General features: G+C 46.3%; 4 protein-coding genes and 1 pseudogene across 13 annotated transcripts; 2 read left to right on the top strand and 3 right to left on the bottom strand.

Moving 5' to 3' along the window:
* The first annotated feature begins 7,709 nt into the window (after window positions 1–7,709).
* USP49 (ubiquitin specific peptidase 49) lies at window positions 7,710–77,352 on the top strand. Of its 2 annotated transcripts, none has more exons than XM_047794549.1 (8): window positions 7,710–7,749; window positions 11,151–11,232; window positions 30,011–30,084; window positions 65,729–67,094; window positions 69,317–69,521; window positions 73,725–73,833; window positions 74,356–74,410; window positions 75,463–77,352. In XM_047794549.1, exons 4-8 carry the CDS (start codon window positions 65,757–65,759, stop codon window positions 75,493–75,495), a joined length of 1,740 nt encoding a protein of 579 aa, XP_047650505.1. In that variant the 5' UTR covers window positions 7,710–7,749; window positions 11,151–11,232; window positions 30,011–30,084; window positions 65,729–65,756; the 3' UTR covers window positions 75,496–77,352. The 2 variants fall into 2 exon arrangements, with proteins under 2 accessions (XP_047650505.1, XP_047650506.1); XM_047794550.1 differs by having other exon boundaries at window positions 74,356–74,561.
* Window positions 40,489–41,770, bottom strand: LOC125134992 (RWD domain-containing protein 1-like; annotated as a pseudogene).
* A 4,363-nt stretch (window positions 77,353–81,715) lies between the features above and the next one.
* On the bottom strand, window positions 81,716–83,591 carry TOMM6 (translocase of outer mitochondrial membrane 6). The gene is made up of 3 exons (XM_047794562.1): window positions 83,139–83,591; window positions 82,287–82,391; window positions 81,716–82,043 (listed from the first exon to the last, which is right to left on the bottom strand). The coding sequence occupies exons 1-2, from the start codon at window positions 83,264–83,266 to the stop codon at window positions 82,295–82,297; spliced, it is 225 nt and encodes a 74-aa protein (XP_047650518.1). The 5' UTR covers window positions 83,267–83,591; the 3' UTR covers window positions 81,716–82,043; window positions 82,287–82,294.
* A 141-nt stretch (window positions 83,592–83,732) lies between these two features.
* Window positions 83,733–91,538, bottom strand: PRICKLE4 (prickle planar cell polarity protein 4). 7 transcript variants are annotated; one of them, XM_047794561.1, is made up of 7 exons: window positions 89,563–90,096; window positions 87,552–87,695; window positions 86,680–86,787; window positions 85,888–86,025; window positions 85,423–85,626; window positions 84,683–84,887; window positions 83,733–84,206 (listed from the first exon to the last, which is right to left on the bottom strand). In XM_047794561.1, exons 2-7 carry the CDS (start codon window positions 87,681–87,683, stop codon window positions 83,833–83,835), a joined length of 1,161 nt encoding a protein of 386 aa, XP_047650517.1. In that variant the 5' UTR covers window positions 87,684–87,695; window positions 89,563–90,096; the 3' UTR covers window positions 83,733–83,832. The 7 variants fall into 7 exon arrangements, with proteins under 7 accessions (XP_047650517.1, XP_047650516.1, XP_047650514.1 ...); XM_047794560.1 differs by having other exon boundaries at window positions 87,549–87,695; window positions 89,563–90,095; XM_047794558.1 differs by lacking the exon at window positions 89,563–90,096 and adding an exon at window positions 91,421–91,538 and having other exon boundaries at window positions 84,069–84,887; window positions 87,549–87,695.
* Window positions 90,423–100,569, top strand: FRS3 (fibroblast growth factor receptor substrate 3). 3 transcript variants are annotated; one of them, XM_047794551.1, is made up of 7 exons: window positions 90,423–90,618; window positions 92,524–92,656; window positions 94,371–94,459; window positions 95,373–95,559; window positions 97,834–97,995; window positions 98,830–98,987; window positions 99,233–100,569. In XM_047794551.1, the coding sequence occupies exons 3-7, from the start codon at window positions 94,394–94,396 to the stop codon at window positions 100,145–100,147; spliced, it is 1,488 nt and encodes a 495-aa protein (XP_047650507.1). In that variant the 5' UTR covers window positions 90,423–90,618; window positions 92,524–92,656; window positions 94,371–94,393; the 3' UTR covers window positions 100,148–100,569. The 3 variants fall into 3 exon arrangements, with proteins under 3 accessions (XP_047650507.1, XP_047650509.1, XP_047650508.1); XM_047794553.1 differs by lacking the exon at window positions 90,423–90,618 and adding an exon at window positions 92,358–92,430; XM_047794552.1 differs by lacking the exon at window positions 90,423–90,618 and having other exon boundaries at window positions 92,440–92,656.
* Window positions 100,570–110,841: the final 10,272 nt, after the last annotated feature.

Raw genomic sequence — 110,841 nt, 5'->3', positions numbered from 1 at the left:
ACCAGCTCAAACTTTAAGAACTGCCACTTTGGTACTTTTGTCTGTCTTTGTTCTTTGCATCAATTAAAGAAAGATTATCACTCAAAAGGCAGGCGATGCAATACATTTCTTAATTTAACAAATCTGGCTCCACTAGCCAAGTTACCAAAACTGAACCAGTAACTCGTGGAAAGGGCCCAGTGTCATCCAGATTTTGTCTGTAAGTGTGAAAGCGGCTTTCAAGAGTAATTTAGGATTATCAGTGTATAATGTTTGAAAGTTCAAGTTGAATGAAAGTTGAGGAGCACTTGTATAGAGGGGAAAGGGGCATGGTCATCCTCATTTTATAAATGAAGAAACCTTAGTCTCAGCTAGTAAATGGAGATGCCATATTTTGGATTCAGATCTCACACTAGACTATCTTCCTGTCCCTCCTTGCTTTGCTTCCAGATGCTTTACTCATCTCCCCATTGGTAGCTTCCTCCGAAAGAGCAGAAACCAGGACATTTCTAGGATCCTGCTAACATGTCACCTTGGTGGGTACCCTTGGCAGAGTCACATAGAAATCTGCCAGCCTTGACTGTCAGAGCCATGCAGGGCAGTGTTAGGGTCGAGTGCCAAGTAGTCACATGTCCCCCACCGTGTATTGGTGTCACAGCTCCACGGAGGAGGGGACACCTAGAGACTGACCACCCCTCCCCACCACCAGGTCTGCCCCAACTCTGTGTGTCCAGCGTTCATTCCTGAGGCCTCAGGATGAGGGAGGTTGTGAAAATTTTTCTTTTCAAATCCCAGAAGCTGAGGGGAGCGGTTAGAAACTCCCACCTAAGAATGTTTTCCAGGTGTCAAAAGTCGAGACTTAAAGATACAGCATAGGAAGGGCAACAGGCTGAATATCTTGAGGACATTTGGAGTAGATCTAGAGCCAGGCAGGACTTGTGCAGCCTCGCTGTCCCCGGGCCTGTACCTGTACCTCCAACGTGGCCTTTCCCTCCCCACGGCCTCCCTCTCGGTACCTGCCGCTGTCCGGGAGCCTTGGGCTGCAAGCCCTGGTCACAGGTGTCACGCAGAATGGCCAAGACCAGCTGTGTTACACTTGGGTCCTCCCCTCTAGGGTTGGAGTCTTTGGCCTTCAAGCCGTCACTTCTCATGGCGGGGATTCTCCCCCAGGGTGAGTTCCGGTGGTTGTGTAGAGCCTTCCAAAGTCAGTCTCTTGAGTTAGAAGGGCCCCTTGAGGTCACAGTTTGACCATCCGTCGATACTCAGGTCTTGACGCCATCCCTCCCAGAGGTCAGGCAGACTCGACCTGGCCTCATCTAGGGAAGTCACTTCCCTGTGTGTTTCATTTTTGTCATTGCGTCTGGGACAAAAATCAAATCAAAACAAAACACACCCGTCCTTTCCCTCCCAGACAGTGGAGACTATTGTACATAATGAGTGAACTGATTGTTGGTGCTGGATTTGATTTGATTTGATTTTTTCGATTCAGGGGCAGCTCTCTCCTTGCTTTTTCTTTGTGTGTGTGTCTTTTATTGTCTTTCTTTTTGTTTTTTCTAGGGCCGAACCTGCAGCCTATGGAGGTTCCCAGGCTAGGGGTCTAATTGGAGCTGTAGCCACCTGCCTACACCACAGCCACAGCTATGCTAGATCTCTGCCGCATCTGTGACCTACACCACAGCTTGTGGCAACACTGGATCCCCAACCCACTGAGCAAGGCCAGGGATCGAACCCATAACCTCATGGTTCCTAGTCAGATTCATTTCCACTGCACCACAACGGGAACTCCTTGGTGCTGGATTTGGAGCAGACTCTGCCTCCAGCCTCACTGAAGGTCCTCAACCCCGAGGGAGCCTCGAGGCCTAAGATGTCTTTCCTGTGGACCTGGCTTTATGTTTAAGTGCGGTTTTCTGGGAATAGGATTTACAGGGTTTATTAGCGTTTCTCAAAGGTCTGTGATCCAAAAAAGTCTCTAAAGGGAGAGCAGCCTGAAGGGAAACAGCAGGGAGACAAAGGCAAAGCAAGTGTGAGATGACACCCAGCTGACTTAGCACAAGTCGCATTTTGAAGCCTGTGCCTCTATCCAGGGATTTCCCTCCTTCATCTTTAGGCCTTCCCGTCAGTTTCTGGGAAGTTGGACTGTGTTCCTGCTCTTATCTTCCCTATAGGTTCCCCCTTTTCCTGTCTCTCCACTCACGCACTCCCACGTGCGTGCGCACACACACCCCACCTCTCGGGAATGAGTAAGAATAAATATGTATAAAGCCGTCCATAGCTTTGTGGCCCCAGGAATTACTCTTCCATTATGACACACTCTATGGGATCTGAAAGTTATTCTGTTGTAATGGCATTTGGCCTAATGAGTGTGTTTTCATTTTTCTGGTGATTGGCAAGGCAGGAAAATAGTTTTCCTTGCCTCTGATGAAATGAGCAAGTTAAAAAAAAAAAGATTCTTGGAACTCTTAGAGCAAAGAGTCCTAATTCTCTCATAGTCTCTCTTTATTTCCTAACACATCCCTGCCCTGTCACGGGGCAGAGACCTGTTTTTAAGATTAATGTGAATTTTCTTTGGAGGCTTTAAAAAGAATTTAGGGACCACATTTATTCAGAATTGGGTATTGGCAATCTTCTGTCATGTGGGAAAGGCAGGGCTGGAAATAGGGAGGTGACAGGTGTGCCAAGGCAGCCTACTAAAGGGAAGAGAACACGGCAGTTGGAGGCAGATGGCTAGGCGCCAGCCATTGGGCTGTCCCTGAGTTGCCAGGCAACTTCCACCAAGTTCACATGCCTGGGTCTCATCCACATAGTGGGAATAATGATGCCCTTTTCTCATATTTCTTTGGCCTGTTGAGAGGCTCAAGGGAGGATAGATGTGAAGAGTGCTTTGTAGGCAAGGTGATGGCTCTCTGCTCTTGTATCTTTGAAAGTTCCCAGGCCAGGGATCAAACTGAAGCCACTATAGTGACAATACCATATCCTTTTTTTGTTTGTCTTTTTGCCTTTTCTAGGGCTGCTATCACGGCACACGGAAGTTCCCAGGCTAGGGGTCTAATCGGAGCTGTAGCTGCCGGCCTACACCACAGCCACAGCAACACAGGATCCGAGCCGCGTCTGCGACCTATACCACAGCTCAGGGCAACGCCGGATCCTTAACCCATTGATCGAGGCCAGGGATTGAACCTGCAACCTCATGGTTCCTAGTCAGATTCGTTAACCACTGAGCCACAACGGGAACTCCAACAATATTGTATCCTTAGCACGCTGTACCACAAGAGAACTCCTGTTCTTGCATCTTTTTAATGGTGCTAAAGGTATTGGTATACGGTCAGGATGTTTAAGATGGGAAGATAGGAGTCATTACTGCTTGGTGGCAGGTTAAAATTCTCCTCCAGTGCAAAGGATTTAGAATAGTAGAGAACAAGCAGCAGGGAGAGAGGGTCCAGAGAAGGTGTCTGTTGTACAGATGTATTTCTGTTATCAAATCAGTGAGCACAGGTGTATTATGGACCATCTCTAGAGCATAGATATATTTTTAATGTTTATTCATAGCATTGAGATTTTACTGGTTTTCTGACAACCTAAAGGAAAAGAAGCTGAGCTTTAAAAAAAAAAAGTAATGTCATAGCAACTATATCTTCTTTGTACAACCCGTCCATCCCTGGTCCCCTTCAGCTCCCAAGGCTTTGTTGTGTCTACTTCTGAACTGGTTTTTTGATTCCAGTGTTATATGATGACTGCATTCATAACCAGTTGTGTCTGAAGAAAATTCAGTGTTCCTCAATCTATTTTCCATTCCTCATGGTTGAACAACCCCCCCCCCCCCAATGTCAACTCTAGAGCTACAATAAAACCTTTTTGTTAGCTGTCCTTTGGGCTTTTTCATATTTTAATTATCTAAAATAGTCTTAATTTTTTTTTGTCTTTTTCTTTTTTTTTTTTTTGGTCTTTCTTGGGCCGCTCCCGCGGCATATGGAGGTTCCCAGGCTAGGGGTCCAATCGGAGCTGCAGCCACCGGCCTACGCCAGAGCCACAGCAACACGGGATCCGAGCCACGTCTGCAACCTACACCACAGCTCACGGCAACGCCGGATCGTTAACCCACTGAGCAAGGGCAGGGACCGAACCTGCAATCTCATGGTTCCTAGTCGGATTCGTTAACCACTACGCCACGATCGGAACTCCTAAAATAGTCTTCTTAGAGTTCCCTGGTGGCTCAGTGGGTTAAGGACCCAGCATTGTCACTGCTATGACTCAGGTCCAATCCCTGGAAACTTCCTCATGCTGTGGGTGTGGCCTAAATAAATAACTAGATAGCTTTCTTTTTCTGCTCCAATCTGATGCGTAATTCTCAAATTTTTTGGTCTCAGGGTTTCTTGATAGTCTTAAAATTTTATATAGGTTATATCTGTTGATATTTACCTTATTAAAACTTATAATGAGGGGCTCCCATCATGGCTCAGTGGTTAATGAATCCGACTAGGAACCGTGAGGTTGCGGGTTTGAGCCCTGCCCTTGCTCAGTGGGTTAAGGATCCGGCATTGCCGTGAGCTGTGGTGTAGGTTGCAGACTCGGCTTGGATCCTGCATTGCTGTGGCTCTGGCGTAGGCCGGTGGCTACAGATCCGATTCGACCCTTAGCCTGGGAACTTCCATATGCTGTGGGAGCCCAAGAAATGGCAAAAAGACAAAAACAAAACAAACAAAAAAACCCCAACAAACAAACAAAAAGAACTTATAATGAAAAAAAGGATTTGTTCATTTAAAGGTAACAGTAAACCCATCATATGTCAACATAAAATATTTTAAAGAAAAATAACTTTTTCAAACACATTTAGAAGAGTGGCATTGTTTTATATTTTTGCAAATCTCTTGAACGTCTGGCATTCCAACAGTGAATTGTAACATCTGCTTTTGCAGTCGGTCTGTTGAAATTGGTTGTTTGGTTAAATAGGCAGAAAATCCAACTTCATACGGAGGTGTAGTTGGAAAAGGGAAAGAGATAGTGATACCGTCTTTCAGTAATGGTGGATGTTCTCCAATACTGCATCACAACTCTGCTAAAGGTTAGTTGCAATGTGGCATCTCAGACACTATCAGTGAACTCTTTATTATATTAACATTCATTGATTTATTTTGCACTTAGAAGGGATCTTTTACCCATATATGATTTTGTAGCACTGTCCATTGATCGTTTGCAAAATATTGCATATCTTTTAAATATTGACACATTTTACTATATAATATCAAAAAATCGTATTTGTGGAGCTTCTATTGTGGCTCAGCAGGTTATGAATGCGACTGGTATCAATGAGGACACGGGTTCGATCCCTGGCCTTGCTCAGTGGGTTAAGGGTCCAGCGTTGCTGTGAGCTGTGATGTAGGTCACACACCTGGTCAGATCTGGTGTTGCTGTGGCTATGGCGTAGGCTGGCAGCTAACTGCAGCTCCAATTCGACCCCTAGCCTGGGAACTTCCATGTGCTGTAGATGCAGCCCTAAAAAGAAAAAAAAAATCGTATTTGTTAATATCACCACCAATCTCATCAGAAAAGTCTTGGAAAGGTATTAAGCTCACAGTGACAGATAAAAGTTTTCAAAAATTCTAAGCTTTGCTTGAGAGCTTGAATTTGATCATTGCTAGCAAATGCTGTCAGGCTTAATTTGTTTATTTTTAAGAAACTATCTGTCAGATTCCCAAGGCTGAATGATTATAGTTTATCTGTTAGCTGTTCTTTCAAGTAAAAATGCTATTCCATGAATTGCTAATTCAGCTCAAAATTCAGAGAGATCGCACAAATGCTTTTCCTCAAGAAAAACACTGTATTTAGGTAAGGAACAGAAGTGCTTTATGCCTATATCCACTTAATCAAATAGGACAGTATTCTTGAAAAATATGTTCTTACATAAAACAGTTTTTATTTTAGTGCTTCATCAAAGACTTCCTTAAGGTGAAGCAGGTATTATTTTTTTCTGTGAATGGGTGGCAGTGAAGAATACCTTGACTACTAGTACAGTTTAGTGCCCTTGCCTTGATTTGTGTTAAGGCAGCAGCAGTTTTATTTATCCATTGTTACTTTTGTATCATTACTGCAAGTGCCATCACAGTGAGAAAGGCAAATAATGTATTACTATGAGAATAGTTTTGATTTCAGGGTCTGCAGGTGCTTTGAGAACAGCTCGTGGAATAAATGCATGCTTACAGCACTGAGAATCTTTCCCCCAGATTACTATTTTGTGAGCACTTCTTCCTTCAGAAATCTTAAGTGGCTCCAAGAGCCTTCACTCAAAAAAAGTACCTATTATGTGTCAGGCACTTTGTTAGGGAAATAACACTGAATAAGATACAATCTTTATTCCCCAAGAATATTTTTGAGGGGGAATAAGAGGAGAAAATAGATACTAAGGAATTACAGTGCAAGATAAGAATTTCTTAAAGTTATGTTAAAGGTGTTAGACAACAAAGGGAACGTGAAATTTTAGATCTAACTCTGAGCTCTTGAACCACATAGCAGATTCTCACCAAATCAGTCACCATGTCCTCTCCTTCCATCAAACGTTTTTAAAATGTCTAAGTGAATTAGTTTTGGAAATGATTTCACAGGTTTGGCTCCAGGCATTGCAGTTTCATGCTTACATGTGCACCTGCTCTCTCCCCTTTTTTATTTTATTTGTTGTTCTTTGGCTTTTGTTGCTTCTCTATTTCATTTTTACAAGTGTGTAGCCTTGACCCGGTGTAGCTGGCAATGCATATATTTCTCTTCCTTGACCTTGTATTTTAATATATTAGCTGTTCAGCCTTGCTGTTGCGTGATGTAACAGTGTTGGTCTTATTTGTAGGAAATGTCACACACACACACACACACCCACACACACACACCCACACCCCTACCCCACCCCGCAAGTTAAGTCTGGACAATGCACCCCAGAGGCTGCTCGGGAAGGAAGCCTTTTCTGAGGCAGAGACTTGCAGAAATAGCCACTGTTCTGTTTCCCTGGGGTCTCTATCCCCACGGTCTGCTGAACTTAACTCAGTTTAAAGCGGCAAACCTTTTCCTTGGAGGTATTTCCGTAAAACAGCTGAATCCCCCCCTGGGTCATCAGTGGCGAAAGTCAGACACGTGCTCACCCGCCTGGGAGCCAATAGTAACTTTTACAAACGCTGCCTCAGGAAACCCTACAGTTCGGAGGCTGCTTCTTTCGGACATAGTGAAAAATAAAGACTTAACAGAACAAAACGAAAACAGACGGGATAGCGAGGAAATCTTTCCCCCTCGGCAGTGGGAAGAGATGTTAAAGGAGCTCCAAAAGGAGTGCGGGGGAACTATCGTAAAATTCCTTTACGGTTCTGCGGGCAGATGGGCTGGGGAGAAAGGGGGTGGAGATGGGCTCTGGCGAGTCTCTGGCCCTTTAAGGAGGAGGGGATAGCCATAAGACTCTGTACCTTTAAGAGTCTCTTTGTCTGGAAACCTCCTTATTTACCCTCCTGTGCTTCAACCAAACTTCGACCCGCGATTCACAACGCTCCTCTACGCCGCCGCCCCTTACGCCGGGCTCAAATCGGCTGCGCGTCGGTGGCTAACCCTAAACTCGGCCGCCCCGGCGCGAACCCTCGGAGAGGATGTCTGTGCCGAGTCGGGGCCCAGCGCTGCGCCGTTGGCGCAATGCGGGGCCCGGGGGGCGGGGCTCCAGCGGGCGGGCCAATGGGCGGGCAGGGGGCGGGGCCATGTTCGGTTGTCTCGCGCCCTGGTGACAGCTCGCGCGTGCTGATGATGGCGGTAAATAGAGGGGGGGTCGGGGGAGGGGGCGGAGGAGGGGGGAGGCTGCGAAGGGGGTAGCTCCAGGGGGTGGGGGGGCCGGGGGCCGGGGAGGACGCGACGGCCGGGGAGCGCATTCTGAGACTCAGAGGCGGGGACAGGAGTCTCCAGCACACGGGCCCTCCCCTTTAAAGAAGCAAAATCCTCACACACCGGGTGAGGGGCGACAAAGGCGGCGCGCGCCTCGCGGGCGGGAGGAGCGGCGGCAGGGGGCGGGACCGCGGCGCCGGCGGGCTGGGGGCGCCCGGGGCGGGGTCCGGCGGGGGGCCAGAGCCGGCAGTCCCGGCGCGCCAGCCCTTTATTTTGGCGGGGTGGGCGACCACTGGGTTTGGGGTAAAAGCCTTGAGGGGAGAAGGGAAGGAAGGTTTGAGGGCGGTTGGGGGGAACGGGTCTGAGCATAAGATGAGGAGGATTAAGGGGAGAAAAGGTTAGAAGGCAGGGAGAGGAGGAGTGAGAAAAAGCCAGCTAGGGAGGTAGGAAGCAGGCAAAACCCAGGGTGGGTGATAAGGAAGCCGGGCAGGGAATAGGTTAGGAAGACCAGCCTGGGAAGAGGGATCCACGGGTTCGGTGTGAGAGCACGGGTTTGGAGGGGTAAGCTTGGTAGGGGCTCGTAGTGGGGTGAGGGATACTGGGGTAAGAGTTGCAAGTGGAAGGCAAGGAGGGGCAGAGCTGGGGTAGTAGTTGAGAGTAGAGGAGGGAGAGTGATTAAGAGCCAGACGTGACAAGGGTGTGAACTAGTGCAGAGCGAGATGAGCTGAAGGACTGGGACCGGCGGTGGGTGGGAACTGCAAGGTTCTGAGAAAGGTATGGGTTAGTGGGTGGGCGGTGGGTGGAAATTGTTGAAAGTGAGCGAGGGCGAATGAGACACTGGACTAGTACCAGGTGGAGTTAAGAATAAGTGCGGTAGAAGTGGAAGGGTGAAAGGAAATAGAGCTGAGAGATGGGGCGTTCGTAGGACAATTCGGGGACCGGAAAAGCTGAAAGGAGAGAGTGAGGGTGTGAGACGAGATGGCGATCTGGGACAAGGTAACTGGGGAATTGTGTTAATTGACGAGGTTCCGAAAAATCCAAGGTGCAGACAGGGAGGTGGAGAGACGAGGCTAAAAGCAGACGGTGAGAGGATGGAGATGGAGATGGGCCCCAGGATTTAAAGGATGAGATGGGGAGTGAGGGAAGAGAAGAGGGTTGAGAGAGGCTTGCGGAAGCCGGATGGATGCAGAGCTGGGGTAGACGGCACAGGGATGGGAATCAAGTGTACTGTGGAGGAGATGCTCCAGAAGGTCTGCGTGGGTCAGGGCACAGGTGCTGTAGTGAAGGAGCAAGTGTAGGGAGCCTTTGGTGAAGAGGAGGAGGAACCATGGTGAGTGAAAAGAGACCTAGAGATAGGGGTAAAAACTAAAAAGTAACAGTGGAGGCGAGGGAGGGGGGTATCAGGAAAGGAATTCTTTGTGCAGAAGAGAACTGTGTGTTGAAACTGTGAGTCCTTTTGTCCGTAAAAGTAGGAAATTCCAGAAACCTCTTTCTCTCTTCAAGGAATCTTGAATCTCCTTCCACCTTTCATGGCTTTTAAATCGACTTTCATGTCCACTTTGAAGAGATGAGACCCATTTTGATTTGATTTTGTTCTTGTATGGATGATAAAGCAATAACAGGGAGCTGAGAAGCTCTGCATTTCACTTGGTGCTGGGATAATGGGGAAATGGGTTGTATTTCCAGTGTGGCTGTGCCTGTGAGGTGTGACAGTGTTGTGTCGTAGCAGTGTGGTACCTGACAAGCAGTGGGCTGAGTGCTTTATTGACAGCATTTTCTTTTTCAGTGGAGAGCACACTGTGGTTGAGATAGAGAAAGATGAAAATCTTTTTGTTTTGTTTAATCAACCAGATTTCTGCCTAATTGTTTTTGGGGCTGGAGAATATTGAGAAATCTTTTCAGAGAAAGGCAAATAGCCAACCAGGGAAGTTTGCTGGGGAAGAGATTTAAATCAAGGCAGTGAGGGCTTTGAGCTCCTAAGCTGCCTCTAGCTTTGTGTGGGACATTTTATAGGAAACTCACCCGTTGAACAAAATGGAATAAAGAAAGGGAGATTTAGAATAGTAGAGGATTTGAGAGTGGGACTTATAGGTTAAATAATGAGTCTATGAGTAATTTTTAACAAGAAAAAACCTCTAAGATAATGCAGACAGGCGTCTTGGACAGCTCCACTGCTTCTCCTGTTTGTGGTTGTGAATAAAAAAGATTACTGTTTTCTAGAAGGAGTTTTTGATTTTTATGACACTTTTGGAAATTAAAAGGAAGATAAGACATTTGGGACAAAATTTAGGTTATTCTTATCAAGATTTTGTTTTGATGACTTTTATTCTGAAGTTTTACATTTAGCTAAGAATATGAACGAATATTACTTTGCATTCAATGGTGCCAAAGGATAGCATATAATGTACTTTTAGAAAAAAGTATGAACTGTTCTCAAGAATCTTATTTGAGGTTATTTCATTAGTGTACATTCAGCTACACAAAAGATGCTTTTTCTTCAACGTTGTATAAATTTTGGATGGCCGCTGTTCTGTGGGTATTTCTGTAAAGGGCAAAGATCAGGTTAATGGCATTTGTGATAGTTAGCAAAGATTAGATTTTGATTAGTGGATATCAGAGACATTGGTTATTTATGTATTTGAATAATTTACAATCTTAAATCATTCTGGATTCAGCTACTGTGATCATGGAGTCTGGATTTTATTGAGCAGATGTTCAGGGTGACTAGATTGATTTAGCGGTTTAACAGGATTTTTAAAATTACTGCTTTTTTCCTGCTAAGTTTCAGGAAGATTAGTCTGAAACATTAAATTTCAAACTGAAGAGTAACTTTAGTATGAGGCACCTGTTTCTGTGAAATGTGTGTGCGTGTTCCCTTCCTTTCTAAATGTGTTTGGCATTGCTAGTAGGTTGTACTCTGTGTCTGGTACAGCCATTTTTATAATGCAGTTGTTTTATATTTGATGTCTTTATATAAATTATTTCAGGCATATTTGATACTAATGAAGAAAATATAAACTATAAGACCAACCAAGGGAAAGTCCATTGGGGTCTTATCTTTTGCTTCTTTATGCCTATATATTAAATCACCACTTCTCATTGTGAATGGTTAGTTCTCAGTTGATACTTCTAAACCTGAAAATGGATAATCTTTTAGTACAAATAATGCTGTTTATCATTAAGGACTCCAGTGATAAATTTAAGCTTTATTTTCATTTGTTCATTAAGTAGAATTCTCTACTCAATTTATTTTCTTACTTGCTAAGGAAAAAACGTTTGTATATTCAGTGAGTAGGTTGTACATAATTAAATGTTTCTCTGGTTAATCGTAGATTCTTTGGATGGGAAGAGACCTTGAAAGGACCTCTAGTTTATCCTGCAACTTCAGTCAATATCCCACTTAAATCATCCCAGGTAGATAAAAATTTATCCTATTTGTGTAAATCTTCAGAGGTGTTGTGGCAACCTTTACAGATAATATTTTCCAGCATTCAGTTATTTTCTCTATAAGGACAGTCTGTCTTCTTTCTAATCAGCACACACAATGCAATATTTGTATTTGTTATTTCTTGCCCCATTCTCAATTTTTGAGTAAATATACCTGCTTAGTATCTAGACAACCCCATTTCTTCTTAAACTCACTAATAGTAGCTACGCATGTGAGGTGCTTTTGTGCCAGACACTGTTGTAAAATAAACTCTTTGTGGATTGTAACCCATTGATTCCTTACAGCAGTCCTAGGAGGTCGGCACTATTGCTGTTGCCATTTTACATGTGATAAAATATAAGCTCCTTGAAATTAAATGGCTTGTCCAAGGTTATACTCAGTCATTTCTACAGCAACTTGTTTGATAGTTGATAACCTTGAATACAGATAATACTGTTTTTGTTATTTTGGGGGTATTTTGTCAAGTAGTAACTAAATGATACACTTAATCTTTCTTTTAGCTTATAAAATATCATTCTACCAAGTGGTGGGGATGGGATTTGAACCTTGCCATTTTGTGGGCATTCTACTGCCTACTACCTTTACTTGACTGTTGTGAAGTGATCCCTCACCTGAGCACTTCTCCAGATTACTTTGTCCCTAACCAGTGTTGTTTGCCAGTCCTTAAATTAGCCCTGTGGTTCTGTTATTAACCACTTCTTAGTTCCTTTCTAGGTGAGAAACCTGAGACAGATACCCTAAGGGCTATGTTTCATTCAAAGATTACATCAGCGTTCTTACATGCTCGTATTTTTTTCAATCACAAAATTGTATTTATAAAACAACCTCAGATCAATAAAATGCCTAATTGCATTGCAGATTAATGGTTGGTTACCTGTCTTTTTAGCTAGAAAGAGGCCCTGAACTTTTCCTCAGTGGGCAACAATTTCTCATCTGCAAGCCGTGCGGTATATAACAGGTTCATACAGGTTTGCACTTGGAGGTTGTTGCCCATTGAGGGAAAATGGGACTCGGGTTTCAGTGTGGATATCCATAAGCAAAATCTGTTGAGATTCTTGCTGATTTCTTTTCTATCTTCTCTTTATGTGTGCTTACGTAAGCAACCCATTAAATACATTCATGCCTGCTTTAATTTGCTTGATCTACTCTTTTTTAAAGACCTTTTTTAGAGCAGTTTTAGGTTCACAGTAGAATTGAAGTACAGAGATTTCCCTGCCCCCACACATGCATCGTCTCCCCCATTATCAACATCTCTCACCAAAGTAGTTCATTTGTGACAACTGACCTGCCCATTTTTTTTAAAAAAAGCTAATAATTGGAGTTCGTCTCTGGCTCACGTTAAGGACCCAGCATTGTCACTGCAGCAGCTCAGGTCACTGCTGTGGCTCGGGTTCAATCCCTGGCAGAGGAACTTCCACATGCCATAGGAGTGGCCAAAAAGGAAGACAAAAAAACAAACAAACAACAACTAATAATTAATGTTTTCTAAGTGCCCAGCATGAGCTAAGTATGTGAATTGTTTGAAACTCATAACAAGGGAGGAGAAAGCTGTTTTGTTAATACTCTATTTTTTTGTGACTTGGGATTTTTTTTTTTTTAAACTTTATAGAAAAGTTGCAAAAGTGATAGAAGGAATTTCTATATATCCTTTTTCAAATTCATGAATTGTTTTTATTTTGCCCCATTTGCTTGATCATTTTCTCTCACTTGAGTACTCTTTTTAAAAATTTATTTTATTATTATTGTTATTTTTTAAGGTCACACCCATAGCATGTGGAAGTTCCCAGGCCAGGGATTGAATTCCAGCCTCAGCTGTCACCTAGGCCACAGCCATAGCAACACCAGATCCTTTAATCTACTGCAGTGGGAAGGGGAGTGAACCCACGCCTCTGCAGTGACCCACGCTGCTGCAGTCAGATTCTTAACCCACTGTGCCACAGTGGGAACCCCTCATTGGAGTACTTTTAAACAAGTAACTTTGAAAAAAAATGGATGTGAAGGTCTTAATTTTTAAAAAGTAAAGGGAAGAATGTTTTGAGTGTATCAGCAAGTTGGTATGAGTTTGATTTTAGTCAAGTGTATGAAGCAAAGGAATCTCAAGGGTGACTGGAGTGGATTTTGTGGTTTTATGGTTTGTTGCCTTCGTTATATTTTAGGAAATATATTTACCTGCGAACTACAAGTTTTATAGGCCTCTCCCGCATCAGCAAGAACTGTCGTGGTCTGCCTCTTGGTTGGGGACCTCCTTAGCACCTGGCATGATGTGCTCACACACGTGGGTCCTTAGGATATGCCATCTCTTGACGTATGGGTGATTATCATGGGAAAACAGGAGCCACAGGGCTGTTCAACACCATGACCAAGACATACATAGGTGAAAAACATATTTTACCTAAAGATCCAGCTTCAAGGAGCTGGAAAAGATCTAAGTGTAAAATATATAGCCTGAGGAACATTGCTTGCAATTAATATAAGCAGGTTTGCCTTATGATAAGGAGATGTATATAAGTACCTTAACATTCTATTACCCCCCCCCAAAATAAATCTAAATTTGGGGAGTCTTTTCAGTTGTCCTGCTATAAGGAGAGTTCATTGGCCCCATCCTCATTGCCACTTTCCAGCTCATCCTTGATCTTTATTAAAACAGTAGCCTGTCCATTTGATAAAGGTGTGACCTGCAGAGTGAGGCCTGTCCACTCTATTAGCTGGATTCCAACAAAGGTAGAGTACAGCCCTTGTGGCTCCCATCCCCACCCCAGTTAAGTGAGCATCAAAGCTATGAAATACAGCTCCTTATTAAAGCTGATTGTAATAGTTAAAAACACTTAGCTTTCATAAGGATGAGAAAATTACGAATTATTTGGAAAGCATTCTTTCCAGTCATGTGTTATTGTTTCGGAGACATGGGCAATTTTTAAAGACTATAATACTGTTTCTTTGCCATTTACATGTTAATAGAAGTCTGAAAAGTAAGACACTTCTGAAATGTTCAGGGCTGTTTTTACTGTGTGTCAAGTTGTAAACAGCATTCTGTGACAGGTATTTTCTCTCTTTGTCTTCTATTGAGCTAATTAGTAATTTACACTCTAGTAGCATCTCTTCCAGCCTCGCTGTGTGAAAATGCCTGCTACTCTGTGCCTTCCATGCAGGCTGGGCTGGCAAATGATCGGGGGGGTGGGGGGGGAGATGTTGATTAGCACATCGGAAGGATCAGGGATAAAAATTTATTTTTGTGTAGTGTTTTTATAAACGTACAGGCTTTTGTATCTCTCCTACCTCTGCTACCCCCCCACCCCCCATTCAAATAGAAATGTTATGACCTCCTGTAATCCTGAGCTACTGCCCTTGATTCAACTTTGGATTGTTTTGCATTCTGTCTCCCACCCTTACCCCCACCCCCACCACAACGTTGTGGGATTTAGGAAGGATTAGCCGGGCAGTCTGGCATAGTTTAGAGCCCAGGAGGCTGGTCTTCATTGCTCCCTCCCATTCTCCCACAGAATACAGAGCTTCTTGTCATTGTCTTTAGAAGCCAGCAGTACTTCTCTTGATAGCAAGTTCTGTGAGGGGTGGGAGGCAGCACTATTGTTAGTGGGTTAGGAAGGTGCTTTTATATGATGCCTGATTCTCTCCAGAGGAAAGATAGGACCTACCTTTCTGTCTTTTTTTCGGTAAGCAGCCGTGAGTGACTACAAGACAATTTATAGCTTGGCTTTAGCACTTTGTCACTTTAGTGTTCTGCTTTCCTGCCCCCTGTTTGCTCTCTCTTTCTGTCTCTGACATGAGAAAGACGATGTGTAGTTATCTGTCATATGTCCACTCGGATAGGCCATGTGGTCATGTTAATGTAGCAAGAGCTTTTGACTTTGAAATAAAGTCTTAAGGATCGGTTTGTTCTGTGAGGAACATAAATTCAAATTGAGAATTAAAGGAAAGGTAGAGAGGAGGTTACCGATTTATCGTTTTGAGCCAAAACCTTTCTAGAATGCTAGATAATTTGTGGTACTTATTTTTGAAATTACAAGTACTGATTTATCAGGATAATAAGGTCAAAATCCCTGTTAGAGCTAATTAGAGTCTCCCTGACAAAATTGTTACCTGGAGGTGGCCACAAAGGAAACCAGGTAAGAAAATGTGTAAATAGGAGTTCCCGTCGTGGCTTAGTGGTTAACGAATCCGACTAGGAACCATGAGGTTGCAGGTTCGATCCCTGGCCTTGCTCAGTGGGTTAAGGATCCGGCGTTGCCATGAGCCGGATGTAGGTCACAGGTGCGGCTCGGATCCCGCAATGCTGTGGCTCTGGCCTAGGCCAGCAGCTACAGCTCCAATTCGACCCCTAGCCTGGGAACCTCCATATGCTGAGGGAGCTGCTCAAGAAATGGCAAAAAGAAAAGAAAAAAGAAAATGTGTAAATAGCTCTGTTTCACCATTGTTATTAATAGCATTATAATCAAAGACATCTAACCAGTAAATCGGCATTCATGAACAGAGGGCATATCACTCATGTTGACATGGACATATTCACTGAGTATATGGGGCTGTGTTTGTATTTCGTTTTCATGATCCAGAATGTCTAGAATGTCCCTATGGCTGACCATTGCTAACATTTACTTTTTTACTCTCCTTTTTCTATATTCTAATACAACCACCTATATCTTAATTATATTGGATGTTCATGGCTAGATGCTAATTATACTCTTGTGCTTTAATATCTAAAAGAGGTCAAAGGTCAACTTAATAAGCAACATATGAAAAAGTAAAATATTAAAGTGGCCTGTTCACACAGAGTAAGTAAAAGTAAGAAAATGAATGTATGACTATGGAATTGATTATACTCTTAGGAGGGTCCCGTTGTAGCTCAGCAAGTTAAAAATCCAATTAGTACCCATGAGGATGCAGGTTCAATCCCTGGCCTCGCTCAGCGGGTTGAAGATCCAGCGTTGAGGTGTCCCGGCACAGGTTGCAGTCATAGCTCGGATCTGGCATCACTGTGGCTGTGGTGTAGGCTAGCAGCTGTGGCTTAGATTTGACCCCTAGCTTGAGAACTTCCATGCAGGTGCAGCTATAAAAAAGAAAGGGGGTAAAAAAAGGAATGTACTCTTAAAAGAAACATTTCTCAAATGTATGGCATAGTGTAAAGAACTGATAACAATGCCTTTCAGGTAGCAGGTAAATAAGTGTGCTTTAGTGAAGAGACCAAACTCACTTGTGGTGGTGTCATTGTCCACTCCATACTAAAATCCCAAATTGGGAGTTTCCAATGTGGTGCGCTAGCATCAGTGGCATCTTGGGAGCACTGGGTTGCAGGTTCCATCCCTGGGCTGGCACAGTGGGCTAAGGAGCCAGTGTTGCTGTGGTTGTGGATTAGGTCGCAACTATGGCTTGAATCTGATCCCTGGCCAGGGATCTGATCCCTGGGCCTGGCCCCATATGCCATGGGGCAGCCAAAAAATAAAAAAATAACTAAATAGGATCTCAAGTTGGCTAAATATTACCAGTCTCCCTAGTTATTCTGTTAATGTGCTTTTTGAATTTTTTTTCTCCATAGACAGTTCAGCTTAGCCTACAGTTAATAAGTTCATAATCTATGTAAACTGTAAATTCTAACTCTAATCGTCTAAATAAATATAAAATAAAACACAATTACCACTTTTTACCTATTAGATTAAGAGATTAAACAAGTTGATGATAGCTAGTAGTGGATGAGGGTGGGAAAATTGGAATTCTCACACACTATTGATGGAAATATAAGTTTCCTTGGAAATAATGTTGGAATTTAAAATGCGTGTACCCTTGGAGTTCCCGTCGTGGCGCAGTGGTTAACAAATCCGACTAGGAACCATGAGGTTGCGGGTTCGGTCCCTGCCCTTGCTCAGTGGGTTAACGATCCAGCGTTGCCGTGAGCTGTGGTGTAGGTTGCAGACGCGGCTCGGATCCCGCTTTGCTGTGGCTCTGGCGTAGGCCGGTGGCTACAGCTCCGATTCGACCCCTAGCCTGGGAACTTCCATATGCCGCGGGAGCGGCCCAAGAAATAGCAAAAAGACAAAAAAAAGAGATATATTTATACACTTGCATGAAAAATAGAAGTACAAAGTTTTTCTTAATAGCATTGTTTGTTCCTGTAAAAAAATAATGCCTATTGATTAGGGACTAGTTAAATGATGTATGGTGGGTCCATACAATGGAATAGCATTAAGCTATTAGGGAATGCACCGAATCTCTATTGCTGATGTAGAAAGATGTCCATTGTTAAATTACCCAAAAAAAGTCACATTATAGAACAATATGTATAGAATATTCCTATTGTTGTAAAATATTAACGAGTGTCGTTAAGGTGTGCCCTTTTTGGGGAGGTGAGAGTCACTTTATGTACTTCTATAGTGATCACTTTCAATAAGCAGGTGAGGAAGGGGTTAACTGAGAATATCTTCCTGAAGGAATCTTCTGTGGTTGGAAGGGAGGTGAAAGAGGCTGGCCAGAGAAGAAAACTGCTCCATTCGTCTGAGACATACCAGTCGAGGTTTTAAGTGAGAAATGAGGACGGTAATGGAAGAAAGAGCGGATACAGTGGAAGTTGTGAACATTTGCTGGAAACTTTGACACAATGATAAACAGCTTGCATTTGATTGGAAAATGGGTTGTTGTGTGAGGATTGAAGTAAATAATGCATATAAAATATTTAGAACAGTGACTGACACATAATAAGTGCTCAATGTTAGCTATTATTATTGAAATACATTATCTTTTGTAAGCCTAATAAATTAGTATGTTGTCTTTTGTTCTGTGCAGTGATGATTCAGCTTACCCCACTAACAGACATGTAGTTGCCTTTTTTCCCAGGAAGGTTGATGGTTGGCCTAGCTCTTCCTATTCGCCTTTGATCCCCCCACCTACAGACACGTAGTATCAAAATCTGAAATAGTGAAGAGTTACAATTTTGGAGCTTTAGACATATGATGTCCTGTAAGTTGCTGTTGGGTTTGTTTACCAATATTATCATGTATACTAGTTAACATTTGGAGCTTGTAAAAAGAGGGGAACAGGTAAAATGAGGGGAAAACATTATTTTTTTGTGCCCCTGGGATGTGGAATAGATGTCACTTTGCACCAAATTATTAATCAGTTTCTGTTAGCAGTGCAGTGTAATGAGCATATTAGCTACAGCACTTTCATTGGCAGCTAGCAGCCTGCTTGTGAAATCTTTTGGAAACAGAAATCTGGCGAGAAGTGTTCCTGAGCAGTTGAAATATCTTTGGGGGAAAAAAATTACAAAGAACAAATAAAGTAGCAAAAAATTCTCTACCAAAAAGAAATAATTGGAGTTCCTGAATGATTCAGTGGGGTAAGGATCTGGTGTTGTCACTGCTGTAGCTGTAGTTAGAGCTATGGTGTGGGTTTGATCCCTGGACCAGGAACTTCTGCATGCCATGGACGTGGCCAAGAAAAAAAGAAGAAAGAAATTGTTTCACTACTGAAAGCCATGAGAAAAGATGTTTTACCTGGGGGCTAAGATGTGACAGTGTAATTTTTTAGGGCTTTTGTTTTGTTTTGTTTTCTTTTGGTTTTTCATTTAAGTTTGTCATTTCGAGGAGTTCCCGTTGTGGCTCAGTGGCAGTGAACCTGACTAGTATCCATGAGGATGCAGGTTCAATCCCTGGCCTCACTCAGTGGGTTAAGGTTCTGGCGCTGCCGTGACTGTGGCATAGGCCAGCAGCTGCAGCTCTGATTCAACCCCTAGCCTGGAAACCTCCATATGCTACAGGTGTGGCCCTAAAGGGAAAAAAGTTTGTCATTTAGAGAACTTCAATGTAGATTTATATTTGATAAAAAATTCTTTTATTTTTATTTATTTATTTTTTTGTCTTTTGCCATTTCTTGGGCCACTCCCGCGGCAAATGGAGGTTCCCAGGCTAGGGGTCTAATCGGAGCTGTAGCTGCCAGCCTACACCAGAGCCACAGCAACGCAGGATCCGAGCCATGTCTGCGACCTACACCACAGCTCACGGCAACGCCAGGTCATTAACCAACTGAACAAGGGCAGGGATGGAACCTGCAACCTCATGGTTCCTAGTCGGATTTGTTAACCACTGCGCCACAACGGGAACTCCTGATAAAAAAATTCTTAGGCTGTTTTAAGAATAGTGAACTTCTCACTTTTATAATATATATTCTAATGTAAATTATTTTCCCCTTCCATTTCCAGTTAAAACGTATCTTAAAACATGTATCCTTTTGAGTTTTTTTTTTTTTTTTTTAAACTTCAGGAGTTCTCGTCGTGGCGCAGTGGTAAAGGAATCCGACTAGGAACCATGAGGTTGCAGGTTCGATCCCTGGCCTCGCTCAGTGGGTTAAGGATCCGGCGTTGCCATGAGCTGTGGTGTAGGTCGCAGACGCGGCTCGGATCCCGTGTTGCTGTGGCTGTGGCGTAGACCGGCAGCTACAGCTCCAATTATACCCCTAGCCTGGGAACCCCCATATGCCTTGGGAGTGGCTTAAGAAAAAAGCAAAAAGACAAAACAGACAAACAGACAAACAAAAACTTCAGCAGAAATAAGAAAAGTTTACATTTAAGCACAGCACTTGACACTTAAGAGGCATTCAATAAGTTTTTATTGAATACATTAATGTATGCATGAATGAAAAATATTATTCTGAATTTGGATTTTATACTCTGTGGTTTGGATGCAGCCTAGCATTGGTGTATAAAAGCCTTCTGTTTGGCCACTGTTCCCATGTTCATTTCCTGTTCCTATCCCACAAACATCCTCTCTAATGTGTCTGATATATGTCCTTGATTCTGTATGCATCTTTACAAATTACTTAGTGATGTTTTTTGTATGTGTATCTTTAATCCCAAAATCACTCATGATACCACATGGGTGTAAAATTTGGCTGTAGAATTCTCCCTGCAGAAATGCTGTAGATCTTACTCTAGTTTTACTTTTTTGGTCAGTACTGTTTTAAGAGCTATGTGTGCTTAGGATGTACATTTAGCTAATTGCTCCTAACTGCAGCATACTATTCCGTGGTGTGCATCCATTCCCACAGTGATGGATGCCTAGGCTACCGCAAACAGTGCTACCAATAAACAGTCTCATCCATGTCCACTGGGAACATGTTTGAGAATTTCTTGGGATACAGACTCAGGAGTGGCATTGCGGCATAAGTATTGTCAGGCTGCTGAATGGTTGTATCAGTTTACACCTGACAGGACTTGCATTCCCAACCTCCCCCACGCATAGTATTGTCTACTTTTCTAATTTTGCCATTTAGTAATGTCTCATTTTAATTTGTATTTTCTAATTACCAGTAGGATTGAGTGTTTCTTTGTATCCTAATTAGCTGTTCCCCTTCTGAGAAATAAGCATGAACGATTGAACACGGCATTTTATTAATTAATTTTTTTAAGCTGGAGGAACTTTTGGTTATGCATTGTGTTTTGTAAGATATTAATTATTATCCCAAATTTCACAAAAGGAAGAATATCATACTTATGCAGAAACTTTAAGGGTTGTTTTTCTTCCTGATTCCAAGAGATGATGAAACAAACCTTTTTCTAAGCATTCAACTTGAGAGCTAACCAAGTATGCTACAATTAAACCATCTTGCCAATCTATTCTCATTGTCTTCATGAATGCTGAAGTTGAGAGCAAGTGTTTTTACCACAGTAGATTTAATGAGAAAGTGCTTAATTGTGTGTTAGTTAAAAAAAAAACCAAAAAACTCTTGTGGTCAAAAATCAATAGATGATTGGAGTTCCTGCTGTGGTGCAACAGGATAGGTGGTATCTCTGGAGTGCTGAGACGCAGGTTGGATCCCTGGCTCAACACAGAGGGTGAAGGATCGGGTGTTGCTACAGCTGCAGCTTGGGTCTGCAACTGTGGCTTGGATATATATATCTCTCTCTCAATAGCTGATTATCAAAAAAGTAAGATCTAGCAGCTTCTCCCCTGTTTACAATCTCCCTAGATGTCAGAAAGCTGAGTAAATAGGGAGTTACTGCTGTAGCTCACCAGGTTAAAAACCCAACTAATATCCATGAGGATGCAGGTCCAATCCCTGGCCTCGCTTAGTGGGTTAAAGGTGTGGTGTGACCACAAGCTGTTGTGTAGGTTTCGAATGCAGCTCGGATCCTGCATTGCTGTGGCTGTGGCCTAGGCTGGCAGCTACAGCTCCAATTCGCCCCCTAGCCTAGGAGCCTCCATATGCCACGGGTGCAGCCCTAAGAAGATAAAAAAAGAAAGAAAACAGAGTTAATAGCAGGCAGCACCTTCTCTAACTTGCCTGTCCAAGAAGAGCCCAACACTTGACTGAGAAAGTACCATCTTAGCACTCACTGAATGTAGATAATATTAAAAATGATGAACAAATACCATATTATACTCCTCATTTTTCTATGAGAGAGCAATAGAAAATATGAATGTTTTGATTTTTAAAGTGTTTGGAGATAGAGAAAAGCATAGCTCCCAATTGAGACACCACTTTTCAGGGACTTAGAGAAAGCTGGGCAGCAGTTGTTCCAGATTCACACTTGGTCTCCCTCCTATTTGTCTCAGGTCTTAGGAAAGGATGAGTGAGTCTGACTCAAAATGCTCCTCCCTTGTTGCAACAGGTTTGTAGTATTTGTGCTTTCCTTTCCTAAGGAAATAATACAGTTTTTAAAGTGTTTTCATTTCTGACCACAATGTGATGTGATCAGATCATTCTGTTGACTTTGGTTTAGCATCTGCCTGAGTGGAAAAGGAATTTTAATTTATGACAGGATTGATGTTAACCAGAAACCATGAACTTTTCCCAATGATACTATAATATGTTAAAAAATTTTTTTTCCTTTTTCTTTTTTTTCTGGTTTTGTGGTTATGTCTTTTGAGTAAGTTTCAATCAGCAAAACATTATTTCCTGCTCCTCATTTTTTTCACCCTGAGCCACACTCTATGCTAAGATGTACAATTTTCCAAGTGCTTTGATTTTGCTCTGCCTTTAAAATTACTATTTTTATTCATTATTTTTTTCCCCTTCAGAAATCTTGCTTGGAAAATTATACTTTTAGATGTGATTTAAAACATTCTTCTTGGAGTTCCCGTCATGGCGCAGTGGTTAACGTATCCGACTAGGAACCATGAGGTTGCGGGTTCAGTCCCTGCCCTTGCTCAGTGGGTTAACGATCTGGCGTTGCCGTGAGCGGTGGTGTAGGTTGCAGACGCGGCTTGGATCCTGCGTTGCTGTGGCTCTGGCGTAGGCTGGCGGCTACAGCTCCGATTAGACCCCTAGCCTGGGAACCTCCATGTGCCATGGGAGCGGCCCAAGAAATGGCAAAAAGACAAAAAAAAAATTCTTCTTAACCTTTTAAAGAATCTTTTAAAATTTATTTATTTATTTGTTTGTTTTTTAGGGCCACACCCACGGCATATGGAAGTTCCCAGGCTAGGGGTTGAATTGGAGCTACAGCTGCCAGCCTGTGCCACAGCCACAGCAACTTAGGATCTGAGCCACATCTTCCACCTACACCACAGCTCATGGCAATGCTGGATCCTTAACCCACTGAGCGAGGCCAGGGATTGAACCCGAATCCTCATGGATACTAGTCAGATTCGTTTCCTCTGCGCCAGGACAGGAACTCCTGAATGTTGCTTTTTAGTAGTTTTCTATTTTTGTTTCACAAACAGAATAACTATTCCCTGATTATATTCATTACAATTTAAAAAACTTTTCTGCAGCGTCCATTATCATCTGTTTTCCTTAAAGTACCTTTACTTGATCATTAGTTTTGGCCTTTCTTTTAGCGAATTTCCTTAAATGTATAGCCTTGACTGTTTTACTCATAGCGTAGAGTGAGCCATGAAAACATGAAAGCTGAATTTGCCTCACTGGGGGCTTCTGAAAGTTAACTAGTAGACTTCATTATAAGGCGATTAGCCAGGAACCCAACCTTTTTGTGTGTGGGGGTCACCTCTTGTAGGTGTTTTTCTTTTGTCTTAGCCAGGTTCTTTCCCAGGGAGAATGCTCTAGTCATTGGGTTGCATACCTGCCTACATGTAGGGAGCCGAGTAGGGAAAGAGACGGGGAAATCTAGCTTTCAGGGTCTCAGCCTTCCCTCAATCCCCATCTTTTTAGGGTGGTAGGTAGGCCTGCCCTTCATTATGCCTAAGTCCAGAGTCTCTCAGCTTCCAAAAACTCTGTTGTACTTATTTCCTTTCCTAGTCTTTGTCCTTATGAATTTTATTTTTTTAATGTCATTTTAGTGGAATTAGGGAGGAAATGGAGCAGGTGTTCAGCACATCACATTTCATTGAAGGTCCAATTTTATTTCTTTGATGCCGTGTTTCAACATAAGACTTAATAGGTAGGTGGCTTATAGCAATTGGAAGATTTTGCTGCAGTAACAGAATTGTACAAGACATAAATTCATTTGATCTTTGCTACCCTCATGCATTAATGCCTGTAAGAGAGTGGCATCTAAATGACTTCAAGAAGTTTGTAGATGTACAATAGGAATTTAGGTCATTAAGTAACTTAAATGTCCCTTTTACAGATGTGGAAACTGAGACCCAGAGAGCAGACCCAGGTAAGCAGAGGCTTACCTGTGTTCACTTGTCTGTCTAGAACTAGAACTGAGTCTCTTCTTCAGTATTCTTTTCCTTACCAGTGTGGTTCTGTCTTCTCTCATTAAAGTAGCTGGAAATAGGAGCCCCTTATCCATGGCTTATGTCACCCAAATGTCCTGTTAATTTAGTGTCAGCTTTAGGTTGCAGTCATGGGAATTTTTTTTTTAATGTTTTTTCTTCCTGTTAAAGATTGGGGTCTAGTTTTATTTGGATGAATTTGAAAACTCAAGAAAATTTGCATCTTACCCTTTTAAAGATATTCCTGTTTTGAAGAATTTATATTGAGCCTTTATGAGGTTTCTTTTTTCTTCCTATTATCCGTTTCTCAGTGGTCTTCAAAAGTTCTTTGTGGGGGAGGACAGAAACTCTTTCTTGAATATAATTATAGCAGATAAAATTATTTAGAACACACTAGTATGCCTGTTAAAAAATGTTGAAATAATGTGGGAAAAGGAAACAGATGTTGTAAAAATGTCAACAGGTTTTTTTTTTTTTTTGGAGAAATCCTAGAATGCTTTCTTTACTAGTTTTTCAAAGCTGAATTCCTCTTCCAAGACCCCATCCTACATTTTATCCCATGACATAAATCTTTTGTCTTATTTCCTCTTCCCTCTTATTGTGTACTTTGTGAAATTTGCCCCAAATTTATTATATGTTGACATAGGATTCTTTGGTGATTTTCACTTATATGTAAAATCCTTGGAGGCAGAAACCCTGTTTCATGCTTTTGAATAAATTCACTTCTATACATATTTAAGAGGTACCTTCTTTGAGGCACTGGGCTCCTCTGTAGGTGCCAGCATCTTTGGGATACAAAATAGGCCTTTCACAGATGCTGGTGGTTGGTAAAAACTCATCTTTTCCCCAGTCACTTTTATGAGACAATTGTGTCACATAGGTGACAAGTAATAACAGCTGGGAGCAGAGCTGGGAAAGCCTCTTGTTTGGAAGCTAGGAGCCTAATGTTCCCTTAACTAGAAAGTGAAGAGGTTGGAAGAGAAGCCCTCTGAGCTTCCTTACAACTTCTAGAGCAATAGGTGCTCCCAGTGACAGCTCTGGGACACCCTTTAAAACAACTGACCCATAAAGAAAAATAATGTCTCTTAAGATGGAGTGGAATGGAACTGTCACTGAAGCAGCTTGGGTCATTGCTGTGGCATGGTTTCAGTCCCTGGCCCAGGAACTTCCACAAGCTGGAGGCACAGAAGAAAAAAAAAAGAAAGAGAAAGGATAGAGGCACAGCAGAAATGAATCTGACTAGTATCCATGAGGATGCAGGTTCAGTCTCTGGCCTTGCTCAGTATGTTGGGGGTCCGGTGTTGCTGTGAGCTTAGGTATAGGATCCCACATTACTGTGGCTGTGGCATAGGCTGGCAGTTACAGCTCCAATTTGACCCTTAGCCTTGGAACCTCCATATGCTGCAGGTGCACCCTAAAAAAAAAAAAAAAAAAAAAAAAAAAGGAAAGAAAAAATCTCCCTCACAGCATGGCATCTAGTAGAAGTATAATAAATATTTATAAATGTTCTCTTCCTGTTATATTTGCTCCTCTGTACTGGTGTTTATAAAATGTGCTTGGTAATGACCAAATTAATGCTTTTAAAATGATTTGAATGAATGCTGACAGACTGAACTCTACCAATTAATAATATTTACCACATGTAGGGATTATAAAAAGCAGGATGATATTTAAGCACAGGGATGAAATAGCAACTCCAGCATATGCTCTATGGAAGGTCATTTTTGTGGCTGACACTACTGCTCTATGAACGAAATAGGATTTGGTATTGCTTTTGTTTGCATGTATTTATTTTGGATAATTGGGGAGAATGCAAGCATATCATGCTGTTGCTTTTAGGTCATTTTATTCTTGGTGAGAAGGAGTTACCAATATTGCTTGTATTATAGGTTGTATGTCCTTTATTCTTTATTAAGCAGTTAATTAAGGAAAGAATGTTATTTAACTAAAATAAAAACCCAGGGAGTTCCCACTGTGGCTGTGGCACAGCAGAAATGTATCTATGAGGATGTGGATTCCATCCCTGGCTCTGCTCAATGGGTTAAGGATCTAGCTCTGCCATGAACTGTGGTGTAGGTCACAGATACAGCTCAGATTCCGAGTTGCTATGGCTGTGGTATAGACCAGCCACTACAGCTCTAATTCGACCCCTTGCCTGGGAACTTCCATATGCTGCAGATGTGGCGCTAAAAGGCAAAAAAATTTTAAAAAGTCTCAGATACCAAACACATTTTAGGATTCTTTTTTTTTTTTTTTTTTTTTTGCTTTTTAGAGCCACACCCAAGGCATATAGAAGTTCCCAGGCTAGAGGGGTCCAATCAGAGCTGTAGCTGCTGGCCTACAGCACAGCCACAGCAACACCAGATCCGAGCCGTGTCTGCAACCTATACTACAGCTCACAGCAACGCTGGATCCTTAACCCACTGAGCAATGTCAGGGATCGAACCTGTGTCCTCATGGATGCTAGTCAGATTCGTTAACCACTGAGCCACGACAGGAGCTCCCATTTTAGGCTCTTGAGCACTATGTGAATGATTGTGTTCTTTTATCCTAGAATGCCCCCAAACCTCTGGAATATTCAGATATCCAGGGTAATGATCTGAAGTCTTTGCCTTCTTTGGTAGCAGGGAAAGAATGGTCATCCCATGTGCAGTTCTCATCACTTTACAGTGCACTTACACATTTCCTAGTTGATCTTCACAGCACCTTTGGAAAGGAGTAGAGCTGGTGTTGTATACATTTACAAGTGAGGACATAGAGGTCCCAGCACATTAGTGAGTTGCCCAGGATAACTCTGCAAATAAGTGGGTAGCTTGAGGCTTAAACACAAGCCTTCTGATTCTAAATCTAAGGCGTTTTCACTCTCTCATGTTCTCATACCCCTTATAATTTTTTTTTTTTTTTTAATGACCACTCTCATGTCATATGGAAGTTCCCAGGCCAGGGACTGAATCTGAGCCACAGCTGCAACCTATGCTGCAATTGCAGCAATGCTGGATCCTTTAACCCACTGTGCCAGGCCTGAGGATCCAATCCTCAGCACCACAGCTACCCAAGCTGCTACAGTCAGATACTTAACCCACTGCACTACAGTAGGAACTCCACCCCACTTATAAATTAATAGACTCATCCAATATCTTATTAGATATGGAAGTCAATCAGCAAGGCACATGGATTCCTAAAACCTTTTTGATTCTAACCACCACACAGAAATTTAGGGAAGAGGAGTTCCCGTCATGGCTTAGTGGTTAACGAATCCAACTAGTATCCATGAAGTTGCGGGTTCGGTCCCTGCCCTTGCTCAGTGGGTTAAGGATTCAGCGTTGCCGTGAGCTGTGGTGTAGGTTGCAGACGTGGCTCGGATCCTGCGTTGCTGTGGCTCTGGCGTAGGCCGGTGGCTACAGCTCCAATTCGACCCCTCACCTGGGAACCTGCATATGCCTCGAGAGCGGCCTAAGAAATGGCAAAAAGACAAAAAAAAAAAAAAAAGAAAAAAAGAAAGAAATTTAGGGAAGAAAATTTCTAATGTGAGCTTTGGCCATCTTTTAGTCTGAGACTCTGGATTGCTTATACATCATTATGTTAATCCCAAATTATTTCTATTTAGGAAGGATAAAACAACATGAAGTGTTTTGCTCTAATACAAAAATGCATTCACGGAGAGATGATAAAATTAAAATTTGCAGTGATAAACACCATGTGAGGTTTTTATTTGAAGATATTTTATTAATATCAAAAAAGCTTATTGCCCGAGAAGTAAGATTAGAGATAAACCTAACTTTAAAAGGGGGGGGGGGTCCTCTATCAGTTATTCATTCAACTGAATAACTGATAGTTAATATACATTAACATACATTATTTTTCCAATAATGTATATTAAGTCAACAGGACACAGAAACAAAATGAGAAATAATCTGTCCTCGGCAAACTCATGGTCTAAGTTGACATTCCTTGTATTTTGTATAACACAGCTTCATAAACCCATGGACTACATTTCTGTTTTTTTTTGTCTTTTTTTTTTTTTTCATGGTTCCTAGTCGGATTCGTTAACCACTGCGCCACGACGGGAACTCCCCACATTTCTGTTTAATGGTGAGAAAGCATTTTAATAAACAGCTGGTAAAATTCATTTGGCAAGTGAACTTAGATTTTACTAACTAAATTATTCTGAACCACAGTCAAAGTGTATAAATGAGATCCTAGCACCCTTTGTGTTTCGCAGAATATCATAAATCTGTCTGTTTTGCAGTTTCTGTTGAGAGGTCCTGAATTTGAACTTAAGCCATTATTCAGAATCATTAATGGGTAACACCCATGACAAACTAATAATTTAGAATCTTAGAACAGTAAAGTCAGCAGATCTTGAGCCTTTATCCATGCTATGCACTGAAATGTAAAACGTTTTGTTTCTTTTTACATTAGTCCTTGCTCTGATGCTATGCACACAATTTTGGAATTTTAAATTTGAGTGGGATTGGGGATCACATAGCTCTTCAGTGGCACAAAGTGAAATGAAACCCAGGGTTCCTGATACCTAGTTTCATTCTCTTTCTTCCCACCAGTCTATGCTGGGCTTCCTAACTTCGCAGCCATGAGAGATTTAATTGCGTTCTTCTTAAAATTTTACATGAAGGGAGTTCCCGTCATGGTGCAGTGGTTAATGAATCTGACTAGGAACCATGAGGATGTGGGTTCGATCCCTGGCCTCACTCAGTGGGTTAAGGATTCAGTGTTGCCATGAGCTATGGTGTAGGTCACAGACGTGGCTTGGATCTGGTGTGTTGCTGTGGCTGTGGTGTAGGCTGTCAGCTGTAGCTCTGATTGGAACCCTAGCCTGGGAATCTCCATATGCCACGGGTGTGGCCCTAAAAATACAAAAGGCAAAAAAAAAATTTACATGAGGTTTCTTTTTTTTGGTTTTTATTTTATTTATTTATTTATTTATTTATTTTTTGCCTTTTTAGGGCCGTACTCACAGTTTATGGAGGTTCCCAGGCTAGGGGTTGAATCAGAGCTACAGATGCTGGCCTACACCACAGCTACAGCAACAGGGGACCGATCTGCGTCTGTGACCTATGTGACCTATATACCACAGCTCACAGCAACACTGGATCCATGAGGGATTGAACCCACATCCTCATGGATACTATTTCGGTTCATTACCACTGAGTTACAACGGGAACTCCTTGTCCTGGGATCTTGACAGCCATTGTTCCAGGGAACGTCCACCACTCAGGGACTGGACGTGAGAGGTGGAAAGGCCCCACTGAGGGAATATATTTGCACAAAGAAAGTTCCTTCTGAAAGGGATTCTTGTGTTAGTTATTAGGATGGCAAAATAGAGAAGTTTTCATGTTGTTACCTAGTGGTAGTGTACTAATCTCAATCCTATTGAGTCCTGCCTTCTGAATAAGGTTTCAGAAACCTGAATAATAATTATGCATGTCATTTGCCCAAATCCTACACTCTAGATATCTTTGACTAATGCATGTCCTTGTGTATACAGCATATGCTTCTTCCATAAAAGTCATGAACCCACCTAACACAAAGAAATCACCTCCACGCATCTTTCATACTAAATACTTCTCTTCTGTAAAAAAAAAATTTAGCTTTTGAAACATGAATATTTTTGTTACCATGAATTTGCTTTTGTTCTTCTGACAGTTTTGAGTTACCTACAAAAACAGTGTATAATTGTTAAGACCTAAAACAAATGCAGAAATACATTTTTCAGAAAACCAACCTTTCATACTCCCATTTGTGAGTCAGTCTATTTATTTATTATTATTATTATTATTTTTTTTTAGGGCTGCACCCATGGCACATGGAAGTTCCCAGGATAGGGGTCGAATCAAAGCTGCAGTTGCCAGCCTACACCACAGCCACAGCAAAACCACATCTGAACCATGTCCTCAATCTACACCACAGCTCATGACAATTAACCCACTGAGCGAGGCCAGGGATCGCACTGGAGGATAAATGCTGGTCAGCTTCGTTTCCACTGAACCATGATGGGAACTCTGGGAATTCCCTGTTTTTGAATTTATAAATAAAATTTCTGAAGTTGCTTTTTTTTCTTACAATATATCAGCCCAGCCTTACAGATTTTTTTTCCCTATAGGTAATAGAGAAAAGGAAACCTAACCAATGACTGTGGAATAATATGGAAGAAAATGGAAGGAACTTGTTTAATGGGTAAGAAATAAAACTATAATAAAAAGTTTCTCATGAAAACCATTCACAGTAGTATTATGTATGACCAGTCTATAGTAGGTGGCCGAGATTGGTATACTATTAGGGTGAGTGATCATTCACTATCTTTGTCTTATCACCATTCTGAACTTTGATCACCTTCTTCCTTCTTACTCCTGTGAATTTTTCAGTAATATGAGTTAAGCTAAGAGGGGACACAACCATATTTGAAGATAAAGATGGGACCCGGAGACCAGCACTAGCACTGTGGAATAATATGGAAGAAAACAAGTCTAGGGCAGGTCTTGAAGCTTTTACTGGTGGTCGGGTGGAGACTGTGCCTGTCATGACCTGTCAAGGATATTAACCTCCCCGTCTCGTGCTCCAAATACTGCCAGCGCTGTAACGTTAGACTCACCTGAGGATCCTGTTCATTTAGGCACCTGCAGATTGTGTGTCAGGTGGTAATCAAATAGAATTCCACACAAAGTCCAATAAAAGGTGTGACTAAATTGATGAGATATAAAAAAAATTATACAAGTCCACACATTCTTATTGTCAATAATTCAAACATTTAGATAACCAAAACCCTCTTACCGGACTCTTAGGCCCCTCCCAGATATATAAGTGCATGATTTGTCTTTGTGCAAACTTTGTCTTTACCTCGTTGTTAAAAACTTGGGTCTAGGAGCCAATCTGTTTTTGACTAGCCACTATTAACTTTACATTTGGGCAGGTTAATTTCTCTGTGCCTCAATTCCTTGGGTATAAGTAGAGATAATATAATGTCTATCTCTGAGTTCCCATCGTGGCTCAGTGGTTAACGAATCCAACTAGGAACCATGAGGTTGCTGGTTTGATCCCTGGCCTCGCTCAGTGGGTTAAGGATCTGGCGTTGCCGTGAGCTGTGGTGTAGGTCACAGACGCAGCTTGGATCCCACGTTACTGTGGCTCTGGCGTAGGCTGGCGGCTACAGCTCCGATTGGACCCCTAGCTTGGGAACCTCCATATGCCACGGGAGCGGCCCTAGAAAAGGCAAAAAGACACACACACACACACACACACACACACACACACACACACACAAAATGTGCCTATCTCATAGCAGTGCTGAAGATTGATTAGTTAATCCATATTAAAAAAAAACTTGGAGTAACGCCCGGAACATAGTGGTATTCAGTAAATGTTAGCTGTAATTTCCATATGTATCCCGGTTAGCATTTTTATGTACCAAACGTCCCGAGCTGAATCTCTTTCTGATACGCTGCAAGAGTTATACTATCTTGAATAAGGTTAACCCTGGTGACAAGATTTAAAATTTTTTTCATGAATGTTTTCTTTTTGGCTTCAAGCTTCCTTTGTCTCAGAGTAAGCTGTGAGACGTGTGAGAATAGGGTTATACACCTTCAACTACGTATCTTACGGTGTAAATGATGCTTACAGGTATGTATGAAAAAAACAACTATCTTCAGGCTATGATAGTTTCATCTTGCTCATATTAGTATCTATGTCAAAACAGGATGCATGATTCTTTTGTTTCTAGATAGCTATGTCACATTTTCTCTAACATTCCTTTAATCTTTTTTGAAGGACAAGTCTTCCTGAGTTTCTTATTTTTCTTTTTTTTCTTCTTTTTTTTGCCTTTTTGCCTTTTTGCTATTTCTTTGGGCCATTCCCTCGGCATATGGAGGTTCCCAGGCTAGGGGTCGAATTGGAGCTGTAGCCACCGGCCTCCACCACAGCCACAGCAACGCGGGATCCGAGCCTCGTCTGCAACCTACACCACAGCTCACGGCAACACCGGATCGTTAACCCACTGAGCAAGGACAGGGACCGAACCCACAACTTCATGGTTCCTAGTTGGATTCATTAACCACTGCGCCACAACGGGAACTCCCTCTTATTTTTCTTGATTCACAAAATCATAATAGTTTTGAAAATGTCTTTGGAGTCCCCATCATGATGTCTTTGATAACTTTTCCATGACCTGTCATCACTTTCTTGGGTGGAACAGACAATTAGTATTTTTTGTGTGTGTCTTTAAAAATTTTTATTGAAGTATAGTTGATTTACAGTGTTATGTTAGTTTCTGCTATACAGCAAAGTTATTCAGTTATACATGGATATACATTTTTTTCATATTCTTTTCCATTATGGTTTGTTACAGGATTTTGAATATCGTTCCCTGTGCTATACAGTACAGCCTTGTTGTTTATCTATTTTATATCTAGTAGTTTGTATCTGCTAATCCCAAATGCCTACTTTTTCCCTCACCCACCCCTTTCTCCTTTGGTGACCATAAGTTTGTTTTCTATGGCTGTGAATCAGTTTCTGTTGCATAACTAAGTTCATTTGTATCATATTTTAGATTCTACATATAAGTGATATCATATGGTATTTGTCTTTTTCCTTCTGACTTCACTTAGTATGATAATCTCTAAGTCCATCCATATTGCAGCAAATGGCACTATTTTATTCTTTTTAGTATTCCGCTGTGTATATATACCATATTTTCCTTATCCATTTATCTGCTGATGGACATTTAGACTGCTTCCGTGTCTTGGCTATTGTAAATAGTGCTACAATGAACGTAGGGGTGTTTGTATCTTTTCAAACTATAGTTTTCCCTGGATATATGCCCAGGAGTGGGATTGCTAGATCATATGGCAACTCTATTTTTAGTTTTTTTAAGGAAACTCCATGCTCTTTTTCATGATAGTTGTACCAGTTTACATCCCCACCAACAGTGTAGGAGAGTTCCTTTTTCTCGACCCCCTCTCAGGCATTCGTTATTTGTAGACTTTATTTATTTTTTTTTACTGTTATTTATTAATTTTTTTTAGGGCCGCACCTGTGGCATATGGAAGGACCCAGGCCAGGGGTCCAATCGGAGCTGAAGCTGCCAGCATAAACCATAGCTACAGCAATACCAGATCCGAGCCTCGTCTGCAACCTACACAACAGCTCATGGCAATACCAGATCCTTAACCCACTGAGTGAGGCCAGGAATCCAACCTGCATCCTCATGGATACTGGTCAGGTTGTTACCACTGAGCCACAGTGGGAACTCCTATAGAATTTTTAATGATGGCCATCTGACTAGCATGAGATGGTACCTCATTGTAGTTTGGGGTTTTTTGGGGTTTTTTTGTTTTGTCTTTTGTCTTTTTAGGGCAGCATCCACGGCATATGGAGGTTCCCACGCTAGGGGTCTAATCATAGCTACAGCTGCCGGCCTACACCACAGCCACAGCAATGCAAGATCCGAGCCGCATCTGCAGCCTGCACCACAGCTCGCAATAATGCTGGATCCTTAATCCACTGAGTGAGGCTAGGGATCAAACCTGCACCTCATGGTTCCTAGTCAGATTCATTTCAGCTGCACCACAACGGGAACTCCTCATTGTAGTTTTGATTTGCGCTTCTGTAGTAATTAGCAGTGTTGAGCATCTTTTCATGTGCCTTTTGTCCATGTGTATATCTTCTGTGGTGAAATATCTATTTAGGTCTTCTGCCCGTTTTTTGATTGGCTTGGTGTTTTCTCTTGTTGAGTTGTATGAGTTATTGGTGTATTTTGGAAATTAAACCCTTATTGGTCGCATCATTTGCCAATATTTTCTCCCAATCTATAGGTTGTCTTTTTGTTTATGGTTTCCTTTGCTGTGCAAACATTTATAAATTTGATTAGGTCTGATTTGTTTATTCTTGCTTTTATTTCTATTCTTTAGGGAGACTAACCTAAGAAAATATTGGCACAAAATACGTCAGAATGATTTACCTATGTTCTCTTCTAGGAGTTTTATGGTGTCATAACTTATGTTTAAATCTTTAAGCCATTTTGAGTTTATTTTTTTGTGTGGTGTGAGGGCGTGTTCTAATTTCATTGATGTACGTGTGGCTCTCCAGCTTTCCCAGCATCCCTTGCTGAAAATATTGTTTTTCTCCATTGTATATTCTTGCCTCCTTTGTCAAAGATTAATGGACCGTAGGTGTGCAGGTTTATTTCTGGGCTCTCTGTTCTGTTCCATTGACCCATAAGTCATGTTTGTGCCAGTGTCATGCTGTTTTGGTTACTTTAGCTTTGTAATATTGTCTAAAGTCTGGGAGGGTTATGCCTCCAGCTTTGTGCTGTTTCCTCAGAATTGCTTTAGCAATTTTGGGTCTTTTATGATTCCATAATTTTAGGATTAGTTGATATAATTCTGTAAAAAATGTCATGGGTAATTTGATACGGATCACATTAAATCTGTAGATTGCTTTGGGTAGCATGGCTGTTTTAACAGTATTAATTCTTCCAGTCCAGAAGTTTGGGATGCCCTTCCATTTCTTTGAATCATCTTCAGTTTCCTTTATCAATGCTTTATAATTATATATTGTTAGTGTAAAGAAATGCAACAGATTTCTGTGTGTTCACCTTGAATCCTGCTACCTTGCTGAGTTTGTTTATAAGTTCTAGTAGTTTTTGTGTGGAGTCTTTAAGTTTTCTATATATAATATCATCTATATATAATGATAATTTTACCTCTTCTCTTCCAATTTTTATATGCTTTTTTTCCTTTTCTTGTCTGATTGCTGTGGCTAGGACTTCCAACACTATGTTGAATAGAAGAGGTGAGAGTAGTCATCCTTGTCTTGTTCCATATTTTAGTGGGAAGGCTTTCAGCTTTTTACCATTGAGTATTATGTTGGCTGTGGTTTTCTCGTTAATAACTTTTATTATGTTGAAATATGTTCCCTCTCTACCCACTTTGGTAAGAATTTGTATCATAAATGGATGTTGGATTTTATCAAATCTTTTTCTGCATCTATTGAGATGGTCATGTGATTTTTGTCTTTTTTTTTTTGTTGACCTGGTATATCACACCAATTGTTTTGCATATGTTGAACCATGCATGTGACTCTGGGAAATCCAACTTGATTGTGGTGTATGATCTTTTTAATTTATTTTTGGATTTGGTTTCCTAATATTTTGTTGAGAATTTGTGCATATATACTCATCAAAGATACTGTCCTATAATTTTCTTTTTTGGTATTGTCTTTGTCTGGTTTTGGTGAAAGGGTGATGGTGGCTTCACAGAATGACCTTGAGAGTGTTCCCTCCTCTTTAGTCTTTTTGAAGCATTTGAGAAGGATTCAGTACGTTCTTCTTTGTATGTTTGGTAGAATTCCCCAGTGATGCCATCTGGTCTTGGACTTTTGTTTGTGGGGATTTTGTTTTTGTTTTTGTTTTTTAATTATTACAGATTCTGTTTCACTTCTAGTGATCAGTCTATTCAAATTATCTTTTTTATCTTGCTTCAGTTTTGATGGGCTCTATGTTTCCAGAGACTTGTCTGTTTCTTCTAGGTTGTCCAGTTTGTTCGTATATAATTGTCCAAAGTATTTTTTTTTTTTGTCTTTTTGCTATTTCTTTGGGCCTCTTCCTTGGCATATGGAGGTTCCCAGGCTAGGGGTCGAATTGGAGCTGTAGCCACCGGCCTACGCCAGAGCCACAGCAATGCGGGATCCGAGCTGCGTCTGCAACCTACACCACAGCTCACAGCAATGCCGGATCGTTAACCCACTGAGCAAGGGCAGGGACCGAACCCGCAACCTCATGGTTCCTAGTCGGATTCGTTAACCACTGTGCCACGACGGGAACTCCCAAAGTATTTTCTTATGATTTTTTGTATTTCAGTGGTATTGCTTGTTATTTCTCCTCTTTCCTTTCTTATTTTATTTATTTGAGTTTTCTCTCCTTTCTTCTTGGTGAGCCTGGTCAGAGGGTTGTTGATATTTTTTACCCTTTCAAAAAACTTGGTTTTATTGATCTTTTCCACTTAAAAAAAAAAATCTCCATTTTATTTATTTCCGCTCTGATCTTTATTCTTTCCTTCCTTCTGCGGACTTTAGGTTTTGTCTGTTGTTCTTTTTCTAATTCTTTTAGGTGGTAGATTAAGTTGTTTATTTGAGATTTTTCTTATTTTTTGAAAATAGCCTGTATCACTCTGAACTTCCCTCTAAGAACTGCTTTTGATGCAGCATAGACTTTGTGTGGTTGTGTTGACAATTACCTATTTTGAGAAAAAATATATACGGGGAACTATATCCAATCTCCTGGGATAGACCATGATGTAAAATATTATTTTAAAAAAGGATGTATACATATGCATGACTAAATCACTTTGCTCTACAGCAAAAATTGTCACAAACTTGAAAATCAACTATACTTAAAAAAAAAAAAAAAGAACAAGAAAGACACTAAAACAGCCATCTCTTCAGGAATTCCTGTCATGGAATTCCTGAAAAAAAAAAAAAAAGAGAGAGAGAGAGATAATAAAGACAAGTATCTTCTGAAAAAGTCACCATAACTAATCTGTTCCTGCTTACTAATGGGGAGGAACATTTGAAATCATTTATCTTCTTTTTTATTTTTATTTTTTGTCTTTTTAGGGCTGCACCTGCAACATATGGAGGTTCCCAGGCTAGGGGTTGAATCGGAGCTGTAGCCGCCAGCCTACGCCAGAGCCACAGCAACACCAGATCCAAGCTGCATCTGCGACCTACACCACAGCTCACGACAATGCTGGATCCTTAACCCAATGAGCAAGGCCAGGGATTGAACCTGCAACCTCATGGTTCCTAGTTGTATTTGTTTCCGCTGTACAATGGGAACTCCCATTTATCTTCTTAAGTTTGGGAAAAATAGTGATGTGAGATTCAAAGATAATTGTTTTTTCTTGACCATACTTAAATGAATACAATTGTTTTGCCTCTGTTTTGCCTCTTTACAAATTGCTTGTGGTAGATAGAAATCACCTGAATCTGGGAGTGCCCTTTGTGGCTCATTGGTTAACAAACCCTGTTAGGATCCATGAGGATGTGAGTTCAATCCCTGGCCTAGGTCAGTGGGTTAAGGATCCAGTGTTGCCATGAGCTGTGGTATAGGTCACAGATGCGGCTCGGATTCAGTGTTGCTGTGGCTGTGGTGTAGGCCGGCAGCTGTAGCTCCAGTTCTGCCCCTAGCCTGGGAACTTGCATATGCCGCAGGTACAGCCCTAAAAAGCAAAAAAGAAAAGAAATCGCCTGAATCGGAGTTCCTGTTGTGGCGCAGTGGTTAGTGAATCCGACTAGGAACCATGGGGTTGCGGTTCAATCCCTGGCCTTGCTCAGTGGGTCAAGGATCCGGCATTGCTGTGAGCTGTGGTGTAGGTCGCAGTTTTGGCTCGGATCCTGTGTTGCTGTGGCTCTTGTGTAGGCCGGTGGCTACAGCTCCGATTGAACCCCTAGCCTGGGAATCTCCACATGCCGTGGGAGCAGCCCTAGAAAACACAAAAAGACAAACAAAAAATAAAAATAAAAAATAAATAAATCACTTGAATCTAGCTAAGGAACAGTACATTTTTTTTTTATATTTAATGATTTTTATTGTTTTCCATTATAGCTGGTTTACAGTGTTCTGTCAATTTTCTACTGTACAGCAAGGTGACCCAGTCACACATACATACATACATTCTTTTTTCTCACATTATCATGCTCCATCATAAGTGACTAGATATAGTTCCCAGTGCTGTACAGCAGGATCTCAATGCTTATCCATTCCAAAGACAATAGTTTGCATCTATTAACCCCACAGTACATGTTTAGGAGTGAGTTTATTTGTAGATTGCCTTTTAGTTGCTATTTGCAGAAACATGCAGCCAGAAAGATTGAACTGTGCAGCAGTTTGGAACTGATTGGTAATTGGAAATCACTCGTTTGTCCTATTAAATATTTGAATGACAGTCAGCAGGAAGTTGTGCATAAGAAGAAAAGGCAGGAAAAGGGTGACTTATGGTTCTTATAATTAGAATGTCACTTATAAGTGATAGTCTAAAAAGTAAATGTACATTAACAATTGACATTTATATTGGAACTGGAGGGAGTTATAGTATGTGGTTTTTGTTCTGGGGTTTGTCTTGTCAGAGAGAAACATGGGCTTTTCCTCAAAAAGCAGTTTATTTCCTGTTGAAATATGGTAAAGTACAAAGAGCAAGTATGATTTAAAGTAATAAGTACACTGATAAATGTCTTGGCTTTCCTGTAAAGTGTGCCTACACCTAGTCACTGATGATTTCCACTCTCTTCTCTGTCTTTTTATTTATTTATTTATTTATTTATTTTTGGTCTTTTTGCCTTCTCTAGAGCCGCTTTCTCAGCATATGGAGATTCCCAGGCTAGGGGTCTAATCGGAGCTATAGCCACTGGCCTACGCCAGAACCACAGCAATGCAGGATCTGAGCCGCGTCTGCGACCTACACCACAGCTCATGGCAACGCCGGATTGTCAACCCACTGAGCAAGGGCAGGGATCGAACCTGCAACCTCATGGTTCCTAGTCGAATTCAAGTTAACCACTGCGCCACGACGGGAACTCCTTCTCTGTCTTTTTAAACTCCATTTCTTGTTTGAGAATCCCTTCTAAATGTTCACCACAGTTATGTCTTTTAGTGTACCTATCTTTTACAGCAATATCTTAAAGGAAGCCTAGGAGCCCCTGAGATTCTTTCAGGAGTCAAATCTATGTTCTTAACCATACTTACTTGCGCCTCATTATGCAGTGGAGTTTCCATAGACTACATGATGTGCAACCAGCTGAATATAGAAGCAGCAGAATCCAGCTGTCTTCCATATTCCAGACATTAAAAAGATTTGCAAAAATTGGAGTTCCCATCATGGCTCAGTGGAAACGAATCTGACTAGGAACCATGAGGTTGCGGGTTCGATCCCTCGCCTTGCTCAGTTGATTAAGAATCTGACGTTGCTGTGGCTCTGGTGCAGGCCAGTGGCTACAGCTCAGATTTGACCCCTAGCCTGGGAACCTCCATATGCCATGGGTGTGGCCCTAAAAAGCAAAAAAAATAAAAAAATTTGCAAAAATGTAAAATACGGCTACTCTTCTCACCAGCTGTACAGTGAGAATCACTGAGGTTTATTTCTGCGTTAGAACATCACAGTGACCCTGATGTGGGGTGGAAAGTTATGGTGCTTCTCTAGTGACTGGTGGCCTGTACCTGCCACACAACACCTCCGTGTGGGTTCCAGTGACATCCTGATGAATGGCAGCTGTGTTTCCCAGTCCAGAAAAGTGAATTTCTGTCTAGAGGGTATGTTCCAGATCATAAGGCTATGTGGAAATCTAGGCTTAAAGGAGAAAAGATGGTTTGGTTTTAAGGAGGAACACATCCAGCCTTGCCAGTGACCTCACTGATAGGTATCAGATTTAGAATACACTTTCTGTTGGTTGCTCCCAACTTGGGGAGGACCAAAAAGACCTTTCAGGACCACCTTTTATTTTTCAGTATTAAGCGCCTACCACGTTCTGGTCTAGGGGCTGGGGCTGGAAATAATTCAGTGAACAAAATAAAAGCAAAGGAACCTGTACCCTCCTGGAGCTTCCATTCCAGCCTTTGAGTCTTTTGTTGAAGCCACAGCTCCCTCTTCAGAGGAGTCTCAGTGTTCACCGTAGCATAGCCACTGAGGACGGTGAACACGGACTACTGTTTCTCCCTGGCTAAGTGCTAAGGATAGAATGGGAACTGCTCAGCAGTTTTTGATTGATTGATTGACTGATTGATTTTAAAAGGATACCAGGAGCTCCCTTGGGACTCAGCAAATTAAAGATCTGGCTTTGTCTCTGGTTACAGCTGTGGTGCGGGTTTGATCCCTGGGCCAGGAACTTCTGCATGCTGGGAGCTCAGCAAAAATAAATAAATAAAAATAAATAATAAATTAAAGGGCACCAAATGGTTTGGGAGTTTTCAAATCTTATCTGGAACCCCAGTGTAGCAATAAAGGTGGGCCTTTCCAGTTACCCTTGTTGTGGTTGTTTTAATCTTCTTTTGTTTTCTAAGTTAGCACAGCTTTTGTCAAGACATTTAAGTTTAAAAAACAAATTCAGGAGTTCCCATCATGGTGCAGTGGTTAACGAATCTGACTAGGAACCATGAGGTTGCAGGTTCGATCCCTGGCCTTGCTAAGTGGGTTAAGAATCTGGCATTGCTGTGAGCTGTGGTGTAGGTTGCAGACATGGCTCGGATCCCACGTTGCTATGGCTGTGGCTGTGGTGTAGGCCAGGAGTTACAGCTCCAATTAGACCCCTAGCCTGGGAACCTCCATATGCTGAGGGAGCAGCCCTAGAAAAGGCAAAAAGACAAAAATAAAAATAAATAAATAAATAAAAATTCAAGTCCTCCTGTGGTGCAGCTGGTTAAGCATCTGGTATTGTCACCACAGTGGCTCTAGTCCCTGCTGTGGGACAGGTTTGATCCCTGACCTGGAAATTTCCACATGCCAAAGGTACAGCCAAAAAAATCCAATACCAAGTGATGTTAAATTTATTCCAATTGTTTTTTATTCTTTGAAGAAAAATGTTGATATATGTGTGAGATTTTCATTGCTTGGTGAGTTGCTCCCAAGACCCCGTAATTTGTTTAATAGACTTTTATACAGAAAGAGATTACTTGGCTCATTAGATCGAGTCACTTAATAATGACTGGAAGGTTAACGAATGCGGCCATCAGACTTCTGCTCAGCAGCTAGCTGTCTTTTGTATCACTCACTAACTCTAGCCATTTCCAAATGCAGATGATTGGGAATACCATTAGAATATTAATGGAACAGGGAACTGATGTGCACAATGTGAATGACCCAAAATTGTCTCTAAAGATTATTTTAATCTTTTTAATTTGCAAGATTTCTGCATTGAACTTGGCCTTCCAACTTGAGTAATTCTCTATTGTAACAGGACTGCCATGACATAATTGCTTTTCAGCTACTTCTGTTCCTTTTTGTTTCTTCTCTTCTTTTAGAGTTTTTATTTGATCTGCCATTTCATTTAATTTTTCTTGCACAGCTGTCACTAAAGTAAAGATAATAACCATACCAAGGTTTTCTTCTGCCTATATTGCTAATAATTTTAAAAGATGTCTGAGACATCATTATCTTCTAGATTTTCCTGGGAGAATATTTGCTAAGAAGCAGCTTCATCTGGGAGCTTTTCACCATGTGTAAACTTGAGGATAACCTGGACAGTTCCATCCCTTTCCCCAGCCTCAGATGTCAGAGTGTGATGAAGTTGAGTAGATTTTCTAATATACTTAGCGGGACCTTGTCCAGTAAAGCACTACTGAAGGAGGATGTGGTATCAGGAGAGTCCATTCATAATTTGGAAGACCAGTTGTTAGGGGCTTGGCTTAATGTGGATTAATGTACAATCAAGCTGTGAAGGAGCTGCAGTAGATTGTGCCGCTCCTTGCCGTCATCTGTCATCGTGGCCCTTGCCAGTGCCCATGGATTTGCTCAGACACCCCGGCAGCCAGGGGTGTTAGCCAAGCAGGCTCAGGGGCAGGGTTCCCAGCTGGGAGGCCTGGGCCCCAAAGCTGGGCCAGGAGCAACAGCCCCTTGCTGGCCTCCATCTCTGCCTCGGTGAGCTTCTAAAGGAGGAAGGTAACTTCAGAATCCACTCTTCTTCATATGCTGCCTGATCTGTGGGTGTCACTCTCTTATACCTTCTGTTCTTCTGGATTCCCTCAGACGCAACCTCCCTTGAAAAGCTTTGTTTACAGGTCCCTGAATGACCTTCCTTGTTCTTTCCCAATGTTCTATAGGCTGTAATAGCCAGAGGGACACAACTACAAGGTCACTTAATAAAACAAATAATATAAACAGGTTCGTATGTAGTTTAATTAGAAATAACAATGCTGGAGTTCCCGTCGTGGCGCAGTGGTTAACGAATCCAACTAGGAACCATGAGGTTCGATCCCTGCCCTTGCTCAGTGGGTTAAGGATCCGGCGTTGCCGTGAGCTGTGGTGTAGGTTGCAGACGCGGCTCGGATCCCGCGTTGCTGTGGCTCTGGCGTAGGACAGTGGCTACAGCTCCGATTCGACCCCTAGCCTGGGAACCTCCATATGCTGCGGGAGCGGCCCAAAGAAATAGCAAAAAAAAAAAAAAAAAAGAAATAACAATGCTATTATAAAAATAAAACTCTACAGAAGGAGCTTTAAACATAAAGTGGCTTCTCTTCTGTAGAATAGCATTTCTCACACTTCTGACCTTTGTATACCTCTGCATGATTTTACCACATTCTATTAACATCTGTAGAATTACTGAATATTTTTCCATAAACCAAACTACTTTTTTTTTTTTAAACTTAAAAGCCTCCTTGAACCTCATCCTAAAAATGTCTGTGGAGTTAAGGATTTTCCATAGGACTGGGAACCATTGCCAGGGATTGCCGTGCACAAGCTGACTGCAACCTCGCCTCATAGGACCCACCTCTGGGGCTAGTGCTGAGGTCTGTTTGGAAGCACGTGGCCCTGTGGAGGGAGTGGCTACTCAGGGTAAAAGCTAACAAACAAAAAGACCAACTCCCACTTTCAGACTTCAGAAAATGTGTCTAACTTTGCTCTCAGATTTTAGGGGCCTTTTCTATAGTAAGGTACAAAAAGAACTGAGAAAAGATAATCTATCATAGGTCTCAGTACAAATTTTATTAAGCCCTAGTGTATGATTCCTTCTATTTTTATTTTTTAGGCAGATGCATAAACATGCCTTGAGGCTAACTGTCACTTTAGCACTGAGATAAATAACCAGTTGAGGAATACAGATGTAATGAGCTATAGATGAAGATGACAGCCACTGACCAGTAATTACTATCTAGCCAGCGGGTCCCTACCAGCTGCCCACACTGGCTTGTGATTTGCAGCTGCAGACTCCATGTGCTGAGTTTGGCTCGGTGTGCACCTGCCGTCCTCTCTTCAGAAAGGAATGCTCCAGGTGCTCATCGATGCTCCCTGGGTTTATCTGCTGCTGTGATTTCTCCAAGTCCCCAGTGGAGCTGTATCATTTGAAGTTTTGCTTTAGTGTGTCTTCAAAGTGTTCCTTTTTCCTATTCTGCTTGAGTTATCTCGGTTCAGCTCATCACACAGCAGCTACTTGGGAATGCAAAGCAGAGCATCTCAGAAAGCACGTTTGAGAGAGAGGCTGCTGAAAGTAGTGGAGCTTATTAATATTACAAGTCCTTAAACCTTAAGTGTCAAGTTTTGGATTGTGTGAACATTTAACATCTGAAAGAAGGTAGTTTTATTTATTTATTTATTTATTTATTTATTTATTTATTTATTTAGATAGGCTAGAAATAGATTAAGATAGGATGCTAGTGAGAGATGCAAGCAGGCAGGTAAGGACGTTCTGCCCAGAGGATCAGGTGGGCTCCAGTTTTATCACCCGAGGGGAGTAGGGGTCGGAAAAGTAGCTCCTCCTTAGTATCTGGTCATGGTCCTTATTCAAATCAATAGAAGGGCCAGCCTCAAACTCCTGCCCTTGGTCTGAATCTGAATGCAGGCCTCACCCCATTCCCCACCCAATGACCTGAGGCACCGCTGACACCTCCACTAGTCAAGCAACCTTGCCTCTTTCTGATGACTTTATTAAGCAGCTGTTAACTTACGGTGGTGTCCCAAAGTCCCCTAGGTTTTCCTCTCTATCTGTGGTCCCTTATTGGGACTTCTGCAACTACCTGTGCCTACTCCATCCTTATCATTCCCCTCCAGGTGTTTTACTCCTTTATGCTTAAAGGGGATACTGAGTGATTAGTAACTACTTCTTGCTGAGATAGGGCGTAGGCCTGCCTAGAGATGGCATAAAACAGCTGGCTGACTGTCCCTTTTCTTTTGGGAGAGCTGTAAGTCAGTGTTGTTCTGGTTAACTTTATTTTCCCAGCCACCTTAGAGATTAAACAGCGTATGGTGAAACAGTAGCATCAAGAGGACCAGCGCTTCTGTGAGCACCTTTGGGTTCCAGGAGCACAGTGTTACCAGTGGGGCCAGGGGGTCCAGTAGATCCAGCAGGGCCAGGGGGACCAGCATTGCTGTTAGCACCAACATCACCATGTTTGCCTTTAGCACTAGGTTGGCCATCAGCACCAGGGGGGCCAGGCTCACGACGGTCACAAGGGGCACCACGAGTTCCACTGGGACCAGTAGGACACCATGTTCTCCAGGGAAACCTCTCCCACCTCTTGTTCCAGAGGAGCCGGGAGCTCCAAGGTCTCCAGGAACACCCTGTTCACCGGGTTTGCCTGCAGTGGGGCTAGCAAGTCATGGGGGTCACTGAGCTCCACCTTCTCCATCTTTGCCAGCAGGACCAACAGTGCCTGGGGGTCTGGGAACACCTTGCTCTCCAGTAGCACCAGGTCTACACGCTTGCCCAGGGTCCAGCTACACAGGCCAGCGGGTCCGGGTTCACCTTGGGCTCCTCACTTTCCTTCTTCTCCAGCAGGGCCACGGGTCTTGAATACCAGTGAGGCCGGGCTCTCCCTTGGCACCAGTGTCTCCTTTGTATTTTAGATGTTATCCCTTCCAAGGTAGTCTCCTAACCAGGTATTAGTACCCGAGAAGCTGCTGACAGAAGGTGTCCCCAACAGTGTCCACAATAGGTGGGAGTTGGTCTGGCTGCAAGCTGGGCATGAAGCATTAGCACCTGCAAGGGCTGGGGCAATAAAAAGTGCACCTTGGTGGTCACACAGGTCCTCTGGGGTTAATAGGAGAAAGAAAGGAATAGAGCAGGGAAGCACATAGAAAACCTCAAAATCAAGCAGAAGAGTGGAGAGATTAGGAGTTCGTCCTGGAGCTGCTGTTCTAGGACAAAAACCTAACTCTTAACGTTTTCTTGCCTTATCACTGTCCCTTCGTGGTCTGCCAGCTGAAACTGACAGCATTATGGCCTGAACCCAGCCAGAACCCAGATTGGAACTTGAACCCACAGTTTTAAATTAGAATCACTCAACCTGGACTTACTGAAGTTCAGGTTCTTCATGCCTCCATGCAGAAGGAATTCAGCAAGAGACAAAGTGATAGGCAAGACATAGATTTATTAAGATAGGACACTTGTGAGAGAGTCAAGTGGGCAGGCCAGGAGGCTCTGCCTGAAAGAAGGTAGTTTTAAATTATAAACAAAACTGCAGCATTAGAATGGCAGGATCAGATTGTGAGGGACTAAACCATTGGATTCTACTTGAAGAGATGTTCAATATTGTGATTTATAAAAAATACATACTTGGTCATTCAGATGACCAAGTATATATTTCTCCTATATATTTGGTCTTTGTCTGCAGTTCCTGCTTCACAGTTCCCCAAACCCAAGGAATTTCCTCAGTGTTGAGTGCTAAAGGTGTCTTTTGTTAATGAGGTGACTTTTGGAAAGCACCCAAGCTTGGGGACTGGCTGCTAATGGAGCTAACCCTGTGATCGGAGGGCGGGAACTTTCAGTTTCACCCCTTGGCTCTGGGGTGGGGAGGGAGTGGAGGGTGAATCAGTCCCCAGTGGTCAATGATTTAATCAATCATGCCAATGTAATGAAGGCTCCATAAAAACCCAAAAGTATGGGGTTCAGAGAGCTCCCACATTGGGAAACTGGAATGCTTCCATGTGCCGCTGTGCTGGGCTCCACGTTCCACAGGGACAGAAGTCCCTTGTTGGAGACTTCACCCTATGTATCTCTTGCTCTGGCTATTGATTCATATCCTTTGTGATAAAATTGGTTATCTAATGAGTAGACAAGTTTTCCTGAGTTCTGTGAACCATTCTAGCAAATTAATCAAGCCCAAAGAGGGAGTCATGGGAAGCTCTAATTTATAGCCAGTTGGTCAGAAGCACAGGTAACAAACTGACAGGGCTTGAGATTGGTGTCAGAAGTCATGATGGTTTTGTGGGACTGAGCCCCTTTACCTGTGGAATCTAATTCAATCTCTGGGTAGATAGTACTAGAAATGCGTTGGATTCTCAGACACCCTGTTGGTGTCCGAGGAGAATTGCTTGTTGGTGTGAGGAAGCCTCCACAGGCACACATGTTGAACTGGGTCCAAGAACCTAACCTAAGGTGATTGAAAAGAGCCCAGAGTAATAAAATTGCCAAAACTTGGCCTCTGTCCACTGGTACGGTACCGAATAAAAAGGCAGAGACAGAGTTTGGGATGAAGAAAAAGAGCTTTTATTGCTTTGCCATGCAAAGGAGGGTCACAGCAGGCTAATGCCTTAAAGACTGCCCCCCTTGGGAGAGATTAGGAGGTGGTTTTATAGTTTAGGAGTGGAAAATAGGGCCACAGAGAAAGATCAGGGTAGAGATAAGCTTGCAGTTTCTCAAAGCTGCTGTTTAGTGGCCCCAGGACTAGTTCTGGTGGTCCTCCTTCTTTCTGGAATGAAGAATGCTCTGTCAAGTAGTTAACATCTTCCATTTGTAGAGAGTTTTAGTTTGGCGAAGAGCTCAATATGTATATTCCTTAAGGAGGGACCAGGGCCCTGCACCAAGGCTGCACGGTTGTCTCTTAACGCAGCATGTGGAAGTTCCCAGACTAGGGGTCAAATCGGAACTGTAGCTGTGGCCTATTCCACAGCCACAGAAACATGGGATTCTTAACCCACTGAACGAGGCCAGGGTTCTAACCGCCATCCTCACAGATACTAGTCGGGTTTGTTACCGCCGCCGAGCCACTTAACAGGACTCCAGCACCATTGTCTCTTGACTGCTCCTCTCTTCCCTGATTAGCAGCTGTTTGAACCTGACCTTTGGAACTCAGGGAAGGTAAAAGCTGAAGCTTATTCCCTAAGAACAAGAAGAGGGGGGTGGGAAGGGGGGGAAGAGTTCCAGTCGTGTCTCAGCGGAAACAAATCTAACTAGTATTCCCGAGGACACAGGTTCGATCCCTGTTCTCACTCAGTGGGTTAAGGATCTGGCGTTGCCTTGAGCTGTGGTGTAGGTCACAGACACAGCTTGGGTCTGGCACTGCTGTGGTTGTGGTGTAGGCCAGCAGCTGTAGCTCTGATTCAACCCCTAGGCAGAGAACCTCCATATGCCATGGGTGCAGCCCTAAAAAGACAAAAAAAGAAAGAAAGAAAGAAGGAAAGAAAGAAAGAAAAAGAGAAAGAAAGAAATTGGGAACAGAGAAAGGCTTGTGTGCCCAGGAGCCCCACAGGGCCCTGCTCACTTTCAATTATTTGCCCCCAAATACCCATACATTACCTTTATAAATCTGACCAGTGGGAAGGGCAGTATGTGTGGGTCAAGTAGAAGGATCTCAGCAGAGAGCAAGCTAGTCAGAGTCCTAACTTTGTTGGCAGTGTCAGTTTGTGATCTGGAGCATTGCTCTAAGCATTTTATACACATTAACTCATTTAATTCTCACAACCTTATGAGGTAGAAACTATTACTGTTCCCATATTACAGATAAGGCAACTGAAACCAGAGAGATTATTTTCCCAAAGCCATATATAACTAATAAAGACAAAGCCAGAATTCCAGCCCAAAGAGCTTGGCTTGAACTTTTAATTGCTAACCTATACTGCCTCTCAGTTTATTTGTAAATGACACGTTAAAAATATGTACCATAACTACTTTACAAAGTTGTAGGAAGCAGGAAGTGAAATAATAAACATACTTTTAATAAGAAAATAATGCTATGCAAAAGAAAACCATAGCCAAGAGCCCAGTGCCAGTGTTGGCAATTACCATGACAACCCTCTCTAGAGGATTGTGACCTTTAGAATGATAGATTCATAAGGTTCAAAAGCTCTCCAAGGCTTTCGTCTAAGAGGACTTTAGCTGAAACAGTGATTCCCAGGTTTTTTTAATTTCATGGATCTCGAAAATACACACTTGCATGCAAATGTGCGCCAACCTAAACTAACATCTATTATCAACACCCTAAGAGAAAAGGCACTTAACACCAAGAACATTGAAGAGATATAATCTCTTAACAAAGAACAGTGTTTCCCCAAAACAAGACAGACAGAACCCATTCCCTGGCCAGTGAAATTATTGGCCTGAAGAGTAGTTAGTGAATACATTCATCTGGACAGGTGGGTTTAGATCCCGCTTGGGTTAGGAGAAATTACCTTGGGTTAGGATGGACTCCAAAATGATTGCATCAGTCACATCAGTTGAAAGTATGGTCAGGAAAGTATTAGTTGAACTGTAGTTTACCTTGCTTCTTAGTAAAGCTTTTAGTGTGTTTGCTTTGGCAGCCTGTAATAAGTGCCCTTACCTATTCAGGTGCTCCGTGTTTATTTCTCCCATCTTCCACATGAGATCACAAACTCTAAGGTCACAGGTCTCAGCTGTGTTAAACAAATGTTTTAATACTTTTTCTTTAAAAAAAAAGGAAAAAGATAAAATTAGCATCTCAGCAGTTCAGTTTTGGTAAAAATGTGGTAAGAAACCAAAATTATCTTTTTAACAATTTTTAAGTGTACAATTCAGTAGTGTTAAGTATATTCACATTGTTGTGAAGCACATCTACAGAACTTTTTCATCTTGCAAGTCTAAACCTCTACACCTCTCTCCCTAGCTCCGGGTAACTACCATTATACTTTCTGTTTTGCAAATTTGACTCTTTTAGATATCTCATGTAAGTGGAATCATACAGTATTAGTCTTTTTTTTGTGACTGGGATATTTCACTTAGCATACTGTCCTTAAGGTTCATCCGTGCTATAGCACGTGTCCTTTTAGCCTTCCTTTTGAAGGCTGAGTAATACCCCATTGTGTAAATGTACACGCTTGTTTATTTATCTGGTCATCCATTGATGAGCTTTCTCTGATGATTAGTATCTTTTCAATGTTTCTTGGCCATTTGTATATCATCTTTGGAGAAATGTCTCTTCAGGTCCTTTGCCCATTTCTAAATTGGGTTATTTGGTTTTTCATTTATTTGCCTTTTTTTTTTTTGGCCATGCCCTTGGCATATAGAGGTTCCCAGGCCAGGGATCAAACCCAAACCACAGCAGTGACCCAAGCCACTGCAGTGACAACACGGGATCTTTAACCCACTATGCCACCAGGGAACTCCTAAATTGAGTTATTTGATTTTTGTTGTTGTTGTTGAGTTGTAGGAGTTCTTTATGTATTCTGGACCTTAACTTCTGATGAGATACATGATTTGAAAATATTTTTTCCTACTTTTTACCTTGCTTTTTCACTCTGTTGATTGTGTCCTTTGATGCACAAAAGTTTTCAAGTTTGATGTAGTCTTACTTTTCTATTTTTGCTTTTGTTGCCTGTGATTTTGGTATAATATCCAAGAAATCATTGCCAAATCCAATGTCATGAAGATTTTCCTCTGTGTTTTCTTCTAGGAGTTGTATGATTTTAGGTCTTATGGTTAGGTCTTTAATCCATTTTGAGTTAATTTTTGTATATGGTGTTAGATAAGGGTCCCGCTTCATTCCTTTGCATTTGGATATCAGTTTTCTCAACACCATTTGTGGTTGTTGTTGTTTTATGGCCATACTCAGAGCATATGGAAGTTCCTGGGCTAGGGAATGAATCAAGATCCCATAACCCACTGTTCCAGGTGGGGGATCAAACCTATCCCTTTACCGTGACCTGGGCCACTGCAGTCAGATTCTTAACCCACTGTACCACAGCAGGAACTCCTCGTTGAACAGACAGTTCTTTTTCCACTGAGTAGTCTTAGAACCCTTGTTGAAATTCATTTGACATATACACAAGAGTTCGTTTTGGGGCTCTCTGCTCTATTCCATAGGTCTATTTATCTGTCTTTATGCAGTATCATACTGTTTTGATAACTGTAGTTTTGCCATAGGTTTTGAAATCAGAAAGTATGACTCTTGGAGTTCCCATTGTGGCTCAGTGGAAACGAATCTGACTAGTATCCATGAGGACGCAGGTTCCATCCCTGGCCTTGCTCAGTGAGTTAAGGATCTAGCATTGCCATGAGCTGTGGTGTTAAGTCACAGATGCAGCTCAGATGTAACATTGCTGTGGCTGTGGAATAGGCCAGCAGCTGCAGCTCTGATTGGACCCCTAGCCTGGGAACCTCTGTATGCCTCAAGTGCAGCCCTAAAAAGACAAAAAAAGACAAAAAAAAGGAAAGAAAAAAGAAAAAAGAAAAGGAAAGAAAGAAAGAAAATGAGTCTTTTAATTGTATCCTATTTCTTTCTTTCTTTTTTTTTTTTTTTTTTTTTTACAGTTGCACCTGTGGCACGTGGACATTCTCAGGCTAGGGGTTGAATTAGAGCTGCAACCACTGGCCTACAGCCACGGCAACTGCAGATCCGGGCCACATCTGCGACCTACACCACAACTCATGGCAATGCCAGATCCTTAACCCACTGAGCGAGGCCAGGGATGGAACCTGCATCCTCTTGGGTACAAGTCAAATTGGTTTCCACTGCGCCATAATGGGAACTCCTAAAATTACTTTTTTAGTTACTTGTATATATTAAAGGTTATACTTAATGAATCACATATATACCTGTTTCATTATACCTCACCGATACCATAGCTTGATGGGTATGGACAACATTCTGCACAATTACTACAGGCAACATGGGAAGGATGCAAGAAAATGATGAAGTCAGTGAGATTTATTTTTTGTTCTCATATTGTTCTTTAGGGACCTCCCTTCTTGATGTCCGATATCCCTTAAGGCTAAAGTCTTCCTTCTACAGGGTCTCAGGCAGGAATTCATACTTTTCTTTCCCTCTGTAGTTTCTTCCTCACTGCATTTAGCTGTGCGGTATCCTGTCTCTTAGCACCCTGGTTTCCTTCCCACCATGGTAAAATAATCTGCTCTTAATTATTAGCAGTTGATTGGCTTTATGTGGTTCCCTTATAAGATTCTATATTTGCCTTTAATGGGGGTGTCAGTACCTTAAGCCAAATGGTGGGGCTCATTGGCAGGCCAGGAGGCTAGTATCTTTAAAACAGGAAAAGAGGTGGCTGGGACTTGGGGGATTTACACTACATGAAGGCCGTTGCCTGGGTGTGCACTGGCCTTCTATTCTCTTGTGCCAACTCACTATAGTTGAGTTCCCAGAAGTACTTCTGCTTTATTCTTACACGAGAGATGAGGGTTCATGCACAGTTCACGTCTTTGAAATGCCTTCTATGCCTTATTTGAAAGAAGGCCCCTTTTATATTTTTGCCACGCAGCACATTCTGTTGGACCTGTAAGTATTCAATGAGCATACCCCCGCTGGAGAGTGTAAGCTGAGACTGATTCTGCTTCTTGAATTCAGTGGCATTTTATGGTGCTCTGGGTTTGTTTTTAACATCTTAATTGGACTTTGACTATCCTTGCACTGTGTTGCTATTAAACACAATTTTTAAAGACTTAAGAAAAATAGGTGATAAATAATAAAACCCTTTAATTTGTTTTGGAAAGATAATGATTTTTCTCATTTTTAGTATCAAAATATCCTCTGATTTCTTCTTTAAGACTATTTTGGTATGAATGCCTGATTAGCGGAAACTATCCAAGTAAAGTCAAGACCAGATAGCCAGTTACTGTAAGCTGCTCAGTTAGCCAGCCTGACTCTAGCTAGACCCCAGTGGAAGCAGAAATCACTTGTCGGGAACAAGTGACAAGATGGCCAGGTCGCCCAGTACTTTGTTTAGAGTTAATCATTTTCCAAATGCAGTTACGTGTCCATCTTGTTTCAGACTCTCTCAGACTCGCTCTTTGGAGTAGGTGTAATACTTGAGAAACCGAGGCTTACAGTGTCCCTTTTATACTTGGTATTGTAAGGAGGGAGGGGTCCTCCCTCCGTCATCCAGCTGATTACCTTCTTTTTTTTAAATTTTTTTATTACTCAATGAATTTAAAACATTTATAGTTGTACAATGATCATCACAATCCAATTCTATAGGCTTTCCATCCCACAACCCCAGCGCATTCCCCCCCCCCCCCCCCCCCCCCCCCCCCCCGCGAACTGTCTCCTTTGGAAAGCTTAAGTTTTTCAATGTCTGTTGAGTCAGTGTCTGTTCTGCAAAGAAGTTTATTCTGTCCTTTTTTCAGATTCCATGTGTCAGTGAAAGCATTTGATGTTGGTGTCTCACTGTATGACTGACTTCACTTAGCATGATCATTTCTAAGTCCATCCATTGATTACCTTCATGATCCCAAAACACATCCCCAACTCTCACTCTCATGATCCTTCAGAGAGGCTGGTTGGGTGTTGAGAGAGAGGTTCTGCTGCCCTGTAAACTGGAATAATGTTAGGAGCTGCCCATGAAGAAACAAAGATCTCTTGAGAGTTGGGAGAGTCTGCCAACGGAATTCTCTTCTATTGACAGTTTTCAGTAGTGGCCCCTGGGGAAGCCGGGTAAGAAATTACCTTGGTACCTTGACTGATAGGAAATTTCAGATGACTGACGCTTGACTGACTGAGGCTCTGCTATGCAGCCTCTCTGCAATAAGCACTTTGCTGGTCTTAAGCTTGAGAGAAAGAAGTGAGGGGGTTCCTTTTGCAATGATTGGTGCTGCCGGAATACAGTTATTTAGGTTCTCCCTATGCGTAAATACCATCAGATTGCCTGTCCCTAAATCTTATTTTCTAATAAAACCATAATCATATAAGCTCTGTACTTCAGTCATCTTGCTGATGCCTGAATTTTTGAGATTATTGAAACAGTTTCCTCAGGGCTGTATCCTTTGTGAAAATGGGTAACACGTGATTTTTCCCTCCAAAAGTACAAACATGGATGACTGAGTCTTTTCCATCCCCACCCCCGGTTTGCCACCACAGTGCATGTGGTGTTGCCAGTTTCTTGTTTATCCACTTAATTGCATATGGGAAGGAGGGAGGAAGGAATTGGGTGGGGAGAGAGATTGGGCACCTATAGTTTTTCAGTCCTTTTTTTTTTTAAGGCCGCCCTTATGGGCGAGGGGTTGAATTGGAGCTGCAGCTGCTGGCCTGCACCACAGCTTGTGGCAACACTGAGTGAGGTCAGGGATCGAAGCCACATCCTCATGGATACTAGTTGGATTCTTAACCCATTGAGCCACTATGGCAACTCCAGTTTTTTTAGTCTCAATGGCATATTATATAATTTATTTAACCTGTTCTCAATTAAAGTGCCTCTGTGTTTTCTTTGTAGCTTCCAATTTTCTGCTTTTTTGTGCATGTAACAAATACCTCTTTGTATTTGGCTCCTTCTCTTAGGACATTTGTTATCTTTTCTCTTGAAATGAAGTGCCCAAAAGTTGTGTCTACATTCATGCAAAATATGATAGACCTCTGTCCTGACAGATGTCTTTGGTGTATTATCAGGGAGAGTACAGGATTAAATATGCTACTCTCATTTTAAGAAACAGGACATCAGGAAGATTGGGTTTCCTTTCGTTAGAACAGCCACAGAAATCACCAACACTGGCATCTAATCGTGGTGATCCATTTGTAAATTCTAGTCAGATTTATTTCCTATTCACAGAAATTGTTCCTTTTTTTCCTCTGCAGGCATTTCCTAACGTATACATGTGTCTTCCATACAAATGGCCGTGTGTGGAAAGCCCTCTTCAGCCGTGTGGGCAAAGTGGGAGGAGGGAGATTCCCAATTTCACTGCCTGGGCTGCAGCTGGGAAAGCAGTTCTTGGCATTTCAAGTTGAAACTCTGAATTAATTTTCTCAGAAGAATGCATCTGATAGTTAGCTTCTGTAGTGTTAGCACTAGTATTCTGGTACTACACCAAGGATACATGATGCGCTCAAAAGGCTTTTTAACTGGACCAAGAGCTATTCGTAGCATTGTTTCTGTGAGAAAATACATTCCAGAGTCTCAGCTGGAAAACAACCTGTTGGTTGATGCTTGTGAATGTTGTATTGTATCTGGGTGGCCAGATTTTGCTTCGCCAGACATCCATGGACTAGGAGTAACTTTTATCTGAGTGAAGTCAGAGAAACAGAAATATTTAAACTTATTTTTTCCTCTTTCATTTTTTGTTTATTTTATTTTTTATTAGTCAAATGAATTTATCACATCTGTAGTTGTATAATGATTATAACAATACAATTTCACAGGATTTCCATTCCATAACCCAAGCATATCCCCCCACCTCCCAAACTGTCTCCTCCGGAGACCATAAGTTTTTCAATGTCTGTGAGTCAGCATCTGTTCTGCAAAGAAGTTCAGTCTGTCCTTTTTTCAGATTCCACATGTCAGTGAAAGCTTTTGATATTGGTGTCTCATTGTATGGCTTACTACACTTAGCATGATAATTTCTAGGTCCATCCATGCTGCTAAAAATGCTGGTATTTTGTTCCTTTTAATGACTGAGTGATATTCCATTGTGTCTGTGTACCACATCTTGATCCACTCCTCTGTTGATGGACATTTAGGTTGTTTCCATGTCTTGGCTATTGCAAATAGTGCTGCAACGAACATTGGAGTACATGTGTCTTTGCGAGTCGTGGTTTTCTCTGGATAGATGCCCAGGTGGGATTGCTGGATCAAATGGTAGTTCTATTTTTAGTTTTCTGAGGAATCTCCATACTGTTTTCCACAGTGGTTGCACCAATTTACAATCCCACCAGCAGTGTAATAGGGTTCCTTTTTCTCCACACCCTCTCCAACACTTATTGTTCGTAGACTTTTTGATGATGGCCATTCTGGCTGGTGTAAGGTGGTACCTCATAGTGGTTTTGATTTGCATTTCTCTAATGATGAGTGATGTTGAACATCTTTTCATGAAAATTGAGAGCTTTTTTTTTTTTTGGTCTTTTTGCCATTTCTTGGGCCGCTTCCATGGCATATGGAGATTCCCAGGCTAGGGGTCGAATCCGCGTCTGCGACCTACACCACAGCTCATGGCAATGCCTGATCCTTAACCCACTGAGCAAGGCCCAGGGATCAAACCCACAACCTCATGGTTCTTAGTCGGATTCGTTAACCACTGAGCCACAATGGGAACTCCTATTTTTTCTCTTTTGGCCTCCCCAAACATATGGAGTTCTCCAGGCCAGGGATCAGATCTGTGACTTATGCCACAGTTGTGACAGTGCCAGGTCCTTAACCCACTGTGCTGGGCCAGAGATCAAACCTGCATCCCAGCACTGCAGAGATGCCCCAATACCATTTTGTCACAGTGGGAACTCCTGAATTTTTTTAAAATATAATTTTTGCTGTGACTACAGTGAAATTCAAAGTTTAGAGTTCCCATTGTGGCTTAGCAGTAACAAACCCGACTTATATCCATGAGAATGCAGGTTCGATCCCTGGCCTTGCTCAGTGGGTTAAGGATCTGGCATTGCTGTGAGCTGTGGTGTAGGTCACAGATGCGGTTCGGATCCTGCATTGCTGTGGCTGTGACTGTGGCTGACAGCTACAGCTCTGATTTGACCCATAGCCTGGAAACTTCCATATGCGCAAGTGCGGCCCTAAAAAGAAAAAAAAAAAAGGTATAGGATGAGCTCCTTGCCACCTGGATGATCAGAGTTAGTGAGGAGGAAGAATTGCCCCCCCCCAAAAAAATTAAGAGATTTTCTTTCCCACTAAAGAGGAAGTTTCAGAAAGAGAAAAAATTTCAACAGGTTGACTAAAGTGGCTTTGTGTCCCTAAAAAAAAAAGATACTCAGGAAATTTTTTGTGAGCAAAATTCTGGTGAAGTAAGAAATTTTGGGGGGCTGCCAAGAAGTTGCCACCCGAGTCTAAAGGGTGCTTGAGGCCCAGACTAAAGGATTGTGCACACAATCTCTGTGCCTAACACTGCTGAGAAAACCTGCCCTGCTTGGTGTGGGTGTGTCGTGGTGGGTGGGGAGGGTACCTTTCAAGGTAAAACCAGATATAATGATAAAATGACAGAGATGAGAGGTGTCTCATAACGTCAAATCTGTGAATGGTTCATAGCTCAAGGTTTTCTTTTGCCATCAGAGAGTATATTGTTTGCCTTTTGTGTTTAAAAAAATTGTAATGGAACTTTTCAAGCACACACAATAATAGAATAGTATAATGAACTTAACGTGCTTGTCAATCAGCTTCAACAATTATGAACATTTTGACTATCTTGTTTCATCTATCTTCCTGCCACTTTTCCCCCAGAGTATTTTAAAACAGATTCCATACATCATAATATTTCACCTATAAATACTTCAGAGATGTCTCTAATATATAAAGACTGAACAAAATAAAGCCATAGTACCATTGTCACATCAGACTCATAATTACTTAATGTTATTTAATACTTAATATGTGTTTAAATTTCTCCAGTTTTGGACTGGAGGTAGAGGGGAGGAAACTGGGGGAAAGAATTATAAAGGGCATCAAACTTTTGGGGGTGATGGATGAGTTCATTATTTTGGTTGTGCTGATTTCACGTATACCATATGTCAAAATTTTTAAGTTGGGAGTTCCTGTCATTGCGCAGCAGAAACAAATCCAACTAGGAAGCATGAGGTTGCAGGTTGGATCCCTGGCCTCGCTCAGTGGGTTAAGGATCTGGTGTTGCCGTGAGCTGCAGTGTAGGTCACAGACGCGGTTTGGATCCTGCATTGCTGTGGCTGTGGCGTAGGCCGGCAGCTACAGCTCTGATTAGACCCCTAGCCTGGGAACCTCCATATGCCGCAGGTGCAGCCCTAAAAAGACAAAAGACAAAAAGAAAAAATTTTGTTGAAGTTGTACACTTTAAATATGTGCAATTCATTGTATGTCAGTTCTACCTCAATGAAACTGTTAGAAAATATAGTGGTAGAGTTAGAGGCAAAAAGTATTTGAAAACATTTTCCCCAGTTATCTCAAAAATATCTTTTTATACTTGGTTTGTTCAGGTCAGGATCTATATAAGAGCCACCATTGCATTTGGCTGATATATTTCTAGGTTTCTCAAAATCTGTAGCATACCTCCCCCCTCCCATCCCCCCTTTTTCTTCATGTCATTTACTTATTAAAGATTCCACGTCATTGATCCTGTAGCATTCGCCACACTCTGATTTGGGATTTGGCTAACTGCAGCCTTGTGGTAGCATGTTCCTATAGCCTACATTTCTTATATCCTGGTGTTGGATCCAGAGGCTTCACCGGACTCAGGTTCAGTTCCTTCAGCAAGAGTGCTTTATAGGTGATGCTTCTGGGGAGCTCTTACTGCTTCATGTCAGGGAAGCATATAATGTCTGGTTATCCTATTTTCTGTGTAAAATTCATCAGTGGAGTCAGGTGCTGTCAACTTTACCCATTTATTGTAAAGTTTCCTTTCACCTTTTACCTAGTAGTTTAAGGAGCCCAGATCCATCATTTCATTAGGGATAAGTTATCCACTTGTGTGTGTTTGTGTGTCTGTGTAATTTTTAACAAATATATTGAGATGTAATTTACATACAGTAAACTGCACATATTTAAAGGGTTGTTAAAGAAGTTTTGACATATGTATACACTTAGATGTAGGTATACGTTTTGTTTTGTTTTTTTTTTATGGTTGCACCTGTGGTATATGGACGTTTCTGGGCCAGGGATTGAATCTGAGCCACAACTTCAACCTATACTGCAGCTGCTGCTGTGGCAACGCCAGATCCTTTAACCTACTGGGCCAAGCCAGGGTTGGAACCCATACCTCCACAGCGACCCAAGACACTGCAGTCAGGTTCTTAACACACTGCACCACAGCAGGAACTCCGTTTTGTTTTGCAGGTATGCATTTTGATGACTGCCCAGCTGCTGTAGTGTTTTGGAGGGATACAGCAGAGACCAGTCATGACTCCTGTGGTCACATATTTAAAGGGTAAACCCTGGTTCTGTCAGCACTAGTGATAGAAGTGGGAGCCTTTAGTTTGGACCTTGCTTTAACACTAGCTTATCAAGGAGATCATACTTTTTTTTTTTTTTTTTGGCTTCTTAGGGCCACACTCTTGGCATATGGAGGTTCCTAGGCTAGGGGTTGAATTGGAGCTGTAGCTGCCAGCCTACACCACAGCCACAGCAATGCAGGATCCGAGCCACATCTGCAACCTACACCACAGCTCACAGCAACGCCAGATCCTTAACCCACTGAGCAAGGCCAGGGATCGAACCTGTGCCCTCATGGATGCTAGTCAGACTCATTAACCACTGAGCCACAAAGGGAACTCCCAGGGAGATCATACTAAAACATCATTAGGTTGTAGCAAATAGACCCCTTTGATCTGGAAGAGCACAAACCACTAAGCTCTGAAGCAGACTTGTTTAATCCTTACGCAGCCAACCTGGTTATCCTCCACTCTTGGCAGCTATTTCTCCGCACAGAGTCACAGGTAACATTTCTAAGTATGTGTGTGTGTGTGTACAAACTCCCAGTGTATTCAGAATTTCTCTGAATTTAATATGAACCATCTTCTTTGGTCACCTTGCCCCCAGTGTGCTATCCTCCTGGAAAAGGGGTAAGTTTTAGATACAGACCCTTTTGGCAAGAGTAATAGGTTAATGAATCAAAAAGCCAGGTAGCTTAGCTTTGTTCTACAGGTGGCATCTCCTTAACCCACTGTGTGTCACCTTGCATGCCTTGATCACCAGGAGAAATGAATGAAGCAGTGTGTGTAGCTCAGTGCATGACTATCACTGCTAATAAGCCAACAAGTGCAAAACATGTTCAGAAGCTTCATCCTGCAAATAGTATATCATAATGCAGTCATGAGAATGTGAAAGTGCAGCCTGACACTGAGCCTCTGCAAGGAGGTGGAAAGATTTTTTTTCTTTTGTCCGCCCTGCGGCATATGGAGTTCCCAGGCCAGGGATCAGATCTGAGCCACAGTTGCAACCTGCAGCAGTGCTGGATCCTTTAACCCCCTGTGCCGGCCAGGGACCAAACCTGCATCCTGGCACTGCAGAGACACCACCAATCCCGTTGCACCACAGAAGGAACTCCGAGTTGGGTGCTTTAAATGAGTGAATTTTATGGTATGTCAACTATATCTCAGTAAAGTAGTTTTTAAAAGTATTTGTGAAAATGAAAATATATTAATTATAGAAATGGTGCTTGACGTTCTAGGAATAGATGAAATCACTAAGAAGAGAACTGAGGACAATCTTAAGGAGAATCTACATTTCAAGGAAGAGAGATGCTCATGAAAATAGTGTAGGTGTATTTACAGATGTAGGAAGAAAACCAGAAGAGAACAGTAGCCTAAAATGCAAGAGTGTTGTGTGTGTTCAGTGTCAGGGGCAGAAGAGATGCAGATGGGGGCTGAGAAGGCTCCTGAACTCAGCTAAGAGGAAATTGCAACGACCTTTGAGGAGATAGTTTCTATGAAGTGAAGGTGTTAAGGAGTGAGTTGTGAGAACGATGAAGCTACACATTACTCTTGCCAGAAATAAAGCAGGCAGGAGAAAGAACCTAAAAATAGTGTCAAGGATAGTCTAGAGGCGGTGCAAACCGGACAGGAGAGACTGACTTGGGTGTATGTGCAGCTGGAGTGGAAGCAGGCGAACAGGAGTGCAGAGACGAAGGTACAGAGGGCTTACACGCAATTCTGGCTCCCCATACAGTTAGATACGTTGGTATTCGGCACAGAGCAAAGCATTTCTACTGTGCTGGTTGCTCTGTCTTTGCCATCTCCCTGCTCAGCAGCAAATCAGGGTGCTATGCTATCTGACTCTACTCCGTTTTCATGAAGAAAGTGGATCCTAATGTAAGTGAGAGACATTGTCGTGCAGACATAACCTTAAATCTGCTATAACCCGTGATTAGATTGACTCATTCTTGAACATCAGTGCTTGCTGAGTGATGGCATACCTCGCAAGGCTCTGGCACACCCAGCACATCAGTACCATCGCCTGTGGGTAAGAAAGAGCTGCTGTTTAAGTGGCTGTTCCTGCTCCCAGGTCTAAGAGTTAGTCTGAGGGAACACATTTCCTTAGAGCTTTCCAACCTGTCTCAGGGAGTTCAGCCTCTACCGGAGTCTGTGGGGGGCACTCAGACCTGCAGGTCATCCCTCACTCGTCCACCCCCCTCCCCACATTCAGGGAGGATGGAGGGGAGAAAGGGAAAATGCAGCAGCCGTGAGGACCCTCACCTTTTTAGCCATCTCCTCTGCTGCGCACACACTGCCCTTAGTCAAGGGCTAACTCACCTTCTCAGTGTCTGTCCCTACTTAACTGTTTTTGTTTTTGGCCCTGCCCACCACACACGGAAGTTACCAGGCCAGGGATCAGCAAACCAGCACCACAGCAGGAACCAGAGAGGCAACAGTGACGACGCTGGATCTTTAACTCACTGAGCCACCAGGGAACTCCTGCTTTTGTTATTTTATATCTGTTTTTTCAATTTGTTTTTATTTTAGCCATAATGCAAAAAATTCAAAAGGCTACTTTCCTGGTACTTATAAACAACCTTTTAAAGCCCTATATAATACTCTAAAATGTAGCATTGGTCCCTTTTGGTTATTAACTGTATCTTAATGTGATTTCTACCTTGTTTTTTAAAAAAAACCTTGAAGTTCCCCGGTGGCTCAGCAGGTTAAACACCTGACGGTGTCACTGTTGTGGCTCGGACTTAACCCCTGGACCTGGAACTTCCACATGATGCAAGTGTGGCCAAAAAAAATCTTTATCTTAAGTGTATTGATATTAAATTAGATTTTTCCCATATCTCTCAGAAATAAACTGTTAACTGAAAAAATTCATTTTTAACGCTTGTTATTTGTAAAAGTGTGTTCACTCTGTCTTCACACACTCTTTGCAGGTTTTGCATGTAATGTAGGATACGTGGAGTAGGTTGAAGGGTTAAAATACCCTGCACTGTCGCATATGGCAGTGAGCAGAATCGCAGATGTTGATGATACCACGTAATTAGTATTCTTTTATGTAAATGAAGGCTGTCAGCATGTTACCATAGTGTCTACTCTCTCTGAAGCTGGAATTTATGCCACTTGGTCTCACCAAGACCAGGCAGGATTATTCCACTGTCCTTAGTTAAGAACTGAGAAGAAATCAATAGGATAAGAGAGAAGAAATGGAAATCTCCCCAGAGGAGAGTCTCTTAAATTTTTCCTATTTAGTTTTTTGCTGATTTTCTCCCTATAAATTTTATTTCTGGTGATGGCATTATATCTATTTAGGATCAGCTAAGAAATTTGCTATTTGAAAATAACTGGAGTAGTCCAATTAAAAAGATAAAGCATACTTCCAAGCTATAGATTCATGAAAGACTTTGTAATGTACAGTCATTGCTCATATAAAAAGATGATGTGATAAATCTAGAAATTTCTCATCAGAAGGCAAACATTGATAAGATTTCATGACCTTCTTTTAGTATTTGGTGGCATTGACTGTAGTAGGATAGTTTTAAATATTGATTATGGTTTTTGCTCCAGTTGATTCCGATTTTTAAAGTGAAACCACAGAATTTAAAGAAGCAAAGGCTAATATTTTGTCAGGTTTGTTTCCCCATATGCAGATCTATCCAGGGTATGCAAGACATTTATTTACAGTTACTGATCTACTTCACAACGGAGAACTATTAAGTACATCATGTTTGTTCCCAGTTACACCACACGTGTAGCTCTTTTAGACACTGGGTGCCCGTCACACTGGGCGATGTATATTTTAAGTGAAGATGTGAGCACTTTTATGACCTTTGGGGGTTATGAAGGAAGAGGTAGACATATCAGAAAAATGCAGTATCTTTCCTCTTTATGCCTACGGGTGTTAGGCCTTGTTCTTAAGTAAAGTGGTCGGAGGATTTATGAGAAGTTAAGTGTAACACGTTGTCTTTCCTGAGCTGAGTATACCCAAGACTGTGTTCTATTTTCCATTGGGTGTTGTTGGCTTTGTGTCATTGTTGAGTGATTTCCATTTCACGATCAGATAGGTTTCTCCTCTAGAGAAGCTAGGCTGCCTAGGTTAAATCAGTGCGGTGAGGTGCAGAGTAGCCCTGTGTTTTCCTGAATGGATTTACTCTGCCATATGGCAGGTTAGTGAGTTGCCACGACAGATTTGTAATGGGAAAAGGGCTGTGCAGGAAAGGATGTGCGTGATCAGCAGATTTATAGATCAGAAAATGAAATTGGAAGGAAGAATTTCCAGAGTGCCCTTTCCATGTAACAGCTCTCCGTGGACAAGGTGGGGAATGGTTTTCTAGTGTTTTTCTATTTTGGCCTTTGGTTGTTCCAGCATGATTGTTCTAGCATGAGAGTTGATTTTATAAGGTATCAGTGTTCTGGGTATTGTGTTGCTATATTCCTGCTCACAGAAATATTCTCTCTTTGTAGGATTTGACACTGTACTGTGTTTCGTGTGATAAGATCTCAGTAGCAATTAAATTCCTAAAGACACATCAAGGTTCCTATTGGCTAAAACCAGGATTTGCCACATTTTGAGTTATAAGAAGAGGCTATTCAGACATGATTCAGTGAGTACTGAATCTTATAAAGGAAAGAAAACATAGAGAAAATCCAAGTGACCTAAAGTATGTCCTGGTGTGTATTTAAGTCTGTGCTGTCTAATACTGCAGCCATCAGTCACATGTGGCTATTTAAATTAATTAAAATTAGGAGTTCCCTTGTGACTCACTGGGTTAAGGATCCAGCATTGTCACTGCTGTGGCTCTGGTTATAGCTGGGCCGTAGGTTCGATCCCTGGCCTGGGAACTTCTGCCAAAAAAAATCAATTGATTGAATGACTAATTACTTTAAAAGTCAGTCTTCAGTTTCACTAGCCACATGTGGCTGGTTAGTACAGTATTAGCACAGGTAAAGAATATTTCCATCATTGCAGAAAGTTCTATTGGACAATGTTGGTCTAAGTGAAAGATCTTGAGAAATAAAATTCTTTAATTTCTATGAGGAGTTCTTCATCCCTCTATAATTTACTGGATTAGTGCAGTGGTTCTCACACTAATCTCTTACATTTCTCTCTTAAATGTACAGGTGAATCATCTATAGCACTTGTTTAAGTGGAGATTTTAGACCTCTCCCCAGAATCTGATTCATCAGGTTGAAACTCATGACCAGAAATCTGTACATTTGACAAGTATCCTGAGGAATTCTGATGCTAGTAGGTAGTTCAGAAATTATACTTTGAAAAATATTAGGTTAGTGACAAACTTGGGAATTGACAATCTTTTGATTTTTTGTCCCCTTTTCATTCTTTTATTACTTTCTTTTGTGTCCCTAGTAATTGATTGTGAGCATCACGTGTATCCAGCTTAAACTCTTGATTGCTATTAAGTACCATTTTATCTTTTAAATGAATGTGTGTTTTAATTTGGCTATGCCTTACAAAGAGTAAACAGTTCTGTTCCGGGCTGTGTGGAAAGGTAATTCTGACAAAACACCTTTGATCACTAAGAGGTGAGCAGCCACAAGTCTTGAAATTATAAAGGTGTAAAAAAAGGGGGTTAAGGATCCGGTGTTTTCAGTGCTGTGGCTGAGGTCACTGCTGTGGCATGGATGGGTTCACTATCTGGCCTGGGAACTTATACATGCCTTGGGTATAGCCAAAAAAGAAGAGATATAACACATGATCTCCTCTCTGAAAGAGATTATATCTATTTAGGAAATGGATAAATACATTTAAGAAATGACTTAAAGGTCACCTAGCAACAAGTCAATAATTAGAAAAATAATATAGTAGAAACTAAATCCTGACAGTACTCAAAGGAAAAGCATGATCTGACTTGATGGAAGATAATCTAGGTTACCTTCCTTTGTATGACTTTTTTTTCTTTTTTTCTTTTTTGGTCTGCACCTACAGCATATGGAAGTTCCCAGGCTAAGGGTGGAATTGGAGCCACAGCAACACCAGAACCGAGCCACATCTGCGACCTATACCACAGTTCACAGCAACTTCGGATCCTTAACCCACTGGGTGAGGCCAGGGATCCTCAATGAGTGAGGCCAGGTCCGTGTCCTCATGGATATTAGTCGGGTTTGTTACCGCTGAGCCACAACAGGAACTCCACTTTCCTTTGTATGATTTAAGGGTTTTTAATATAGGGACACAGCCTCTGCCTGCTGGAATGGGCAGTTTAAAAGTGGGGAAGATCTTTGGTTTGGCCCTGTGGTGTATTTGTTTTAGTAAATAGGACCAAACCAAAAAAGGCATCTGGAAAACCAACTAAAGGTTTTCCAACTCAGAGGGCACTGGATTTAGAAGTTCTTTGGGTGACCCCACAGTCACAGAACTGTATTTACTCAGAGAAATGAAAGTGGAGAAGAAATGGGAGTGAAGGAAATCCACTTTATAAGAGGAACTGCCTTTCATTCAAAATAGCCTCTTTGGGGAGTTCCCATGATGGCTCAGTGGTTAGCAAATCTGACTAGTATCCATGAGGCCTCGGTTCAATCACTGGCCTCATTCAGTGGTTTAAGGATCCGGCGTTGCCATGAGCTGTGGTGTAGGTCACAGAAGCAGCTCAGTTCTGGTATTGTTGTGGCTGTGGTGTAGGCCAGGGGCTGCAGCTCAATTCAACCCCTAGCCTGGGAACCTCCATTATGCCACAGGTATGACCCTAAAGAGACAAAAAATAAAAATAATAAAATAGCTGCTTTCCTTTGGAAAAATTGCTTATTGCACAGCACTGACAATGCTGGGTCCTTAACCCGCTGAGCCACCAAGGAACTCCCACCAATGTTTTTAAAATTAAAAGGCATTTTCACATATATCATCCAGAAGGTGTGCTTTTTTCCTTTTGTCTTTGTAGTTTGGTTACATACTAAACTGGTCGTTTGGTTACATAGCCACTACACCTCTTAACCTACAAGTCAGATTTATCTAATTCTGTAGTTAACTATTTGTTCAGTTATGATGGTAAACATTTTCCCATCCTTTCTACAAGATGTAAATGTTCTTTTGACAAAGACACTTTGTCTTAGTCCCTCAAGGTGGCTATATCAAAAATACCATAGACTTGGGTAGCTTGTAAATAACAAACATTTATTTCTCACAGTTCTGGAGGCTGGGAAGTCCGATCATGGCACCAGATTCTGTATCTGGTAAGGACTTCCTAGTTCATAGCCATATGGCTGGCTTTTCACTGTGTCCTCACACAGTGGAAGGGGTGAGTGAGCTCTTTTTATAAAGGAACTAATCCCATTCTTGAGGGCTCATCCTAAGAGGGTCAACCCATTCATAACCTCAGCACCTCCCAAAGGCCCAGCTCCTAATTCTGTCACCTCGGGGTTAATATTTTAGCATATGAATGGGGCACAAACATTCAGACTCCAGCAGACAAATAAAATGTTAGATTGATGCTCCCTCTATCTCCCTAGCCAGAATCTTTGGACTCAAGAAAATAAAAATCATCCTCTGTACTGCAGAGGACTTTTTCTTACCTTCACCATATCTTATCTCTGCTTTTAAATACATTGAAACTGACCTGAGATTGCCTTTCATTTCAAGGTCTCCTACTGGTATGTGAAACACTATGTTTTTCTCCTCTCCTTCCCTCTCCCTCGTCCCTTTCTGCACATAGCCAAGATCTTGTCAGTGTGAGACAGAGAGGCTTTCACTTCCAAGACATCATCAATTCAGAGACGGTTTGGAATACAGGTTTCTTTCCCCTGGTGGCCAGTTGTGTGCAATGTGGAATAAGGATAATGACATTTCCACATCAGCCTTACATAAAAATTAGCTGATATTCAATAATTAAAACAGGCTTAGAAAATGTAAAGTTTCACATTGGTGCCAAACCTTCTCATTATAATTTTATGCTTCTTCCTTTTTAAGGAATTTAACTGTCCTGTGATTCCCAATGTATGCCAAAATTGCTGTTTTTCTTTCTTTTTTTAAACATCCTTCCAAAAGAACCAGTTTTGAATTGAAAACTAATGCATGTTGAGTGGGAAATGCTGGTTGCTAGCCTTTTTCTAGGAAAATATTTTGCTGAAAGGTTTCTCTCTCTTCTCTTCTGGGGCCCCTTATCGTGCCAGGTTGAAAGAGTGGAGACTTCTATAAGACATGGATAGATGCAAACATGTAGGGCGGTTGCGGCTCGCCCAGGACCATTCCATCCTGAACCCTCAGAAGTGGTGCTGCCGGGAGTGCGCCACCACCGAGTCCGTGTGGGCTTGTCTCAAGTGCTCGCACGTGGCCTGTGGCCGCTACATCGAGGATCACGCCCTCAAACACTTCGAAGAGACCGGACACCCGCTAGCCATGGAGGTCCGGGATCTCTACGTGTTCTGCTACCTGTGTAAGGACTACGTGCTCAACGACAACCCGGAGGGGGACCTGAAGCTGCTGAGAAGCTCCCTCTTGGCGGTCAGGGGCCAGACGCAGGACCTGCCGCTGAGGCGCGGGCGGACGCTGCGGTCCATGGCCTCGGGCGAGGACGCCGTCCCGCCGCAGCGCGCCCCTCAGGGACAGCCGCAGATGCTCACGGCTCTGTGGTACCGGCGCCAGCGCCTGCTGGCCAGGACGCTGCGGCTCTGGTTCGAGAAGAGCTCGCGGGGCCAGGCCAAGCTGGAGCAGCGACGGCGGGAGGAGGCGCTGGAGCGCAAGAAGGAGGCGGCGCGGCAGCGGCGACGCGAGGTGAAGCGGCGGCTGCTGGAGGAGCTGGCCAGCGCCCCTCCGCGCAAGAGCGCGCGCCTGCTGCTGCACGCGCCCCGCGCCGCCGCCCCGCGCGCACCCGCCCCGCGCGCACCTGCCGGGCCCCGCCCCGTCCCGCGCCGCGCGCCCGCCATGGCCCCGGGCGTCACGGGCCTGCGCAACCTGGGTAACACCTGCTACATGAACTCCATACTGCAGGTGCTCAGCCACCTGCGCAAGTTCCGCGAGTGCTTCCTGAACCTCGACCCGTCCAAGACGGAACAGCTGTTTCCCAGGGCGGCCAACGGCAAGGCCCCGCTCACAGGCAGACTGGCCAGCAGCTCGGCCACCGAGCTGTCGCCCAGGAGCGACGGGGCCGAGACCTGCGAACGCGAAGGCCTCTGCTTGAACGGTGGGGCCTCCCTAAGCAGGAGCCTCGAACTCATTCAGAACAAGGAGCCCAGCTCGAAGCACATCTCCCTCTGCCACGAACTGCACACCCTCTTCCGCGTCATGTGGTCCGGGAAGTGGGCCCTGGTGTCGCCCTTCGCCATGCTTCACTCCGTGTGGAGCCTGATCCCCGCCTTCAGAGGCTACGACCAGCAGGATGCGCAGGAGTTTCTTTGTGAGCTGTTGCACAAAGTGCAGCAGGAACTCGAGTCCGAGGGCACCACACGCCGGATCCTCATCCCCTTCTCCCAGAGGAAGCTCACCAAGCAGGTCTTAAAGGTGGTGAACACCATATTTCACGGGCAGCTACTCAGTCAGGTGTGTGTGTGCCCCGCCCAGTTATGACTGCCCACCACACTGGAGGTGGGTTGGTAGGCTTCCTGTGAGGGCCTCCCCCAGATTGTTGTAAGTGAACTTGCCTCCGTCTCTAACCAGGCAGTTTTTTAACTTGCCATATCACTTCACTTTCAGTAAATGTAATTAACCTTTAATAATGATACAGGTAATATAATATTCCCACTGTTATAATTACGTACCTGTTGTTGGCATGCCATCCTTTGATCATTTTTAGGAAATTAAAGGGTTTGCCTAAACCTTGGTTCCATAGTTGTTTGAAAGAGCACTCTTCTGAAGCATTCTTTTTTTTGGGGGGGGGCACGCCCAAGGCATATGAAGGGTCCCAGGCTTGGGGTTGAATCAGAGCTACAGCTGCTGGCCTACACCACAGCCATAGCAATGCAGGATCCAAGCTGAGTCTTCGACCTACACCACAGCTCACAACCATGCCAGATCCTTAACCCACTGAGTGAGGCCAGGGATTGAACCCACATACTCATGGTTCCTAGCCAGATTCGTTAACCACTGAGCCATGACAGGAACTCCTTTTTTTTTTTTTTTAACGGCCCTACCCATGGCATATGGAGATTCCCAGGCCAGGGATTGAATCTGAGCAGCAGCTGCAACTTATACCACAGTTGCGGCAATGCTGAATCCTTTACCTCACTGCTGCGCCTCTGCGGCAACTGGAACAACTGCAATCAGATTCTTAACCCACTGTGCCACAGTGGGAACTCTTTTCCAAGGCATTCTTTACACACAAAGAAGGGAGGTAGTTAGGAGGCTGCCAAAGGCCTAAGCCAAGCCTGCCTCCTGTTCCCTATTACCTGTCATTCCCTGGATCTGTAGCCAGATAAGGGCATGAGTAAAGATCATAGACAAGGCTTTGTGAAAATATACAGAAAGAATGTTTAGAGAGTTTAAATGGTGGGCAGATTAAGAGATTCAGGTAAAACCTCTACACTGTGCTACTGAGGTTTTGTGTCTAGGTATTTAGGGTTTTAAGACTGATGAGTGGGACGGGAAGAGAAAGCTTATTTAGGCTTTTTTCAGCATGTGAAAGAAGACTATCTCTCAGCACTTCTTCTACCCCCTTAAGGATGTGTAGGAAGAAGGGTGCATCTGGGATGGGTATAGTGGGTGAGGAAGTCTAATCACAAGGTACTTTGAGGCTCTTGGGACTCAGGGATCAGCGCAGGGATGCAAACAAGGGCAAAAAGAGAGGCAAGTTGGACTTGGAAAAGCAAAGTCTGGAGGAGAAAGGAGTATGAGGCTGAGAGGAGCAGACAGGAGTTTGCAAATTCTCCATCAGACTGAAGCCTTGAATGACTCCACGGTAACTTCCACCTGTAATACTGCAGCATTGAATGGTAGAGCATTGCCTTGGGAGAGGAGAAAGGAGTAGGGGATGATTTCTGGGCTGTGTGGTTTTCCAGTTCCAGCTAGCATCACAATTAGCAATACATACTAGAGGAGTTCCCATCGTGGCTCAGCCATAATGAACCCAACTAGTGTCCATGCAGATGCGGACACTAGGGAGGCCTCAATCCCTGGCCTCACTCAGTAGGTTAAGGATCCCGTGTTGCCATGAGCTGTGGTAAATGTCACAGACGTAGCTTAGATCTGGTGTTGCTGTGGCCTCGGCCTAGGTCAGCAGCTGCAGCTCCAACTAGCCTGGGAACCTCCTTATGCCACGGGCACAGCCCTAAAAAGCAAAAAAAAAGAAATACCGGAGTTCCCGTTGTGGCGCAGTGGTTAACGAATCCGACTAGGAACCACGAGGTTGCGGGTTCGGTCCCTGCCCTTGCTCAGTGGGTTAACGATCCGGCGTTGCCATGAGCTGTGGTGTAGGTTGCAGACGAGGCTTGGATCCTGAGTTGCTGTGGCTCTGGCGTAGGCCGGTGGCTGCAGCTCCGATTGGACCCCTAGCCTGGGAACCTCCATATGCCACGGGAGCGGCCCAAGAAATAGCTACAAAAAGACAAAAATAATTAATTAATTAATTAATTAATTAAAAAAAAGAAAGAAATACCAGAATAAGTAACATGCTGTAATTCCCTTAAAGTAATTTTAATATTACAGTTAGGTTTTTTTTGGAAAACTATACACTTAGTTTTGGTTGTTATGTGTCTTGTATTAAGCTAGCAAAAATGCATGTGGGAAGCATGCAAGTTTTAACATATAAACCAATCTTTTCATTCTAGGTCACATGTATATCATGCAATTACAAATCCAATACCATTGAACCCTTTTGGGATCTGTCCCTGGAATTCCCTGAGCGCTATCACTGCATTGAAAAGGGGTTTGTCCCTTTGAATCAGACAGAGTGCCTGCTCACTGAGATGCTGGCCAAGTTCACAGAGACAGAGGCCCTGGAAGGGAGAATCTACGCTTGTGACCAGTGTAACAGTGAGTGCTGGGGGCGGGGGGGCGGGAGGGGGGTTAACTGGAACGTCAGTTTAAGGTGTTTCATTTGCCTTTTTAGTTAAGAGTAACACTGAAATATTGAGTGGTTCTAAAGAATCTTTTAAAGATTTTTTTCTATTTTCCTGAAAATAAGCATATGCACATTATATATTAAAAAACAAAACAAAACCTAGGAGTTGGGCCTCCTTAGACTCCTGCTGTGACTGACGTTAGTAGGGATCATGAAATGGGGACTCCAAGAATGTATTTAGCTTCACAGTACACAGGTGTCCTGCTTAAATTCACGCATACAGAGTCTGATGGTTCTTATTTAGTCTCGATTCAGGCAGCATAGCCTGTTTGAGGTTTTGGTATCAGAAAAGTGTGCTTTTGTCTTGAATTTGTAGATTTACAGTCAGTCAGAAGTGATGCTAAGGATGGGTACAATGAGACCAAGCAACCAAGTCATATGGTGCATTGCTCTGTGGCAGCTTCATAGTTATTTTCTGCACTTGTTTGTTTTTTCACATGCCTGATAGGTTCATGTCTTGGAAGGGGTCTAAGGAAATTTTTTTTTTTTTTTTGTCTTTTTGCCATTTCTTGGGCCACTCCCGTGGCATATGGAGGTTCCCAGGCTAGGAGTCTAATCGGAGCTGTAGCCACCGGCCTACGCCAGAGCCACAGCAACGCGGGACCCAAGCCGCGTCTGCAACCTACGCCACAGCTCACGGCAACGCTGGATCGTTAACCCACTGAGCAAGGGCAGGGACTGAACCCGCAACCTCATGGTTCCTAGTCGGATTCGTTAACCACTGCGCCACGACAGGAACTCCTAAGGAAATATTTTTCTATCTCGACTTTAATTGCAAAGTGGAATTTTTTCCATATGGCTCTATGGGCATCTTTTGCAGCCTCCCCCACCAACCCCCACCCCATATCTTGCCACACTAACACTTAATGTTTTTGCTAACCCAGCATGGCCAGAGGAAATGCAGAGGGAATACTTGGAAGCTGATATCTGGGTTGGTTGGCATATAGACATTTGGAAACTATGATGAATAGATTGTGCAGAGATCAGAAATCAATTTGCATTCATATAGTTTGCACTACAAGTTTTGGGAACAACAATCCTATGATAGCCCTTTTAATATTTTTGCACATGGTCTTTTATTTATTTATTTTTATTTTTTGTCTTCTTAGGGCCACACCTGCAACATATGGAGGTTCCCAGGTTAGGGGTCTAATCGGAGCTACAGCTGCCAGCCTACACCACAGCCATAGCAACACCAGATCCGAGCCACGTCTGCGACCTACACCACAGCTCACGGCAATGTTGGATCCCCAACCCACTGGGCAAGGCCTGGAATCGAACCCGCAACCTCATGGTTCCTAGTCAGATTTATTTCCGCTGCCCCACAACGGGAACTCCACATATGATCTTTTAAAAGACGTAGTAAATTGTGGGAAACCTGTTCTCTCTGAAGAATCAGGACAAAACTCAAGTCACACCTGGTATCATTTTGCCATTTTAAAACAAAATTTGAAGTGCTGTTGGTTAACTCTAGACTCATCTGTCCTGTTTGATGTCAAGATATAAAGGTATTGGCAAATTATCTCATTAGAACAGTATCTGTTTGTTTTAAAATAGTGATCCATAAAGCTTTTTTATTATAAGGAACAGAAGAATATTAACAGCTTTAACTTCATCATTCTCGGACCAGATAGATTAGGCAAAAAATACCTGTATTTATTTTTGCAAGAAAGGACTGTTTTTCTGGTTGCCAGTTGTGCCCATTTAAAGTAATACTCTAGGCAAGCTCAAATAGTAACAGGAAAGGAAAGCTATGGTGAAGGAAAAAGATCACTGACCTTGTGCTTGTGAAGTTTCAAAACTATCAGTCTTCTACCTCTCAGTGTGGACAGCTTAATCAAATGGAGATAGAACTGATCAATCTCAATTGAATCAGTAATTTCTTTCTCTTTGTGAATTTCATTTTAGGGAAACAAAGCCAGATTCTACATTGTCTTCATCTTAGCTCACATACTCCCTCTGCTGAGAGTGGCAGTCACTGCCAGGATTCCCAGGCAGAGCTGCAGTAATTTTCAAAAATCTGCTGGTGAATAGGAATGTAAAATAAGGCCAGAGCCCTCTTTGAATTCTCTTTCTGCTCATGCCCTTACATATCACGACTGCCAGCCCTAGAAGAAGCTGGAATCTAGCTGCTGCAATCTATTATGAGAAGCAACAACTCCATATCCTGTTGTCACAGAAAGCTCTGTGATACAGCATCTGGCTGTGATTCACTACCTTTCATGAATGGTGCAGTCAGGACTTTGAATCAAATGCCAGGCTCTTCAGACACTGAGACCATGATATCAACAGCTCAAAGACAATTAGCAGGCACCACAGTGGACCACTAATTTTATATTCCCATCCATTCACTGATTTAATTAATATAACAGAGCACTCATCAGTAAATGGTTATAGAGGAGGCTTCTGGTGGAAATTAAGAGAACTTTATTGCACCCACAATTCAGTAGGTTTAGAAGCAAAATTGGAATCTCAAGCACTGGTTCTGCTTTGAGCTGGGTGAACTTGGCCAGCCTGTCAGCCTTGTCCTGTGTATCTAGCAGTGTCTTGCTACCAAGAAACGTGTTTCAGAAAATAGGTAGGACAGGGAGTTCCTGTTGTGGCTAAGCGGAGGCAAATCCGACCAGTATCTATGAGCAAGTGAGTTTGATCCCTGGCCTTGCTCAGTGGGTCAGGGATCCGGCATTGCCATGAACTGTGGTGTAGGTCACAGATGTGGCTTGGATCTAGCATTGCTATGGCTGTGGCATAGGCTGGCAGCTGTAGCTCCTACTTGATCCCCAGCCTGGGAACTTCCATATGCTGTGGGTGGGGCCCTAAAAAAGGAAAAAAAAAAAAAAAGAAAGAAAGAAAGAAAATAGGATATAAAACCAGCAAAGTTTCTTTTCTAAATATTTGTATAGGCCACAAGCAAATCACACGGGGGAAAAAAATCTATTTAAATACACTGTCCTCGGGAGTTCCTGTCGTGGCACAGTGGAAATGAATCTGACTAGGAACCACGAGGTTGTGGGTTTGATCCCTGGCCTTCCTCAGTAGGTTAAGGATCTGGCATTGTCCTGAGCTGTGGTGCAGGTCACAGACACTGCTCGGATCTGGCATTGTCCTGAGCTGTGGTGCAGGTCACAGACACTGCTCAGATCTGGCATTGTCCTACTCAGATCTGGCATTGCTGTGGCTGTGGCGTAGGCTGGCGGCTACAGCTCCCATTCAACCCCTAGCGTGGGAACCTCCATATGCAGCAGCTAAGGCCCTAAAAAGACAAAAAGACAAAAAAATAAAAATAAAATGAAATAAAGTAAATAAAAAAATAAGTAAATACACTGTCCTTTAGTAATCCATCTTCTCTTACCTTTTTCCTAAGCCTGAAATATATGCATTATTCCCCATTTCACAGGAAAGGTAACTGGAGTTTAGAGTTTTGAACGACTTGTCTAATAGTGTACAATTAGCTGTGAGCAGGAAATAGAGTTAGACCTACCTGATGAAAACAAAAGATTTTTAAAGTGATATTAGATCATAATTTAAATTATAAGCTCTAAATTATATATAGAGGCACAGAACCCTAACATATGCGTCTACTCTATGTGCATGTGACTTTCTGTAATATTGTTAATAAAGCCATAATATCAGGAGTGTACCATCCTCAACCCCTATCAACTTTGGAAGTTGCTGATGCAAAAAGTTGAAAGTAGATGTTTCAGGATTACATTTGGTTGTTTAACTCAAATAACCATGATTTAAAATGAGATGTAATTATTCTTCCCTCTTATATAAAAGAAGTCAAAGGACATTCAGGGGTTGCCATGGTAGCTGCATGGTCACTGGGGACCCAAGTTCTTGGCATCTTTCAACTTTACTATCCAAGTTCAAGGTTTCCATTCTTAAGGTTATCTTATGGGCCAAGAGGAATTCCAGCAGTTGCAAACAGTGGGAAGGACAAAGGATGCACCTTACAACTGAGTCAGTCTTCACATCGCTGCCCCAAAGAAAACTGAGGTTTAAATACTGAGAATTAAGAATGCATATGGAATGGCAAGTCACCATCTCTGCCATAACTAGGAAAGAATAAGCCTCCTCACAATCTATGTCTTATACCTTCCCCAACCATATAGGCAAACGACGAAAATCCAATCCAAAACCCCTTGTTCTGAGTGAAGCTAGAAAGCAGTTAATGATCTACAGACTACCTCAGGTCCTCCGGCTGCACCTTAAAAGATTCAGGTGAGCTTGCTCTGGGGTGTCCCAGGTGGCTGTGAGCTGTGGGAATAGCTGCTTCCAAGGCTCTGGCGAGGGGAGGTGCTGGGAGAAGCCTGTTCCCTGGAGACCTCCTGCTTTCCATGGAGTGTGTGGCCAGGCCTGGGCTGGCCAGGCCCAGGCTTCTGCTCTCATGCCCTGTTTCATCGGCTAGCCTGCCCCGGGCGTCTGTGCTTAAAGATTTTCTAGCCTCACTTGGGCTTATATAGAGTCATTTTCAGAATACAGTATGAGAAAATCTGTGAAAAGAGGGCAGGAGGTAAACTACAAAAAAAGTATTCCCTGAATTGCTTGTTTAGGGCTTTCTAGTTTCAGAGAACATTGTGGAACATTCACAGGAAATACACATGAACATTGGTCACTACTGTCTTATTGTTGGACAAAGCAAATCCAGAAGGTTAAATTTTTTCAGTTCCCTGTTTTACCTCTGTCTACCTATGACCACACATGGCATTTCTTACTAGTAAGAGATTCGTATCCATTTTCTAGGTGGTCTGGCCGTAATCACCGAGAGAAGATTGGGGTCCATGTCGTCTTTGACCAGGTATTAACCATGGAACCTTACTGCTGCAGGGACATGCTCTCCTCTCTTGACAAAGAGACCTTTGCCTATGATCTCTCCGCGGTGGTCATGCATCACGGGAAAGGGTTTGGCTCAGGACACTACACAGCCTATTGCTACAACACAGAGGGAGGTGCGTGCGCTTTACTCTGTGGGGCGGGGGACACGGAAAAGGGTTGGTTTGTCCACATTTCATTCCTTTCTTTTTATTTCACCTATACAGGGATATTTCATACATTAAAATCCAGTGGAAAGAATGATGAAAGATGGATTCAAATTTTGGATATGTCACTAAGTAACAATATGAGATTGTTCTAGGAATTGACAGGAACTAACATGTAAAAGCACCGAACACGCTGCCTAGCACCTAACAGTCAGTTAACGCTAGAGGTTATTGTTGTTAACACTTCTGCTGCAGACCTCAGTTTCCTTCTTGGTTTTGCAGAAACAGTATGACCTACCCAACGTCATGAAGTTACTGTATGAATCTCACTAGCCTCCGCTCATAGTAAAGCCGAGGACACTGACTGAACGCTTACTCTGTCTGTACTACTTCCCTTACCGTGGGAGGTGTAGGGATTCAAGGGCCCTTCCCAAAGAGCTTTCGGTCCCTGTTCCCCAGAGCAGAGCCTTTCAGCTGCTGCGCTGAGGCAGGTGGGCTGCAGATGTTTTCAGTCCCACAACAGTTCTCTACTTATATGTCCCCTTTCCTCCTCCTTCTCTTCCCATCCCTCAGCCCCGAGTCTCCTGTCTTTGTAGAAGGCCCTAGGGGGCAGTGAAAAAGCCTGAATGAAATGAGGACAAAAATTACAGTCAGTTGATACTGTAAAAGTACTGCGGTGGGGCTTGTGGGGTTGAAACCAATGGTTTCAGGGAAGTCTGTTGGTTCCATTTACTTGTCTCTTCCTATATCACCAACAATCAAAGGTTGGCCCGATTCAGAACTCCTCTCTCCCTTTCTTCATCTCATTTGCCTGCTGATTGGAAATATAAGCTGGGTAGTCATTTTCTCTTTCTTTCATTTGGTTTCCTAGGTTTTTGGGTCCACTGCAATGACTCAAAGCTGAATGTATGCAGTGTCGAGGAAGTGTGCAAAACTCAAGCCTACATCCTTTTTTACACTCAAAGAACAGTTCAGGGCAATGCAAGATTCTCAGAAACCCAACTCCAAACTCAGGTGCAGTCCAGCAACAACAATGAGGGCAGACCACGGACCTTCCCCTGAATGGGAGGCATGTATCAAGGACTGGCTTGCTTTTAAACTACTGGTGTCTGTACATCCTTCCTCTTATAGGAAATAAGGTTTACTGCAGGAACAGATACACTCGGTTTGCCTCACTGGGTCTAGAGCGCAGGTGCCAAGTGACTCATGTCCTATCATAAAATTTGTCGTCACTTTCTTTTAAATGGGTTTAGAAATTCCCTCCTTTGAGAAAACAAATCAAAAGGAGTAACTTCTATGAAGACTCATCAGTTGCTTTTGAATATAGAGGGATCTGGGTGGAGGAAAGAGGGAGTAAACTGGTCTTATCCAGCCTTATTTTTGTTTTGTTTTGTTTTGTTTTCTTCTCCTATGTGATTCCCTTGCTCATCAGGACTCCTTGCAGCACCAGAAGCCTCCTGATGTGAGCAGCCCTTGACAGAGCACATCAGGAGGGGCCCTGGGTCAGCAACTTGCTGGATAGGATTGGTTCCAAGGGGGGAGGCAAAATCTAAGGATTTGCTCCTACAAAGAAAGAGTTGAAAACACAGACTTCCTTTTTTAAGGGGCTGGCAGCTGAAGAGTGGAATGAGATGCATGGAACAAATTTCTCCATGCAAAATGAGGTTTCTCCTGTGTCACACCCTCCCTGGCTGCTGCTATCATTTAACCTTTCCACATCCTCTGAGACTGGCATGGCTGTCCCTTCATTCTAAAGAAGGAGCAGTCCACGTGGGAAGCATGACAACTCTCTGGTATGGTGAGGTGAAGGGCCCTCCTGCCTCCCCAGTTCTGTAGTAGATCCCTGGTTCAGGTCGAGGGCATGCACATAGTTTGGTTTAAGGTGACTTTAGGTCAGTTCTGGAGCTTTCTCTGAACTCGGTTGGGGGTGCGGAGTGGGGGTAGCTGGTTGTCCAGGATTTATCTAAATGCCTGTTACCTGTGCTTACCTTGGTGCAGCATGCAGCTTTATTTCTTGCCCCTGGAGGGCCAGACCATTCCTGTTCACAAGGTGTGGGAGACTTTGCTTTTCTAAGGCTTTCAGGAATCTGCCTCCTATGTCCGAACAGTTTATTGCTGATGGCCCTGGCCTGTTTCCTCCCACATCTGCTAATCCCTACTGCTTCTTTACCCCACCCTCACTCAGTCCATCACAGAGAAAAGCAAGAGTGCCCTATCTTCAACTCCAGAGCTAGTGAAATATTTGTCTTTTTAAACTGGGTCAGTTTCTAAGTGGCATGAAAACTGCCCAGATGGAAACCCTCTGTCCCATCAGGCACCATTGAATTTCCTTCTCAATCCTTCGCTTAGATTCTCTAGTAAAAGTGAAAGCAAACCATAACTCTCACTGTGGGAATGCTGCAGCCCGCCTCGGCCTGTCACTCTGAATGCTCATCTTTTGACTGAGTGTGTCATAGTCATATTTCAATTCAGGTAGAAGTACACTTTGCCACCTGAAGAGAATACATGTGAAGGGAGCTTGGGGAGGGGTGGGAAGTTGGGAAAAGAGAGGCTGAAGAATGAGGGTCGTAGCTTTGGCGACATTGAGGGACTACATTTCCCAAGCAGATCTGTAGCATTTGCTGTTGACCTCTTTTGAGATGAATTCTCCCATAGGACCTGCCAGACAGCACTGAGACTTGGAGGAATCAGACAGAAAATGGCTCACCCTGATAAGGAAGGGGAGTAACTATATTTTAAATTAAACTTGCTTTTTCCAACACTGTGAGGTTTCTGTAATATTTAGCTTTTATTTGGAAGCGATAGCGTATGGCATTTTTTATGCTATTTGGTTTATATTGTCTACTGCAGGCTTCTTTGTACAAGCTTGGCCTGGGCTTACCCTCGCCTGGACACTGTTTTAAAGTGTCGCAGCTGCCCATGCTGCCAGAGGCTCTGATGTGAAGCTGTATTCTCTAGATCTATGTTTTTAAGTCCGCATGATTGGTGACAGCTATTTGTGGCAATAGAAAAGCCCACTGACTCAAAACAAACTAAGGAGAGTAAAAAGAAAAGGAAAATATAAATTGTACCTTGTCTACCATTGAATGCTATTATTTATTATTCTAGAAAAAGGGAACTTAAAGTACTGACAGAGCATCTGCTTCACCCCTCAGACTGTCTGGGGGAGATACTTAAGAAAAGTACACATTTAATGGAAAATTAAAAGGTCTTCAAATTTAATTTTTAATAATAGTTTTATACCAAATATTAAGGCTTATTAAGCAGATTAAGGACTTTGTAAAAAAAAAAAAAAAGTGCTTAACTTAGCTGAGCACCCATTGTATCAAATTAATAAAATCGTTTAAAATGAGTTGGAATAGAAAACAGTATCAGATTCCTCGATGAAGGTGCCCCTGCAGTCACAGACAGACACCTCAGGTACCCAGAGGCAGCAGCACTAGACGCTGTTGAGTAGTATTTATGGAGATTTTTATTAAAGAAAAGAATTTCCTGCTGCATAAGCCAATGGCTGTTGTGAGGGAAATGTCCCTTTGCCTTTAATTTATTTACGTATTGGAAGTAGATGAATTTCTTAGTTGCATCTTACTTTAAGTTGAAACATTCTAAAAAGAAAATAAGAACCAGGTAGAAATTGCCTAGATGCTGCCAAATCAAACCCAAGATCTCCTAACTGAACCTTACCGGCCTGCTACTCTCCCAGACAAGAGTTCCATTCTAGGAACCCATTGTAGATGGCTGGTGTGTTTACTTTCTGCTGTAGCCAGCCAAGATGAATGCACCCTGGCCCTCAAAAAGGATTTTACCTCAATCTAGCTTGACCCTCATACTTGTGGTTGCCTCTGAGATGAACATCCATGCTAGTGTAAAAAAAAAAAGTTAGAATGCCCTCGATGGCCACAAACTGAAGTTCTTATTAAATGGTGGGCAGACCTCATGCCTCCTTTCATCCAGTCCCTCTCAGGCTGATGGGGGCAGTGCCACACTATAAAGAATTTCCAGACATCTCTTAAAATGTCACGAATAAAATCGGAAACTATAGAAGTGTTAATGTGTCCTATGGACTCGATAGCAGAGTTTATTTTTGTTTTTAATGGCAAGGCTTCTAGAGTCAATGATTGTATGAGTTCCTCACTCTGGCTATGCTTACAGTTCCACCAAGCGCAAGAACGAATGAGATGGGTTGGCTGGCAGTGAGGCATGGCCCTAGCCAGCCCCAGCATAAACCCGAGAGAGGCTGACAGTAGTGCAGAATGAAAACTTGGTTGGGTGTTTGGGGTGGGATGGGGTGGGCAGGGAGGGAGAAATGGAATTTGTTTTACTTACTGATAAAGCTTTGTGAACTAATTTTATACAATTCATAAATTTTGGTGCCTTGTACCCAATTATGGTTTGCATGGGATTGAAAAGCTTAAGGGAAAGGATTCCTTCTTATCATTTCAAGTGGCAAATGGGTCTGTATAGTGTAAAGGACACTTGGTATCAGATTTTTGAAAAACGTTTCATATCTTGTGTGTGAAAGCAAATTGTTCTTACCAGCAAGTTTGGAAATTTTACTGTAATGTCCAAAACCTCTGTATTTTATTATTCATCAAATGTCTTCTTTTCAAGGCAAATTGTGTACCCCATTCTTTTCCACCACCCCTTTTATGTTCCAAACATTAACTCAGGCCTTTTAGAATCAGGCTGGGAGGGCTGCCCCTTCCTAAACATATACTGGATCCCTCTCTGGGGTTCTATCTTATGAGTAGAGGGGTCACTTTTCCAGCTGGTTGGGAGAGCACAAGTGTTCAGAAAAGGGTCTTTTAGTTTTTCTAATGCTGGGCAACTTATGGTAGAAGTCAAACAAAAAAGGTTCCTCCTGAAGTGGTACCTTCATTAGTTCTGAAGTTCTTTTGCACAAAATTTCAGGAAGCCGTCTAGAACACAATCCCCTCTATGTGAACATTTAGACTGTAAGGCAAGCCAGTGTGCTGTATAACACGCAAAAAAGGCTCAAAGAACCTGCCCAGCACACCTGCAGGGCTGTCCACACAGCATGTTCCTTTTACCTTAAGGTTTCCACTGAGCTTGTGGGACTTCACCACATTAAAAAGCTCACCACTTGAAGCACATTTGATAATTGGGTCCCTCAGCCTAATTAGGTGAGGAGGATGTATCTTTGGAATAAAAGCTCCCATGGCCACTTAAGTTTTTTTTACCTGGTAAGTATGCAGGTTCAGATTCTTTTTTAAGTTAGCACTAAAGCTGGAAGCACCTTTTAAACGTGACTCTGAGTTTAGTTTATAATTTCCACATTTAAATTAACCATTGTCTTGTCTAGGGCTTTGATTTAACCACTGCGTACTTGTTCAGCCCACACATTGCTCTCAATACACTATAGCTACTAGAGCACTGAGATGAACGGTCATTTTTACGGACTCCTTCAATATTTCCTTCCGCTGGTATGTTCCCATTTCAAATCTGACTGGTAGTGTGAGAGAATTTCATAATGTGTTACCTAGCCTGGGCTAAACTTCATATGACAGGATATAAAACTGACTTCCCTTGAGGAGAAATGTTATGTGTTGAAATGTGAAAGCCAGTACTTTCATTTATAAAATCGATTGTTCATCAAAATTTTGGGAAATAGTAGATTTGATAGTTTTATCTGCTAAATTCTCATCACATTCAGGAATTAAGCCAGTTTTAATGAAACTTTACCTTACCAGCTTTATGGCTTTATAAACCAACCAATAGTTACTTGAAGCTAAAACATTAAATTTTGAGTGAAATTTGAATTAGGCTTTTAGAAACTGCCATGACTTTAATTTTGGCCAGATCTCCATTTTTAGCTTTGAAAATTTTTATCAAATAGAACTATTCCTGATGATGAGCAGATCAGGTAGCAGACTTCAAGGATGTAAGTTTTATTCCTATAAAGAACAGAAGGTGCTGGTATTTCTAGTCTCAGCTGTGGTCTGATGCAGGCTGAAGAGGCTTAGTGTCTATGTTATGGCTTAAGAGTAGCCTTCCTGGTCACCATTTGGCAGGTGATGGCCTCAAACGTAAGCTTTGCTTCATTTATGTTACCTTTCCTCATCTCAACAATCCAGTAGGATCTAAACCTGTCAAAGCATCTGTGGTCCCCACATAGACTCTTAAAACAATCCTGCCTTCGTGTTAAGCCAGCCACTGGCCTAAATTCACACAAGCTCAAACACCTTCCTCCTAACAGATGGGACCTGATTAGTGCTAAGAGAATGGTGCTTTTTTTTTTTAACACGTAAAAATAATTGAATGCTCTAACAGCTTTCTTAACCAGATTTATGCCGGCAGGGTCAAAAAGGACTATTTTATCCTATCTACCTTTAACAAACAGATTGCTAGAGAAAACATCTGTCAACTGTAACAATTAGGCCACTGTGGTGCATTTATACTGACCTTCCTTTCCAATTCATGTCCTTTAATCCCACACCAGTTCCATAGGAGACTTGGCACAGAAAGGCAGTGTGTATTTTTTAAATACCTAGTAGAGCAAATCAACTAGAAAAAATTGCCAAGGGGAGCCTATCTCAATGTCCACACTCTTCTAAGCCTACATGATTCTTTCCATGCCAGCTCCGTACATATACCATTTCCAAAGAAGCCCAAACTACTGGACAGTGGCACTACCACTGTAGGGTCAAAAAACATCTATTTCCTTGTGAAAGAAGCAGCTTCCTCAAGCAGTGTCACTTCAGTGTCCACTGCCCAGGCTTACTCACACTTTGCCTCCACCTGCACATCACTGCCCTCAAACCCCACTGTATTACAGCCACAATGCCTCCCTGGTGCCTGGAGAACCCACCTGGTGCACTAAAATGCTATGCAACACCAAAATGGCTTCTTCCCTTGGCACTGCTCAAAAATGGAAATTCCTCAATTATAAGCTTCATCCTATGTTAACATCAGTGTATGGTGGCTACAGTTTGTTTCTTTTTTTCTTTTAACATGAAGCAAACCACCTCTGTTACAATTCATGTTTGGGACTTGTTCCTGTCTCAGTGTGAAATAGAAATCATGTTTTTATGATTTTTGTAAATCTTGACTTTTTACACCTTGTTTTTGTAAGCCGAAGTTTCTTATTAAAAGAATAAAATGGCTGTCTTTGTGTACAGTCTTTATTTCAAATATTTGTTAAAATACCATTAGATTATTCCTCAGGACAAGAGCAAAGATAAGCCCCTGCAGAAACTTAGGAACTATGTACAGAACTTTACAGAACAGAGGAGAACACTTTAGCTGAGGCCTGCCTGCTGACCAGAGGAGGGTGTTCTGAGTGGACTCAGCAAAGAAAAGGAAATCAAGCAGGGAAGGAAGGGTGCCCATCTGAATCAAACGTCAGCTGCCATCAGGGCAAGTCTTGTGATGGTCACAGATGGGATGCTCTGTTTTTGGAAGGTTGGAGGACAGCACAGGGGTTCCATGTGTCTGCAATCAGACAACAGGTGGCATTAGAAATGTAAAATCACTGGAGGGAAACTGGTAATTGACTCAAAAACCTTGCAACATCTGGAAACACATTTAACCAGGAACAGCCAAGGGTTGGTTTGTTTTGTTTTACATCCAGTCCCTCTCCTATTAACCATTAAACTGTTGTGTGAATGGCTGATATAAAATCTTCTCCCAGCCTATAGGATGCCTAAAACAGGTGGAACAGTGGTTAGTGCTTACCTTTATGGCTAAACCCCTGGCTGAGGTGCCATCAGGTCAATGTCACTCAAATTCCTGGCCAGCCAAACGCCTGCAGCAAAGAGCCCCAAATTGAGGATCAAGTTCCTGGAAAGAGAATGCATTCCATGGAGTTCCCGTCGTAGCTCAGAGGAAACGAATCTGACTCCTAACCGTGAAGACACAGGTTCAATCTCTGGCCTCGCTCAGTGGGTTAAGGATCCGGCTTTGCCGTGAGCTGTAGTGTCGGCGGCAGACGCAGCTCGGATCCTGCACCGCTGTGGCTGTGGTGTAGGCCAGCGGCTACAGCTCCATTTCGACCCCTAGCCTGGAAACCTCCATATGCCGCAGATGCGGCACTTAAAAAAGAAAAAAAAAAAAAATGCATCCCATTAACCCTGTGGTCCCTGAGTCAAGTGTCTTCGGTTAATGAAAGACACTGAGGGAAAAGGCTTCCCATCATCACCCTGGAAAAACCTCCCCGAGGCAAAAACATTGCTTAAAATCGCAGAAGCGTTGATCATTACGTAATAGGTTGCCCAAGACCCACGTGGTTATTTAGGGCGCGTTTCCATATCTAATAACAGCAGAGTCAAATGCAAAGCAGCCTTTCAGGGTCGAAAAGCCTGTTTTACGTGTTGGTGTCTCCTCTCCCTGGGTCCCTGTGGTCAGGGTGAGAGTCTCTAGACAGAGCCCGTGACTGAAAAGAGCGCTCTGGCCGGGCGGAACTCTCCCAGTCAAAGGGCTCGGCAAAGCACACCCAGAGCCACGAAGAGATCAAGATGTTGGCAGTGTAAAAAATCGGGAGGGTCTAGCCTCGGCGAAGAAGGGACCCAGCTCCCGCGCCTCGGTTACCTCCGGAAGTCATTCCTATCGGTAGCAAAGCGGTAGACGCCCCGAAGCCAATCTCCCACGTTGTCTGGAATTTCGGGAGCTTCATTTGACGAGCCCGCAGGGTTCACGCCAACCCCAGTGGAAGTCATGGTAGCACCTCCGAACTCTGCGAGGCCTCTGTCTATGCACCGTGCCGGCGCCGGCGGATCACGCAACTTCCGGTCTTGCACTTCCGCCGGCTACCAGCAGGCAGAGGGCGCCGCTGCTGCAGCTCCACACGACTCCGGGAAGGGAGGGAGAACTCCAAGCTCTGCGGGAAGCGAAGCGCCGCCCAGCTCCAACCTCCCCTGGTCGGGTTCCACCTCCAGCTCCCTCTTGGCCTTCGCCCACCCGTCATCATCACTAGTGGTCTCTTCAGTGATCACTTCATTGGCTCAGGAGGAGGATGAGGGGGATGGGGCTGCCCAGCCTCTTGGGGTCGGATAGGGGCTCTCTTAGAGGGGATGCGTAGCTTTGGGGAATGGGGTTCCACAAGAGTCGCCACGAAAAGTGTGCGGGCTGAAAGGAAGCACTCCGAATTTATCATCTCGCCGCCTCTCCCAGACACGGCCCTGATAACGTTCAGTCTAGGATTTTTATATGGGGGGGGGATAACCTCGCTCTCTTGCCCTACAGTTCACCCTCCCACCAGCCCCTCATTCTCCGGGTTGCGCTACTAGCAAATGGTGCAATGCTTCCTGGAGGTGTCGCTGTCCCCAGCTTGGAGACTTCTGGGGGTCTCCCAGGGCCGGGGAAGGCGCTGGCCTAAGAAAAATCCTTCGGGTTCCGATTCAGAGGAAGAGGAGCAGGTGGGGCAGGGAGGGTCCTCCTTGGGATCAAGAGGCGTCTCCAGGAGGCTCTGCTCTTGCCCTTTGGGTGCCTCCGCTTGGTTCCCAGCTTGACACTCCTGCTCCGGACTGGATCCAAGCATCTCCGTCTGGGTTTCCACACTAGAGTTGTCGCCAGTGGCGAGAAGGGCTGCCCGGGAGATGGACGCAGACTTCCGCAGGTAGCTGTCGGTGTCTTCACTTCTGCCGAGCCCCGCCTCTCCTGTGCCAGGCCGGGTCAGAAACACCCGCCTCAGAGCCTCTAGTCTTCTCTGCAGGATCCGGGCGGGGCGGCCGCCAGAAGCCAGTTCCCGTCGGGGCCCAGCCTCCCGCCCCGCCCCTGGGCCGTGCGCGCCGCCGCCGCAAGTCCTCTCCCGGCTCCCGCCCCACCCCGCCTCCGCCCACCAGAGGGCAGCCGCGGCCCCAGCTCCGGAGCGAGTCCCGCGCCGCAGCCCCAACCGCGGCGCGGGGTGGGTTCGGGAGGCCCTTGGAGCGCTCCGGCCAGGGAGGCGCGGTGAGAGCTGCGGGCCCCGAGGCTCGGGTCTGGGGGTGCGGTGGGGACGACGGGGGCGCTGCTGGAGGGACGGGACGGCGTGGGACCGGGGTGAGGGTCCCGGCCCGGGAGAACGCCCCCCCTCAGCCCAGCCCAAGCCGCTGCCCCCTTCCCCTTTGATGTATCTGCTCCTTCTCCTCCCTTACCCAGGGACGCCCTGCCTTCCTGGGTTCCAGCCGGCCTCGAGCCGGCATCTGAATAGCGACTCTCAAAGCAGCTGGGGCAGCAGGGGTCGCCCCCCGGCAGGGCATAAAGTCCCCCGCCCAAGGGCCCGGCGCAGTCCTGGCAGCAGAAGTGGTTCTCGTGCCAGCGCCGTCCTTCGGCCTCGGTGCAACGCCGGGAGAAGATCAGCTGGGAGAGGGAGAGGGGAACGGCTCATTCATTCATTCACTCATTCATCCATCCGATAACCACGCCTTATGCCCAGTTAACGCTAAGCACGTCTACAGACATTCCCATCTGATCTACTCAGCCACACTCGGATGCGGGGAGGGCTAATTGGCTTAGCCAGGATCCCCCAGCTAGCAAGTGGCACAGTCTGAAGAAGTACGACCCGGGTCGCCTGGATGCCCAACCCAGGGTTCTGTGCTGCCTCTTGTGCCAATGTTACAGCAGTTCCTCGCAGGAGCAGGCACAGCACTGGGCACCAGGCTTACTGAGATGAACGTCTGTCCAGGAGTCCCTGCTCTGGAGAAATTCTAGTTCAAGAAAATCTGGGGGTCTTTGCTTGTGGTGGGGGAGGGCACAAAGGCAACAGTACAAAGGTCCCAGGCTGGCTCCTAGTTCTCTGTACCTTACTATGTGGTACTGGAAGAGGTGTCTCATTACATCCTGAATCGCTGGACCCTGGGCAAAACCCTTCCAGCCCCTCCCCTAGACACTGTACCTGGTCACAAGCCGGGCACCGAGGCCGCAGCAGCTCCGCGTGATGACGGCCGCAGTAGAGATGCCCATCGTGGTAGAAGTAGATGAGGTTTATCAGGGCCTGGCCACAGGCCTGGCAGGCGAAGCAAGCCGGGTGCCAGCAGCACTGCTCTCCTGCCCGGGCTGCGAACACTCCATACTCCCCTGGCCTCAGCGGCTCCCTGCACTGCGGGGCCAGGGTGCTGGGCTGGTCAGAGGCTGCCCCACCCTCCTACCTCCCCTCCTGATTCTTCCATCCCAACCCTAACCTAACTGCAAGCCCACCTCCACCGCAGGCTCCACCAAGAACCCCTAAATTTGGTTTCCCTTTTTCCTAACGATTGCCCAACTGTCAATCCCCACGCCAAACCAGAGTCCCTCCAGCCCCTTCTTCGGAAGTGAGAGGGCAAAGAGAAGGAAGGAGAATATGGGGGGAGGTGCTACATACCTTTTCACAGGTGCATTCTTCAAGCTTGGGAGGTACCAGGCGGGCCACCCCCTGTCCCAGGGCCTCCCTCCTCCGCCAGGCACAGAAGAGCCTCAGTTCGGCCAGCTCCTCCTCCTCAAGGGTCAGGCAATATCGCTCCTACAGAAACAGGCATCCACCATGACCTGGGGAGCCCCAGCAGGCAAGACTGAAGTTTGATGGGAGAGAGGAGGTGTAGCCACTGGGTCAAAGGATGGTTGTAAAACCTCAGGGAGGTGCAGGAGGTAAGGGCGCAGGAGGGCGTCGACAAAGAGAGAGGAAGAGGGAACTGGTCATCCCCCACTTCTGACAGCCCCGCAGCACTTAACCCTATCACCCGCCTTCGGGTGATATCATGGCTTCGGGCTCCCAGTGATCTGTAGCTCAGTATCGCTTCCCACTGTATTTCCCCTACTTATACCATATGCTCCTGCCTTGCCTCCTCGATGGAACTGTAGGCCTTTAGGCTGGGCACCCCCAGGGCCTCAATAAATACTTAACAACCATGCTCTCCTCATTTGCACATTCCATTCTTGGTTTCAAAAGCTGTTCATGTCCATTTTCCCATTTGCTCTTCAACTAAGCATTGTGGTGGGCAGAGCAGAGGCTATCACACCCATTGTGTAGACGTAAAAGCTCAGGCTTTCAGGCTCCCAACTAGTGGCACAGCTAGGCCTGAAATCCATGGCCCCCGACTTCTGGACCAGACTTCTCCCCACATTAAGTAGAGAGTAGGGAGGCAAGAGAGGGAAGCTGGAGAGAGGGAGAACCCACATCGCTGTCCTGTGGAGGGAGCTGCTGCAGGAGGGTCCGGAGCCCAGGCCAGCTGGGGGTTTGGCTGGTGTCCAGGTCAGGGTGCCCCAAATGCAGAATTTCAGGATCCTAAGGAAACGCAGCAAAAGGAGAGAAGTAGAGCTAGGTTTTACCTCCCCTCCCCTTCTTTCCTCCCCTCTTCATGGCCACCTCTTCTCCAATCTAGGACAATTTCCAAACACCTGTCTGTCCCCCTCCCCTCCCATTTGGAGGTTCCTCCTTCAAGATCAAAGGGACAGCTGATCCACTGCCATGTTTGTGGTCCAACTGAGGCAGGCTGGGAAGGGCACACCCCAAAACAGTTTCCTTTTTTTTTTTTTTTGGTCTTTTCAGGGCCGTACCTATGGCATATGGAAGTTCCCAGACCAGGGGCTGAATCAGAGCTGCAGCTGCCAGCCTACACCACAACCACTGCAATGCCAGATCCAGGCCATATCTGCAACCTACACCACAGCTCATGGCAACCCTGGATCCTGAACCTACTGAGCAAGGCCAGGGATGGAACCCACATCCTCATGGATACTAGTCAGGTTCATTACCACTGAGCCATAGCAGGAACTCCAGTTCCCCTTCTCATGCTCAAAATCATAATGCCTTCATTCTTCTGCTTTGATCAACACAGACCCCTCTAGGAGAAGTCACATATTCATGGGAGGAAGTTTAAAGATATTGAACCCCTGTGTCCCGAGGGGGTTGCAGGGACAGGAATTCCTGCAAAGAGAAAGGGCTGCCAGAAGCTGGCACAAAGGCTACCTCTCACCTGGTTAAATGGGAGGAGGTGCAAAGGATGGAGGGGATGCTGGTCTCAGAGGGAAGGGCAGGACTCCTACCACCTGAGCAGAGGCCTCCTCAGGGTCCTCCTCTGGCCTCTGGCCTGGGTTGCTGTCTGGGTTGACTGGTGGATTTGGCTCCAGAGGGGTAAGCCTCTCTCCTGGGTGCGGCCAGCCAGAGTTCAGCAGCGACATTGATGGCAAAATCTGAACAGAAAAAAAAGAGGCACCTCCTCTTCATTGGGCCACGACAACATGCTAGGCAAGCAAAGTGCTTTGCAAGCTTTATCTCCTTCAGTCTTCCCAACGACCATGTGAATTAGGTGGTTTTCTTGTCACCATTTTACTGATGGACCAAGGGCGGCTTGGAAAGCATAAGTGGTCTGCCCAAGGTCACACAGCTAGTAAATGACAGAGCCAGATCTCGAGGCCAAGTCTTTCAGTTCTTGAGTTTCTGCACCTCGAACTCTGTCTGGGGTCTCCTGAGATTGGGATGGAGGAAAGAGGAGGCCCACAGAGGAAGGAGGGGGCATTCTGGCTTTCTGGTGAGCCTTTGGGTAGACCGGCCCCTGTTCCCCACCTCCCCAGCCATAACGCCCACCACCCCTCACTGCGTGCTCAGGGGTGAGCCCGCTTCCTCACCATCCCCTGCACCGGCCGTCTTGCCAGACATAGGCTTGGGCCAGGAGAAAGACCACCTAACCGGGAGACCCTGCTCAGCTTCTCCAGCCCATACCAGCTTTCCTCCCCTGAGTTCCAAAAATAAGCACAGTGGGGGCCCCAAGATTTAACAACTAATGTTTCTCTTTGCTCGCTGGGCTCTCTCAGCGCCTCTTCTAGTCTATGTGCTTCCCGAGGACAGAGGAAAATCTTGCGCTGCCATCTTCTATCTCTAGTGGCCCTTTCATTGGGTAATTCTAAGAGCATCTCTTCAGGCCTCCTCTGGGTAAGCCCTGGTATGGCCACAGGATCTTGAGGATGGGAGGTGAAGTACAAAAGGGATGGTCCCTGCCCTCAAGGTGCTTAGTCTACTGGGTAAGACAGAGATGAAACCAGGCAGGATGGCACCAGGGTTCTGGGCAGATAGACACAGCATCCTAGGAAGGAAAATAACGAAAGCAAGCTTTTCTAGAATGTTTACTCTGTGCCAGGGACTATCCTAGCATGTTACATAATACAATCCATCTTCACAACAATTGTATGAGGTAGTTTCTATGATCCCACATTACGGTTGAAACAAACTGAGGTTACTTGCCCAAAGTTGCATTAGAAGGCTAAGGGAAGCTTTAGAGGAGGAGGTTACCTTCTAGAGCAGGGATGGATTCTGCCAGCAGCTGGGCACAGAAGGGCATCACCCTGGCCCCTGTAAGACCCAGCTTTGGGGCTGGAAACAGGGCTTGGACTGAAACAATTATACAGCTTCCCAGACCTGAGCTCCCACCCTCTGCTATCCTTCCCTGCTTCCTGGCTCCGCACCCATCTGCTTCCTGCCCATTCTGTCCCCCAGCTCAGGTTTCCTGTGGAAAGCAGCCAGGATGGGCTGCTCACACTCGGGGCCAGGAGTAGCCACTTCCTCAAGCAGCACTGCCTCTGGGGAGGGGGTGATCACAGGAAGGGGGCGCTTCTGGGGCCCCAAAGGAGACTTGCACCCTCCCTTCCAAGTTAATTCTTGTTTGCATGAAATCGTCCCACACAGAGACAATGCTCAAAAATCAGTCCTCGCCCCTGACCCTTCATCCCCTCGGCCCAGGACCACATAACATCACCTCTACTTAGCAGGGGGCCCCACCTTACCCCCACCTTACTAACATGCTGGAATTCTTCGAGAATTACCTCCTCCCCTCCCCCACACAAGGGACTGAATACCTTCTCCTGCCCCCGCGCAAGTGTACCCGGGCTCAGGAGTTCGACCTTCCCAACCCACCCCTGAAGGGCTAAGTCTAGGGATTGGGTGTCGCGGGTGGGAAGGTTTCCCAGGACAGTGAGAGGAAGACAGGGAAGAGAAGTGTCAGGTTCCGCCAAGTGCCCTCTCGATAGATCCCCAAAGTTTTTTCTTGGGCTTCGCGGGGCCCACCTTCGAAGCGGGGCGCAGTGTTGTCCCGGAGTCAGCGGGGGTCCCAGTCTGTCTGCTCGGAGTTTAAGAGAAGGAACGGGACTCTGCTGGGGTCTCACCCTCGCTACGCGCCGGTGTCCGGGCCGCTCTGGACTGGACAGACCCCGCCGTCGGGCCCCTCAGCTGGTCCCCACCCCGAGGCCCCAGCGCCGGCCTCTGCCCGCCCGCGGAGAGCGGCCCTTCCTCTCCCACGCCCCCCTCCGCTCGCGGGCCCTGCCCAGGGGCTGGTAGAGCCCGGCGGCTCTGGGAGGGGCCTAGGCCGGGAGGGGCCTAGAGCTGCAGACTGTAGGAAAGCATTTGTAGGGCTCTCGGGTGGAAAGTGAGCAGGCTTCACTGCCGCCATGCCCATGGGATTAGCGCCGGAATCGCTTCCCTGCAAGGTACTGAGCAGACACCGGGAGTCACCGTTTAGCCGGGTCCTCAAGCACTTGCGGAACGCAACGCCCTTCGGAACCTGCAGGTCCCCCCGCCAAGACTCTCCTTCTGGTGTCCTAGTCCCGCCTCTGTCTGTGTGTCCCACCCCCATCTAGATCCCTCCCCCTTGTCCCCAGCCCCTTTCCGGGTCCCTGGTCCTGACCTCCTCCTTTCCATCCCTTTAGGCTGCCCCCCCACTGCCCCCCACCCCGCGCCTCCCGCCAGTCTAGCGATCCTGTGAGTGGAAATCTTTGGTCCCACTTCTGGACCCCCTCAGCCCCACCCTGATCCCCGCCCCAGGCTCCGCCCCCACCCCAGGCTCCGCCCCGCCCCTGCTAGGCTCTCTCAGCCTCTGGCCCGGAGCGCCCTCTGGCGTCTGCGCATGCTCCCTGCTCCCGACTGCAAAGTCCTCCAAAGGGACCTTCTAGGCTGCGCGCCGGTTGCCCCCGATCGGGTCCGCCCGCCCGCAGCGTCTCGTTGGTGCTGCCGGTGACCTCCGACCCCGCGGCTGCGGGGCGGGGAGGCCTCAGCTCCGGGCGGGCGGCGGCTGTCTGCAGCGGGACCCGGGAGCGGGGCCCGGCGCCGCCCGGGCCGCGGGGCGATGTGAGTCGGGGCGCGGCGGGGCGGGGACAAGGCGGCTCCACCGAGGCCGCGCCGCGCCGCACCGCAGTCTCCGCACCCTCCCGAGGAAGCCCCTGGCGGGCGGGCGGTGGAGCCCGGGCTGGGGGGCGGGGATCTAGGGACGACGCGCGGCCCCGACCTCCCCTATTCCTTCTCGGGATCTAGAAATTCCCCTGTCAACCCTGTCACCTAAATCTGCCTCTAATCCCCCGGATCCACCCCACCCCCACCCCCTGGACACACCTTCGCGTGTCCTGGACCTTCAGAACCCCCTCACTCCTGCGAATTCCCCTGGTATGCCCACAGAAACCACCATTCTCTCCTGGATACCACCAGATGTTTCCACCGCCCTGAAATTCCTGAGTCTTCATATTCCCTCATTCTCCTTGCACTGTGCTCAAATCCAAAAAAATTTGCCCACGTTTCCCCGATCCCTCTCATACATTTTGAATCCCCAATAACCTCATACTCCCAACCCCCAATCCACCCCATCTCAGACCAGAGCCGTCTCCTCCTGCCTCTCCACCCCATGTAGCCCCCCCTCCTCATTGGGCTGTCATGCTATGTCCTGGTATCTTAAAGAGAATTGAAGGGGACAGGAAAAGGTGCAGCGCCCTCCCCCATCTTGCACCCTGCAGCTCCTGGTTTCACCCCCAGACTCCCTCTTGGTGGCTCAAGCCTCAGTATTTACCCAGCTGCCTGTCTCTAGTCCTTGCACACCTTCCTCATCCTACCGCCCCCCTCCAGGAAGTCAGCCAAACCAAGAGGGTGGAGGCCCTTTTACCTGGGAAGTTGTCCAAGGATGCTGAGCAACAAAGGGTCCTGGGAAATGACATTGCTTTTCTAGAGCAGGAGGGTGGGATTTCAGGGATTTCCTGGGTCCTGGCTTGTCAACTAGTCCACCTAGGGCTCAGATTACTGAAATTTTGGTTGGTTGGCAGCATTTATGTTAAATTTCAAGCCTTTCAGAACTTGGAGAATAGAAAAATCTATCAAGCGTCTGAATGTGAGATTGTAGGAGCTTGTCCTGGAAGAGGAAAATGTTGATTTTAGTGATGTTTGTCCTCCCTACTAACCTCTAGAGGTTATTGAAGCTAGAAGCTCTGCAGCTGACAGCTGTTTCCCTTCAAAACTAAGGCCTTGGGGTGGGAGTTGGGGAGGTGGAGGATCAACCTGGCAGACTCCCAGATATAAGTTAGCAACAGAAAAGACGGGGCTATTGGGTTCCTGACTCTTAAGCCATTGCTTTTCCAGTATATCTTAGTGTCCTTTTGAGAAAGCTCTCTGCAGAGTTCAAGTTCTCTGCAAAGGTAAGGTGGTGATCTTGGTTGTAATAGGATTCAGATGAACATGTGACTTTAAAATGCCCTGGGCTGCCTTAGACTCACTAATGCCAGAGGGGGCCTCTCAGGGTCTATGGGGCTTGGAGTTCATGGTCCCTTTGCCCTGGATCTCATGTTCGTCCTAGATGTTTCTATTTCTTTTTTTTCTTTTTCCCTTTGTCCTTTTTGCCATTTCTTGGGCCACTCCCGCTGCATATGGAGGTTCCCAGGCGAGGGGTCCAATCAGAGCTGTAGCCGCCGGCCTACACCAGAGCCACAGCAACATGGGATCCGAGTCACATCTGCAACCTACACTACAGCTCACGGCAAAGCTGGATCCTTAACCCACTGAGTGAAGCCAGGGATCGAACCCGCAACCTCATGGTTCCTAGTCGGATTTGTTAACCACTGAGCCATGACGGGAACTCCAATAGACGTTTCTATTTCATTAGGACGTGCAACAGATATCCAGGTGGGGTGAACTGACAGCAAGTCATTTTCATTAACAATTGGGGGTGAAGATGGAAGATTTCTGCTAACCTGTGGTCTCTGTCTCATATGCTAGGTGAGCCCCAGGGAGATCCAGGTGACTTCTCTGCAGACGGCTTGTCATGACGCCCCACCAAGAAAGGGGGGAATAAAGTGGGGGTCCTTCCCCATGCCCCTCCCATGGTCGGCTCCCCGATGGCCTGGGTGAGGTGAGAGCTGTGTATAGGAGCCACTTTTCTGGAGCTTCCCAACTTGGGAGAAATGGAGGGTGCGGGTCAGGATCGTTCAAGGCTTTACACATTCAGGGGGAGTGCCAGAAGGCTATCTAATCCTACCGATTGATTTCTTGCTGCCGTTTGCCACCCCATAACTTGTTTGGGATTGGCCCATGCATTTGCTTGCTCCCTTAGGTCACTGTAGCCTGGTGGTCTCCCCTCCATCCTGGGCACAGGTCTGACTGTTGTGACGTCTAATCCAAGCACCTTAATCAGGGAGGGAAAAGCCAAACAGTAAGGCTTCTCGTCTCCACTTTGGCCAAAGGAGAGCAAACCCAGCATTTAATTTTTTAACGAAGAAATGCCTACTCAAGGTTTTAATTGTTTGATCTTCTGAATGTATCTCTCTTTTGTTTTTTTCTTTTCTTTCTTTTTTTTTTTTAGGGGCACACCTGCGGCATATGGAAGTTCCCAGGCCAGGGGTCAAATCAAAGCTGCAGCTGCTGGCCTACAGCCACAGCCACAGCAATGCGGGACCCGAGCCACGTCTGCGACCTACACCACAGCTCGCGGCAGTGCCAGATCCTTAACACACTGAGTGAGGCCAGGGACCAAACCCGCAACCTCATGGTTCCTAGTCGGATTCACTTCTGCTGCGCCACGATAGGAACTCCTTGAATGTATCTCTTGACCATAATGTAATATCGCATTTGAAAAGAATATCATGAAGATAAATTTGAGGGAGTTCCCTAGTGCCTCAGGGATTAAGGATCAGCATTTTCACTACTGTGGCTTGTGTTTGATCCCTGGCCCCCAGGAACTTCCATGTGCTGTAGGCATGGTCAAAAAAAAAAAAAAAGATACATTTGAGGTGGATATTGGGATGGTGGGGAGGGAGGAAAAGAGAGGATTTAGATGTCGTAGGAGGAGTGAGGTGGATGAGGCGGGACAAGGAGAAGGATCCAGGCCAAAGAGTCTGGGGCTTCCAAGTTACAGTTTCTCTGCTGAATCTGGATGAGGGGCCCGGGCTGGTACCCAGCTCATGACACAGATCACTTCCTCTGTGTCCCTACTTGTAGCCTTGCTTTTCCTGCTGCCCAGGCTGCCCTTCCCTATGGTTACACCAGTCAGAATCCTCCCTAAAGGTCCAGATCAAATGTTACCCCTGAGAAGCGCTCTCCATCCCCGTCAGCATTAATCCTTAACATGCCCTAACCTAAATTAATGTTTGCCCAGTGGGTGTGTCTAGCCCTGGATTTCCAGTGTAAATTCTCTTATTTTTTTCTTTTCTTTTCTTTTCTTTTTTTTTTTTTTGTCTTTTTGCCTTTTCTAGGGCTGCTTCCCTTGGCATATGGAGGTTCCCAGGCTAGTGGTCTAATCGGAGCTGTAGCCACCGGCCTACACCAGGGCCACAGCAACATGGAATCCGAGCCACGTCTGCGACCTACACCACAGCTCACGGCAACACCGGATCCCTAACCCTCTGAGCAAGGCCAGGGACCGAACCCGCAACCTCATGGTTCCTAGTCGGATTCGTTAACCACTGTGCCACGATGGGAACTCCAAGAGTGTGAATTCCTTGAGGGAGGGATGGTGAGTCTTGGAGAGAGTAGGTCAGCCCCACGAGGTGCTTCTGCCAGAGTTCCCCAGAGCAGGGCTTTTTGGAGCTCACCTTGACGACCTTCCTGTCCCTTGTGTTCTTCCCTAGGGCGGGCCGGCTGCTTTGACACCATGGGGAGCTGCTGCAGCTGCCTGAACAGAGACAGCGTCCCAGACAACCACCCCACCAAGTTCAAGGTACCTCCAGCCCCCTCCTCTCCTGTGTTCCCAGGATGGCCTCCTGGGCTTGGGAGGCCCAAGCTGTCCGGTTGCCTCAGCCTCCCTGCAGGAGGTGAAAGGAGGGGTTGAGGTTGTGAGCTCATGAAGACTTAAGCTAAGGACCTCTGAGAAAGCCTGAGTTTAAGGGGCTCAGGCCATTGCCATTTTGGCAGCTCCTGGTATTACCAAGCATGAAGATATGCCATAATAGAGTAGCAGAAGCTGTGTTTTTAGAATGCTCACCCCTGTCAGTGTGTCTTTGTAACTTTACATTAGCATTCTTCTGGAAAAAACCACCAAAGTCTGTATTTGTGAATTAACATATGTCAAATGTTTAAAACCGTGCAGAACACATGGTAAGCTCTATTAGTGTTGGCTTTTGCTTTGGGAAGCTAAGGCCAGGCCCAGTGGACCCTTGCACCCTGGGCCCCTCCCACCTCCTGTAGGGGGCGCCCCCTCCCTCCTCACTCCTGCATCTGGAGGCCCAGGTTTCCCCTGCTCACCAGAAGAGGGAGCCCTCAGCAAAGTCCTCCACTTCGGGAGGTGATGCCTTTATGTTTGTTGCTCCTTGGGTTTGACTCTCCTAGAGTCTTAAGAGTGTGAACTTGCCATTGAACCTCTTCTCCCATTGACCTCTCATCTTGGGCTACTAGCCATGGACTATTTGGGGTCGTTTATCTGTGGGAGGTCTCACCATCTGACCTTGGGGTGGGAAACTAACCACCCCTCCCCTTGCTGCCCAAATGACAGAACTAGGGCCTAAACTGTCGTGGGTCAGTGGCACTGCTTCATCCGTGTCCCAGGAATCCTGTGGTATTCCCAATGGCTCACAGTCCTGGACACGCACTTGTTAGACTCCTTCATTGACCCTTGTGTCCCCTGCCCCTGCCAGGTGACGAACGTGGATGATGAAGGGGTGGAACTGGGCTCCGGGGTGATGGAGCTGACGCAGAGCGAGCTGGTGCTGCACCTGCATCGGCGCGAGGCTGTCCGCTGGCCTTACCTCTGCCTGCGGCGCTATGGCTACGACTCCAACCTCTTCTCTTTTGAGAGTGGCCGCCGGTGTCAGACAGGCCAGGGTGAGTACCAGCCCCTGCCCCATGCTGGGATGGGGACTGGGCACCTGGGACAGGTACTGGGGCTGGACGTCACAGCTTGAGGGACGGGGGTGAAGTCTGTTGACTTGGCGGGTGGTGTCCGGAGAAAGGAAGGGTCATGGTCAAGAGCAGGCAGAACTGAGTGGACTCCCGGGCCAGTGCTTTTCTCTCTTCAGTCATTGCAGCTCTGGCCTGGGTGGCTTTGTGGGATCACTTGTGGCACAGGCCACGGGAAGGTGGCAGTGCTCCCAGACCAGGGCCTGCCTGGGAAAGCAAACCATTCCTCCTCCCTCTGTTACTCCAGCTTCAGGGTCCCTGGTGTCCCCTAAGTAGGACCAGAATTTCTTCTGAGCCCCCAAGTCCTAGTCCCTGGATCCTGTGTCTAATGAAAGGTCAGGCAGGAGCTCTGGCTGCCTTGGGGACGTGTGGCGTGGGAATGACAGATTTGGGAGGCAGGACTCTTGGGTCCCTATGGACCAAGTAACCCTCAGCAGGTTAATCTTTGTCTCCCATCACCTGTGGGCAGCAGAGTGTGACATGTTCTGACCTCCTCCCCTTTCTCCTTGCAGCCAGAGGTCAGGGAGAGGGTGCTTGTTCCATGAAGTCAAGGCTGGGGCCAGCCATGGCTCTTTGAAGGGGTGGCCAGGTCTGGGCTGATCGATGAGGACCCAGACCCCAGTTCTGCAGAAGGAACCCCACACGGGATCATGTTCAGTGCAGTGCAGGGTTGTGTGACCGCAGGGGTGGGATCAGCGAGCTCCTCTGATAAGGCGGCCAGGCCAGCCCAGCGGTGCGGCTCTGCGGTTGTGCTGGCGGGGGCAGCCTTCCCCTCCGTGCGTCTCACCCTTGGAACTCGTGCGTCTCACCCTTGGAACTCGTGCAGCAGAAGGCAGTTAACGCTGGCTGAGCAGAGAGAGGCAAGGAAGGGGCCAGCCCACTTCTGGTGGTGTTTAGTTCACACTGGGGAATCGCAACACAGGTTTCTCTTAAAACTCCAGGCTTTCCCAGCCTTTTTTAAGCCCTTGACATATGTTGGAATGAGATAGATAGAAAAGAATGAGGGAATAGGCCTTTTTCTTCCCCTCCCCTCCATGCCTGCAGACCTCATACCCCAGCCTGGGTGGCCTGGGTTTGGATCTATGCACCTGCACATCCCAAGTAGCCTCCCCGAGTCCCGGACCCTACAGTTGCAGAGGGGGTACAGAATCCCAGGCCTGCCCAGTACTCCAAGGGCCTCTTCGGATCTCCTGAGTCTCGAGTGCTCAGCCCGGTCCTGCTGGGCCAGGACTGTGGGTTTGAGGGGCTGTGAGGCCAGCTGCATGGAGGAGCCACATGGTAGCCTTGCCTTGTTTGTCCTTCAGCTCGTCAGCCTGTCCTTTCTTTCTGCACCAGAGTTCAAGCTCCATGAGGCCAGGGGCCTACACACAGCTGTCAGTTACTCTCTGGCCGGGCACTGGGCTAAGTATGCGGTGAACAAGCAGCGAGCAGGACAGAGGCCCCTGTCCTCAAAGAGCTTAGTGGCCATTGGGCATAGAGCTAAGGACTGGCGCCCGGGTGGAGCTCATTTTTCTGGGGGAGCAAGGGTGGCAGGCAGAGGAATACGGGGCAGCGTGAGGTGGCGTGGTCACTCATCTAACGCTGTCCTTTCCACCTTGGTTTTTACTTCTCTTCCCCCTGTGCACACATTTCCTTATGAAAAGGATTTAACCTCAGAGTTCCCTTTATGGCTCAGTGGTTTATGAACCAGACTAGTATCCATGGGGACACAGGTTCGATCCCTGGCCTCGCTCGGTGGGTTAAGGATCCAGCATTACTGTGAGCTGTAGTGTGGTTCACAGATGCAGCCTGGATCTGGTGTTACTGTGGCTGTGGTATAGGCCAGCGGCTATAGCTCTGATTCGACCCCTAGCCTGGGAACCCCCATATGCCGCTGGTGTGGCCCTAAATAGACAAAAAACAAAAAACAAAAAGGTTTAACCTCAACAGACTATAGCTGAAGTATTAGATTTTAAGCTGATAGTAATGGGTGGTGGGTGTTCAGGTGGGAGCAGGGGCCTTGGACCAGCTCCTGCCGAGGCTTTTGGATTTTGGAGGGTGCTGGGGAGAGCGCTTAGGATGAGGTCCTCTCCCACCCCCCTGCAGCCTGGGGCTGGGTGTCAGGGACATTTCCTGAGCTTTGTGCATCTGTTCAGCCTCTGGTCCTTCCCTGTAGGACACAGGGTCAGTGGGGCTTCATTTCTTCCTCTCTTTCTTTAGGGATATTTGCATTCAAGTGCTCCCGGGCCGAGGAAATCTTCAACCTCCTCCAGGATCTGATGCAGTGCAACAGCATCAATGTGATGGAAGAGCCGGTCATCATCACCCGCAACAGCCACCCAGCTGAGCTTGATCTCCCTCGGGCCCCCCAGCCTCCCAGTGGTAAGGAGCTCCCCTGGCCCTTGGCACCCCAGTGCACATGCACGCACACGCACACACATGCAAGCATGGGCCCGGGAAGCATCAAGTCTTGGAGGCATGAGTCAGGCAGGCAGGTGGGGAAACGGCTGGGTGAGCCAGGCTTCCAGGACCACCGTCAATCAACAGAAAATTCCTGGGGATGGATAAGTCCTGGCCTGGGCCAATCAGGTGACTCAAGCTGAGGCTGGGAAGTCCAGGGCCTCGTATTGACGGATGGTTGGGATGCCGACTGGAAGACATTGGGTTTCCATGGAAACGGCAATCTGGAGCTGTTTTGTTTCCTTCCTTCTGTCTACTGGGTCATACCGTATACCTTTCCTGACGGCTGGAGCAGGCCTCTCTGCCTGTGACTGTTTTCTGGAGCAGTCCCCACGGTTTCTGTCTATTCATTCACTCAGTCTACACTGAGTGCCTGCTCCACATCCTGCGCTCCATCGGCTCGCCGGTGGGGAGCAGGAGAAATAGAGACACAGTCTTTGATCTTGAGGAGCCTCCTCAAAGCTCACCGGCAGAGTGGGAATGAAGTGGAGGGTCAGTCCAGCCACACCAAGTGCCTTGTGTGGTTCAGAAAGGCTGTGATGGGGGAAGTGGGCTTCCAGCTGAGCTTCGAGGGGAAGGGCAAGGTTTGAAGAACAACACGAGATAAAGCTAGTTGGGGACTGCCAGTTCAGCGGGCCAATCCCCTTGGGGGCCTGGGAGTGTCTCCCCTCCACTGGGAGGAGTCCCAGGATGCCACACCCACAGTTGCAGGTAGCTGGGGGGTGCTTTAAGGATCGTTGTCTCCTGTGTGCCCAGCTCTAGGCTACACGGTCTCTAGCTTCTCCAATGGCTTCCCTGGCTGCCCAGGAGAGGGTCCGAGATTCTCAGCACCCCGACGCCCCTCGACCAGCAGCCTGCGACACCCCTCACTTGGGGAAGAGTCCACCCATGCCCTCATTGCCCCCGATGAGCAGGTGAGCCAGTGGGTGGCTGCCTGGTGTCTTTCTGTGGGTCTGGGTGAGGGTGAGGAAACATGGCACCTCCTTCCGGGGAGGATCATGGGAGGAAGGGAAGCTGATCCCAAGAAAGGGAGGCAGCCCTGGACAGGTTGGAGGACAAGGAAGAGGAGGAAACTGCAGCTCTGAAGTGGGCTTCTCTGCTCTCATCCTGGCCCCTCTTCTCTCCTTCCTTCCTGCCCTGGGACCCTCCTGTCCCCCAGTCCCATACCTACGTCAACACGCCCACCGGGGAGGATGAGCACCGCAGGAGCCGGCACTGCCTGCAGCCCCTGCCCGAGGGCCAGGCGCCCCTCGCCCCGCAGGCCCGGGCCTCCGACCAGCGGGCCCCGCAGGTGTTCCTGCAGCCGGGCCAGGTGAAGTTCGTGTTGGGCCCCACCCCGGCTCGGCGGCAGGTGACTAAGTGCCAAGGCCTCTGCCCGGGGCTGCAGGACGCCCCCCCCAACAACAACAACAACGAGGGCCCTTCCGAGTGCCCGGCCCAGCCCAGGTGCACCTACGAGAACGTCAGCGCGGGGCTGCGGCCCGGGGCCGGCTGGAGACTGAGCCCGGAGGAGCCGGGCTGGAACGGCCTCGCCCACCGCCGGGCCGCGCTGCTGCACTACGAGAACCTGCCCTCCCTGCCACCCGTGTGGGAGAGCCAGGCCCAGCCGCTGGGGGAGGAGGCCGGCGAGGACGGGGACTCGAGGGACGGGCTCACGCCCTCCTCCAACGGCTTCCCCGAAGGCGAGGAGGACGAGACCCCGCTGCAGAAGCCCACCAGCACCCGGGCTGCCCTCCGCAGCCACGGCAGCTTCCCTGTGCCGCTGACCCGCCGCCGAGGCTCCCCAAGGGTCTTCAACTTCGATTTCCGCCGGCCGGGCCCCGAGCCCCCGAGGCAGCTCAACTACATCCAGGTGGAGCTGAAGGGCTGGGGAGGAGACCGGCCCAAGGGGCCCCAGAACCCCTCCGCCCCGCGAGCCCCTGTGCCCATCACCCACCCTGCCCGCAGCTCAGACTCCTACGCCGTGATCGACCTCAAAAAGACCGTGGCCATGTCCAATCTGCAGAGGGCTCTGCCCCGCGACGACGGCACCGCCAGGAAAACCCGGCACAACAGCACCGACCTGCCTCTGTAGGGACCCCCACCGCCCGCCGCTGCCGCTGCCGGCCTCCGCCTCCGCTCGTGCCCCGAGCCCCCGCGCCCAGGGCTCAGGGTTGCTTCGCAGAAGGGCACTGAGGTGGGACCAGATGCTTCCCCGCACTGGCCGGAGTCCCCGAAGATGACAGCCGCTGAGTCTCCCCGTCTCCAGGCTGGAGACAGAAGGGGGCGACCAGGCGAGGAGGGAGCCATGACGTGAACTGCGAAGGGTCCCGTGATTGCATTTAGCGCCCTCCCCGTTAGGTCCATTTGTCTCGTCTGTTGTCTGTGTGTTTTTTTTGGTTGAAATTTGGAAACATTTTGTACCTGTTGATTTTATTTATCAGTTTATTTTTCTATTTATTGTTTTAAATGTAATTTAACATATTTATTATTAATAGAATTATTTTTAAATTCTGACTTGGTGGATGATGTCAGATTCCTGGGCTTTTCTGGCAGGGTGCTGTGGCGGGTGGGAGTCGGGAAGCCTAACAGAGCTAGGGGCTTCATTCTGGGAAATTTGGGGTGATTATGGTTTTTGCGACAAGTTGCGACCATGTCTTTTTCTCCTCCAAGAAGCTCTGGCCCAGAACTGATCATTTCTAGGGATGGTTTGCTCCATCAAAGTGACGTGACAGGACAGTTTGAGTCCTAGATGCAGAAAGGAGATCTCTAAGGAAAACTACCCTGATGAGATTAAAACCCTGACCCTCTGAGGTTTGGCAAAGGGTAGGGAGAAGTTTTGTTGTGGTGGTGGGGGGGGGTTACCCCCATTCGCCTTCTCTGGAATCCCTCACTGATGCTCCCTTCTGCCACCAGGTAAGTCCCATTAGGCACCGATCTCCTATAATGCCTCGGCCCAAAGGTGAACCCTGGGTCCTCCTTCAGCGCCCTCCCCATGGCAAGATCAAGACCAGAACCTTTAAGCAGGACTTTAGGATAGTTCCCCTAGTGCTCAGTGGATTAAGAATCTGACTAATATCCATGAGGATACGTGTTCCATCCCTGGCCTCACCCAGTGGGTTGAGGATCTGAAGTTGCCACAAGCTGCAGAGTAGGTCGCAGATACGGTTTGGATCTGGCTTGCCGTGGCTGTGGCTGTGGTGTAGGCTGGCAGCTTCAGCTCTGATTCAACTCCTACCTCCAGGAACTTGCATATGCCGTACCTGTGGCCCTGAAAAGAAAAACAAAAGCAAAAACCCAGGACTTTACCAAAAGCCCAGGAGAAACAAAACAAAACAAAAAAGAGGAGGGAGGGGAACAGTGTAACATGTAACTAATCTGACTTAAACAAAGTGTGACTTTCCCAGAGAAGTGCTCCCTGGGAATGGACTCGGGCCCTAACAGGGCTGCCACATCTGAACGCCTGCCTGGGAGCCCAGGGTCTGCGCAGGGCTGTACACACCGCCCGCCCAAGGCTGGCATTGCAGAAGCTCCTTTTCCCTGTCCTCTTCCTCCTCTCCCAGCCTCCTTGCCTTCAGACTCTGCTTTTGTCTCCAACCCCTGAATGGTTAATCTCAAGGAAACCCAGTGTCTGTGATGAGGCACTCAGGGCCCTGGTGAAAAGTGGGAGCGGGATTTGGCCAAGACTTGGGGACAAGCTTCTTGTCTCTGGTCACCCTTTGTGCCCCACCTCCTTGCCCTGTGGACCTGTCCTCTTCACCAAGGAAACAGTCGGGGGAGAGGGGGGCACCTGATTCCCTCCCCTCCCGCATCCAGAACACCACTGCCGGGCTTCAGTTTGGGGGGCAGCCTCTCCCCTGGTCAGGGATTGGACCAGCCAGCTCCCAGAGCCTCTTGACTGGGGTGTCACTCTGTCAGGGAAACGGGCAAAGAGGACTGGCCGCAGGATGCAGCTGGCATGGAACCCTTCTCCCCTTCTCTTCTTCCAGAAATCAAATCCTTTTGATTGCTGGACCAGATGGAGCGCCTGCAGCAGGCTGGATTCATGTACTTGTTCCCACACTGCAGTAGGGAAGTACCCTCCTCTCGGCCACTCACCTAGACAGAGAGTTCAAATCTGCTTCCTCCACATCCTCCCCCACTACATGGCTCTTCCTTTTGGCCTCCACGGTCAGGAGCAGCAGGATCTCCAGACAGGGTCACCAAGATAGAGGACAGGCCCAGGCTCCCCATGGGTCTGCTCAGGCTCTTCCTCACCCATGGACCCTGCCCTGGGGGCAGGAGTGGGGGGTGGTCGGGGGCTTGGCTTGAGTCCAGACACGGGATTCTAATGCTATTGCCTCCTCTCTCTTGGGCATTTGGTTCACCCTAAACAGGCCTCGGCTTTTGCCCCTGGAAAATGGAGCAAATTGTGAGAAGTAGCCAATGAGACGATGAGTGTGGCATCCCTCCAGAGAGCAGGCCGACCTGGTCGTAACCCAACCGTCCCCCAGGGGGAAAAAACAACTGGTGGTCACAACACTTCAGCCCCCAAGACTGACCCAGGCTTATTTTTTATTTTTTGTCTTTTTAGGGCCATACCCACGGCATACGGAGATTCCTGGGTTACGGGTCAAATCGGAACTGCAGATGCTGGCCTACACCACAGCCACATGGAATCCGAGCCGTGTCTGCAACCTATACCACAGCTCACAGCAATGCCAGATCCTTAACCCACTGAGGGAAGCCAGGGATTGAACCTGCATCCTCACAGATACTAGTCAGATTCGTTTCCACTGAGCCAGGAGGGGAACTCCTGACCTCAGGCTTATGAGCTGCTCCTTTCCTGTTCAGCTCAAGAAGGAGCAACTCCTTGCTCTTGTTCTTCCAGAGCAAGTCATAAGGGCTTCAGTCTGCATATTTGTGGGGCGTTGGGTGGGGGGCCAGGACATGTCCCAGGAATTGGCTCCTAGCCCAGGGTGGCTTCCAACCGTGCCTGTCCCCTCCCCAGGTCACTGCCTCTGACCCATGAGGTCGACTGCAGGAATTTTCCTCTGGTGGGCCGGCTTTCCTGGCGGGAAGTGGCGGGTGGGAGTGACTGACGCCCAGGAGGGCAGCCCCGGCTCCGGGTGCGAGCCGCCCTGCCGACGTCCAGGCGTGGTGCACAGATGGAATCCGTTTCCATGGCCATCACGGTCCAACATGGTGAATGTTTGCTGACTGCTCGGTTCTCTTCTTTAGAAATAGGCCCTACCCAGCCCCTGGGCTGCCCTCAGGAAAGGACAGGAGAACCAGCATCCTGTCCAGGAGTGACATTTCAGGTCAGACCAGGAGGGGCCCTCCCCAAGCCCACCCCTGGGTAATAACAGCACTTTACGAGGGTATAAACACGGGCGGCTTTCCGCAGGGCCTTCTAGACCATTTATCTCTTTCAGCTCACTGGGCTGGATTGTTATCACCACCGTACAGAGGAGGAAGCGGGCCAAGAGGTGAAGTGACTTGCCTCGGGCCGTGAGGTTAATTAGTGGCTTGAGCTGGGGCTGCCTGCCTGTCGTGTGTCTTTCCCAGGCTCTTCTCCCAGCCTGGCCCAAAGGGGCTCTGTTCCCTCGGATGCGCTGTGGGGAGAGCATGCTGGGTGCTTCCCTGTCGGCAGAAGTGGGCCGGGTGTTGGCGGGGGCCTCATTCCAGTGTTCCCAGACAGGAATCCTTTTGAATTCCAAGCCAGGGCCTTGCCTGGTTACCAGCAAGGTGAACCTGCTTTTTCCCCCCTGAGGGTTGGCCTGGCGCCCACCCTGCCCCTCTGCACTTTGATGCCTTGGAACGGCGTCCGTGCTGGAGGTGGAAGAGGAGGAGGCCTGACCTCGCTTGCCCCTGCTGCCTTCTCCTCCAGGCACCTCAGCCTTGCAAGAGACCTGTCAGTTCCGGCCAGAACCACCCCCCACCAAGTTCTAGGGGGGTCCTCTGACCAGTCCTTAAAGGGAAGTCATACCCACAGATGGAGGAGGGTTTATAGTGAGGGAACCCCGGGGCTCCAGAAAGGCCAGGGGAGGCTGAGGCCAGGATGAAAGGGCCTTTGTAGGACCCTGAGGACTCTATCTACAGAATCGCAGGGTCCAGGATAGAAGCGGGACCATCCTGGGTCCAGCTGGGACCTATCCAGAGATCCCTCTTTTTTTTTTTTCGGTCTTTTGTCTTTTTTTTTTTTTTTTGGGCCGCACCCGCAGCATATGGAGGTTCCCAGGCTAGGGGTCTAATCCGAGCTGTAGCCACCGGCCTGCACCACAGCCACAGCAACAAGGGATCGGAGCTGCACCTGCGACCTATACCACAGCTCATTGCAATGCCGGATCCTTAACCCACTGAGTGAGGCCAGAGATCAAACCCGTGTCCTCATGGATGCTAGTCAGGTTCACTAACCTCTGAGCCACGACAGGAACTCCCAGGGGTCCTTTTAACAGGGTCCCCAGAGATGCTTATCAGCTTTCTGCTCACACCCCGGCCCCCCCCCCCCCCCCGCCAGATGGGAGCTCACTGCCTCACAAGTTCTCCCTCCTCTTAGGCCTTATGATGTCTCCAAAACTGTTCCTCATTGGGTCCTAATTCTGCTCATGGACTGAACCACATGCCTGAGTCTAGTCTCTCTGCCAAGAAAGCTGAACTTTGAACCTTGGCAGCACCACTTAGTAACAGCTTGACCTCTTCATGCTTCAGTTTCCTCTCTGGGACACGGGGATTTTATCACCATCCCTCTGTCTTCAAGTTGTGAGGATCAAATTAGAAAATGCCTTCCCAGGAGTTGCTGTTGCGGCATGGCAGAAACAAATCCGACTAGGAACCATGAGGTTGCAGGTTCGATCCCTGGCCTTGCTCAGTGGGTAAAGGATCCAGCATTGCTGTGGCTGTGGTGTAGGCCAGCAGCTGTAGCTCCCATTAAACCCCTAGCCTAGGAACCTCCATATGCCACGGGTGCCCCTAAAAAGCAAAAAGAAAAGAAAAGAAAATGTCTTTCCAGGAGTACCCACCACCGTGGCTTAGCAGAAACAAATCTGACTAGTATCCATGAGGATGCAGGTTCGATCTCTGGCCTGGGTATCCCATGGGTATGGCACTAAAAAGACAAAAACAAACCCCCCCCAAAACAGAAAATGTCTTCCCAGCATGAGCCCCATAGTCAGTGCTCAGTAAACAGCAGGTGTTTTCACCTGAACACGGTTCTTTCTGACATAACCGGAGAGGCGTCCAGCCCTCTGTGCTCTAGTGTGACCCACAACTGAGTCCAGTGCCCAGATGTGACCCTCACCCTCCTTCAGCCCAACGCCATCCTTGTTCTAGACGTTTTATTGCTGCCCAAGTTAGCATGGACCTCACTGGCCCTTCTTGCTCTTGGGACCTTAAAGCTGGCCGGATGCCAGGTCTTTCCATAGAAACATCTGCCGCGTTCCTCGCCCCCCAGCGGCTGCCTGATGTTGGAGTCCTTGGTTTGTTAAATCTAAGTCCATACTGTTTGGGGACTCAGCTGGCATTTCTTGTTCATCTGGGTCTGTCCTGGAATCTAGAGGCACCAGCTCTGGCTGTGAATCTGGGGGTGACAGGAGAGCCGAGAGGGGGGCTGGGAGGGGTCCTCCGTAGGCGGTGGATCACAAGAGTTCACTGCGGCATCTGGGGTTCTCAGCTTAGCTCTTTCGGAAGCTTCGCTCTGCCCGCCGGCTGTTGGTAAGAGGCCTCCCCACCGCTTGCCTTGCTCACCAGGTGGACCCTCTCTTGGCCTCTCTGGGGATGGACGTTCCTGCCCCGGGGGGGGGGGGCATGGATGCCTGTGGAGAGGGGCTGGGGAGGTCAGGTGAGTTCGAACATTCGGGTGTATGCTGTCATTAGGGTTCATTCTTAAGGGGTTATTAATGTAATGACAGTGCTAATGAGCCGTGTGGGGGGCCAGGGGATCTTAACCCCACCTCGTGCCTGCTGATTGGCTGGGTGTTTCCTCGGCTGTCTCTTCTCCTTCCGGTCAGCCCCTTTAGTTCAGGAGGCCCTGGCTCTTTTGGGGTCCCATTGCCTCCCTCCTCCTGCCCCTCCTTTAGCCTGGCCCAGATCCCCTCTAGGTCAGAAGATCCCAGAAAGAGAGTGGGGCGGACAACGTGGGGGTGAGAAGATGGGGGGTCCCTGGGGAGGAGGGGTGTAAAAGCAGTGAAACCTTGGGAGTTCCTGCTGTGGCTTGGCAGGTTAAGAATCCGAGTAGTATTCATGAGGATGCAGCCCTATAAAAAAAAAAAAGGCAGCAAAACCTCTAATCTTGACTGTGTGCTGCCCGGATGGGGGAGAGTTGGGCAGCGGGTCTAAAGAGGGTTTGGAAGGTGATGGGAGCAGCCATGCAAGGAGGGGTGGAGGGCACAGGGCATCAGGCTGGGTGGGGGAGGGGAAGTTTTCAGGTGTTCTTTGAGGCACCTTGCCTCTCTGGCACAGATGGGCTGGTGCTGACCGAGATCTTTCCTTATGAAGCTGCTTTTCTCCTGGGATAAAAGGGCCAGAGGAATCTATGAATCTATGAATATACGGCTATGTCAGGGTGGGGGTGGGGGTGGCTATGCAAAATCATACTAGTATAGTTGCCTTGAATTCCCAAGCCATCGTCAGACACAGGGGGTCCAGGATTCAAAAGCTGGGTCATGAGGCTGAGTCCTGACAAAGCCCCGAGCCTCACAGAGTCAAGTTGGAGAAGTGAGGCTCACACAAGGCAGGATTCTAGAACGTGTGTCTCTGCCATTTTTTTTTTATGGCCACACCTGTGGCATATGCAAGTTCCTGGGTTAGGGGGTCAAATAGGAGCTGAAGCTGCCGGCCTACACCACAGCTACAGCAACTCAGGATCTGAGCTGCCTCTGTGACCTATGCCACAGCTCACGGCAAGGCCAGATCCTTAACCCACTGGGCGAGGCTAGGGATTGAACCCACATCCTCATGGATACTGTGTTGGATTCTTTTTTTTTTTTTTTTGCCACCTAGTGGCATACGGCGCTCCTGGGCCAGGGATCAGCTCTGAGGTGCAGTATCGACCTAAGCCAAAGCTGGGGCAATGCTAGATCCTTAACCCACTGTGCTAGGTCAGGGATTGAACCTGCATCCCAGTGCTCCCAAGAAGCTGCCAATCCCATTGCCCCACAGTGAGAGTTCCTATGTTGGGTTCTTAACCTGCTGAGCCACAACGGGAACTGTGCCTTTGCCATTTGAAAGCTGTGTGACCTCAGGCAGATCACTCAACCTCTCTGAACCTGTTTCCTCTTTTATTAAGGGAAAAGAATAAGACTTACCTCACGATGTCATTGTGTGTTAAATAAGAAAATGCATCTAAAGTGCCCACTGGGTACTTGGCACAGAGCCCAAGCTTCCTTCTGCTATGGTTGTTGTGGCAACAGCTGGGTGATGTGGGACGCTTGCTGAAGGTGGACCAGGAAGGGTGAGGAGGATTTGGGGATGGTACTGGGTCTGAGCAATTCAGCTGGGAACATGGGGTTGGGGGAGAGGAGCAGGTGGGGCAGGAGCCAGATGGTCGGGGAAGGAGGAGGTGGAGGCGACTTCACTTGATAGGCTCTGGAACAGCGGGCCGTGTGGCGGCATGTGATTGGAGCGGGCAGCTGTGGGGTTGCGGCCAGACCAGGTGTGGGCATGCACCTGTCCCCTCACTCAACAAATATTTGCTGAGTGCCTCTTGTGTGCCAGGCACAGTGATGGGTAGGGACACAGCAGCCATCAGGACAATAAGGCCCTGCCCTCATGAACTTACATTCTACTGAAGGTGAGACAAGGAGCCAGCTAATGAATTAAATGAGCAAGTTAAGTTCAGGGAAGACATAGCTTTGAGGGAATCAAAGAGGGAAACATGTGATTGAGTGGCAGGAATGGGCCACATGTCAGGGAGGACCTGGCTGGGGAGGTGACAGTGGGACAGAGGCATGGTGAAGGCTGAGTGAACAGCTAAGGGAAGGAAGGTCCAGACAAAGGGAACAGCAAGTGCGAAGGCCCTACGGGGATCAGGAAAATTGCCCGGGTCCCAGGGTGCCACCAGGGGAGGGGGAGCAGTGAAAGAGGGGAGTCGGCTGGGGACAAGGACACGGGAGGGGATTGGATCGGCTACTGCAGTGTTGGGAGCAGACATCTGACTTGAGTTCTAACAGGATGGCTCTGGCCGCTAATGTGGAGATGGGGTGGGGAAGGGGGTGGAAAGGGCAGAAGTGGGGAGACCCACGGGGCGGTCACTGTAATCTAGGGGAGAAATGCCAGTAGCTTGGAGCTTGGTGGCAGTAGAAAAGGAGAGAAGAAGACAGATTTGGGATCTGCTTGGGAGGTAGACCTATCGGGGTGTTGGCAAGGGAAATGGGGGGGCAGGTGTGGGGAAGGGAAAGCAGGGATTAAGGACTCTGAGCTTGGGCTCCTTATCCAGGCCCGGCAGGAAGGGCTGCCTTTACTGAATGGCAAAGGAATGTGGGGGGAGGAGGGACAGATTTCAGTGGGAGGCCTGGGAGAAGGCCCCTTGACCCAGTGACCCATCCCTGGAGCCAGAGGCTAAAGAGCAGGGTCCTCTGGGCGCTGTGACTCAGAGCTGAGGGCTCCACTGTGCTCCCGCTCCCGGAGCCAGGCCTTCCGAAGCCCGCCTTGCTACTCCCGTATCTGCCGTTCTGCGTCTGTTCTCTGCCGCACCTGCGACCGGGGGTCATCTGGATGCTGAACCCCCACCCCCACCCCAGGACTTTGGGAGGTGAGGCTGCATCGATGCCGGTGGGAGGGGGTGGTGCTGCCCAGAGCAGGCCTGGGGGAGCTCAATGCCGGGAAGGTGGCCCGGGCAGGCAGAGAGTGGCCAGAGGACGAGCTATTGGAGGCTTCAGCCAGCACTGAGCTGCGGTGACACCTTCTTCTACAAAGGGACAAAGGTGAGACCCTCAGAAATCCTCCTGGAGCCTCAGGATCATGATCTCAGCTTCCTAGAATCTGGGCTGGGTGGGTGGGGAGTGTGTGCCCAGACTTGGCAGGAAGCTGCCCCAGACCCCTTCCAGACACCCTCAGAATCTGGAAAAGGGGGAGTTCCCTTTGTGGTTCAATGGGTTAAGAACCTGACTAGTGTCCATGAGGACACAGGTTCAATCCCTGGTCTCGTTCAGTGGGTTAAGGATCCGGTGTTGCCGTGAACTGTGGTGTAGGTCGCAGACGTGGCTCAGATCTAGCGTTGCTGTGGCTGTGGTGTAGGCCGGCAGCTGTAGCTCTGATTCGACCCCCAGTCTGGGAACCCCCATATGCTGTGGGTGCAGCCCTAAAAAGATAAAAAAAGACAAATAATCTGGAAACGGGGATATTCAGCCAGGAAAGCAATAGGGGTGGCTTTGGGGGGGTGCCCGGCCTCTGGATCATCCCTCTCCTTCATCACTGCTGGGTGCGTGAGGACCCCTGAGGTTTGGGTCCCCCTTCCAGCTCCAGGCCTTGGTTTCCCCGTATTGTGGGCAAATGGAGCCAAGCCCTCCAGATGCCAGGATGTGGGGAAGAGTTAGAGTGGCTGCCTGTACCTGCTGAGAGAGGTCCCTCCCATGGTGGCCTGTCCCCAGCTCCCTGTCCTGGATCTCTGGCCCCCACCTTGCCCCAGGTGTCCCACTCGAGGAGCCCTGAGCAGAGGGAAAGCCCCAGCCCGCTCCACGCTGCCACTCGATGGCCCTCCTCCCAGAACCCAAACCAGGTGGGCTGAGGTCTGGGACGGGGCCAGCTCTGGCTCCATGGTCCTGGGACCATGACCATGTCCACCTGAGACCCAGTTAGGGACTGTGGGGTGGGAGAGGTGACAGAGCTTCCCGGATCCATTATCAGTGTTTGGTTTGGGACTTTTGGAAGAGGCCCAGTTCCTGCTCCTTATCCAGGCCCTGACGATTAGACTCTGGCCTTTGATATGTCTGAATCTGGGACACAGGACTCCCCTCCCTGCCACCCAATCCCTAAACCCCAGCGCTCCCCACCCACAGAGATGTGGTCCATGGCCAAGTCCACTTCCATCCAAATAACCCCTCCCCACGGCCTGTCTCACCTGCCCAGCCACCTGCCACCCTCAACCACCCCCTGCTGGGTCTCAAGAGGATACGGAGCACAGGCGCATGGGGTCCTGGCCCCTCTGGACAGGCCTGGGGTCTTAAACAGGACACCCCTCAAGGACAGGAGGGAGTCTGAAATTTTCCAGCCCCCACTGCCAAGTGGGTCACTCTCTCTGGGGGAGACATTGAGGGAAGTGGTGCAGAGCCACGGGGTGACCCCATGGACAGGGCAGTGGGGAGTGGCCTGAGGCTTACTGTCTTGTGCTAAAGACACTGGTTTTAGCTTTCTCCACTCCCCACGTGTCACAGGTCATCACCAAGCATCCCTTACATCCAGACACTCCGTGTGCCAACCCCTCAGCAAAGTGCCTTTCAAACAGAAGTTCTCCTTATTTCCTAAGGTGTCCTTATTTCCACCTTGGGAAATACAGGGGCTTTGCCTGCTCCAGATGCTGGGCTGAGAGGAGGTCTCAGGCTTGGCTCTCAGCCAGAGTTCAGAGCGGCCACGGCCAGTGGACAGGGAGGAGGAAGAGGAGGGGGAGGACCGCGTGGAGGAAGAGAGAGAGGAGGGAAAAGGCAGGAGAAGAGAAGGGATGGATGGAGAGGAGGATCCGCGGAGGTCTTCCTCGCTGCCCAGCTTAGAGGAAGGCGTGTCCGGGGGCGGGGCCACACGCGGCTGCCTCTGGGGGCGGGAGCAGCTGGCTGAGCACGTGTGGTGAGGGTGCATCCGGACAGTGTGAGCTTGGGG

This window comes from Phacochoerus africanus, chromosome 9 (assembly GCF_016906955.1).
Source record: "Phacochoerus africanus isolate WHEZ1 chromosome 9, ROS_Pafr_v1, whole genome shotgun sequence".
NCBI lineage: Eukaryota > Metazoa > Chordata > Mammalia > Artiodactyla > Suidae > Phacochoerus > Phacochoerus africanus.
Note: the sequence above shows the minus strand (reverse complement) of the source record. Positions and strands in the feature narration are given on the sequence as shown.

Coding starts and splice junctions, on each gene's coding strand:
- USP49 (XM_047794550.1), top strand. CDS start 65,757: ATGGATAGATGCAAACATGTAGGGCGGTTGCGGCTCGCCCAGGACCAT. Junction 69,522..73,724: donor CGCTTGTGACCAGTGTAACA/GTGAGTGCTGGG, acceptor CCAACCATATAG/GCAAACGACGAAAATCCAAT. Junction 74,562..75,462: donor TTGCTACAACACAGAGGGAG/GTGCGTGCGCTT, acceptor TTGGTTTCCTAG/GTTTTTGGGTCCACTGCAAT.
- TOMM6 (XM_047794562.1), bottom strand. CDS start 83,266: ATGACTTCCACTGGGGTTGGCGTGAACCCTGCGGGCTCGTCAAATGAA. Junction 82,392..83,138: donor GATAGGAATGACTTCCGGAG/GTAACCGAGGCG, acceptor TTCTCTTTCCAG/GAACTTGATCCTCAATTTGG.
- PRICKLE4 (XM_047794558.1), bottom strand. CDS start 87,683: ATGTCGCTGCTGAACTCTGGCTGGCCGCACCCAGGAGAGAGGCTTACC. Junction 86,788..87,548: donor AGGAGGCCTCTGCTCAGGTG/GTAGGAGTCCTG, acceptor GCGTTTCCTTAG/GATCCTGAAATTCTGCATTT. Junction 85,627..85,887: donor AAGAATGCACCTGTGAAAAG/GTATGTAGCACC, acceptor CTGGCCCCGCAG/TGCAGGGAGCCGCTGAGGCC.
- FRS3 (XM_047794551.1), top strand. CDS start 94,394: ATGGGGAGCTGCTGCAGCTGCCTGAACAGAGACAGCGTCCCAGACAAC. Junction 95,560..97,833: donor CCGGTGTCAGACAGGCCAGG/GTGAGTACCAGC, acceptor CTCTTTCTTTAG/GGATATTTGCATTCAAGTGC. Junction 98,988..99,232: donor TCATTGCCCCCGATGAGCAG/GTGAGCCAGTGG, acceptor CCTGTCCCCCAG/TCCCATACCTACGTCAACAC.